At 44.6% G+C, this 144,179-nt stretch overlaps 1 protein-coding gene across 1 annotated transcript; it reads left to right on the forward strand.

Annotated features, from left to right (window-relative positions):
- Positions 1-6,183: 6,183 nt before the first annotated feature.
- LOC138283543 (uncharacterized) lies at positions 6,184-119,484 on the forward strand. Its single transcript, XM_069221484.1, has 6 exons — positions 6,184-6,218; positions 8,069-8,204; positions 23,138-23,200; positions 28,361-28,417; positions 111,244-111,342; positions 119,136-119,484. Exons 1-6 carry the CDS (start codon positions 6,184-6,186, stop codon positions 119,421-119,423), a joined length of 678 nt encoding a protein of 225 aa, XP_069077585.1. The 3' UTR covers positions 119,424-119,484.
- Positions 119,485-144,179: the final 24,695 nt, after the last annotated feature.

The raw sequence follows: 144,179 nt of genomic DNA on the forward strand, positions 1-144,179 counted from the left end.
AGGAGTGCAGTGGTCCGATCACCACTGTGAATTTGACAGTCTTAAGACCCCCAAACTCGTAAAGAGGCCCTTAGTTTTTGCTACATTTCTAGTTGAATCCACTCCCTTATCTTCCTCCATTCATCATCTAAATGGCCTTTTCTGAAGTTACTTGTTTTGAACTACAAACTGCCCTCTAGCATGAATGACACAGTGAGCCTCCTTACTTTCACTCTCTGCTTATTATGAGCCATTATTAGAGCGTTAAAAACTTGGGAGCTCTATTTAAGCCAGTTAAGTTGCTCAGGACCAATAATGGGTGTTTAAGTCTTCTGCTTCAACATTCCTATTTTTCTTTTTCCCATTTACATTTAGATCATTCTACCCTTAGTGGGGGGCATGTTTATCCTTTCAGCCTCAGGCTAGAACGTTTTTTAAAGGCCTGGGACTCAGGCCTATAACTCGGGTTAACAGTCCTTTAGCAATGGTATAGCCATTGACAGCGATATTATTCCTTCAATACTAACGGGCATGCTGAGCTTCTCAGAAAAATCTAAGGAGGATCATACTTGTTCATCTCATACATTTGTTGCATGTGACATTTTGTATACCATGTTAATCTATTTCTACTGATAATCACACTGACCCTATACCAGCGGTCTCCATCTTTTCTGTAATGAGTGCTACTTATGTTGAATGAAAAGTCATCACAAGCTACTGGTATTATTAGTGCTCTAATAATTACTGCATCTTGCAAGTTTACATTAGTGAACACCACATGCAAGAGTAATAGCAGTGCATCAGGCAGGACTGCCAGCAGTAATGCAAAAAAAGCTTTGATAATTTGGAATGCCCATGCAAGGGTATTATATAACAGCCACAGCAGCAATGCCCCTGGCTCCATATTAATAACATTGTTAATAAATAAGATATTTTAGAAAGCCATATATTTTTGTCCAGACATCAGCGAATGAGTTCTGAAAATACTCACTTTACTTCTCCAATAAAGGCTTTTCAGTTTTGGTATACATAAATTAGTTCACCTAAGCAAACATTTATAATTCAGTAGGCTGGCATGACACAGGAGACCTGCTCACTTGTAGCTGGGGAGCTACCAGTGGCTCACAAGCTACTCGTTGGAGAATCCTGCCCTATACATTGTGCTTTCTTATCACTCTCTCTGTGTGCACATTTTTCCTTTTCTACTCACAATATGTTTTTATGATTTTGGCACAATTTTCAAAGAGCTGTGAAGCCCACAGAAGCCTTCTACAGATAATGGAAAACTATGAAAATAAAAAAAGACATTGGCCCTCATTATGACATTGCCGGTAAATCCCACTTACTGCCACGCTGACTGCCGCCAACTTACTGCCACTGCGACGGATATCCGTCCACCATATTGTGACACACATCAATCCATCACTATTCAGCCACAGACACAATTTCGCCAGTCCAAAGGTCAGTGATAAAGTGGTGGTATCAAAACCCACACCGTTACGCCAACAGAACAACGCTCACCACATTATGACCCACAAATCACCATGGCGGACATTCAATGACAGCAAACGACTGCGCTCAAAATACACACAATCAAACAAAACAACACATCATTGGACAATTCAAACAACACACACCTGACACCCATACACACACCACACCCAGACACCCACACCACTATAAAATACACACCCATATTACCCACAACCCTTTACCATTACAAACCATTGGCTTGAGACAGACACAACGACCACAGACAAAACCAGAACCACACACTACCTACACCTATACACCACCCACGCACCCCACATCAAACACCCCAACACATCACCCTACACACCCTCAACCACACACCTCACACAACACCCATGGCACCACAAAGATACCCCCAATTCTCAGAGGAGGAGCTAGGGGTCATGCTGGAGGAAATCATCAGGGTAGAGCCACAGCTATTTGGAGCACAGGTGCAGCAGATATCTACAGCTAGGAAGATGGAGCTATGGTGGGCAAATTGTGGACAGGGTCAACACCGTGGGACAGCACCCAAGAACTAGGGATGACATCAGGAAGAGGTGGAACGACCTACGGGGGAAGGTATGTTCCATTGCAGCAAGACACCAACTTGCTGTACAGAGGGCTGGTGGTGGACCTCCTCCCCCACAACTAACAACATGGGAGGAGCAAGTCTTGGCAATCATGCATCCTGACGGCCTGGGCGGAGTAGGAGGAGGACTGGACTCTGGTAAGTCAATTCTCTACTATTATCACCCCCCCACCTGCATGCCATCACATACCCTCACTCCCATCACATCACCACGTCCCCCAACCCCCACCATCACACCTCACTCATCCCAATGCCAAGCCCTGCATGCTATACCAATGCATGGACACCACTCACAGCCTTGCATGGACACCTATCACTAAAGCTTGCACACTAGAGAGAATCAGCTATCCCACCATATACCAATGTACACAAGTGAAAGCTGCCAAGGCAAATAAAATCAAAGAGGGCAAGCCATGGATGTACAATATGTCAGACACAGAAACCATAACACATCATTTACATCCACACAGGTACCCCAGCCAATGCCAGCGGTGAGGAGGTGCCAGCAATATCCAGTTCCCCCACAGAAGAGGCCCACAGTGATGACAGCAACTCTGGACTTCAGGATCTGGATGACCAACCTGGCCCATCAGGGACCTCTGGACAGCCGGTTGCCCAGTCACACACCACCACAGAGCCTCCCCCATCAGGAAACACCACCGCAGCTCCCACCCAGCGTACCCATACCTCTACCCCCAGGACACGTCAATCAGAAGTGTGTCCACCTCTACAGGGACCCTAGGGCACACCTCACATCTAAGACAATCAGGGACCTGGGGTTGGTTGCAGTGGGCACACAGTTCAGGGGACAGAGACACAGGACAACAGGAAAACTGGAAAACTGGAAGGAGTGCTGTGCACCAGGGGAGGACAGGACCAGGGAACCGACTCTCCAGGAGGCACTTGCAGAGATCCTGGGAGCATATCAACATTCCCAGGACACAATGGGCCAGATCCTGGACAATGTGCAGGAGAACAGGTGGCTGGCAGCAGGAGAGACAGATACCAGGGGATCAGGGAGGACTTGCAGGCCATCAACAACACCCTGGTCTCCATAGCAGGGGTGCTGGCAGACATGGTCAATATCATGAGGGAGGCAGTCTCACAACAGCGGGCCCCTGCTACTAGTCAGACATCTGAACAGCCTTCCCCCTCCACTGCTGCTAGTGAACATGAGGCGCTGCCACAGGACCAACAGGCCACCAGTACCCCTCCCCCTGCAGAAGGAGAACCATCCCGAAAACTTTCCCTGTGATCCAGACAGCAGCCAGAGACACTTGCCAAGACCCTCGCCAGGAAATGAGACTCTCCTGTTTGTCACCCTTGTGTCCCACAGTCACCCTGTGCACCTTGATCTGCCATTGCTCCCCTTCCTATGTCCCCTTGAACAATGCATCTGTGCTACAAAGAGACTGGAACAATACCATGGACTTTCCTCCCTCATCACCCCACCCCATTGCAATTGCCCCTCTTTTTCATAGCACCTCAATAAACACCCTTGGAAAAAATAGACATGTGGAATATGTCAAATTTTTCAAATATGTATTCATTTAACCAGGTTCAAACAATGCAATTCAACTGTACAGTAAATGAGCAAATGAGCATATGTTAATGACCTGTCGCTGGCTGCAGTGATCACTCCAGGAACTATAGTCCTTCAGCAACTAGATATGGGATCTACAAGAACAATTTTGGCATCCTGTTATCTCCCTTTCAACTGTGTACCAAGTGTTCCATGTGTCCCAACAGACCTCACAAGCAGAATTTGAAGGTGTGGTGTCATAGGATGCCCACAGACCCCACCCTTAGTATTGTGTGGAATTCAGAAGAGTCTTCTCTGTCCATTGAGGTCACATTATTGTTTGCTCCTGGGAGGCATTTCACACCTATTTCACACTACACAAGGATGAGCAAAGGCTAAAAGCTGTTAGAGGCATGTGTGAATTAGGCCTATATCTTGAAAGGAGGAGGACTGGGAGAAATATAGGTCCAGTATATCTTCTCCCAATATTTATCAATATTAATCAAGCATACCGTTCTGTAGTGGTCCAGGATAGTATATCAAATACATGGATCCAACTAGGTCAACAGAAGCAAAAGCTCCTTGGAGCACAAACCATCACCCACACAAGGGTGGCATGCTTCAGAATTGGGCTGTGTTCCTTATTGAGCCAGTGTTGCAATGGCCAACAGGCCCCTGTAGGGGGCTTTTTGCCAGAGATCTTTTTATCACCAACCAGTTGCAACAATACAACTCAGGTGCCTACAATATTGAAAGACACTTTCAATTGATTGGGAAGGTTGGTGAGGAGTGGATAATATTAACTATAGACTCCGAATAGTCTCATTAATTCATTATCAGAGTCTATGTTAAGATTAAAAAAGATGTGAGAATGCACAGGAAATAATGTTTCTTGTGTTCTCTATAAGTGATTAATGATTGGGCAAGATATTAGTCAACATGTTTCATGCCTTTTATGTCTCCAAGATCTTCAGCAGTTCATCAACTACCTAATCTTCTCTTTTGGTCGAGTTCCCACACTAATCACCAAACAAGTGAACCTCAATCTCTGTGACACACCATAATGATTGTTGTCCCCAAGACTTACATCCCCTGTATATGATTTGTAGTCCTATTGCTAGTGACCCTAATGCATTAGGTCCAAGGTCATTTTCCCAAGACATCCCCGGAAGTACCTGAGGTTCTTGTGCTCCAAGGAACTTTGGCTTCCGTAGACCTATTTGGGTCCGGGTATTTAAATATACCATCTTGGACGTCTACTGGAACGGTCAACTTGATTAATATTGATATGTTAATTAGCCTTCTGACAGTTCATGCAGGTAAGGATAACTTTGGTAAAGTTCCTTTTCCTTAATGTCCATTAAAAACCAACGCTACCATTAAATGGATTTGTATATAGATATTAAAAATAGTTGTTTAATTATCTTTCTGGCTGTTCTCTTTCTAAAGATCCAATATTAGTATTTTAGTCTGTTTTCAATGTAGGACAGCATTCTACCACAGCTTTTTGGGTCTTGTCATTATAAGAACATGGTACATTAATTTTCTACATGTTCCACTTTGAAGGACCATCCACTCAACGATGCAGGCTGCAAGGTCTGCATACACATGACATTAATTAATATTTAAAAGGAAGATTTTCTCATGCAAAAAGGATTATTTTCACAAGTTGTACTGCAAGTTTTATAGTGTAGCAGTCAGGCTACATAAGGTTGTCCTGAAATTATGTTTGTCCTGGCTCAATAGTGGGTGGCACAATAGGTGCTGCAGTCCACTAGTGGCATTTCATGTCCAGGCTCTGCGTGCACTTTCTACTCAATAAACCAGAGTCTTGTGGCAAGATGTATCAAGGAGGCCTTTTGCAAGTCGGAAATAGTAATTTATAAGAAATCGCTATTTCTGATTAGCAAAATGCAATGTATCACATTTGCGAATCGGTAATAGCGATTTCTTAAAAATCGCAAATGCTATTACCGAATCGCAAATTGCGATACCGGCCCCATTCGCACCTATCTGCGAATTTTGTGCATTTTGAAAATTGTGATTTCTCAACCAGAAATCGCAATTTTGGAAATGCTAAATCCCAGGGTGCTGGGGGCCTAAGGCCTCCTCTGCTGCACCCCAAAATAATTTTTGGAAACATGTAAGGTGCACACATGCCAAAAAGGCATGTGTGCTTTACATGTAAATTTTAAAAATGCATTTTAAATGCATTTTAAAAATTTGCACATGGTTACCACCAAGTTCAACTTGGTGGTAAATAGCGATTCCTAAATGCCCAATTCGTATTAAGGAATTGCTTCTTACATGTGCTTAGAAATCACAAAGAAGGAATCCTTATTTGCAATTTCTTATTTAGAGAGTCGCAATTTGCGACTCGCTAAAGAGGGTGGCAATTTTAAGGAATTGCTAGTTTAGCGATTCCTTAAAATTGCGTTCAGAACGTCTTTCATACATTTGAACTGGCTTGTTGCATTCGCAAACGGGCATTCGCACCGTTTGCGTATCCAAAAATCTTTCATACATCTGGCCCTTAGAGACAAGTTATTATGCCAATTAAGAATTAGCTTATTCAACCATGTTTAAAAGGAGAGCACGAGCTCGCTACGACTGGTAAGAAGGGGTAAAGTGTACAATGTCCTAAAGACAAGAAAAAATGGTCCGGCAGAAGGTGAAAAATCTGGGATTACCAAGCAAAAAAAAAAGATTTCTTTAATCCTCCTTTTTATGTCTGATGTAGAGAGCTTTGTATTCTAGAAGATCTTTTGTCATTACTTCTCCAAAATAGCACAATAAGAAGTACAGAGAGTGCACTTTATATTGTTCGTCTTGAGCCATTAGTTTTTATGGGTTTTTCATGATTTGCCATTGCTTGGTTGGGCTGTCCAACAAGGCCAAGGCATTTTGTGCATTGTTACATTTTCCCATTTTACTTTCCATTAAGTGTTAGTGATGGGACTAACTTGTTAACACTAAGATAGTTTAACTGCTGGTGTATGTTTTTATTTGTTTAGGAAGTGCTTGCTGTTTTAATACATCTGCCTGTTTTAGCATTACATTACTACTGCATGTTGATTTGTTTTACGTTGCGTCATTATATCATACTAGAGCTACATTTTCTCCAGAAGATCTGGAAGTATGTCTGGGAGTGTTATTCAATCAAACATCCCCAATCTAGTTTGCCAAACAACACTAACATTTCTTCAGATTACCTTCACTTTAAATAATGCAACATCCTCAAAGGTAAAAACCTCAACATACACTCATACCAAATGTATTCTCCCAAACACTGGATATTGGGTGCAGGTGCAAGTGGGTGTAAGCATGACATAAACTTCACTTAGATAACTCAAAATAAATATACAAATATAGAAACTGCAAATGTGCTTCACTTAATAAACATGTATATAAAATACAACCCTCACATTAATTGGATATGAAGTTACTCTGAGATATATGGTTCTCTATTCTAGTCTGCCAATATCCGTAGTGTAAAGTTCTTGTCTAAAATGATATTTCAATATATATGCATGCATATTAGTAAAGTATTCATGATTTCCCTTCCAACTGGGACTAGAGAATATACCATGCACTCTTCAAATCACTGACTTTGTCATGAGAGGCCTCAGCAATAAGATTGCTAGTGTGTTAAGCAAATCAAAAAGTGACTTATTGTGTTTTAAATGTACAGCACCTTTTTCATTGCTTTCCTTCTCTATCTCAAAACCATCCCAATTTCATTACATAGAGCTTCATAAAAATACTCAACCATCTCAAAATATTCCAGTAATTAATTTACAATTCTGTGGCATTTGAAATGGATTCAATCATATCAATATAATTTTCCTAAAAAGGTAGTACATTTTTAAGTAAGGCACAAGACACAGATTTCAATTTAATTCTGAGTGAATCATCTTAAAGAGAGTGACGCCTCTCAGATAGTTGTATTACTCAATATTGACAATAAGAATATCGTGATACAAGAATATTGTGGCAAAATTATCAAAGACCGAATATCGAAATGTAAATTCATACAGAGGAAGTATTGATTTACTATCACTAACTCCAGATTTACATAACTTGAAGATATAGTTGTCGTTAAGGGAAATATACGTGGAGTTGGGTATGCAAAATCTGTACTTACTTACCTTTCAATATTTTGGTTTCAATATTTTGTCCTTTATATTTCCATACCACAATATTCTGTCTTCGATATTCAGGGGGCACACATCTAACGAGTGGCATCACTTCCATCCAAGCACTAACTGACATTCATTCTGTCCCACCAGAGCTCTTTTCTGTCTTTGTTAGCGTTAACCATACTACTTTGGTATGTAATTGTATTCTATTGCCAAGTAATACCCAGACGTTTTAACCTCTTTCTTTCAACTTCAGTGGCAGTAGGGGAAAAGCTTCTTCAGTCCTGGGCATTTTATTAAACAGACAAACTGGCTTTCTCTCAGGAAATATTCCGGAAGGGGATCCATTGGAGTAAAATCTTCACCTCTGCAGTCTGACTTCATCCACACAGTGGGTAAACAACAAAAACCCATCCACGCATGTTACAGCAAGAACACAAAGTATTTAAACAATCTTAAAGTAAGTATGCATCGAGAATAGGGATGTAATCAGTCGATTTACTGTCTGAAGATCCAACAGCCATATGTGTTTCGTCACTTCCTGTGACTTTTTCGAGGTTGATCACAAAGTTTCTTAGATTTCAATGTTGTTTATCCATTTGTATTGGTCTCCTTGAGATTAATATTACAAAAAGCTCTGGTAATAGGGCATTTTTTTTACCTAACCAGCTCCGTACACATTTTATTTTATTTGATATTTTCTTTTCCACCATTATTGTGCAATCCTCATGGGAGGTGCAGTTTTCATTCCCACTACTACCTGGTTGTTTAGATTTAAAATCATCCACAAAGTGCCTGGAGCTCTGTGTACATTTAGCACCCTCGCCCAGGATCAAATGACACTTCAGAATCAAAGCTTTATGCAAATGTCTAACATTTCGAATGGCTGTACACAGGCTGTCAATAATCAAACAGGCCATTCTGAACAACAGAAAAGCAGAATATTGCATTCATATAGCATACAAAATCTTTCACTTTTAAACTGCAGCAAGATATTAATGTACAGAACTAGCACAATTGAATCAATTCTGGGTAAGGTAAAATTCAGATTCTGCAAACGCCATTGTGCAAAAAGTTTCTCCCAGATAGACAAATCATACCTGAAAACTTACAAATAGCTAGGCCTGGGTGAAATGTATTTTACAGGGCATAGTCTTGCATAATTTAAAGAATTGTGTGTCAAGTTTATTGTACAAAATGCCTGAGACTATACCATTATGCCATGTAGAGTAATTGAGGTTTAACTTGAGTAAAAATCTTTTTGAGCAAGCTTGTGAAGACGTTTCACCTGACATGAGCAGCTGTTGTTCGTTTCACTCGTGATTATGCTTAATTATTTTGCACAAATTGCGCCCTCACTCCCAAAGTGGAAGCAAGGACACAGTATGTACTACAGAAAAATAGCACTAAATGCCATACCAGTTTTTCACTTAATGGAATTTTTTCGGTAATTCACCCAGGCCTACCTTTAATGCAGCATAATGTTTATCTGCCGAATTGCCGAATTGTAATTACAATAAACTTTATCAATCTTTTGAAAAACTACAGCGGGGAGTCTGACATATCGATACCACCTTCGTACAAAATCTCATTTTTTTAGGGCAACCGATTTACGGCCCAATGTATATCTTGGTGGTTGGCCTGCCTGTCCTTCCTGACAGAGGTTTCGATCCATCCATGATGCTGGCAGATGTTCCCCCATCCAATTTATTTATTCAATGGAAGAACCTCCATCAGCCATATATGTTTCATCCTGTCATCTTGGTGGTATTGCAAGGATCTTGCAACAGAGTAATTTCCTAGCAGATGTGTTTACGGTTGACGTTTTTGTCCGTCTTGATGACGGACGCTTACATCAACCACGAGAGCTTGATTTCCAAAATAATAACACCTGAAAGCCACACTATAATACACACCCTTTTCTAGCCAACAATCCTTTGCTTTTACATTTTCAAAGCAGCACAAGCTACAGAAAATTTGAAACTTAGCTTTCCAAGTACTTATTGTTTTCTTAACTTTGCTTGTATTTTTTATTTCATTTTTTCTTACCATGGTAGGGAGAAAGACCCCTAGATTTTCAGGGATAAAATTAATAGTTGTGGTTGATGATATTATTAGGGCAGATCCACAGCTTTTTGGTGCCCTTTGGTGCTAGAATGATGTGCGGCAAAGAGTGCACTCCCTAGCCTCAAAAGCAACCCTAGGGGCCCAGGAGATAGGTGGTGGTTCTCCTAGTCCCCTCAACCACTTTTCCCGGGAGAAGGTTTAAGGAAATCCTTCTTATTGGAGGTTTTACAGGAATCCCTGGTGTAGTGGAGACTGCTAAGTATTTAATCACCCAAATGTTCATAAGCCTAAATATTGTTGTGTCTATATAAGATTATATAAGACTTTAATTTCCTTATTTAACGGATATTTGGACAAAATATAGAGTTGTAAATACCAGGAGACAGAAATATCAGAAAAAGCAGATTGTGATATAAAGATATCGTGATGCAGAAATATTATTGTCTATAATATCATTTTTTTCAGGTAAGGAATGTTATTGTTAAGAATATCATTGTTAATATTGTTTTCAATAATATAGTTGTAAAGAATATAGTATTTAGATTATTTTAATGTATTTTTGTTCATATGTGTTACTATTGTTTGTACAATTGTTATTCAATTTTTTTTTACCATAGCTTGTAATTTTAAGTGATTTAGAATTTGTGATTACATTTTTAATAGTAATCAACTGGATTGTATGGTGTTGGCTTTGTAGGGAATATAGTTGGAAGGTAATTAAGTAATAATTATCAATTAATTAATGAATTAATAATTTCTAAGTAAGTATGTGATTGATAATAATTATGTATATAGTGTAATACTGATTTAATGTACTTATATTTTAGGTGTTGGTTGCTACGCTTGTAAGGGTGTAGGGTGGGAAGTTAATTAGGTAATAATTAATTAACAGTCAGTTTTTAATTTATTTTTAAATATTTAATTGATTATTAATTATGTACATTTCGTAATCATCATATATTTTAGTTAAATGTTAGGTGTGGGCTGCAGGGTTTGTCAGGGTAAAGGTTGGTAAGTAATTAATATTGCATTGACAATTATTAATCTATTATTAAATATTGAATGGATTATTAATTATGTAAATTATGAAATACTTGTTTATCTTTGTTATATTTAAGTAGTGGGTTGTTGGTTTTGTAGGGATATAGGGTGGCAAGTTAATGAAGTAAACATAAAAAAATAATCATTTATCATTTAAATTGTAATTGAGAACTAATAATTTAAATGTTTCATATTTATATATTTTAGTTATATTTGAAGGATGGGCTGCTGGGTTTGTAAGGGTGTTGGCTGGGAAATTAATTAAGTAATAATTGGCAATTAATTACTAATTGTTAATGAGTTATGTCATTGATTATGAATCATGTAAATCAGCTTATACCTATTTATTTTCGTTATATTTTAGAGGTGAGTTGCTAACTTCGTAGGGGTAAAGCGTGGCAAGTTAATTAAGTAATAATTAAATAGCCATTATTTTTAATTGAAATGTAATTATTAAAAATTTTATGAATTTTATACAATGATTAATAGTATATATATATATATATATATATATATATATATATATATAGTATGTTAAGTAATCATTTTTATGTTAAGAGTTATATATTTTTTCTAAATAAATAGTGTTACTCAAATATGTAATGTGTTTGAAGTGAAGTAGTTTATCTACTGTTGCATGTACTGGAGTGTGAATAATAAATTTAACCTTTCCAAAGTTCAATGCTTTCCCTAATGTTGCACAGACTGAAAAAGGTGCAATAAATCTTACTCTCAAAATTCCAACAGTTTCCCTACTATTGCATGGACTGGAGTGGGAATAGTAAATTTAACTCTGTCGATTTCCAGTGCTTTCCCTATTTTTGCACTATTTGGAGTGAGAAAAATAAATTTTACCCCTCCGAAGTCCTACACTTTCTCCACTGTTGAATAAACGAGAGTGAATAATATATCTATTATTCCCAGACTCCAATACATTTCATAAATTGGTTTAATATATTTATTATTTATAATTTAAATGTTATAGTGTTTGTTTATATTCATTTATATATATTTTTTTTTTATTATTTTTTTTAATATTTTTTATTTTCTATTCCTGTATTTTTCCAAATGGAATTTCGCACCTAAATTGACAGACAGGTAGATATTGGTCCTGAAAGATTTCTTTTTGTGATTTGGTGTAAATCAGTAGTTTTTGAATTATTAAAGGAAAAATAAATTTGTATATCAAGGGACATAGATCCTCCATGGATCCAGCAGATCTCATGCTGAGATCTGATTGGCTGCCAACACTTCAACCAGGAAGTGTTGGCAGCCATTTTGGGCCTTGGACTCAGTCGAGTCCCAAAAAAAGTAAAAATACCCTAACCCCCTAGGCCTGGTGATGGGGTCCGCTGGGAACCCCTTTGGGGCCAAAAGCATTTTTTAAATCTTTGGCACAAAAATCATGGAGGATCTGCGAATCTTGGCAACTGTACTCTATGACATGTCACTCAGCTTTTTAACACTCTTTTCTACCCACATCACTCTACTCTATTCTTGGACACTCTGCACAACTCCCTCTGCGCCACTCCCTGCCACTTTACTCCACTCTACTTCACAGTGTTCCACTTTTCCCCTCAACCATCACTTCACTCTTTGCCACATTATGTCACTCCACTCTACAACACTCTATGCCAATCCATTCTAACACACAATGACACTCTACTCCACTCTATACCACTCCACTCTACTACACTTTTCCACATTCTAAGATACTCTACTGTAAAACACTCCACTCTATGACACTCCACTGTTTGGCACTGTACTCTACAACATTCTCCTCCACACTACTCTACACCACTCTACTCTACACTACTCCACTCTATGCCACAACATTCTACACCACTCTACTCTAAGGAACTTTGCTCTATCCCATTCCACGCTATCACTTTCTTCTCAACTTGATGACACTCCAATCTGCTCAAAGCCACTCCAGTATGAAACCCCCATAAGGCACATGTTTAGTTTACCTTACACTTGATATGTTTACATATATATATATATATATATATATATATATATATATTTATATATATATATATATATATATATATAAAACTTAATGATGGGCGCCACTATAGTAGTTATAGTGGGGACCAAGTTTCTATAGAAAGAGCGTTATTTGTTTTGCTAATAACTTTGGTGCCGCTTGACAAATCCTCACAAACTTTTCCAAGAAAATACAATGCTCACATGAGCTGCTGTCTGGAAAGTGTAGGGGTGATCTGTCTGAGGGGCCCAAGAAAAAGTGGGGGGGGGTCCCAAAACACTTTTTCCCCTTTCATTTCTCCATAGGAAGCATTGAACAGTGGTTGCGCCGAAACCACTGGGTGAAATTACATGAAGGCCCTCATTATGATAATGGCGGTGAAATGCCGCCTACTGCCACGGCGACAGCTGGCAAAAGACCATCGCCGTGGCTACCTACTGTCCACCATATTATGACCGTAGCCAGAATTCCGCTAGAAGGCTGGTGGAATTCAACTCAAGTCATGGCGGCAGACCACACCAATAAAATGCCGTTGACTGGATCATGACACATGATACGGCCTGGCGGTGTTCCACTGGCGGACACTGCTGCTGGCAGCAGCTCCTCTTCCCGTCTCCTGCCGGAGGACCTACTGCATGTAGGTAAGTCGGGTGCTCCGACAGGAGAGAGGGGTGGGGGGTGTTGTGTGTGTGTTTTTGTCTGTGTGCATGTATGGGGATGTGGGGCATGTGTAATGCGTGTGCCCATGAATGAATGTGAGTGTGCGTGTATGTTGTGATGTGTGAATGCGTGTCTGCTTGTATGTATGTCAGTGTGTGTGGGTGTGTGTGTGCATGGATGTATGCATGAGTGGGTGAATGTGGGTATGCGTGTGTGTATGTGTGTGTGTATGTCTGTGTGTGTATGTGTGTTTATGTTGGGGGGACGGAAGGGGGAGGGGGACATTGGGGGAGGACTCTGGGGAGGGGGAGGGGGCAGGGGAGACCCCTATCAAAGCCAGGGAAGGAATTCCCTGCCACTGATAGTGCCTACCTCCATGGTTTTCGTGGCGGTACAAAAGCCACAGAAACCATGGACATGGGCGGGGTAATATTACCGTGGATGGCCTAGTGACAGCCGTCAGGCTGCAGACTGTAGTCTCCAGTCGGTTTGTTACATTGGCGGTTTGGCTTTTGCCAAACCGCCAATGTCATAATATGGTGGTCTGTACCGCCAGCCTTTTGGTGGTACTACCACCAGCCTGTTGGTGGTACTACCACCACTGTAACACCGACCACCGAGGTCCTAATGAGGGCCTAGATTTGGGGGAAAGGTAGGCCCTGGTCCAGAAAGCAAAAATTTTTTGTTTTGGTCTGTAGGAGAGCGCCGGAGGAAACCCAATCATGGCGCTCTCCGAACGCCTCGCCAGATCGGCAACCCCGTCGTCATGGAGACGCATCGGGAAGGAGGCGGAAGTCGGCCCCGGAGTTCCGGGTTGCCGAGAGTGAAGAAGGGCACGGCGGAACAAGATCGCTCTGCTCTTCCGGACGCGAAACGGACCCCGAGAGAGAGACGGCGGAAAAGAGTGAGACGAGGAGAAACGGAGAGCCAGACGCCCCGAGAGAGGAGACGGAGAGAAGCGCCAACCCAGAATACCCGAGAGGAGAGACGGAGGAAGGGACGGAAGAACCACCCCGAGAGGAGACGGAGGACGCGACAGCCTGCCACGGCCCAGGAGGGTCGTGGCTGGACAAGGTACGTGCCTTAGTAAAGGGCCACAGCAGAACGCAGGAAAGGGGAAGGGTAGGACGAGAGGGGAGGACTGAGAGGGGGAGGAAAGGGGAGGAAGGGAGACAGGGTGACTACCTCTAAGGGGAGAGCGCCTGAAGCGGGGCCAGTTCCCTGGGCACCTTAACAACCACGCATGCTGCCTGACACTGGGAAAAGAAACCATTTCACCTCCCCACTAAAAAAGGTTAGAGTAACCCTTCCGTCACTATTCCCCCCCCCTTTTCCCCTTAGTTCACCTCCTCTCCCCTACCCCCACACAGAACCAAAACCGTGCTTACCCTCCACACTTACCGGCTGCCACCCTGTTTTTGTTCTTCCGAGGAAACCTGCCGCCAAGATACCGGAACACGCCACAGGGAAGAAAAAGGAAGGGAAAAGAATAAGCAACCCACCTGAGACGGATAGAGACCCGAGAGGGAGAAAAGGAAAGGAAAACGGAACTCAGAAACACCGGTTACTCACAGACTGTTCTAGAGTTATTCTCCCCCTTATCTACCGCCAAGAACAATAAAAAGCATGTAAACCCCTATAAAGGGTAGTTAACCTCAGTGTTTGTGTCCTCTATCACCCCTACACCACATCCATCTCCTACAGTGGTGTCAGAAGTGGGATCTTGGACGGATACGGGATAATGGAGGACAAGTCCAGCATGGAAGAAATGATTAAGCAGTTGGCTGAAGGGCAGCGCCATCTCCAGCTAGTCTGGGAAGCCCAGCAACGAGAGGCCAAGGAGGATAGGGAGGCCCTACAGTCGGCATTGAAAAGCCAGGCCACCATTATGGCCAATAATCAGCTAGTTCATGAGACTGCCATACAAAAGCTGACTGACACTATAGCCGCAAGTAAGGTGCACCCCAATGTGCCCAGTTCAGTCCTACAAAAATACCAAGAAGGAGAAGACCCTGACTCGTTTTTTACGAACTTTGAGAGAGTCGCTTCCAGTGCTCAATGGCCGGCAGAGCGGTGGGGTCAGTATATAGCTCCCCTCCTGACAGGAACCCTCCAATCCGCTTATCAGGCCGCAAACCCGGGAGGTGTCACCCATATGCCGAGATAAAGAAGAGTATTTTGGAACGAGTCGGACATGATGTCGAATACTATAGAACTAGGTTCCGGAAAGTAAGATGGGGACCCCATGAAGACCCTCGGACATACTATTACCGGGTGAAGGATCTAGGGTTGAAGTGGCTAGGACCACTAGGAGTGGAACGCGAGGACATAATTAAGGCGATTATTCTGGAGCAGTATCTAGATTCCCTACCGCCCCATACCCGACACTGGATCCGACAACACCCCAATATAGACACTGAGACAGCGGTTGATCTAGCTTGTGCTTATCACAGATCAGGAGAGGGTAAACCACAACCCGTCCGCCCCATGGGGAAACCACCAATACCCCCTACTCAATTCCACACACGACGAGCAACCGAAGAGACCGGCCTACCTAGAAACCCGGAGAGAAGTCCGATGCAACAACCCCAATGTTTTAACTGTGGGGAGTGGGGCCATATCGCTCGTGGATGTCCCAGAAAGCAGGAGGGTATAGAACCAATGGAGATAGGCATGACTAGAGGTAGAGTCTTATGCCTAGGAAAGAGTAGTGTGTCCTTTAAGTACCCCCTGATGGTCAATGGAAAACTTGTTATGGCCTTAATTGACTCCGGGTGTAGTCAGTCAGTAATCCGACGTAGTTTGATTCACCAGATACCACCCCCTGAGGACCAATGGGTTACGATATGCTGTGTTCATGGGGATCGAGCCCAGTATCCGCTTCTCAACATAACCATAGGCTGGGACGGACATATAGACAGTCTGCCTGTGGGGCTTATGGACAACCTGATAGAGGAATGTGTAATAGGAACGGACTATCAAAGGTTCGACGACCTCTTAGACAGGACCAGACAGAAAAACCCAGTGGACAACTGGTGGGGTGACGCACCATTCCGAGATGATGCTATACCTAGCCATCCCACTAGACGGAAGCTAACACGAAAGGAGAGGAGAACGGAGAAACAGAGATACGCCTGGCAACAGGACCAACAAAACAAAGAAGGGGTCATGGCCCTCCTAGACGCAGCCCCCACATCGTTTAGAATGAGTCAACACGAGGATCCCACCTTAAAACATGCTTGGAAAAATGCTAAAACCGCCTCAACTGGAGAGGTAGGTCCTTACTTCTTGACCTCAAAAGATCTGTTATATAGGGTCACCACCAAAATAAATGGGGAGAAAAGACAGCTCGTCGTTCCCGAATCCTACCGAACCCAGATACTCTTCCTAGCCCACAACCAACCAGGGGGAGGACATTGTGGCAGGGAAAAAACAGAAGAATACTTACTCAGGCGGTTTTACTGGCCGGGAGTATATGCCCATATCAGAAGGTACTGCGCTCAATGTCCTAAGTGCCAACTTGTGGAGACAGGAACGCTCCGTAAAGCACCGTTGCAACCCCTACCTCTGATTGATATACCATTCAAGCGGGTCGGCATGGACATAGTTGGTCCTCTGTTACCGTCTAGAAAAGGGCATACCCACATTCTCGTGCTCGTAGACTACGCAAGTAGGTACCCCGAGGCCATTCCCCTTTCCAGCACCACTACGAAAAACGTAGCACAAGCTATGATATCTTTCTTTTCCCGGGTAGGATTTCCCGAAGAAATCCTTACGGACCAGGGAACCCCATTCATCTCAGGAATGATGAAACAAATCTGTACATCCCTAGGGGTTCAACAGATAAAAACATCCGTCTACCATCCCCAAACGGATGGATTGGTCGAACGGTATAATCGCACCATAAAAACCCTTTTAAGGAAAGTGGTGAATGAGACAGGTAAGGACTGGGATCAGAAGCTTCCCCTAGTATTGTACGCGATAAGGACACATGAACAATCCTCCACTGGGCATAGCCCGTTTGAACTGGTATTTGGGAGACAACCAAGAAACCTTCTAGATATGGCAGTGGAACTTTGGGAGGAGGAGGAGAACGAAGAACGTCCTATCCTAGACTATGTCCATAATTTAAAAACCCAACTCCAATCAGTATGGGAGGACGTAAGGCAGCATCTAACAGAAGCCCAAAATAACCAAAAGACTTACTATGACCAGGGTACCAAACTCAGGATCTTACAACCCAACGACAAAGTGTTAATCCTCAGGCCCACCTCAGAGCACAAATTAATTGCCAAATGGCAGGGACCATACAAAATAATAAAAAGAGTTACCCCCGTTACCTATTTATTAGAATTAAGAGATAATCCAAGGCGAACCCAGATTTACCACATTAACCTATTAAAGAAATGGGAAGAACCCGCTAGCAATAACTTAGCATTAGCAAGGGGGTGTCTGATCACGCCAACTCAACCTTTAGGGTTAGAATTGTGCCCCACCTCACTGTATGACCCCCAACAGCTCCCCAAAATCAGTGAGTCCCTTTCCGAGATAGAGACCCGACAAATGACAGAATTAGTCCACCGTCATGCCTATTTTTTTTCTGAACTACCGGGGAAAACAGCACTGGTCCAGCATCACATTAGAACCCCGGAAGGAAAAGTAGTACGACAACGACCTTATCGAATTCCCGAGGCAAGGAAAACCCTCATAGAAGAGGAAGTCGATAAAATGTTGCGTTTAGGAGTTATTGAAACCTCTACCAGCCCATGGTGTTCTCCGATTGTCATAGTGCCGAAGCCGGATGGCTCTATCCGCTTCTGCATTGACTTCCGGAAGCTCAATGAGATATCCCTTTTTGATACATACCCGATTCCTCGGGTAGATGAAGTCCTGGAGAAGATAGGGCAAGCCCGATATATGACCACTATTGATCTGACAAAGGGGTATTGGCAGATCCCCTTAGCACCCTCGGACAAGGAAAAAACGGCGTTCGTATCCCCTTCAGGCCTATATCAATTCACGGTGCTCCCTTTCGGGCTTCATGGTGCCCCAGCAACGTTCCAACGACTAATGGATCAACTACTAAGACCCTACCATGATTTTACAGCCGCATATCTGGATGATATTGTTATTTTTAGTTCTACCTGGTCTACCCACCTACTTCACCTGGATAAAGTGTTCTCCGCACTATCCGCGGCCGGGCTTACCGCCAATCCCAAAAAATGTGTACTAGGGCAGACCCAGATAGCCTACCTAGGTTACGTTATTGGGAATGGGCTCTTGAGTCCCCAAAAGGATAAAGTAGCCACCATTCGACATATTCCTCTCCCTACCACCAAGAAGGAACTTCGCTCCTTTCTGGGGCTAGTTGGATACTATCAAAGGTTCATCCCTCAATACTCTACTATCACAGCCCCCCTTACAGACCTCCTAAAAAAACAATATCCGACGGTCCTACCTCCTTTTTCCCCCTCCCAACTTCAGGGATTCCAATGGCTCAAGGAAGCCCTTACAACCGAACCAGTATTGCGTTGTCCCGATTTTGCCAGGCCCTTCCATCTTTTTACGGACGCATCCAATGTCGGGTTAGGAGCCGTGTTGGCACAACCTGACCGCCAGGGACATGAGCATCCAATAGTCTACATCAGTAGGAAGCTATTACCCAGGGAAACGAACTACCCCACTATAGAAAAGGAATGTTTGGCCATTAAATGGGCAATCGAATGTTTGCAGTATTACCTCCTGGGACGCCCATTCATCCTCTTCACCGACCATGCGCCTTTGACATGGTTGGCTTCCCATAAAGACACCAATTCCAGAGTACTCCGCTGGTTCCTTGAACTGCAACCCTTTACTTTTCAGATCCGCCATATCCCTGGGGCTCGCCAATGTCCCGCAGACTTCCTCTCCCGCTGCCCTGACTCCTCGGGCCTATACCAGTCCCGATCGTGGGAAGGGGTGTGTAGGAGAGCGCCGGAGGAAACCCAATCATGGCGCTCTCCGAACGCCTCGCCAGATCGGCAACCCCGTCGTCATGGAGACGCATCGGGAAGGAGGCGGAAGTCGGCCCCGGAGTTCCGGGTTGCCGAGAGTGAAGAAGGGCACGGCGGAACAAGATCGCTCTGCTCTTCCGGACGCGAAACGGACCCCGAGAGAGAGACGGCGGAAAAGAGTGAGACGAGGAGAAACGGAGAGCCAGACGCCCCGAGAGAGGAGACGGAGAGAAGCGCCAACCCGGAATACCCGAGAGGAGAGACGGAGGAAGGGACGGAAGAACCACCCCGAGAGGAGACGGAGGACGCGACAGCCTGCCACGGCCCAGGAGGGTCGTGGCTGGACAAGGTACGTGCCTTAGTAAAGGGCCACAGCAGAACGCAGGAAAGGGGAAGGGTAGGACGAGAGGGGAGGACTGAGAGGGGGAGGAAAGGGGAGGAAGGGAGACAGGGTGACTACCTCTAAGGGGAGAGCGCCTGAAGCGGGGCCAGTTCCCTGGGCACCTTAACAACCACGCATGCTGCCTGACACTGGGAAAAGAAACCATTTCACCTCCCCACTAAAAAAGGTTAGAGTAACCCTTCCGTCACTATTCCCCCCCCCTTTTCCCCTTAGTTCACCTCCTCTCCCCTACTCCCACACAGAACCAAAACCGTGCTTACCCTCCACACTTACCGGCTGCCACCCTGTTTTTGTTCTTCCGAGGAAACCTGCCGCCAAGATACCGGAACACGCCACAGGGAAGAAAAAGGAAGGGAAAAGAATAAGCAACCCACCTGAGACGGATAGAGACCCGAGAGGGAGAAAAGGAAAGGAAAACGGAACTCAGAAACACCGGTTACTCACAGACTGTTCTAGAGTTATTCTCCCCCTTATCTACCGCCAAGAACAATAAAAAGCACGTAAACCCCTATAAAGGGTAGTTAACCTCAGTGTTTGTGTCCTCTATCACCCCTACACCACATCCATCTCCTACATGGTCTAAATCCGTTCAGTAGATTTTGAGAAATTAGGGGAAAATAAATTGTATATCTAGGGACACGAGGGATTTGCGAACCCTCCCCATCACGTGCTGAGATCTGATTGGCTGTCAACACTTCAGCCAGAAGGGGTTGGCAGCCATCTTGGGTCTTGACAGCCGAGTCACTGAAAAAAACAAAAAAAGAAAAGGGGCCTGAGTAGGGACACCCTGACTCCTTAGCTCTGGTGGTGGGGACCCAGAGAGACCCCCCAGGGCTATTTTCTTTTTAAAAGTTGCCACGATTCAAGGTAGGTTTGTGGATTCAGCAAAAAAAAAAAATGAAGTGTGGGCTCCTTTGCGTTGTATTTTTTAAACCCCGGGTGGGCCCAAGTCCTGTGGACATTCGTTTTGAGGGTAGGGGGCCTGCCTGGCCCCCCTGCAGCCGGGGGGGCCACCACCTCCCTGTGGCAATTTTCATGAAATATGCAGGGGGCCTGCATTCCCCCACCCCCCTGGACCTCCACCTCCCTGGGACAAATTTCTTTAAGTGTGTAGGGGAAGCCTGTCGGCCTCCCCCCCCCAGCCCTGGGGACCTCCACCATCTCCCCAGGGCATGCTAGAAATTTAATGTGGGGAGCTGCACAGCCCCCCTAGCCCCAGGGACACCCCCTCCCTGACGCACTTGCTAAATTTGGTGCAGGCAGCATGTCCCACCGCAGACCCAGGATCACCACCTCCCACGGGCTATGATTAATGGAGGGGGGCTGTGCAGGTCCCCTTAAGGAGCCACTGATGGCCCTGGCGATTGCTGCCCACCAAGGCTGGCACATGCTATGTCCCAGGGTGCCCACCCCTGGGACATAGCTGTTTGCTGTGGCTTGGCTGCAGCTCTGAAACTGCAGCCAAGCCACAGCAAACACTCCGGTTTCAAACACTGGGACCTGTCAAGCAGGTCCCGCTGTCTGAAAGCAGACCTTTCATCTCTGTCCCCTGAACACGTGCAGCAAACAGATATGAAAGGTTTGCTTCAGCTACCACTGAGCTGATGTTAAAAGCAGATTTTAATTGCAGAAGCAAAGGGACTGCTATAGAGGCTTTGAAGCTTCTCTCGCTGTTGCAGATAGCCCGCAAAGGGCATTTTGTGAAAAAATAAAAAAGTTAATAAATATGTAGGGAACTAAGCATGTTTAAGAGTTATTTGAAAGGGGATTTTACTTTAAAAAAAATGGCAAATAAATTATTCTTTTTAAATTGTGCAGAAGTATCTCATTCTAACCATATCATACATCAAAGCCTAAAAAACTCTCTATTGCTCTCACTTTCTTTCTCTCTCTGTCTTTCAATCTCTTTCTCCCACTCACACAATGACTCAGACACTTAGGTACACACTCACAGACCCACTCAGGCACTCACGCACCCATTCACAGACCCATTCAGACTCTCGTCTCGGACGTATGCACTCAGACCCTCATCACTGATGTGTGCACTTTCACACCCAGACAGACACTCTCACCCCCGGAAACACCCTTTCACACCTATTCTCACACCCAGAGAGGTCGCGGCCAGATCACGCCATGCATTGCCAAAGGGCAGTGCACAGCATAGGGTTGAGTGGTTATTGGTGTTGGCCGCAGAGTCTAGCTGCAGGCTGGTCCTGGCGGTGCGCAGCAGTTGTTGGATTAACCCATAGCAACAAAAATTGCTAAAAGGTAAACAAAAATAGAAATTCACGAAAAAAACAAAGGCAACAGGATTATTATGGTTAGGAAATAGAATTTAAAAAAACATAGAAATTCCCTGAAAAAAACAGCAGTTACAGGGACGGTATAATTAGGCTCACATTTTAAACGTACAAAACCATAGAAATTCACCTGAGTTATCTCAAGTAACTCTAACTCGTGCCCTAAGGTAACTATGACTCATGCCCTCACCATGCACTGCAAATCACTCCACAAATTGCAGCACTCATAACAACTGTAATAGCATCATTGTTAATATCAATGTATTTTTGCAGTAACATTTTTGATGAAAAAACTGTGCATGGCAGGGACGTGAGTTATAATCCATGTAACCTTTTTTAATTGAATATATATACATATATATACAGCACTTTAAAAATAAAAGGTTACTGGGCATTATAGTAAGGCTCACATTTTAAACATGCAAAACCATAGAAATTCACCTCTTATAGTTAGAGTTATCTGAAGTAACTATAACTCGTGCCCTATGGTAACTATAACTTTCACCCCGCAATGCACATTTATTTTATGAATCAACTTACAGCAAATGTTTCAGTGATATTATTAATGATGTTATAAAAGAAGTCATGAGTTCTGTAATATCTAGGGTAATTAGCAGTGCATGGATAGGGTGCAAATTATTTGCAACCCCTTATAACCACCCAACTCTGCGCCATGCACGGTGGGAGATTGGCTGCAGGGTCTGGCCTGGTGTTGGCTGCTTATAGGTGTGTTACGATAAGGATATTCTTTTGTTTCTGGCAGATGATGAACGCAGACCAAACCAATGTGGGGGTGTTTATCGTTTTCTTTATTATTTCAAGTGACTTCTCATTTCTGTTTGTTAACTCTTTCTCTTTTTTTTATTTGTTTGTGTTGATCGATACGTGGGTCTTCTTTTCCTTCTTTTAACGCCTAGTTTTTGTTTCGTCTCCTTTCAGTTTCTTCTTCCCGTTTCTCGGCCTCCCATGACCTCGGAAGAGGAGAAGAAAGGCACTGGCCCCGTAAGTAGTCCCTTATTTCCTTTCTTTATAGGGGGTTTGGATTAGGGACAGATGTAGGTCACCGTAAGTACGGAAGGAGTCAGGAATTTTGTAATTCACCTCAGGTGCACTTTGAATTATTTCTGGGGTCTCTACTCCATACTCCCCAATACTGTGACACTCTGGGTGTTGCCATTCTCACTCACCCTCCTGGGCCCCACTTAGGCCCTCCCACTTCCCCACTTCCCCAAGATACAACCCCACGCCCGCTGTGGAGGCGATTCTGTATCTGTGCAAGCCACGTCCCTCCTGGGATGTAGAGGTAATCTTGGCCTTCTCCCTTCTCGGCCAGGGGACGTCCTCGGACTGCTCCTCCTGTCACAGGGATTCCTCTGTTCCCCTTCTCAGGAACTTACGGCACCTATCTTGTTTCAGTCTCTTCCTCTTCTCCACTGTTCTGTGAGAACTCGGCCCCTGTCATCTCGTTGTCCTCATTACTCATTCGGCTTGTCTTGTTGTCCTCATTGTGCGCTGCTCGCTCCTGCCACTTCCCTGCACCACTTCCTCTGCACCGGCTTCCATCTTCAATGTTCAGATGCACGGGTGTTTGTTCCAGCGTACTGCTCTCTGCCATTCCCCGGGGGTACCTATCAGTCGGGTTTGTGATGTCCTCTTTCGTTTCGTGCAGTCTGTGGTCTGCTGGAGATGGCCCTGTCACATTCGCTTCCACTTCTGAATGGCTGTTCGGGCCATGACATCATAGGATATTTAGAGAGAAAATCGGCGTTGCTCTGGTCCACGCCAGGGGAGTATTGTATCTGGAAGGAAAAAGGTTGGAGGGATAAGAACCACCATAGTACTCTTTGATTGGTGTCTTTATGGCGGGCAAACCATCTTATAGGGGCATGATCAGTTATAAGCGTCCCGGAAGATAGTATTGTAGGTTTCTACAGCCCACTTGATGGTGAGACATTCTTTCTCAATGGCTGGATAATGTTTTTCCTGTGGTATTAGCTTTCGGCTGATGAATACTATAGGATGGAGGTGTCCTGCGTTATCCGCTTCAGAAAGGAATGATACCAGTCCCTGATCGGAAGCATCCATCTGTAGGGATAAGGGTTTAGTAAAGTCAGAACATTTTAACACTGATGCTATACATAGAACGGTTTTAAGTACGTTAAAGCTGTTTTGCTGTGATGGAGTTAACAGAGCTATTTTATTGAGATAGTTTTTTGCCAGGAGATCGGTCAAGGAAGCCGCATATGTTGAATAATGGAGTATAAATCGTCTATAGTACCCTGCTAGTCCTAGGAAAGGTTGGATGTCCTGCTTAGTTCAAGGATAGGGGATTGCCTTAATAACCTTGTCCACTTGTGGTTGTATGAGACCCTTCTCAATGACGTATCCTAGATAGTTTATTGACTCCCTAGCCAGTTTTCACTTCTTTGGATTGTCCGTCAAGCCTGCTTGTCTCAGAGTATTCAGTACTGTGGATAGCTGTTCTAGATGGTGTTTCTCAAGATGGGCTATGAATGACTAAATCGTCTAGGTAGGCAGCAGCGTAGGACTGATGGGGCCTCAGCTGGGTGTCAAAGAGGTGTTGGAAGGTAGCAGGGGCTCCGTGTAACCCAAAGGGTAAGACATTAAAATGGTAGAGCCCAGAGGGTGTGGCAAATGCTGCTTTTCCTTCACTGTTGGTTTTAGTGAGATTTGACAGTACCCTTCAGTGAGATCAAGGTTGGAGAGGTACTGGGCTTATCCTAATCATTCAATTAGCTCATCCACATGCGGCATCAGATATGTGTCAAACTTAGAGATGGCATTTAATTGGCAAAAGTCAATACAGAAGCGTATGGTTCCATTTAGGTTTTCGTACAAGGGCTACTAGGAAACACCAAGTGCTAGAAGACGGTTTATTAATGCAAACCTGTAACATCTGTTTTACTTCTTTTTACACTACCTGGCTTCTGGCATCTGGTATTTGATAGGGTTTCAAATGTAGCACCTTGCCTTCTTTGTTTTTTTATCATACAGCACTAGGGAGGTACACCGGGTTGTCTTAGAAAACACATCTTGATAATCTTCATTTAGAGAGGTCATCGGCCCCTTTTGGATCTGGGACAACCCCTCCCTTAGGGGTGGGGTTTCTTTTCCTTCATCAATTACCGAGGGCATGAGGGGAATCCCCAGGGGCTTCAAATTTGTAATAAAAAAAGTGTTAAGTGGTTCATTAGCTGTTGGCTTTCTTTCATCCTAGAGTTTTAGGAGGTTAATATGGTATGTATGCCCCTTTTGGGAGGTATGGGAAATATCAAGACGATATGTAACAGTCGTTATCTTTTCCAATACTCGATAGGGACCTTGCCACTTGGCCAATAACTTATTATCAGAAGAGGGGAGAAGAAGAAGAACCTTACTGTCTATGGGGAGGCTCCTCTAGTTTGCTCTCTGGTCATACCATCTTTTTTGCTCATTTTGTGTCTCCTCCATATGAATCCTCACATCTTCCCAGACTGTTTGGATCTTGTCTTTCAGCTGCTGGGTATATTCTAAGAGATCCCATCGCTCATCTTCTTTCTATTCACATTGTTTGGCTGCCATATACAATAAAGTCTTGGGCTGTCAACCAAACACTAACTCAAAAGGACTATGACCCATGGATGTCTGCACATGAGTTCAAATGGCATATAAGACTAGGGGGTAGTTTTTTGTCCCAGTCACATCCCAATTCGGAAATAGTGTTTTTGAGTAGTGTCTAGATTGTCTTGTCTCTGTTTGCGGATGATATATCCAAGTATGGATCATTTGATTCTAAGGAGTTGGCTTATCTGAGCCATGCAACGTGACATAAAAGGTGTACCCTGGTCAGTGAGGATCTCGTGTGGAAAACTCACCCTGGAAAATAATTCAATCATTGCTCTGGCTATTATTTTGGTGGTCATACTAGTGAGAGATATAACTTCAGGGTACTGAGTCGCATAATCGAGTAAGACCAGTATTTATTGGTACCACTGGGTGAAGGCAAAATGGGACCTCGCAAGTCCATGCCTACCTTTGAAAAAGGTGCATTGATTATTGGTAGGGGTTGCAGTGGTGCTTTGGGGGAGGGGAAGGACTTTCTATTTGACATTTTGGACAACTGCTACAGAATTTCTTTATGGCCGAGAAGACTCCTGGTCAATAGAAATTATGTAAACTGTATTCCTCTGCGTTTTCTAAACCAAAATTCCCCTCTCCCACCTGGCTGTGTGCTATGTATAATACTTGGGGATGAAAAGAGGGAAGGAACTACTTATTGGGTTCGTAGGTCTTCTTTAGTTTTCACCACCCAATACAGTAACCCATGTTTTATTAAGAAATAGAGCCCCACCTGTCCTGTCTCGTTGGGGACAGTTGTGGCCCAGGCATGTTTCAAGGAGGGATCTTCTCACTGGCACGCCCAGAAACACGGGGGAGTGGATAGGACTCTCCTATCTGTGGGGAAGAAAGAAAGGTGGTCAGCATTCAGGCGTTCTTGGATCCGCTGGTTCTGGGCCCTTTTTTCCAGTTTGCTTATCTTTTGCTTTTCCTTACCCTCTTTCAACCATTCATTAATGAACAGGGCGGTAGCCAACCATTGGGATTCTAGGCCTTGCAAACCGGTGGTAGCCAGTAGGTCCTCAAAGTACCAATAGTCTCTCCCTATGATGCTGTCCTCCACCATGTGCAGGATTCCTCCTACCCAGACAGTCTCTTTCTGTCCCCTCGAGTCTATTAGGATCTCTGCCACTGGATAGATCTTGCTGTCCCCATGAAAGCAGCTTATGATCACAGTTTCTCTGACCCTCCATTGCCCGGGAGAACCTTAGCAGCGAAAATGATGGATTGCCTACACCCTAAATCTATAAGGGCACTTGCTTTTGTCTCATTTACTTTCATGTCCATAACATCATGTCCTTAACATACTGGGGGGACTCACCACTCGCACACAAACCTCTACCCCGTGTGAATCCGATTTTCATGGATTCCGGGTTGGGGTTTTTTCAGAGGCAGTTACAGGTGATGTGGCCCCATTAGCTGCAATTGTAGCATTACAGGGATTGATTGGTTTCCTTAGCAGGGTCAATTAGTTCTGGATGACTCTTTTGGGTCAGTTTTAGAGAGAGGCTAGTCTTCCATAATAGAGGGGGAGGTTTGGGTGGAGTCCCTCTAAACTACTGTGCTCTATCTAAAGCACATGCAAGTTTGATGACTTCAGGCACCAAAACCTGGGGATGCTGTTTTATCCAGCTCCTATTACTCCCAGGGAGCGCTTCTAGGTACTGTTCTAGCAGGATTTTATCCACCACTTCTTCTTTGGTGGTTTCTGAGGGTTTCAACCACCGGAGTCCTTCATCCTGTATGTTACAGAAGAGGGCCCTCAGGTTCTCCGAGGTAACCCACCAGATCTTTTGGAACTTCACCTAATAATGTTCTGTGTCAAACCCCACTCTTTCCAATATTGCTTTCTTTATCTCCACATATGGTATGATCCCTCCAGGGTTATCTGATTGATAGGCTGTCTGTAAATCCCCTGTTAGGAGGGGCGCAGCATATTGTCCCCACCTTTCTGGTGGCCAGTTGGCCGATGTGGCCACGTCCTCAAAATTAATAAAGCAAGCATCAGGATCGTCTCCCTCTTGGTATTTCTGCAGAACGGAACTCAGAACGTTTGGGTGGACCCTGGTACTGGCAATCGTGTCGGTCAACTCCTGGATAGTCGTCTCGGGTACCAGTTAATTATTTGCAATGATCATGGCTTGACTCTTTAAGACGTTCTGTAAAGTTGCAGTCCTGCTGTGCTTCCTTCCTGAACTAGTAGTAAGTATCGCTGTACTGCCAAATGCATGATCATGTCTTCTAGGGAGGGTTTGTTCTCCAAGATCCCAGCTTCCCGAGTGTTCCAGAGAAACTAGTATGCCACTTCTGACACCACTGTTACAGGTTAGGCAGGGTGCGATAAGGATATCCTCCTGTTTCCTGCAGATGATGAATGCAGACCAAACCAATATGGGGGCATTTACCACTTTCTTTATTCTTTCAAGTGACTTCTCATTTCTGTTTGTTAACTGTCTTCCTCCATATTTTTATTTTTGTGTTGATAGATATTTGGGTCTTCTTTTCCTTCTTTTAACGGTTAGTTCTTGTTTCATCTCCTTTCAGTTTCCCATTTCTCAACTTCCCATGACCTTGGAAGAGGAGAAGAATGGCGCTGGTCAGGTAAAGTGGTCCCTTTTTTCCTTTCTTTATAGGGGTTTTGGTTTAGGGAGGGATTTAGGTTACCGTGAGTAGGGAAGGAATCAGGAATTTTGTGATTCACCTCAGGTGCACTTTGAATTATTTCTGGGGTCCCTACCCCGTGCTCCCCAATATTGTGACACTCTAGGTATTGCCCTTCTCACGCACCCTCCTGGCCCCACTTAGTCCCTCCCGATTCCACAAGGTACAACCCCACACCCGGCAACGTAAGTGGTCCCGCACTTGTGCAAGCCACATCCCTCCTGGGACATCGTGGGAATCTTGGCCTTCTCTCCTCTCAACTGGCAGACATCCTCGGACTCTCCTCCTGTCGTAGGGACTTGTGGCACCTTCCTTGTTTCAGTTTCACCCTCTTCTCCATCATTCTGGTGGATCTCGCCCCTCTTGGTTCGTCGTCCTCGTTGTTCGCTCTTCACTCCTTCCACTGCACCGGCTTATCCCGTCAACGTCTCTCTGCCATACACTGGGGGTAACTATCGGTTAGGTCGTGACCACTTCTTTTGTTGCCTGCAGTCTGCTGGAGATGGCCCTGTCACAAGGGGGTTGTCTGCAACCCAAAGATTTTGCTGGGAAAATACTTCAATGGAATGTTTCATATTCAAAACAATAGTGAATAAACAGATACACCACCATGTGATAGGAGGATTTGAACCCTGAACCTACCAAGAGTTAGTCTAAGAGCTTTTACCAGTAGGCCACAAGTAACAATGCTGTACCATTCATCAAAACATTGCAATAACATTCGAACCAAACAACCTGCTAATGTGACACTTTGAAGTCATTGTATAGAGAGACTATTGCAATACCAATCTCTCTTGCTCCCTCTTCCATCCCATTGTCGGATGGAAGAGAGAGAGAGAGAGAGGGAGAGAGTGAGAGATTGAGAGAGAGAGACATTTAGAGGAAGACTTTGACAGAGAGAAACTGAGCGAGAGAGAGAGAGTTTTCGTATACTCAGATGAATGGTATAAGTACAATGAGATATTTTTGGGACAAATTGAAAAGAAAAATGATGAGAAAATGGAGAGCCCATTGCAATAACAATAGCAATGGTCTCTCCATAGAATGACTTCTAAGAAGCACACAAACACGATGTTTATTCAGGGTGTTATAGTTTTTTTGTGACACACAGCAGAGTGGACTCACCAGTGACCAACTGGTAAAGCTCTTGGCTTGTCACTCAGTGGTTGAAGGTTCAAATCCTTGTATCTCCTGACAGTGTGTTTGTTAATTTACTAGTAATTAGAATAATAAACATTCTCATGAAACACTGAAGTACTTTTCCCGGCAAAATCTTTGTGCTGAATGTCATAATAATGTTTGGAGAAAGGCTAATCAGGAATGAAAGGTCATTTTTCAGCTCCCAGTCCTCTGGGAGTGGACTTAGGTGGTCATTATGAACATGAAGGTAAACACCGCACCGCCAATGGTGGTGGAACCTACCGCCAACAGGCTGGCATTCCGGAGCACCAAGTAATGAAGCACATGAGAAACTGGCAGTGGGTCATCCACCCAGCACCATTTTGGTAGTCCCGCTAACGACGGGGGAGGCCATCTTCAGCCCGGCGGAAAAGCCCTACCCGCTCACCAGATAATGAAACACCACACCGCCAGCAGTTCCGGGGCGGGAACCACCGCCATGCAAAGCTTGGCGAAAACGAGCCATATGAAGGGAAACACTCACTGGAGGCACAGAGAACACACTGACATTTAGCGAGAGTTGGAAAGAATCCCATTGCTTCTCCTTGCCACATTTCTCCAGGACTGTGACCGATGACGACGACTTTAAGTCCTGCAACCTAGTACACATGGGAGGAAAGTGCACAGTTACACACCCACCCACCCGCAATGCACTCCCAACCCCTCCCAAGCCATACATACCATAACAAGCCAACAAGGACCTGCACCAATGCATACACCTGTGCACACGACACCCCCACAGTGAAACGCTGCACAATGGGTCAATATTGTGCCAACAGGACTGCTGGGCACTAAAATGTAATCCAACTGGATTTTCAATAAATATACAAACAAGGCAATAGGCCAGTCCATATGTACAAGTCCCTGAAGAGCAAATATAGGCTACACTTGACTCCTACGATGGCAAAGGAAACTCCACTGAGAAGGGGCATATATGGGGCAGCCAGGCACCTCAGGGATCAGGGACAGGGGTGACGGGGTGGTGAGTCAGGTTTTGAAGGGGGGGCTTGGGCTTAGGTTTAGGAGGTGGAGAGGGTTTGGGCTTGCCCTTGCAAGGAGGGGGAGTGGGCCTGGACCGTTGGGTGGCAGAGGGACCATGGGCAACACAGGGCTTCTTCCTCCCTGGGGAAGGTGCACAGGAATGGGAAGGGCTGACTGGTGAGGACTTTGAAGAGGAAGGAGTGGATTGGGCGAGGGCATGGGAACGTTTAGGGAAAAGACGGGGTGGGCCAGTGGGTTCAAACAGGTCAACACAGAAGAGAAAAAGCTTCTTAGGTGCAGTTGGAGGGGTTTTGGAGCCAGGTAAGTGAGTGAAGGTTGATGGAATGGTGGTACGAGGTGTAGGTGTGCTGGATGTGGATGCAGGTGCCTGTTTAGTCTGCTTATGTATGGTGGATGTGTGTGGTGTAGATGAGTGGGAGCATTTGAGTGTTTTGGGAGAAGACATGCTGCCAGAGTATATGGATTTTGTGTGGGTGTCTGCAGGACTGGTCAGTGTGCTGCAAGTGTCTGTGAATGTAGTGATGGTGAGTGCAGGTGTGGTGTCTGGGGTGCATGACTGGATATCAGCTGTTGTGGTGACTACAAGAATGGGGCAGCATCAGTGACTGAGGGTGCAGTGCATGTGGGTGTGCATGGTGAGGTGATAGACAGGGAGGTGGGGGAGGTTGACATAGTGGGGGAGGTGAATGTTGTTCTGTCTGATTTGGTATGTTGGGTGTGTGCCTGCATGTGGTGGGAAGTATGGTGCTTGTGTTTCTCTGTGTTTCTTGTGTGTTGATCTGTGTGCATGGCTGTCTGTATGTGTGCTTGGGATGGGTGAAGGGAGTGGGGTGCTGCAAGGGGTAGAGGTGGTGGGGGGGGACGGAAAGACCAGGGACACTGGCTGCCATCGAAGAGGAGGCCAGAGCCCTACAAAGATCTCTGTAGGCCAGACAAGCACCTTGAATGCCTTCCAAGTATGCATTACATTGCTGCATCTGGGATGCTAGCCCCTGGATGGCATTCATGATGATTGTCTGCCCTACAGAGATGGTTCTCAGTAGGTCAATAGCCTTCTCCGTGAGGACAGCAGGGCTAACTGGGGCAGGAGATGAGGTGCCTTGGCGAAGGAGGCGCCCACCCTCCTGGGTGAGCGGGCACGGCAACTCGGTGGGGAGCTACTGGGAGGGCAGTGATGGTATGGTGGGTGGCAGAAGATGACAAAGAATGGGTGTGCCCAGTAGGGTCTGCCACCACCATGGAGCTGCCATCGGAGGAGGTATGGGAGTCACTCCCTCCAGTGGTAGTTGCCTCCCCCGTGGTACTCTCCTCACCCTCCAACCCAATGGTCCTCTTGGCGTCAGTGGACTCTGCCACATGGGTCCTGTGGGCTGCAGTATCCCCACTCGCCGGTGCCTCAGCTCCCTCCTCAGATGAGGCTAAAGTGCACAAGGACACAAGAGCATGGGAGGGACAAAACAAGGAAGGAGTATGTCAATTCCAGGAAATATGTACATGTGGGAACACATACACTCCCACGCAGCTCAGACACTAACCCTCATGACCCCACAGTAAACTACTTTCCCATCCTGCCCCACTACTCTGATACACTTTGCAAAGTGAAACAATGAGAGATGATGGCAAGCCAAACGTCTGCAAGTCCATGAGGCTACATTGAATACAATGGCCAAAACAGGGGACCCCTCCAAGGCCTACAGATCCAGCCAAAACTACCTAGAACACTATCCCACGGATGTGGCAGGGGCAGGACTGCAGGGACCCATCTGTCTATGTGCCTGGCACTACTATGCATGCACTCCTTAGCACCTAACTACACTCAACATAGTGTTGGTACTCACCCCCTTGTGGCTGCTGTGCTGCCTTCAAGCACCAATCCAATTCTAGATAGGCCACCGCCAGAATGCAGGCCATTAGGGGGGTCAGGATCCAATGGGCACCCCTTCCTCGTAGGGAGGCCTTCCCCAGCTGGGCCTCTCCGGTCTTCCTGACCGAGCGCCTAAGGTCCTTCCACCGCTTCCTGCAGTGGGTGCTCTGCCGGTTGTAAACCCCCATGGTCCACACTTCCTTGGTGATGGCTTGCCACAGCTCCCTCTTCTGATGGCCACTGACCTGCTTGGGACACACAGAGTAAAGAAACAGACGTCAGTGTGGGTGCCCCATACACAAAGGCCATGCCCGTTCAACTTGACAAGGCCCATGGAGACATACATATGGACAACTTCCAAGGCAAAAACTGCCAGACACATTATGGGTGAGCATTCGCACAGCCAATGAAAATGCATACAGGCATCTGCCACATTTACCTCCTTACACATCTAAGGAGGACAAATATCAGATCACCTGCTCCTCTGGTCACCCATACAGCTTGGCATACAGGGGTAGGACCACTTCCACCAGCTTCTCCAGCTCCACTGCCATGAAGGCCGGGGCCCATTCCCCTGTAACACATGCCATATCAGGGACCAGAGTCAGGACACAGCAGCACACTCAGTGAAGTTCTTCCTTTCTCGTGGTGCAGGAGTCAAGTGTCAAGGGCACGACAAAATGGCAGTAGACACCGGAGTGGTGTGCACCGTCACCGCCGGCGGGATAATGATTGGCCCTTCTTCCCCATTGACAACCATGTTATCCAGTGATCAGGTGCATGATCATGATCCGCCTACCGCCATGACCAGTAACACCAGCGAAATTAAGTCACTTCCACCCTACACTACCTGTATGGCAGGAGGCTGCCATTTTGCATCCACCACAACTCCATGGCCTTGCCGGGGGCCTCATTCATGGCTCCATTCCCTCTCCCCTTCGCCGAGTACTGACATGAGTACTGGGCCTCCACATGGAATCATGGTGGGAAGTGTGTCTACACTGTGATGCCAATATGACTGAGACACCTCACCACACATCAGCCTGACAGGATTACTTCCATCTTTGTGTATGTGTGAGGTACATTTGTGTTGCATGTAAAACATGAATTATGTCACCATGTGATGCAAGTGTATGTCCCAACTCAATGTGTTTTCCTTTCTTCCCCATAGGTGCAGACTCATGTCTGTTTACAGACCCCTGGTAGATCTGGCCACCATGGAGTAACGTCACATCATCAGAAATTACCACCTGAATCAAGCTATAATCCTGGAACTCTGTACAGAAATGGATCCTGTTCTGATGCCAGCTAATAGGAATCCCCATGCCATACCTACAACTGTGCAGGTACTATCTGTGCTACAATTTGTGGCCACAGGCTAATTCCAAGTGAGAGTGGGCCTGGCTGCCGAGGTATCACAGCCAATGTTCAGCCACATCCTGTCTAATTTCCTGAATGCATTCATGCAACACCTTCAAAGTTATGTCCAGTTTCCCCAAAGGGCTGATCTCACCGCTATCAAATCTGGATTCTATGCTTTTGCAAATATCCCCCATGTGATAGGTGCCATTGATGGTACCCACATAGCCCTAATACCCCCAAGAGTGAATGAACAGGTGTTTTGGAATCGTAACAACTATCCCTCCATGAATGTCCAATTGGTGTGTACTTCTGATCAGTACATTTCACATGTCAATGCAAGGTTCCCAGGATCAGTCCATGATTCTTTTTTCCTGAGAAACAGCAATGTGCCACACATGATGGGACAACTACAGGGGGTAGAGCTTGACTCATAGGTGAGTGTGTATGACACTGGACCAGTTAGATAGATGACAGGCAGGCTGTATGCAAGTAGATAGTGTCTGTTTCAGTCTGGCAGTCCCACTTGCACTGGGCCCTTCATCATCCTGTGTGGTGGTGGGGACTCAGGCCTCTCTACATGTGGGCAGCCAGTCCGTGGCCTATAGAGACACTGGTGTGGGGGCGTTGGGCTAGAGTTGATGGTGGTGGCTGAGTGGTAGTGGTGTCAGTGGTGTCCTGGGTGGGGCTTCTGGAGGGTGACTGTCCAGGGGTTTGGGATGGGCCAGGGATTTCCTCTGTGTCCAGCAATCCATCTGCACTCTCCTGAGTGGGGCCTTCGTCTTCAGGTGGAGGACTAGCACTCCTTAACGTCTCCATCTGGCTGGCATGGGTAGAGGTGCCTGTATGTGAGAGAATTGAGATGTGGGTGTCCTGCACATTCTTGTCAATTGCAGCACTGGTCAGCAGTAATTGGTGGTTGTATTCCCATGTAGTGGCATGCAGGGTCCCTTTGTATTCTTTTTGATGCATTTATTGAGGGGGGGGGGGGTGCATTGTGGATGTTTTGGTGCTCCTGAGATTACATGCATGGGTTGGTGACTGTGCACAGGGGGCTGGATGGTGTTTTCTATGAGGGATTGTGGGCATGCAGGTGACATGGATATGAGTGTGTTGGTGTTGTGGACTGATTAGGGGATGGGGTCTTGGTGGTAGTGAGAGGGATGGGGTGATACATGCATTACAGGTGTGGTGACTATTAAGGGAATTGTAGTAGACTTACCCGAGTCCAGTCCTCCAGTGAGTCTGGTGAGACCCTGCGGGTGCAGGATAGCCAGGCTTGTTGTGCCTGGATGCCATGGAATGCACCTTCCCACGCAAGTTGTTCCATCTCTTCCTGATGTCATCCCTTGTGTGTGGACAGTTTCCCACTGCATTGACCTTGTTGAATATCCTCTTCCATAGCTCTCGTCTTCCTGGCCAAGGGTGTCTGTTGCACCTGTGCCCCGAATAGCTGTGGCTCAGCCCCGAGTAGTTTGTCCACAATGGTCCTTAACTCCCTGTCGGTGAAGCGAGGTGTGCCATGGTGTGTGTTGTGGGTGGAGTGTTGTTGGTATGTTGGTGACGGTACTGTTGTGTGGTTGGGTGTGTGGCTTGTGATGGTGGGTGTGCAATGTATGAGTTTTGTTGGTGTTTTTGTGTTTGTGACTTGTGTGATGGTTAGTTCAGTGTATGCATGTTGTGGTGTCAATATTTGTCGTGCTATTGACGTTGCAAAGGATTGTGGGGTGTGTGTGTGTTTTAAAGTGTTGGGGATGTGTGTCAGGTGTGTGCTTTTTGAACTTGCCAATGTGTGCATTTGTTTTTGGCAGGTCCCATTGATGGCCGTTACGGTCCATTCTGCCAATGGTCGTTTGACATTCACTGTCCGCCGAGGTGATTTGTGCATCATTATTTGGTGGGCGGAGGATTTGTCTTCCTGGCTGTGGCGGGGTGAGGTGTACTGCGTTTCCACCATCATTGGCCCTGGTGGTGGGTGGAGGTTGCAAGAATTTTGGAGGTTTGTCTTTTTGGCATCATTATGTGGCTGTGTGCAGTTCATCGCCACTTGTGGTCTTTTGTTCACCATCATCACAGTGGTCGGCAGTGATTGCTGCCAAGTTCATAGTTAGGGCCTTAGTGTTTGCTCCCCCTTGACCAGAGTTTTGAAAATGTTCACTGCCAAGCAAAAGCAAACACAGGATTCCTTGCCAGTGCCAGTGTGGCAGGGAAACCGCCATGTCTCGGGGTGGGCACCATGGGACATAACATGAGCCAGCCCTCGGGGATGGGGTCTCTGGGGCCATTTGTGGCTCAAGGTGGGGGGGGGGAGTTGTGTGGCCTTTTGTAACTGCAGTCCGGCCCCACGGATCGACTCCCCGGTGCCAAAATAGGCGATGTGCACCCCTCTCCCCCAAATATGTTTTTCACCCCAGGGCCTGGCCCACCTGGGGGATGAAAAAACAAGAGTGGGAGACCACCCTTGTTTTTTCTTTATTATTTTGCTGTGGGTCCTCCAAAATGTGCAGCAACAGTTTTAAACAAATCATTTGTGTGACCCCACTGCCAGGCCTAGGGTTTTAGGGTATTCCAACTTTGCCCCTTGTGTTATTTTCCTGTTTTTTATCACTCATGCCCTAAGGTAACTAGAACTTGTGCCTTCGCCACGCACTTCTAATTACCCCACATATTACATCAGTCATGACATCTTCTACGACATCATTGGTAATATCACTGCAACATCTGCAATAACATTATTGATGAGAAAACTGTGAATGGCAGAGGTGTGAGTTACAGTTACCTTAGGGTATATGTTTCATTCATACATATATATGTGGTATATGTAAGTTAAATGAAACGTGCCTTATAGGGACTTCATACTAGATGATGGTGGAGTGGCATAGAGCGGATTGGACTGTCGCCGAGTGGAGAAGAGTGTTATAGAGCAGATTGGCACAAGGCAGAGTACTGTAAGCTAAAGTGGTGTGAGAGTTGTGGCATAGAGTGGAGTGGTGTGGAGTAGAGTGGTGTGAAGTAGTGTGTAGGACACTGTTGTTTAGTACAGTGTCAAACAATGGCGTGTCATAGAGTGGAGTGTTTTTCAGTATTGTAGAGTGTGGTAAAGTGTAGTAGAGTGGAGTGGCATAGAGTCGTGTAGAGTGGAAAGCATACAGTGGAGTAGAGTGGAGTAGAGTGTGTTAGAGTGGAGTGGCATAGAGTGGAGTGGCATAGAGCGGCCCAGAGTGAAGTGATGGTAAAGTGTACAAGTGGAGTAGAGTGAAATAGAGTGGCGTGGAGTAAAGTCACGAGGAGTAGCATACAGGGAGTTGTGCAGTTTCATAGAATACTGTAGAGTAATGTAAAGTGAAACAGAGTGTTGTAGAGTGGAGTGACATATAGTAAAGATATATATTTTAACAGTTTGGTACAGCTAAAACTCGGGAGCGAAAGGTCAGTGGCCCTGACGGCAGGAAACAGCAGTCACGAGCACTAGAACACCCAGCAGTCTCCTGCCGGGTAAGGGCGTCTTTATGCCTGCCGTGCTCTGCATCTGCTACATTTGGCAGAAGTACAACAGCATGCGCAACAGCAGGTGGAATTCTGGCTGAAATGCATCTATCAGCTGCCATTCGGCAACTACTCCATCAAAAGAGTAGTCTGGGATTGACGGCGTTTTGTCTGTCTTACCTCAAACATATAAATCCAGCACTTGAACAGTCACAACAGCAGACAGATGCAACACCGATTTTCAATGGTCCGTGCGTATATATGCCAACTTATAAATCGGGGCCTTAGTTACGTTGCCTGAATAATATTTCCAGCGAAGGCCTGTTAAACATTGTTCACTCCATAGTATTACGAGTCACATTTTTAATAATAGGAGACATTTGGGACCTATTTATACTTTTTTAGCGCCGCATTTGCGCCGCTTTTTGACGCACAAACGGCGCAAACTTACAAAATACAATTGTATTTTGTAAGTTTGCGCCGTTTTTGCGTCAAAAAACGGCGCAAATGCGGCACTTAAGAAGTATAAATATGGGCCTTTGTCTCTACATCTTGTGGAAATGAAGGCACAGTAACCTCAAGGATACATCTCAATGTAAAGTGCTCAGTCAATCTTGTCTTTTCTGATAAAACATTGTGAATGGTTTCACATATTCTAAGTGTGACAAACCATAACCACTAACCTAGAAGTTAGCTTTCAGAACAAAAAACAACATTTATTCTTCCATTTATTTCCAAATGTAGGGTCAGAAAGAGTGCCTTAGCAGAGCCAGGCAGTGAGCGGTGCACATCTCATTGAACCACCCCAAATGGAGCTCATGCTCAAAATATTTTGTTTATTCTCTGAAATTAAGCAATCAGAAGCTAACACATAAATGATCAGAGGATGTTGCAAGTTCTTCTAAATTTACTCTGCACTATTGCCCAATAATAAGGATTTGTACTCAATGTTAACAGAAATAAAACCTTACCCAGCAATGTTCATCCTCTGATTGAAGGAACAATTCTTCAGATTAACAACTAAGCCTAAAGGCACATTTGCTTCAGAGACAGAGATTCTGCTGCTTCTAGCTAGCTAGGCTCCTGGCCGTTACTCGCTCATTGCCTAGCCCTTTGCCACAAAAAGGTTTTTAGAGACATTGACTAATCAAGTATTGTTTCAAAACCTGTTGATGTTAATTAACGCCATCAATAGACTTCTAATGGTTAGTCGCAAATTTACATTGTCCTGTTGCCAGTCATCTAGCACAATATTTGTGTTATTATTATAGACTGCCTGAAACAGTATCTGATATTAATTAACCAACATTTTTGGAATGTCCTTTGTTTGGATATTGCATTGTTGATCTCTTGAGCTGTAATTAATTGTCTAAAACTGTGTCTTCTGTTCCCCACTCTTCTTGGAAGATTTAAGCTTTGCTCACCCAAAATATAAAATAAATCAAGAGCAACTAATGATGTGGCTGACCTTTATCTGTGAATGCAGGCACAAAATAAGTGTGAGCAGAATGTGGTGAAAAGGTGGGGAACAGTGTTTATTTTGAGCTGGTGGTTCCAGCTGGGGCCATATTTACAAATTGTTGGCGACCACCAATTATTTTTGCACAGAAGGCTTTGATCCAGAGCAAGAGACAACAAAACACATAAGAAGGAAAGAAGGAAAAAGACAAAGACTGAAAAACAGTGACAAAGGAAGAAACCAGGGATGCAAAAGAACCTACAATAATGAGATAAACAGGCAGGAAGTGGCTGCTGGTTGATTAAAGAGGCATTAGGTGGAATTGAGATATTGCAGCCTTGATAATATTCAGTACCCTGACCATTGATAGCACCAGCCTCAAGCTCCTAAACAAAACTTTGGCCCTGCACACTTTTCTTTCATACACAATAAGCACTGAGTGGCAAAAACCAACAGATTCACTAGATCACAGGGATGAGTGTCTTTTGGCTTTATGAAAGTCCACTGTTGGGAAGATTCTGCACTGATTTTCTCATGCTGCTTTGATGCCAGCACTTTCACCGCACTTGCACCATGCTAATGTTTCCCCCCTACCAACCACCTTCTTGGCATCTTAGAAATGTCTGGGAAAATCCATGATGATGGTTGTTGGTGGAGATTGTCAGGAAAGCACTTCTTCCTAGACTGAAATAGCACCTTCATGTCATATGGTGCATCAAGTGTCACCATGAACCTATACCCATTCAGATTTTTGCTTTTTCCATTTCTCTTTTGTGGTCAAAGATGTTTCCTGGAAGATATGTTTGCATCCACACTGATTCATTACATAATAAATTGAAGTATAAGTTGAAGGAGGTGAGAACCTCCTTCTACCAATAAACACATCCCTTGTCAGAGTGAACCACAAAAGTCACAAAATATACCTGTGCTTAACCCTCTGGTAGCTTAGCACAAAGCAGTCAAGCTTGTCTTATAAGAAATTTGTGAAGTATTTATTTAATAAAGTAACAGTAATAAAGTGAAAAAACACAACACAAAAATGTCAAAACTGATTTACAAAAACAGAGTACATTTTAATAAATAAATTCACATCACAATGACAAAACAAGCAGAGCAGGAGATAACAATTTTTAAAGTTTGAATTAAAAAAGGATCAAAAAGTACAAAGTGCCAACTACGGTTATCTTGTCACATTAAACTGGGTCAAAGTCAATAGTTAAGGCTGACTGCAATTGAGGGCAGGTCAGATAAAGATGGCAAATTTACCTTTGGCCTTAGAAGATTTTATGGAGAAAAAGTGGTTATTAGCGGGTCAGCAGCAGGGTAAGCTGCAGTCTGGATCTGAAGCATTGCTTGATGATGGCAGGTTGTTAAGGAGCAGAATACCAGGGTGGTTTGGTAATGAAGGAGGAATAGCTCAGAGGAAAGTCTCAATGATGACAAGTTGCTGCTCGATGTTGGTCTCAAGAAAGCCCTCTATGTTCAGAATTAAAAACTTTTCTGGAAATCAGGTCTCCTTTAGTGCGGCAAACCAGCAGGCTGAGTCTGACCCGGCGATTCATTCTCAACCAATGTGGCTTGAAGGGCAACCCCAGTCTCAAACAGTTCTACAGGCAGAAAGTTGGCAAAATGTTTCTACATCCCAGATCTTGCAGTCTGAAGACAGGAGGATTTAACTCTAATACCTGCCATCACCTGGGTGCACCACTTGTGGTTAGGGCTCACTCCAATAGAAGCTAACATCGGGTTCCAGTGCAGGTCCAGTAGGTACTGGTCAGCTGGGCAGTTGCAGGAGAAGGTCTCCTGCAAGCTTATTGTGTCCCTGTAGCTCTAACTGGAGGTCAGCCAACTGACCATTAGGATCAAGACAAGCAGGTCCAGTCTTGTTTCAGGTTTAAGAGGGCAGGACAGTCTGTATTTTGATTTTCACAGGTCCAGGACTGTACTGAGGACTTCACTTATATGCCCAGTGCCAGCCTTTTGGTGGATGCCACCCCCTACACCAGTTCGGGTCAGTTCTTTCATCCACCCTGGGTTTGGTGCCAGCTTGACTAGAGTGGCAAAGAGGAGGAATGCTATGTGTGAGCTTCATCTGCCAGTGATAAGGTAGGAACCTTGTGAAGCTGAGGAAGAGGCTGGGCACAGGCCATTCCCTGGGCCCATTGTCCACTGTCTGGGAGCAATACACATCTCACCAAATGGGAGTCATCGGGGAGCAGGTGAAAGGTAGACACTGTCCGAAAAGCTTTTTGTAGTTACACAGGAAAATTATGACTTTTTAAAAGTGTCATTTCCAAAATAGTAATAAAGAGACAACTTGACCATTAAGTTGAATTTTAAAGTACTATTAAAGTGAGTCCTTGAACAATTTACCTAGCTGCTCCCAAACTGAACATAAGTATTAAAAGTGGTTATAATGTAATTCAGTGTTTTTTCAAGGAGAGCCAGCCTTGACACAGTGAAAAATGAATGTTTTTATTTACTGCCAGGATATGTAAAACATTAAATATACATGTCTACTATTTAGATACCAGGTACTTTTGCCAATGGGAGTTTAGGGCTTACCTCATGGGTGATTTATCAGTATTAAAAAGGAACATTTGGCTTGGCAAAAAGTATATATTTCCAGATTGAAATGCAGTTTAAAACTGCACATTCAATCTGCAATGGCAGGCCTGGAGACATGTGTCACAATGCTACTTTCCTATTATGAATGTGTACTGGAGTGATAAACCTCTCCCCTCACATAGCTACTCTTTATTAATCAGTGGACAAATAATCCAATATTTTGTAATACAGCTGAAGTCTGGCCTCCACACAACTCTCTCTCATCTGACCATTTTTGATCAGATTCCTCACACCCTCTAAAATGATGCCATCCTTATTTGCACTACTCTATTGATCATTAGAGACAGTGATTTTAAGTTCTTCCAAAATATCATGCACATTTGCCACATTCTCTTTTAAACAACATTCTGAAGTCACACTGATGAATACTAATAACTGTGATATACATTTAGCCTACTCGTTCCATCCAAGGATGTCTTCCACTACAGAATTATAATTTTGCAGTTTAGAATCCAGTGTGGCCAAACACGATGAAATCTTTAACATTGTTCCACAGCTGCAACATTCTCAACAATGGTTTGTGATCTGTTCTTAGAACTTATTTCAAGCCCTGCATATAAGTGTGAAAATATTCTAAGTCCAATACATCAATGAATGCCTCCCTTTCAATCACAGAGTAAATCCTTTTGGTTGTAGTCACGTTTGAGAAGGAAAAGCAACAGTCTTGTCTTTTCTCTCATGAAATTATGAGAGGACTGCACCAATACCATATGCGCTGACATCTACAGAAATAAACGTTTTTCTTTCCACACCAGATGATGTCAAAATGACTATATAACAGATCATGTTTCTCTCTTTCAAATATTTTCATGTGCCTCTTATTCCATTCAAAATCTTGTCACTTTCTCAATGATTCCTCAAAGGTTATGTCTTTTCTGTAAAATCCTGCTGAAACTTTGAATAATATTCCATCCAACCCATTAAAGAGCTGACTTGGGCCCTCATTCCGACTTTGACCGGCGGCGGTCGCCGCCGGCCTGTCGGGGGCCGCCAGAATACCGCTGCGCGGTCAAAAGACTGCCGCAGTAATTCTGACTTTCCCGCTGGGCTGGCGGGCGGCCGCCTTCAGGCCGCCCGCCAGCCCAGCGGGAAAGATGCTTCCACGGCGGAGTGGAAGCTGTGCGACGGGTGCAGTGGCACCCGTCGCGTATTTCACTGTCTGCCAAGCAGACAGTGAAATACTTGTAGGGGCCCTCTTACGGGGGCCCCTGCAATGCCCGTGCCAGGGGCCCCGCGCCCCCCCCCTACGGTCGGACCGCCGGGATCTGGATGGCGGTAGGGGGGGTCGGAATCCCCTCGGCGGCGCAGCAAGCTGCGCCGCCTTGGAGGATTCAATGGGGCGGCGGTACACTGGCGGGAGACCGCCAGTGTTGCCGGTCCGACCGCGGCTTTACCGCCGCGGTCGGAATCCCCATTGGAGCACCGCCGGCCTGTCGGCGGTGCTCCCGCGGTCCTCCGCCCTGGCGGTCTCTGACCGCCAGGGTCAGAATGACCGCCTTGGTCTTTATTTGTAGTGGTTGATGATGATTCTATTGCTTTCCAAAAATCTTTTTTTGGATTCACCCCCTCATCAAACAATTCATTACTGAACAATTGATCCATCTTTCTTTGAAACACACTCACAGCAAAAACAAACCCAAATGGAAGTCATGTGAATTGATGGATACCATCAGGTGGGATTAACGCTATTAGGGTTTTAGAGGGTGGATATAATTTAATTTGGTGGTACACACACCTCAGGTCTAATTTAAAAAAAAAAAAAAACATATCCCACCACTCAACATCATCACCATTTTACTAATATTGAGCAGCAGAAAACTGTCCAAGCGATGTTACATTTGAGACTCCTGAGATCTATACAAAATCACAAACTGCCATCTGATTTTTTGTGAGTACCACTGGAGACACCCACTCAGCTACCTGCACTGATTTAATGACACCTCCAGACACCATTTCTGCTATCATCTCCCAGACCACTCCCCTTTCTGTTACTGGCACCCTTCTTGCTTTGTATCTGAAGGGATTGGCTTCATCCCTCAGTTTAATCTAATACACATAACTCTTCAACACCACCTGATTCTCCTTACAAACTTGGCCTGCATGCTTCACAATTTCCTCTACATTGGTGTTTTCTACTACCATTACATGGTCTTTCCTCCTCGGGTTAATGATAATGTGCATATCAAGGTGATGTGTCCACCGCAACACTGGTGGGCCATACTTTACTATGTACACCTTTAGTTGTTTTCACCTCACTCTGAACACTGTATATGTTCACATGTACCCTTCCACCTCACTGGTCCTTCCTTGGAGACCCATTGGACTGATATATTTCAGCTCTAACTGAACTATGCCCTATCATTTCTTTAATAGCTTTTCTGGTTTAATTGTGTAAAACACACCTGAACTACCATTAGTTGGATAATCTTCCTACTGTTCTTAAAGTCAACTTTGAACCTACATGTTCTGCCCGCCTGTCTCTTCTCTCAACCTCCTCTTTCTCTTCATTAACTAAGTCTACATTACGGCTACTAATTATCTTCTGACACATTCTGGCAAAATTCCCTCTTTTCCAGCTGTAGGAAAGTAGCCTCTTTCTAGCTTGGTTACCACCACTTTTGGCCTGTTTGTCAGTGTGTTTGACTGTGTCGACTGGGATCCTTCTAATCAGGACCCCTGTAGTTATGCTCTCTGCCTTAAATTATTGTTATTACATTCTGTTAACTCAGTATTTCACCCAGAATTGGCATACTGGTGCCCCCTTATAAGTCTCCAGTATATGTACCTAGGTACCCAGGGCATTGGGGTTCCAAGGGATCCTTATGGGCTGCAGCATATCTTTTGCCACCCATAGGGGGCCCATGCAAAGGCTTCTATGGGACTGCCATTGCAGCCTGTGTGAAAAGATGCATGCACCTTTCACTGCCATTTACATTGCACCAGGTCACTTATAAGTCACCCTTATCGCAGGCCCTCCAGCCCTGTGGGCAAGGTACAGAGCACCTATGTGTGAGGGCACCCCTGCACTAGCAGAGGTGCCCCTACAACCTCCAGGACCATTTTCCAAGACCTCGTGAGTGCAGGGCTACCATTTTACACATATTCTGCACATAGGTCTCTACCTATGTCCATCTACTTAACGGTAACTCCGAACATAGGCATGTTTGGTATCAAACATGTTGGAATCATATCCCAATGCTTTTGCAAGCATTGGTTGTATGATTCCATGCACTATGAGGGCTCCTTAGAGGCTTCCCAGTATTGCCATTCCAGCCTTCTGAAGTTTTCCAGGCAACCCCAGCAGCTGCCACCTCAGACAGGTATCTGCTCTCCTGTTGCTTGAGCAGCTCAAGCCCAGGAAGGCAGAACTAAGGATTTCCTTTGGGAGAGGGATATTACACCCTCTCCCTTTGGAAATAGGTGTTAGAGGCTTGGGAGGGGTAGCCTCCCAAAGCCAATGGAAATGCTTTGAAGGGCACGTTTGATGCCCTCCTTGCATAATCCAGTCTACACCGGTTCAGGGACCCCAGTCCCTGCTCTGGCGTGAAACTGGACAAAGGAAAGGGGAGTGACCACTCCCCTGTCCATCACCAACCCAGGGGTGGTGCTCAGAGCTCCTCCAGAGGGTCCCTGGGTTTTGCCATCTTGGATTCCAAGTTGGCAGGAACTCTGGGAGCATCTGAGCGGCCAGTGCCAGCAGGTGACATCAGAGCCCTCCCCTGATAGGTGCTTACCTGTTTAGCTGACCAATCTCCCTTTCAGGGCTATTTAGGGTCTCTCTCTTGGGTGGTTCATCAGATTCCGATTGCAAGACTCCAGCAGTGATCCTATGCATCCTTTACTTCACCTTCTTACCAAGGAAACTGCATCTGGACCCTTCAGGAACTGTACAACTGTAACAAAGAAGCAAAGACAACTTCTGCAACATTGTATCTTCAGCTCCTGCCAGCAACTGCAACTGTTTACTGGTTGTGCATCCTCAGAGGACAGTCTGTCTTCAGCCTGCACCTGAAAAACGAAAGAATCTCCCTTGAAGTGAAGGAGTCACTCCCCTGCTTCAGCATGCACCTCCCTGCAATGACAACGGTTGTGTGGGACTCCTCTCCTGACAAGCTGCATGGATCCTGCATCACGGGTGGTGGACTGAAGTGGTCCGGATGGCCCTGACATCCAAAGGTCCAACTTTGGTACAGGTAAGAGCTTGCCTCCCCTCGCAAGACAGTACCCCGTGCACTGTGTATTTTGAAGTTGCCAAGGCTTGTTGGAATCCTTCCACGATGTTCTTTGTGCACATTGCAGCTCCGGCCCCTAGCACTCCTTCTAGTGAGGCACAGCTTCCTGCGTGGTTCTCTGGCGGCGTGGGACCCTTTGTTGTACTGCTGCATGGGCCTCGTATTGAACCTTCTTTGTCCCTGTGCTGTGGGACTCCTGTGTATGCTGCCTGGTCTTCTGAGGGCTCTCTGAGTTGCTGAGAGCCCTCTCTGGCTCCCCTCCTGGGTAGAGTCCACTAGATCCCTCCTGGTCCTGGGCAGTGCCATTTTCAGCTAACAGCGAGCTTTGCGTGTGCCTAGGCTTGTTGACAGAATCCAGCTAAGCAAACCAGACTGCAATCATCCATCCGGCGTGGGACATCATCTTCACCAACCAGGAACCCGCATCCGTCTCCTTGGGTGAAGTACTGACTGTTGTCCTTCATCAGTGTTTCTTCTTTTGCACCTTCGTCCGGGTTCGCAGGGGCTCCTGTCCTCCCTGGAATTTTCAGTGCTTCTTGGACTTGGTCACCTTCTTCTACAGGTCTTCAGGTTCAGGAATCCATCATTGGTGTCTTGCAGTCTCTTCCCTTTCTTGCATCATCTTCTTTCTCGTGTTCTTGTGTGTTTTAGGAAAGTTACTGTGATTTACTCCTGCTTTCCTTGGCTCTGGGGTAGGTTCCATTACTTACCTTTGGGGTTTCTAATACTCCCAGCACCCCTCTACACACTACACTTGCCTAGCTGGGAAACCGACTTTTGCATTCCACTTTCTTAGTATATGGTTTGTGTCCCCCCAGGCCCATTTCTAACTATTGTGATTTGCACCATTTTCTAACTGTTTTTTACAGCTATATCTGCAAACTAGTGTACATAATTTGTGTATTACTTACCTCCTGAGGGACCTTTCTTTTTGTAACACTGAGTATTTTTTTTATGTGTGTGAGTACTGTGTGACTACAGTGGTATTGCATGAGCTTTGCATGTGTCCTAGATAGATAAGCCTTGGCTACTCAGCCACAGCTATCCCTAGAGAGCCTGGCTTCTATACACTGCCTACATTTCACTTATAAAGGATAACTGCACCTCCTATAAGGTATAAGTACATTAGGTACCCACCACAAACCAGGCCAGCCTCCTACACAAGCAACCTCTCCAGTCCTCATTTAAGGCAACACAACATTTATAATTGGAAGCGTGGAATTTACTTCCACACTTTTTGAAACTTTTCTGTACCCAATTTTTATTGAAATCCATTTTTTTCTGAAAAAATCATCTCTTGCTTAAGTCCACCTTTTAAGTTTGCCAAATTTACTCCATTATTGCCCTGCCATTGGTACACCTGCTTTCATTCGAATTCTAAGCACTCCACCCTTCATATTGTAATTAGATTCTTGTACCATTTTTGCGCTCTCAATGGCCTCTTTCACCATTGAAATTCCCATTTCTTCAAAACCTATCCTGCATTTTTTTACTTGAACATTGCACAATCAATTGGTCTTTTATGGATTAGCCATTCATATCCCCAAACTGGCACTTGATGGCCAATTCACGCAGTCATGACGCAAACTCTTCAACATATTCATTGGATTGCATAGCTGTGTATAGATTTTGGGCCTCATTTACAAGAAACTAACTCATCGGCTCCGATGCGTCAAATTTCTTGCGCTTCCTAACGATTCCCTAATGATGCCAGGGATGTGTTGTATTTACAATGCAGAGCTCCATGGCACACATTTTCACAGATGTGTCAGAAATTCTGACCCATCTGTTGGCGGTAAACTTACGCATTTGCTGGACAATGTTAAAAAATTACAATACTCCAGCAATGGCTGGAAGGCTCCCATAGGAAAAAGCCCTGAGAGAATTTAATGCCTGCTCTGAGCAGGTGTTAAATTTTTGACACTGTGAAGTCGCAGAATTATGCAGTGAAAAGTTGTAAATTTCACTGCGTCAGTTCTGCGTGGCTTTTTGCCTGGGAATGCCTACCTTGCGTATCATTCCCGGGAGCTGGTGCCTGGAGTGAAAGTGACACTAGAGGCCTGTAGCGTCACTTTGCAAATTTGGAGTTGTTTTTGCACTGCCACAACGTCAAAAAAACTTATTCTGCAGTGGCACAATGGCCTTGTAAATAAGTCCCTTTGCATCTGTTCATCGCCACTTTGATAGATTCAGTGAATTTATTTTCCATCCTGACCTCTGCCTCTTGATTAAGGTCCTGTATTTCATTTCCATATCTGTCCTTAGCCACTAGCAAGAACTTGAAAATGTGCTCCCCTCCTTTCCAAGAGCATTTATGAGAAGAACTTTATTTTCTCTATTGGAGTTAAAGCCTGCACAGTCAAGGCCAACTAAGTAATTTCTTCCCATACGGGGGAGTGGGGTAGATGACCTGGTGGTGTGATCAGAGAAGGAAAATTTATTTCTACTGAGGAGATCGGCTTTTCTGTAATGTTTTACAATCTGATCTGATTCCTAGGATAGGCATGCTTATTTCTCTACAATCGTCAGGTTAGTTAATCATGGTGCTCCAATTATTTCTCATTGTTTGTGCTGGTAAGAAAGCGTACCTGATATTTAAAGGACATGCTAGCACATGGCTGTGCACGCCCTCCTGATACACTCATGCTGACTTTTATTTTGTTTAGATGAATAGATAGACGGCTGATGAGGAGCTTGCATAGCCTGCTTGTCCTTATTTCAGCTCACACATCTGAGTCTCGCTCTGTGTCTCACTGTGGGTGGCTCCTGAGTCTTGGCCTATAGGTAGCCATTGTGCTGATAATAGCAAGAAGATGTTGCTCTCAAGCAATTTTATGTGTACAGACTGGTATTATAAAATGCTTCTCTCATCTCTTCAAAATCGATCGAGTAGAGTGCATTTTACTGCAGCAGGAAATAAAGTCATTTTACTTATATTCTTATTGTAGTTCTCTGGGAATTGGGTTCAAATCTCACCCCCTTGTAGTTGTACAGAAAGATAGCTGGCCAAGTCTTTTCAAAAAGTGTTGTGACACAATATGACATCTGATATTGTTGAAGTCCTTCATTTAAGTATTGCAGCTGCAATAGGTGGTCCCCAAGGCGAGCCTACAATCATCTGACCTGGAATAGCCACAGCTTCACATGACATCAAACCATGAAGCTAAGCACTTCCCACAGCAACCCCACATGAGCTACAACACACACCCTCCACCAGAGGCAAAACCCCAATCTAACATAAACCTGGTGCTCGATAGGAACAGTTGTCAAGGAGTCACATCTGAAGTTCATGCTAAAGCCTCACATTCAAGTACTGAATAATTTCATTATGACCCCAGAGGCATATGGAAAGTAAATATCAACACCTCAAAATTATTTAGCCATTTCTGAGATGAAACTACTCCTACACCACCATAACTACTGACATCCACCATAACCACAGTAGTCCTGCTAATCCTAATTAAAATCAAGTTTTGTGTTCGTATTGCACGTATTGTCTTCCACTGTCAGCCCATGTATACCCGACACCCTTTCACAACAATTATCTAAAAGATTCAGTTTTGCTATCCTCATTTTTACCAATTTTATCATAAGATTCTGTTAGATACCAAAATGTCTTTATTGTGAGGTGCGAGTTCCATTTCGGTAGCTTTATCCTATCTTCTTTTATGAAGTTTTCCTTCCTTGTAAATAATCTGTATTTCTTTTCCATGAGGGTCACCAGCGACCGTGTGGTTTTTTAATTCCTCCAGAAATGTCTACAAAATAGAGCTGTGTTGCTCCACCGTTTATCACAAATACTAAGATGTAATCATTGAAATTAACCAGACCTTCACGGTTATTTGAACATATTGTGCATAATTCTCTGGAACAGAGCTGAAACATTGGTAAGGCCAAACATAATGCATTTAAATTGGTACACCATCAGAAGAGGTAAATGCAATGAACGATGTAGACAACTCATCCAAAAATGTATTTCATGGTATTTTAGCCACATTCGGTATGACAAACATAGAAGATTTATACAATGATGTCCCTATCTCATACAAATTTGGCAAAGGATGGTTATCAAACTAAAGTATTCACATCCTGCCTCCTCTAGTTGATGCAAGCTCTCAAATAACTTCTGACCTTGCATGCAAATAGGATATTGGCCAGCCACTGTGATGACTCTACACATCTGTTAATGTCTTCTAAGCACCATCTAACATTTCACTGCGTTTGATGTGTTATTTCAATGCCCCATTCCTGATTTTGTAAAGAATTTGGATATCATAGAACTTGAGCACCATACAAAGCCCAAAGCATTTCAGATTACCAAATCTCTTTATGACCACCACTTTACATTTTTTTTAGTTGTCACAGAATCACCTCCCGCTTCTATAGAACCAAATGTATGTGCAGTACAGTTTGATGCAGCAATTCCAAAACGTGTGTATCTCTCCTAGAAACATCAGTTTGCCCATTGTTCCCTTAGAATCCAATATGACATACGTGCAACCTGTCAATTCAACACCATGCCTAACATAGTCTTCATGTGAAATGTTGGAACTGCACAACCTCCCAAGTGAACACAATTTGTCAAACACATTCTCTCATATAATTGTATGGCTTGCTTAAGAGTTATATTTCAATTCAAACCATTCCATTAATTCTGGTCATTCCATATTTAGCCCTCCACCTTTTCCCTTTCCTTCAAACCCACTCAATACTCCCAAGGTCAGGACTCTACATTCTGAAATGCTTACTCAAATATAGCAGTTTATAACCTTCCTGTTTGCAACACTAACTCGCATCCCAGCCAACACAGTGGATGGTACACAAGTCAAGTACCAAAAACATATAATCACTCTATCCAATGAAATACTAATGCTTTTGAGCAGATTACTATATATACATAGATCCTTCCTTGTTCTTGTGCCTTTCTCATTCTTCTCTCTTGGTCCCTGCTTCCTAGCTTTACAGTCCATCCACAGCTCTCTGCTGTGACCTAGAGGGAAGAGCACAACATTATACAACAATCCAACAGAACTAAATGAGCATAATAATATCCTACTGTTATTGCGCTGTTCTGGTTAATAAGCCATAAACCTTATTATAAAGTTGCACTTATACATTTAAGCAATTGGCATTACTTCTAAGTCTCACTTCCAGTGCTTAATCTGTTATTATATTTAGTAATAAGCAAGATATGTCTTATTTGCCTTGTGAACCCTTTAGTCAGATGTGCCCCTGATTTTCCTAGTTCAGGATCTGCACTGTGGATATTGATCATCCTGCCTCTGATTTTCTGGACATAGGAAACCAATTGACCAGTGTTCTTCATGTACCAATTGGTCACTGCTATTGCAGGTAAGTGGGTCATAAACATTTTTCTCTATAAAAAACTAGTTTGTACCAATGGTTATGCAGTCTCAACAAACATAAACAATTTCAGTTCCAGTCATGCTCTTTCACCATTGCTTCAATACGAGTTTCACAGCTAGATGTGTTCGAAACGAGAGAACATTTTCCCATTACCGTCCAGTCATATTTTCTGCCTGCTACATGAGTTCCATCGACTTCCAGGCAGTTCAACACAATTACAACATAAACATTGACAAAGCCATTCAGCTGGACTGTGGCTTTGAACACAGAAGTAATGAACATGATCTATCTATATCATAGGCTCGGTGGAGTCCGGCACACTAAAATAGAAGAAATGCTGTATCATTTGTATATGCGCTTAGAATAGTAAGGCACCCAGAATCCTTCTTTTGGACTGGCCAAAATGTATGATAATTGAGCTAGTACTGGATTACAACATATTTATTGAACGTGATTGAGAAGAAGGAGTGATTAACACATTTGTAATGTTGTATTACCGCATTAAAAACAAGTGATGGATCTTCATTATGTAAACATAACGTACCTCATACGACTATCATTTTGTGGTGTTAACTTTGTGCAAATACATGTGGGATAAGTAGCATCAACAGCATTTCCACATTAGTCCCTATTTCTATGTGTAAAGTCCCAAATTTACCTCACTCTTCTGGGAAAAAGTGATGTACATTTGTGCAAATTGTGGGTTAAGCCATAACCTCCTCAGTATGCAACTTTGTACATTTGTTTCTCTCATTTTGTCTTGCGGGCCTTAGCCCTCCACTTGCGACCTCGAGTACCTGAACGGCTACATGCATTTGGATGGCCCATTTGCTCATAGTTCTCATTGGTAGCATCTATGTTGTGTATGCCTTTCGCTAGTTCTTTGCCAATCCTAAGTAAGTACTGTCCACAACAATATTGTATGTAGTACACATACTATCACAGTATTGTGAAGTTAAGTATTTATAGGTAAAAGTACACACACAAGCAGACACACATACACACACACGTTGAGATTCATATTTATCTTTACTATATGGTGGTAGCTGGTATTCTGGAGTCAGTGTTTTTGTAATCGATTTCTAACACAATCCCTGGGTGAACGCTGCAGAGTATTTATCCTGGCTGCCAGTAAACAGTGTATGTCATTGACAGCTCCTCTGTCGCACCTGGATGCACTCTGTTGACCATTAAGCTTGCATGCCTGTATCCACTGCACATCCAGACCATACACGTCTCCACGGACAGTGGACTGTTTAGAGCTTTCTTTCTGACTGCTTGTAACCAGAACACTCCTGCAGGTCATTCCTCCGGTACACTTGAGTAGTTCTTAAAGAACATTTATTGTGATGTGTTTCCCACTTTGCATGACTGCGGGTTACACCTCCTCATTCCTAGATGGACTCTCCAGATCATTTACCACACAGTGCATGTCTGCATGATACTCACCAACAGTTCCAAGAGGCTTTAAGCCACTATTTGTTGTGTGCTACTCTTCTACTACTTCTCGGTTGATTCACTATAGACCACTAAGTCAAGCACACCAAACCTGAATGTACAGTGTTTGCGTTCTATCGCTCTCGCCTCTTTCTGCCATTACACATGCTGTGAGCCAAGAGAGGAAGAAGTCCACACCAGTCACTCGATCGTGACTCCACAACCCTTCCCACACAGGGCACACTTCTATGTAACAGTCTTCTAATCAAGCACTCTCTCAAGGTGTTGTGTGCTACACATCCGGGATAGGAAGCTCTATAAAGCTATAATTACCCCGGAAATGTACTATAATGAACCCATCATGTGAAATGGTCCTTTCGTTACTTCCTGTCACGTGACACAGAGTGCTTCCTATGAGTCACCTGCTAGACTAACATTAATGTTCCTTCTTGACATGCTTAAAAGGTACATTGGAAAGCAGCTGATCTGTAGAGCATACTTTTCACTCCTTTATTCACAAACGTTCCTCTTGCATGCCCCCACACAGCGCCTCTGTATTCCCATCCTCCATTTTTAAGTCAGCACAGCTGACAGGCACCCATATTTCAGGTGACAGATCTGCTTCAAATACATTTTTTCTCCAAAAATAAACTTCCGTCTCAGAAGAGTTTCAGACACAGAATGAAACATGCACTTTCTTCACCGAAGTTCTTAAAATAGCGTGTGCATGTCACTCTGCCTACTTCTTAAAATTCTCTCCTCTCTGAAAGCAAAGAAATGAAGCAAAAACATGACCGAAAATATCTTAGATGAAAAAAAATTAGCTGGAATCCAACATGCTCTGAGAAGACTAAATTAAAGGGTTGATGTATATGTGTGTGTATGTATGTGTAGATATATGTATATATATATACAGGGAGTGCAGAATTATTAGGCAAATGAGTATTTTGACCACATCATCCTCTTTATGCATGTTGTCTTACTCCAAGCTGTATAGGCTCGAAAGCCTACTACCAATTAAGCATATTAGGTGATGTGCATCTCTGTAATGAGAAGGGGTGTGGTCTAATGACATCAACACCCTATATCAGGTGTGCATAATTATTAGGCAACTTCCTTTCCTTTGGCAAAATGGGTCAAAAGAAGGACTTGACAGGCTCAGAAAAGTCAAAAATAGTGAGATATCTTGCAGAGGGATGCAGCACTCTTAAAATTGCAAAGCTTCTGAAGCGTGATCATCGAACAATCAAGCGTTTCATTCAAAATAGTCAACAGGGTCGCAAGAAGCGCGTGGAAAAACCAAGGCGCAAAATAACTGCCCATGAACTGAGAAAAGTCAAGCGTGCAGCTGCCACGATGCCACTTGCCACCAGTTTGGCCATATTTCAGAGCTGCAACATCACTGGAGTGCCCAAAAGCACAAGGTGTGCAATACTCAGAGACATGGCCAAGGTAAGAAAGGCTGAAAGACGACCACCACTGAACAAGACACACAAGCTGAAACATCAAGACTGGGCCAAGAAATATCTCAAGACTGATTTTTCTAAGGTTTTATGGACTGATGAAATGAGAGTGAGTCTTGATGGGCCAGATGGATGGGCCCGTGGCTGGATTGGTAAAGGGCAGAGAGCTCCAGTCCGACTCAGACGCCAGCAAGGTGGAGGTGGAGTACTGGTTTGGGCTGGTATCATCAAAGATGAGCTTGTGGGGCCTTTTCGGGTTGAGGATGGAGTCAAGCTCAACTCCCAGTCCTACTGCCAGTTCCTGGAAGACACCTTCTTCAAGCAGTGGTACAGGAAGAAGTCTGCATCCTTCAAGAAAAACATGATTTTCATGCAGGACAATGCTCCATCACACGCGTCCAAGTACTCCACAGCGTGGCTGGCAAGAAAGGGTATAAAACAAGGAAATCTAATGACATGGCCTCCTTGTTCACCTGATCTGAACCCCATTGAGAACCTGTGGTCCATCATCAAATGTGAGATTTACAAGGAGGGAAAACAGTACACCTCTCTGAACAGTGTCTGGGAGGCTGTGGTTGCTGCTGCACGCAATGTTGATGGTGAACAGATCAAAACACTGACAGAATCCATGGATGGCAGGCTTTTGAGTGTCCTTGCAAAGAAAGGTGGCTATATTGGTCACTGATTTGTTTTTGTTTTGTTTTTGAATGTCAGAAATGTATATTTGTGAATGTTGAGATGTTATATTGGTTTCACTGGTAATAATAAATAATTGAAATGGGTATATATTTTTTTTTGTTAAGTTGCCTAATAATTATGCACAGTAATAGTCACCTGCACACACAGATATCCCCCTAACATAGCTAAAACTAAAAACAAACTAAAAACTACTTCCAAAAATATTCAGCTTTGATATTAATGAGTTTTTTGGGTTCATTGAGAACATGGTTGTTGTTCAATAATAAAATTAATCCTCAAAAATACAACTTGCCTAATAATTCTGCACTCCCTGTATATATATATATTTATAAGTATATATTTTTTTTACTTAAAAAAACAAAGGTTACAGGGATGATATAGGTCGGTTCTGGATTCACTTGCACAAAACCAGAGAAAATCAGCAGTTATAGAGTTATTTCAAGTAACTTTAACTCACGCCCTAAGGTAACTATATGTCACGCCTCCGCCAATCACAGTTTTTTTTTGTGTGAAAACATTTACTGCAAATATTATGTTTATATTATCAATAATGTTATCAAAGATGTCAAGAGTGCCATAATTTGTGGGGTAATTAGCAGTGCATGGCGAGGGCGCGGGTTATAGTTACCTTAGGGCATAAGCTATAGTTACTTGAGATAACTCTAACTATCACTGGTGAATTTCTATGGTACGGTTTGCATTCACTCACAGACCCACTCAGACACTGATGCACCCACTCATAGACCCACTCAGACACTCCTGCATCCACTCACAGACCCTGTGATACATTTATGCACCCACTCACAGATCCACTGAGACCCCCACAGACCCACTCAGAGCCTCACACACCCACTTACAGAGCCATTCATAAACTCATGCACCCACTCACAGACCCACTGAGACACTCACACACCCACTCACCTACCCACTCAGAGACTCATGCACCCACCCATAGACCAACTCAGACACTCACAGACCCACTCAGCCACTCACACACCCACTCTCAGGCCCGCTCAGACCCTCACACACCCTCTCACAAACCCACTCAGACACTGACTCACCCACTCACAGGCCTTCTGAGACACTTATGCACTCACTCATACACTCACTGTCGAAGGTTAGTGGTTACAGTTAAGAAATAAAATTAAAAAAACCTTAGAAATTCCCTTGTAAAACCAAAGGTTACAATGACATTATAGTTAGGAAACAACATTAAAAAACCTTAGAAATTCACTGGAAAAAAGGTTACTGGGACATGATAGTTAGGCTTATATTTCACACGTGCAAAACCAGTGTAAGTCAGCAGTTATAGTTACCTGAGCTAATTATAACTTATGCCCCAGCAATGCGACTCCAAGGCAATGGAAAAGATACATTTTTGTTTATTCCTCTTCCATTAAATTATACACCACCAGGCCCGACTTCACTTTAGAGAGAGATACTATCATAGCCTGCAGCAGTGACGATTTTCACTTCGAGTACGATTGATAGGGTTTGCACTGTGGATTCTAATTGGGAATTTTCCCACTAAAGGGGAGAGGTATGGAAAACTAAAGACGCTTTGCTAAACCTGAGAGTCAGGCACTGCCAAAAGACAAAACAAGTTGGCTAGCAAAGAAGTTAACGTCTGCTCTATGATAGTTTCCAAACAGAAACCTTAAGTGTGTAAAGACTCATTTTAGTGGGACAAAAGTAGAAAAAAAATCAACTTTTCTGTTGCATTGAGGCCACCTATAATTTTTCAAATTACATGCTTTTGCTGGGAAGAACGTGCCTCCCAAGAAGGGTTAAAGCCTGCACCAAAAAAATACACTCAGTCCCTGTCAGACCTTGTTTGGGAAGTGCTGGTGCAGCTAGTGCTTACTGGACCTCAATCGTAGGTGTTGTGGTTGTTTGTCACTGATGTCCAGAAGCCCATCCTTCTATGGCTATATAACCTGGGCAAAGTATAACCCCTTCCACACTTGACTGGCAGCGTAATGAGAACAAGCAATCACCGGCATCTCATGTGGTAGTGTGCGGGTGTTTGATCTCGGAGCCTAGCAGTCAATAAGTAGATTCAATAAAGTGAATTTCTAACCCAGTGCTTGTCTTTATAAGGAAGAAAGTACTTTACTCACACAATTGTACACAATAATGCACACTCTAATGGTCAAATACTTAATTGTGGTCTCTGGGCACTATCTCACATGGGTGCTCCACCGATCCCTTTGGTACCCTCACCGTCCCCTCCCATGGGTATCTTTAGTTACTGGCACCCCTTGCACTAAGGGCAATCAGAAGTAGCATGAATTTGTCTCAGGTGCAGTCTCATTCACTCATAATTCACAAGACTTGCTCAGTGTGTCAGTTTAACTCCTTTGTGGATCGAAGAGTCTAATGATTTCTTTTGACTGCCACCTTGCTCTTCAAAGAACTAGCAGGTCTCTGTTGAGGTCTGTCCAGCTGGGAGGGAGCCACAATCAGCAGGGCATCTACCCAGCGATCTTTTCATGGTTACTTTGCCAGGTCCCATGCTGTTGGTCAGGGGCCAGCTGGGGCAGCCTGGATGGACAAAGCCCCAGCTGAAACAGGCACAGTCTGCAACTTGGGGTCCACTAGTCTTGAAACAGTGCTGTGCGACAGACCCTAAGGTAGGAGCCATTTCAGGAGAGATCTCCACAATCAGTAGTTATAGCTCATGTCCAGCTGACTGTTCCACAGATGTAGCACCAACTGGGTCTTCAGCAGCTCAGGAGTTGCAGTCCTACCTCGATGTTCAGCAGTTTGTTAGTTTCAGTCTAGCCCGGGCCTTCAGCAACTAGGTGTTGCAGCTTAACTGGGCCTTTGGTAGTCATGCAATCGCAGTTACCACCAGGAATTGGAATGACAAGAAACAGCCACAAGAACCGTTCTGGAGCAGTCTAAGGTAGCCAGCATATTCTTGGGTGTCTCCCAGACACCAGGAATGAGCTGGACTCGTTCTTTTCTGGATAGTGTCTCCTCTTCCATGGGAAGGCAGGCTCGAGCCACTTTCACTCTCAGCAGGTAGGCCTCTACCCAGTTCAGGGCAGGCACACAGCTCCTCTAGTAGGAGATCTAGACTTCGGGTGATACCCCACACATCAGCTCTGTTTTCACAGCAGCCCTCTGAGTACTTTCAGAGCACTCCCTCTGTTGTTCATAGAAAATATGGAACCAGAGCAACAAGGCAGGTTTTAGGGAGTTTGCTCTTTTCTTCTAAGGCTGTTCTCTTGATACAGCCTTTGGGTATAGTTAGGTTACACACATCAGGTAGAACTGGGCCTGTCTCTATCTTCGAGCACCCACAAGAAAGGCTCAATATTGTAAGGTTCTGCCCCTCAATGTAATCAGCTCAACCAAAAAAGTAATCGTAAAAATGAAAAACGGAGGGCTTCACCTTGAGACTTTCTCACCTTTCACAAGATTTTGCAGTCCTGCCCTCACCCCTTTTATCCACTAAATGTTTGTCCTCATGAAGACTAATCAGCAGCTCCTTGCTAGCCAAATTCATCATAGAAAGTCTAAAGTTAGCCCTTCTTCACTCCTCTCAATTCAGTGCCCGTGTCTCCCCTGTTCTGCCGCAGAAATGTAAGCAATGTGCTGCCACTGTCTAGCAGCACAGTCCTCAAAATCCATTTTGTCTGCAGGCAGGCCAGGGGTGTCCAAAATGGATCCCACTGGCATCTATACTCTGACTCATTCCTACACCTTACATGTGTTACAGTGACAACACACACAACCACACTTAGCATGCACATGGAATGTCCGTGCAAGTGTGTGGCCATGTTCATGCAAGCAAACCTTACACAGATGAGCCAGTAGACTTCATCATGAGTGATCCAAAAGGAGAGAAAAATGCAGATATTTTCTGCCTGTTATGTACAGGCAGAAAGTATCTGAAAAAGGGCATATGGGAGGTGAAAGGGTGGAATAGGGTGGAAGGAGTTCATGGCAGGCTTTATTCTTATCTGTGGGAGTATTTTTTACTCCACCCCCTGCCCCGTGCTGGTGCAAGAGTTAGGTGGGGACTAGATTTTTAGCTTTCACAATGAAGCTAGGTCCGGTCTCTCCGAGGCCAGAATTATTTGGTTTAGAATGCTTGGAGACATTTGTTATCTCAAGTAGCATAATTGCACCCAAGGTTATCACTTGGAGTGGAAATTATGGGCCAGATTTACATGGCCCTAGCTCCACCTCGCGCCACATTAGTGTAATTTTTTTTTACGCTAATGTAGCTCAACATTCAAAAATCGGTGCGCCATATTTACACTTTGCGACCCCTTGTGCCACATTATGCCTGCACCAGATACAGTGTATTAAAGGGTGGCATTCCAGGATTAGGAGGCCCGCAAAAAGGGTGCAGTTTTTGCGTCTTTTTTAACACCTGCTCAAAGCAGGCATTAAAAGGACGTACCCATTGAAGTCAATGGGCCTCCTTGCACTTTGCTGCACTAGAGTCAACTAGAGTTTTGATGCTAGTGCAGCAAAGCGCCACTATAGCGGCAAAAATTTTGACACTATTGGCCTAACATGTGCGATGGTGCGCCGTATTGTAAATACGGCACACCCATGGTGTTGTTAGGCGGCGGTGGGGGGGAAGCAAGAAATCTGGCGCATCAGTACTGATACACCAGATTCTTGTAAATCTGGGCCTATGTCTCTCACCACGAGGACCTAGTTCTTCACATCACTTTTCAAATGGACAAATACATTTAATGATGGCTAGGGCAGACCAGGGGCAGCACCTCTGCAACGGTGGAGGGGTGTTGCCCCCCTGGCTGAGCCACCAGATGAAAACTAAAAAGATAGCTTGCTATTGTTTTATTTTTCATCATTTTTCAGAGGCGGGGCTGGGCCACAGGGCGGAGGGAGTGGGAGGAGGGAAGAGTGCATTAAGTATGCATGCGTGTTTGTTCGGCTGTCTGTTTACTTACGTTTCTCCAACCCGGCTGTATACACAGCCGGGCTGGAGAAACAGCACAGACCCCAAGCTTGAGTCTGAGCGGCAGTGACTGCCACTGAGACCAATCCTGACGCTGCTTACATGCTACGTTTAGCATGTAAACTGTGCCAGGATTGCTGGGGAGGCTGTGCTTGTGTTCCACCGAATGCTGGGACACTACAAGAGGAGCAAGGCGGCAGGGGACGCCGGTGAGAGACAGGTGGCGCGAGGTTAGTGTTATTTTTTTTTTTTTTAATGTTGTTCCCCCATTGTCCCTTGTCCTCTCCGCCACCCGTGACATATGCGGCGGCAGCCACTGGGGCAGACACATTTTTTCAGCTATCAGAATTTTTGATCCATTATTATTATTATTATTATTATTATTATTGTTGTTGTTATTGTAGTTGTTGTAAAAGTGGGGCTGCAAGTTTCAAAAATAGAACAAACGTGCACTGTATTTATGGAACAGTTAAACCAGTTACATCGAAATACCTACATTTCTAAAAAAAAAAACTTCATATTGGGGCACCCAGTACAAAATCTCCAGATTTTCGGAGCCTGAGTTATTGTGTTCCGAGAAAGGTATAATGTATGTCTGCTACTAAACCATTCTAATAAAAGTTTCTCAATAAATGTATTAAGTTATTATGAGATTTTGCTTGGGATTAATGAAACACAACCGTGGTGTGAACATGTAAATAATCCCCGATCTCTCGGATGAAATGTTATATTAAGAGAACTGTGGTAGGATGTCTGGATTAAAGGGTCTAATCCTCAATTTACACTGCAGTTTAAGGGTGATGACTTTTAGCCAGCTAATTAACTCACCGTCTTAATGAGTGTATTTACTGTCAGCTACTTTTAGAGTCTCCTTACTGCCAAGATCCAAAGGTGCCAAATGAGTTTACTACTGAAAACCGACTACAGGAATATCGTGATACAAGAATATCGTTTTTTTTTTTTTTAGAAATGTATTTATACATTTTTCAACGAGCAAGACAACAGCATTGCATAATGCAATAAAACAATACCAACAGCATGGCAGCGTAGCAGTGCACTTCCATATAGCCACATTTTATCCAGTGTGATATCCAGTGTCCTTTAAATTCTACAATAATCTAGACACTATCAGCAAGTGAGAGAACACAGAAAAAGTCGGCTGGGGCGTGGGAGTATGGACAACGTGGGGTGAAGAGAGCACCAGGGCATCCACATATCAAGCTCCGGCATCTCCCCCAGCTGTCACCTCGTCACCGCATAAGCAGGGGTTGGTCGAACAGAACCATGCACACCAGCTCCATCCCATTCAATTACCTATTTATCTCGTGCCCCACTTCCCGCCAGAGTCCACGAATAGCCACCAAACTGAACTCCAATCATCCACGATCATCACCGGTCCTCACCTCCCTTACTCCGCTCGTCGCTCCCCTTCAGGCATCCTCCCCAAGAGCTCCATTCACTCAGAACTTTGCGCTGCAGCACCTGGCCGCCATTCTGGGTCATCAGAGTCACACAAGCTCCCGGTTGCTTGCCCATCCATGTCCCCATCCCCAGGCTCACCTCCCAGATGCTCAATCATGTTGCTCCAAGCCTCCAGATCTTGCTCAGCATGCTCATCCGTCCAGGCCCTTCGGAGTCTACACTCCTCAGCTGTTGCACTCCTAAGCTGTTGCCTAGTCTACCATATATGCCATCCATTTTTCACAGGTCTGAGGAGTTGGGCTAACCCAATGAATAGCAATACGGCGCTTCACTAGTATCAGCCCCAACTGTGCAAACCGATAGGTAATTTTCCGCCCTTTTTTGAGGAGAGGCAACAATATCAGCAAACAGTGTCCCATCATGGTGTCTATTTTAACTGTGGTGACAACTCTCAGTGCTCTCACTATCTCATACCAAAACGACTGCAAGGACCCACATAGACAAGTGACATGGGCAAAAGTGGCAGGGGAAGTACCACAGCAACCGCTGTTGTCAGTTCATGCCAGAAATATTCTATGCAGTCCCTGTGGCGTCATATATGCTCTATGCAAATAATAAAACTGTGCCAGTTTAAACCCGGCATTACTGGATCCTTCCTGCACCAATACACATGCCCTGGTCCAGTCCCCGTCCACTAGTGGTAGCTCTAGATCTGTAGCCCACAGGGCACGCACCCCCAAGATATCTACTCGTCTATCCCGTTTTAGAGCAGCTTATACCCGGGATTTAAGTCCTGAGCCAAGCCCGGATCCAGCAACATCTGCATTAAAAAAATGAAGGCTCCTCTGGGAAGGAGATCCATATCTCCTGAGCCATGCTCGATATATTGGCACACTGCAAAAACTGTCCCTGTCCAACTCTGAAGTGTACCTCAGCCTCCTCCAATGTGACAAAAGCGCCATTCTGATACAAATCCCCCGCATTATTGAAGCCACCTACTCACCAACCCATGAAGTCCATTGGCTCTCTGATACGCACAAAAAGGCACAGCCACCATAGTGGTAGCAGGCGCGCATAAGGCACTCGCCAGGTCACCCGGGTGACTGCTCCATATCTGGGCCACCTGCAAGACCACAAACGGAGCACCCACAGGGAGCCCAGCACCACTCGAAAGGAGTGTCAGGAGCTCCGCTATTCGTACTGCCCCGTCCTGCAGAGTTTTTTCCAAGATAGGTCCAGTGTCACACCAGAGGGACATATATTGCAACAGACCTGCCATGTAATATAAATGAAGATCCGGCACACCCAATCTAACGTCCACCAGGTCAATCTTCAGTACCTCGAGACGGACCCTGCTCCTCTTACATGCTCAGATCAGGGACACTAACAGCCTTTCTATCTGGCAGAACAACATCAGTGGGAGTTCACAAAAAGAGTTCTGCATGGCATATAAGCAACGAGGGAGGAATACCATTTTACTAAGGGCAACCCTACCCATAACTGACAATGGGAGTGTGGTCCAGAATTGGACAGAGGCACGGAGTCCCTCCATCACACTGCCCGTGTTCAAGCTATATTGTAATCGAGGGGAGTGGGTCACCCATACCTAGATATTGAAATGCCTTTGTCTCCCATGTCAGACCCACCTGCGGGAGCTCCGTCACCTCTAGATCAACCAGTAACACCATTGGGTAGAGTACCGTCTTACACCTGTTAACACACAGGCCTCAAACTGCTCCAAAGTTGTCCATAAGGCTTAGTAGGAGATGGGCTGAGCACTCCGGATCTGTCAATTACACCAAAGCATCATCTGCATATAATGAGATAGTATGCACTCCGGTCCCCACCTTAATACCCCAAGCTCGGAGCCTCACCCAAAGCTGCATTGTCAATGGCTCCATTGCTAACGTGAACAGGAGCGGGGACAGTGGGCAACCCTGCCTTGTACCTCGCTCTATATGTAGAGGGTCAGCCACCATAGTCCCAGTGCGTACCCTCGCTCACGGTGCCACGTACAGCAGGCGTACCCATGACAGGAAGGTCGGCCCAATCCCCATTTGGCTCATCACCTCCCATAAGTACTCCCATGACAGAGTTTCAAACGACTTTTCAAAGTCCAAGGCCATGAGAGCGGCCCGCATCTCTGAGCCTCTAGTTTCCTACATCACGTGTGAGAGTCTCCCCAAATTTAAATGTGTCCCCTTCCCGAGCTCGAATCCGCATTGGTCTTTGTGTACTAGGTGTGTGACCACTCAACGCAAACTCATTGCCAGGACTCTAGCAAAGTATTTTGACATCAACATTTATTATCGACAACGGTCGATAGGAACTGAGGTCAGTTGGATCCATCCCCTGTTTTGATATCATAACTATCACTGCCTCTCTCATATGTACATGCAATGTTTCCCTCCTATGTGCCTTGCAAAGCATCTCCAATGGGCCAGGGAGAAGTGTGGTCGAGTATGGCTGAAAGAACTCCACTGGAAGACGTCGGGCCCTGCGCTTTACTGCTTGGCATAGCCCGCAGCGCCTCCTGAAATTCTTCGAATTGTATGTCTCCCTCCCGCTCACTTGCGTGCACCTCCATCAGCCCTGAAAGCTGGAGGCCGGCCAGGAACCCATCTACCAGGGCATCATCCACACGCAGTGGTGAGGCATTTAGACCCTCCAAAGTGGTTGCGAAGCAGAGAATTGACCTGTTCCTGTCCCACTATCATATCTCCAGCCAGCCCAGGAATGGATAGAATCACCGGAGGAGGCCTCTCGTGCTTTAGCAACCACGCTAACATGCGCCCGACTGGTCGTCCTCCCGATGCAACCGCTGTCTATAATCCGTGCGCACCGGATTATCCAACCTGCTCCACATGGCCTCTTTCCGTCTATGCACCTCCAGAAGCCCAGGCACATCCACAGCACCGTCCCCTTCTCGGCTTTGCAGTAGCGCCAGGGCCCCCTCCTGCTGTGCGAGCTCCTCTTCTATATTCCTCCATATACTATACACTTTCCCAATGCTCACTCCCCTCACAACAACTTTTAAGGCCTCCCATTCCATTCCGCAGGTCCAAGCCGTGTTCCAGTTCTCCCTGATGTATCCCGGCAGCGCAGCCAGCACATCCACCCTATATTTGGGGTCCCCGAGCGTCTCGGGATGCAGACACCACAGTGGGACAGCCAGTCTAGGGGGTTAGTCTCACACTCCAGCACCAATGGGTCATGATCGGACAGAAATCGCACCTGATATGCTGCCCACCGGACAGTCAGTGAGCAATCATTAGTTTGCAGAATACGGCCCAAACTATTACATGCTTTATGAGTCAGTGTATAACAAAAGTACATTTTAGACATAGGGTGAAGTTCCTTCCAAACGTCCACAAGGTGCAGTCTTGTCATAATTTTTCTTAAGTCTAGTGGTCATGCAGGGTTTAGTGCCTCACCGCAACGGACATATATCCAATGTGCCATCCAGCCCACAATTAAAATCACTGGCCCACAGAATAGGCATTCCAACATAGGTTAGTAATTCCTGTTCCAGTGCCCTAAAAAATACATATTTAATATACACCATTCACACCCATCTAGATTGGCATACAGGAGGACATACCTGCCTGCTACATCTGCCACCTGGCCCCGCAGCTGGAGCAGTACCCCGGGGGCCACTCATATCGAACCCCCCCCTTGCATAAGATGAATATTTGGAGGAGTAGAGCTGGACCTTCCACTTTCTCTGTAATTTTTGCGCCTCTGGGTCCATCCAATGCATCTCCTGTAGGAGAGTGATATGTACGCCAACTCGTCTGAGGTATGAGTGGACCCTATAACGTTTTACAAATGAGTTCAGACCTCACACATTTCACGTAAGAAAGTGCACTAAATCTCTCATTGGGATCTATTTCAGTTCGCAATCATAGCAGTCCGCCCCTGTTGTCCCCCGCCAAACCCACACTCCGCCGATCTGTCCCACAAGCCTGTGTGCACATCTCTCTCTCTTCGCACTTCACAGCATCTTTCATAATGTTAGTGCAACTAATCCACTGCTGCTGTGACAAAAAACTCCAATGCCCTGATGTCCCCCGCCAAACCCACACTCCGCCGATCTGTCCCACAAGCCTGTGTGCACATCTCTTTCTCTTCGCACTTCATAGCATCTTTCATAATGTTAGTGCAACTAATCCACTGCTGCTGTGACAAAAAACTCCAATGCAACAAAGAACGATCCCCATTGCATCCCATCCCACTCCGGGTAACACCTCTAAACAACTTGTGTCTCCCCACTCTACATGTGTATCCTGCACCTCCTTGCAGCCTACACCTCAGCAAAAGGTAGCGCGAAAGTACTCCCACCTTACCGCAAGGAAGCTCAAGGTGTCCCAGGATAGAATGCATCAAGTCCACCCCCCACCAACACTCGAGTCCCACTCACACTTTCCACTAATAACAGCCAATATGCCAAAAAAGAGAAAGGAAGAAGAAACAGAAAACAACAGAGAAAAATCAGGGAAGCTAGGCAGGAAATGTTCCTACTCACAGTGCTAGCCCCCCTCGTTGTTGCTGCCCTGTACCCCTCATTCACTCCAACTGAGAAAGGAGCCAAGAAAAAAGGAGAACGAGAAAGGGGGGAAGACGCATGAAGAAAAGGAAAAAAACAGCGCCCCCACTCTCATCCCACCCTGACTCAATAATACTGCAGTTTTTCTCCACATGAAGGAGGGGGTTCGGCCCGCACACCACATCAACAGAACAGCATTTTTTTTTCAAACATTTACACATTGTCCGGTTTGCACAAGTCTCTCAAGCGCTTCGTTATGCACTCCGTGCGTCCCAGCGGGCTCCACATATGTGCATCCCCTTCAGGTGCAGCTATCGTCCAGGTCTAAAGCAGGGCCCTCTTCTCCCTGGAGAGACCCCATGTGTGAGGACACCCCAGAGGTAACTGTCTCCACCAACATCCTGGCTTCCTCTCGCTCCTGCCGCACCTGCTCCAAACTCAAGGAGCCATCTGGACGTAGTATCACTCTGGTCTAAGTGCTGCTGCGACATTGTCTACTTTCGAGGCCATTGAATCACAAGCCCTCCTGACATCCCCTCGGCTCCCTCCGGCGGAGGGGGTCATCAAGACCCCCACACTCCCCTCGAGCTCCAGCCATTCTCATGCCTCCTGTGGCGTTTGACAAAATGTGAGCAGTCAGCATGCAGAACTTTCAACTTAGCAGGAAATAGCAACATGTACTTGTACCCCAAAGCCTTCAGTCTTTGCTTAATGCCGCTAAATAATTGTCATTGGATCTGAACGTGTCTCGTATAGTCGGGGAAGAATTGTATGGTATGATTCCCGAAAGAAGATCACCGTGTTTACACGCTTCCTGCAAGATAGTGTCCTGATCTTTGTAATTGAGTATCTTGGCAATAATTGTCCTCAGGGGGCCCCCATGGGCGGCAGAGAGGCTAAGCCCCTCTGCACCCACTTGACTACAAACACAGCTGACAGGGGGGCCGCAGGTAGCGCCTTCCGAATCCAGTCCTCCAGAAACACTTCAGAGGCGGCCCCTTTTGCGCCCTCTGGGAAGCTCACTACCTTCAGGTTACATCTTCGGGACCGTCCTTCTGCATCCTCCACTTTCATCTCCAGCGTACACGTCTTAGCCTCTAGGGTAGCCACAGTATCCTTCAAGTCATCTAACTCTGTTCGTATGTTTCTCACCTGTTTCTCCGTGGCCACGGACCTTTCAGCCACAGAACGCAGGTCCGTCCTCAACAAGTTAACATTAATTGCAATATCTGCGATCTGTGTCTATACAGCTTGCCCAGAAGCCTCAATGGCCACCAAGATCTGGGCCCCAGAAGGCTCGCTCATTTTCCCAGACAGTCCACCACTGGCACGCTGTGACCCTTCTCCTGAATGGTGCACTGTGAATTGGTTCATCTTAGTTTTCTGCGCACCCTTTGTCCCCCTATCCTTGCCCATTGTGCTGAAGGCACAGGGTGTTTGCAGTGGCGTGGCGCATCCAGGAGCTGCACTATGAATAGGTAGTCAACAAGTAAGTATCCCAGGATTCATGCATACCTTCCAGAATCATACGGTAGTAGGCCCAGTAGAGTCACTCACCAAGCCAGCACCTCCATCCCAGCCTGCCCCCAGTCACAGGAGAAGTCCCCTGAACACCCAGAGGTACAACGGGGGAGGGGACGGGGGCCCGGCAACCGGGCCCCACCCTCAGCAGCTATCAAGCAACTCCTATGTTCACTCCTGCGCTCACTGTCCAGCACCGGCTCCCTTTGAGGAGCACCAACTTCGCGGCTGCAGCCGGCCCCCCACTACAAGCTGTCCTCAGTTCTTCTCCCTTCTAGCCACCGTCTACTCCTGCTGCCAGGTGCATCCTCACCTCCACGCCGAGATTTGTGAAGACAGATAGAAAGGAGGGAGGAGGGCAGAGTCCGGTCTCTCTAAGCCCCTTGCACGCCACCCGCCGCCTCAATCCCAGTCCCCCGGGTCGGGCCCTGCAGTCCGTGGCTCTCCCGTGCCGCGGTAGGCCTCACTCACCGCTGCTTCCCCCTCCGCAGCAAGTCAGGCGCTGCGCGTAAGGCAACCTCACAAAGGGCAGCACACCACTGGAACTCGAACCCCGCGTCCAGGTCTTTGTGCACTGCCTCCCCCAGGATCAAGGGGACTCACGCGCCAAGCCCCTCAGCTCCGTGCTGATGTCTCCTCGCGCAGTCCAGGCCCAGCGTCTCCACTGATCGCGCTGGCCATCTTGCGGGCCAGGCCTCCGCTGCACTTTTTTTTATTAGTGCCGCGACTACGGCTCCGATCGTTGCTCCTCTCTCCTCGGGGTGGGCACACCTCAGCCCCCTCAACCTCTGCTCATGTTCTTGTGGTTTGGGGGGCCCAGGGACAGCAGGATCATGCAGGATTCAGAACTTGGGGGCCGGAGTAGTAGCTCAAAGCTACCGGTTGGCCATCTTGCTGGTCACACACCCCCATACAAGAATACAGTTATTAAAAATCAAACACCCAAACATCGAAAGGTAAGTGCACAACTGTACATATAGGGGGTCATTATGAACATGGCGGGAAAGACCGCCGACCGCAGTGGTGGCGGTGAACAGAATTCCTCCAGAATTCCTCCAGCGGCGGTGAATGGAAACCCGCCATATAATGAACAAAAAACCCAACCCCGCCAAACATTCCCACACCACCACTCCCCGCCAGGACCCTGTCGTCTGGAATCCCGGCCCACCCCACCCTGCCACTGCCAAGCACACCCACATCCCGCCCTCCAAATAATGATGCCCAAATCACCTCGGCGGACAGTGGAGGCTGGACGACCATTGGCGGCTGCGACCGACACGAGCGGCAAGTGCGCCCAACAGCAACCAGTGCACACATTGGCTAGGCTTAGCACCCACACACCTGACACGCATCCCAAACACCATAAAACACTCCCAGACACACCCCACAATCCCTTGCAAGGAAACCAGGACCAGAAGACGGAGAGCACCAGAGCCAGGCAGAGAACGCCAGCAGACAGGACACACATAGCGACCCACACACGAGCACCCAAACACGGTCCCTAGTCCAGACGCCATCCACCACACGCTTCACCGAAAGGGAGCTAAGGACCATGGTGGACGAGATCCTAAAAGTGGAGCCACAAATATTCGGCTCTGAGGTGCAGCACACACCCATCGCCCGGAAAATGGAGCTGTGGCAGACCACTGTCAACAGGGTGAATGCAGTGGGATACCATCTGTAGTGCTTTCCTCTTAGCTAGTTTCTAAGCACTAACATAACACACCAGAAATGCACTTCTGAGTTCAAAGAAGACTTTTATTGTTGTTAATTCTTCCCCAACCCCAATTTTTATGTATGACGAATTAGTAGCTTTCAAGTCTGCGTTAATCAAACAAAATATATATCAGTTTGCAATATACACAGCAGGTTATATTTATAAGATATTGAATGCAAAGCAAAACAAATACTTCACCGTGTGGGAAACTATTTACAGCTTCATCTTTCTAAGGTCTGCAAGCTGATGACCCCTTGTCAGCCGCGAGAAAGAGATTCATCTACCCACACGGGATTGCTGCCAGCTGGCGCCAAGCTCCAGCACGAGGTCCGGCAGATCCGAATCTGACTCTCTGCAGCCTGTTACATTTGTTACAACTGTGTGCCCCCTCCTCTCAGACCTGGGAAACTGAGCAAGCCTTTTGGAGACTGGCCAGCTCTCCAAGACTACTCCTGTTCCCAAGCTCAAGCGAAGAAAAACAACACCCATGTACCCTCTCTTATCAGGTCTAGTCTACTGTGAGAAAAACATCTTGGTTCTCTTGTGCAAAAACACAGCTTGGAAAAATACAGCTTGGATTCTCAACTGCAATGTCTAACTCCACGTTAAAGGCAATAGGCAGCTAACCTAAATATCAAATGCAATGTCATGTTAAAGGCAATAGGCAGCTAACCTAAATATCAAATGCAATGTCTAGTGTCATGTCAAACCCAATAGGCAGCTGAGCTGAATACAAAATGCAATGTATAATATCATGTCAAAGCCCATAGGCAGCTGAGCTGAATATAAAATGCAATGTATAATATCATGTCAAAGCCAATAGGCAGCTGAGCTGAATATAAAATGCAATGTATAATATCATGTCAAAGCCAATAGGCAGCGGAGCTGAATACAAAATGTAATGTATAATATCATGTCAAAGCCAATAGGCAGAATATCTAATAGCATGTCAAAGTCAATAGGCAGCTAAACTGAATACATCATGTCAAAGCCAATAGGCAGAATACAGAATGTAATGACTAATGCAATGTCAAAGCCCATAGGCGGCTAAACTGAATACAGAAAGCAATGGCTAATGCCATGTCAAAGCCCATAGGCGGCTAAACTGAACAAAACATACCATGTGCTACTGGTGAACATTGAGCAACTAATATGCGCAGTGGTGAAACACAAAGTCATTGGTCAAAACAAACTCCATCAAATGGCAGTACACCATCCACGCACCAGAGACGACATCCGCAAGAGATGGAACGACCTGCGGGGGAAGGTCCGGGCAATGGCATCCAGGCACCACATCGCAGTCCAGAAGACTGGGGGAGGACCGCCACCCACACCACCCGACTACACCGACTGGGAGGAGAAGGTACTCACCATCCTGCACCCAGAGGGACTCACTGGACTCACTGGAGGAATGGACTCGGGTAAGTAATCTACATTTACCCCATATACACCATACCTGTAATGCATGCACCACCCCACCCACACCCACACCCACCTAGACCCACACCCCCCCAGCCATTACCCACCACATCCACCACCCTGCATCACCCACAACTCAATACCAGGCCCACATCACTCACGCTGTGCACAGCCACCCACCCCTGCACCTACCCACAATGGAATAATAACCCCCACCACAATGTAACCCCACCACTGCCAGTAAATGCAATGTCCACCTCACAAAGGCACCCCTGAAGGCCACTGAAAGGCACACCAGCACTAAATTGGACAGTACAGTCCACCTACAACCCTCATGCATATGTAACAAACATTTCGATGTCCCCCAACAGGCACCACCACCCATGCAACCCTAATGGAGGGGACAAGGGGTGCCACAGCATTCCAGGGAGACAGAGGCACATCACAGGACACTGGTGAAGGATCCCTGGACACTGAGGCAGGCCCCTCACACAGCCCTGGATGCTCACCAGGCAGCAGCCCCACCCAGGAAAACACTGTCACCCCTAACACCCAGCCAACACCAGCAGGCCAGGGGAGGCGTGCCCACACCAGTGGATCCAGGGCACAAACAGGTGGAACACAGCAACAGAGGCCACAGTCTCCCACCCCCAACATGCAGGAAGACGAGGGCCCCAGTACTAGTGGCACGTCAAGACCTGTGCAGGGGACACAGGCACAGGGGGCCAGGGCAAGGTCAAGTGCCCTAGTGGATCAGGGGGTAGGGCACCGGATAGATGCAACACCCCAGGACGTCATTGCAGTGGTATTGGGGGCATACCAACATACCCAAGACAGGTTGGAACAGATTGTAACCATCCTGGAGCAAAGTCAGAGGATGCAGCTGGAACACCACCAACAGGCCATGGAGCAGTGGAAAGAACACAATGCCACAGTGGCCACCATTGCTGGAGCACTGCTTCAATTGGTCAGCAAACCCTCAGACACCCACACCGGACAAGAGGCCCCCACAACAGCCCTGGACAACCAGCAACAGTTGTCCCAAGCAGCTGAAACAGCACAGGAAATACCCTCCCAGGAATCACAAGGCCCAACCATGTCACCCCAAGTAGTTCCACAGCAGGTGCCCAAACATAGTTTCAGGCCAAGATATGGCACGGGAAACCCAGCTAAAAACAAGCCCCCTTCCAACAATTGACACTGCTACTACTGCCAAGCAACCATCCCACCCATTCACCAACTGCACTTAGCTGAGGGCTAAAGAAAGTACTAAACTACAAATAGGACCCACCTATGATATCAAACAGGCCTGCCACAAAGTCAGTTTTGAGGACACCCAACCATTATGACTTCCATCACTGTACATAGCACATTTCACTGTTTTCCACAAATAAACAACATATATCACCTGTAACACTGTCCCCTGTCTTCAATGTTGAACAAAGTGGAGTACTGATGCAACAGGCAGGGATAAACTTTATTGTCAAATTGTGCATGGTGGTGGTACAGTGTGTTTCTAAATAGTCAAGAAGGGAATACATATATTGTCTGTCTGTACCATGCTGAAGAGGTCCATGACTCGCATATCATGACCAATTCCCCCTAGATGACATGGCACACTTACAGTATCAGTCACTAACCACATATACAGGCTGAAGTCCCGGACAGTTATTGGAAGTAGATTCGTATCAGTTGGTTTCTGGAATTGACATCTTCCCCTTCCTCATCCTCACCATCACTCTCCTCACCTCTCTGAGGTAACAGATCAGGACCTATAGCACCCTCCACCTCCAAAAGGGGGATTGAATGTCTCACTGCCACGTTGTGCAGCATGCAGCACGCCACAACTATCCTACACACCTTATCAGGCCCATAGGCCAGGGAACCTCCAGAGATATGTAAGCACCGGAATCTAGCCTTCAGGAGACCTATAGTACACTCTATCACCCTCCTAGTACGTCCATGGGCCTCATTGTATTTCCTCTCTGCATCCGTCCTGGGATTCCTCACTGGTGTCAGGAGCCAACGCAAGTTTGGATAGCCAGAATCACATAGAGAAAGGGTCAATACAGAGTCGTCATTGGAATGTCCTTAGTCTGACAGACTGTTTTTCTGTAATGTGTCAGTTAGTGACAGGCACACTTACCTATGATCCACCCTCTGTCCTCTTGGAGTTGTTCCATTTATTGTGGCACACTGCTGTTCCTCAACACAAATGAATCATGGACTGAACCCGGAAACATGGCATTCACATGGGATATGTACTGGTCTGCAGTACACAACAATTGGATGTTCATGGAGTGAAAGTTCTTCCTGTTTCTGTACACCTGTTCACTCACTCTTGGGGGGATGATCAGTATGAGGGTCCCATCAATGGCACCAATAACATGGGGGATATTTGCAAAGGCATAGAAGTCAGACTTGATGGCAGGGAGCTCAGTACTTTGGGGGAATCGCACATAGGATTGCAGATGTTGTACAAAAGCATTCAGAAATCTTGTCAGTACCTGGCTGAACATTGGCTGGGAGAGACCAGCACCCATACCCACTGTCACTTGAAAAGAGCCTGTGGCCAGGAAATGTAGTGCGGAGAGCACCTGCACCTCAGTTGGAATGGCATTCTGATTACGATTTCCGGGTGTCAGTGCAGGATCCAGTAATGCACATAGGTCCTGAATAGTTGCACGTGTGAGTCTGTAAGTCATAATGATCTGACGCTCCACCATGGTCCCCATATCCACAAGTGGTCTGTACACAGATGGTGCCCTTCCTCGCCACAAGGGTCGGTACCTGTGAGGGGTAAGAACAAGGAGTCATGTGCACACATACATTGGCATATTTGCTAAACACATTCACTGCATTCTTCATAGTAGTGTCTGTACAATAACTGCACCCTGACAGATGTACATTGACAGGACTAAGAGGGAACGGAGTAAATCATGTGTGATTATATACTCTATGGATAGAGACATAGGTGCTTCATATGGCTAGTAGGCCCAGCATTGTGTGTTAAACTGAATTTCAAAATGCGTAGGTGATGGCAAAATGTCTGCCCAATGTAGTTCAGCCCCTTCGTTGTGGAAGTGACCTAAGACCGCTAGCGTTTGACGTCACAACGTACGGCGGCGTTGACCGCTGTTCACACCCTCATTAGATAACATGGATCCCAATGGGGAATCCTGGTGTATCATGATCGCCGCCGGCGGTGACGGTGCATTCCGCCATGGAACGTACGCGCGTTCGTCATTGTGTGATCATGTGACTCCCTGATCCTGTGCGGACAAGTACTCCACTCTGTGTACTGCTGTGGCCTGCCTCTGGCTATGGATGTTCCACGTGGTGCAGGGGAAAGGTCCCCGGCCTTCACCCAGGAAGAACTGGAGAAACTGGTGGAAGGGGTCCTGCCCCTGTACGGCAGACTCTACGGCCAGCCAGAGGTACAGGTGAGTCCCGGTTTGGGGGGCACTGTGTGTGTAATGGATGGAGTGGATTGCTCAGATATCCGGTCCTGTGAGCCTGGATGGGGCTTGGTGCATGGAATGGTGCATGCCACTGTCCTGCATTTCTGGGAGTACTGTCTGTCCGATGTCTAACAATCAGCCAGCTATTGCCATCGTGCAGGTGCCTGACCCCGGTGTTTCTTCTCTGTGTCTCCCTACTAGGTCAGCGCTCACCAGAAGAGGGCACATTGGCATGCCATCGCCAAGGAGGTACGGACCCTGGGGGTCTACAACCGGCGGAGCACCCACTGTCGTAAGAGGTGGGAGGACCTGCGGCGCTGGGCGGAGAAGATCAGTGAGGCCCAGCTGGGGAAGTACTCCCAACGTGATAGGGGGGCCCATCGGGCCCTGACCCCCCTCATGCGAAGGATCCTGGCGGTGTCGTACCCAGACCTGGATGGACGCTTGAAGGCTGCACAGCAGTCACAAGGGGGTGAGTACTCACAGCCCATACTTCAGCTTGGAAGGATGAGTGTGTGTGCGATAGGGCTCATGGTGCTTAGAGCAGGGTTTTTGACTGGTGTCCAGCTACTGTCTGCTCCCCGAAGGGTGTAGGGGTGTCCCTGTCAGGTTTCACCCACCTCAGCTTCAATGCAATGACATGATATGGGTGTAGGTCAGTATACTGCCCTGTAGTCAGGGCCATGGTCATGGGTCTAGTGCACGGTGCTGCCTGTTGGGTGTGTCTGCTGGGTAGGTGTATGTCTGGCCATTGTGTATCAGCATGCAGCTACTTACAAGTGTCTCTCCTATTTTGTCTCCCCATCCCTGTTCTCTTTTGTGTGTCTGGTACAGTATCAACATCAGGCGAGGGAGCTGAGGCACCGGCTAGTGGGGAGACAGCAGCCCACGGATCCTCCGAGGCAGAGACGACAGATGCCCAAGGGACCAGTGGGTGGAAGGGCGAGGGGACTTCCACGGGGGAGGCTACTACCACAGGGGGTAGTGACTCAGAAACCTCCTTCGATGGGGATTCTCCGGCGGTGGCGGACACCAGTGGACAAATAACGACCGTGAGATCTTCCGCTACCACCCATACCATCAGCACCCTCCCTTCTGCACCCCACTGAGTTGCCCGTGCCCGCCCACCCAGAAAGGTGGGCGCCTCCTTCGCCCCAGGCACCTCCTCCCCTGCCCCAGTCAGTCCTGCTGCTCTCACGGAGGAGGCTATTGACCTCCTGAGAACCATCTCTGTAGGGCAGACAACCATCGTCAATGCCATCCAGGGGCTAACATCAGAGGTGCAGCAGACTAATGCCTATCTGGATGACATTCACAATGCCGTGTCAGCCCTACAGAGATCTTTTCAGGCTCTGGCCTCCTTTTAGACGGCAGCCAGTTTCCCTGGCCATTCCATCCCCCCTCCAACCTCCTCTACCCCTTCCAGCACCCCACTCACTTCACCTGTCCAAGGCACACATTCATCCACGCAGTCAAGCACATCAACACACAAGAAACACACTTCCAAACACAAGCACCACACATCCCACCACAAGCATTCACATAGACAACAGACACCTGCACACACAACGTCCACTTCCCCAGTGTGCCCGCCTCCTCCGCATCCCTGTCTGTCCCCTCTACATGCACACCCTCATGCACTGCACCTTCACTCACTGTTACTGCTCCTCTTCCTGCACTCACCACAATAGCAGACAGCCATACATGCACCCCATACACCACACCTCCACTGTAGTTGACACATGCAGCACACTCACCCGACTTGCAGACACCCACCCAACATGCATCCACACTCGCTGTCTGTCTTCTCCCACTGTGTCCACCCCCACCTCCCAAAACACTCAAACACACCAAGACACCCACCCATCAGACATCCACCACAGCATACTGAGCAGTCACCTGCACCCACTACACGCACACCTACACCCCATACATCAACTCCCTCTGCCTCCACTCCCACGCCCTCATGTAACTTTGTCCTTTCCTCCCTTGTTTTGTAGGTTGCGGTACTTACCGTCATCGTCTTCGTCGGAGGTCTCGGTCATGTAGATATATGGCAAGCAGCAAGGCTGGCATGATCTCCAGCTCTCTGTCCATGGCTGCCATTGGATGTTTTGTTGACCTCCGGTGGGTGTTTCCTTCTATTTGTTTCTTTTCTGCCTGGCTTTGTTTGGCAGTGGTTCCCGCCCCGGAACTGGCGGCGGAATGGTGGTTCATAATTTGATGGGCGGGTTGGACCTTTCCGACGGCCTGTGGGCGGTCTCTGCCGTCATCAGCGGGACTCCTTTCCTGGCGGTGGGTGGTGCGCTGGATGCGTGAGTTTCATTTGGTTCCATGTTCATAATGAGGGTCATAGATGTACTATTTCTAGCTCGCCATCTGCATACCTTGAAGATATATATATATATATATATATATATATATATATATATATATATATATCGTCAAGGTACATATAGGTGAAGGAAGGTTTAGAAAACCTATGCTTACCTACTTTAAATATTTTGGTTGTGATCTTTTGCCCTTGATATTTCCATGCCACAATTTCCTGTCTTTGATATTTGGGGCACACCCGCCAAACAGCATCCATGATTGCTAAAATAGTTTTTTGCCTATAGGTACCAAAGCCAAAATGAAGTACCACATCTTTTGAAGTTCTACGTCATTATGGCCCTCATTATAACTTTGGTGGTAAGTACTGCCTACCGCTGCGGCGATGGCCTCCAAAAGACCGTTGCTGCGGCTAACATCGGTCCACCATATTATGACTACAGACAGATTTCTGCCACAAGAACGGCAGAAATCCATCTGTGACCATGCTGGCGGATGGTGTTAAGGTGGCGCTGCTACCACCAGCAGCGCCACGCCAGTAGACCGTCGCCAGCCGTATTATGACAAATAATACGACCTGGCGGTGTTCTGCTGGGTGGTGCTGCTGGCAGTAGCAGCGCCCCGACCCGTCCCCTGCTGGAATACCTCCTTAATTTTGGTAACTCGGCTTTCCGACAGGGAAGGTGGGTGGGGGGTGTTTTGTGTGTGTGTGTGGGGGTGTGTGTGCATGAATGTGCGAGTGACTGTGTGCATGCGAATGAGTGTGTAGTGTTGCTTGCATGTGTGTGTGCATTTGTGAGAATGCGTGTATGAATGCAAATATGAATGCGTGTCTGCGTGTAAGTTTGGATGTGTGTACAGATGTGTGCGTGTTTAATCACGTTATCTGTGATTATTCTGTACCATTTAAATTTAACATCTTGGTAATCAGGTATGTCTGCATATAGCAAACAGGGACATCCCAACCATGCATGTATGATATCACCTGCGCCCGGACCTAAGTTTCTTTGGTTATTTTTACACAATAGTGGCCAAACCCTTTCAATCACTGTGATATCAGAGGAATTTCTGTTAATTGATTTAATTTATTTATTGATTACTATGTAATGATTCTCATGGCTGTCCCTCAGTACTAGAGTGTGTCAACCCTAAGAACCAACTACATACAGAAGAGTAGTGTTTTGAATGGGCCAAAGTAAATGCCCTATCCATTTTTTTTAATGTTGATCTGTTAACTTAGAATGTCTACGCTCAGTGGTGCAACCCTTCACATTTCCAAATCCCCTTATGCCTTTGCATGGCTACATAAATGCCAGTGGCTTGGTCTTGGTCTGGTGAACCTGAAGCATGACTAGAAGCTGGGATTTCCGAATAGCACATAAAGATATACTGTATTTTTCACAATCACTAGAGGGGGCACATTCTCTGCATATCCTTTACCTAGTGTAAATCTTAAGGCTTTGTAAATGAAGATCATTCACTGATTTTGGTATGTAAGAATTGCATTTCCAATAGATACCAAAGTATGATCAAATATTCTTGGGGAGGGAGTGTAGGGATATAGCACATTCAAATTCAGCTTTTCCTGTGCATGGCCATCCTTGCTTCGTCAGTGCACTGACATATCCACTGGACAATCTGGGTCTAACCAGTGGTAACAAGTTAGAATCCAGAAGTGTCCACATGCTTTTTATTCTTAGAAGATTAATAACCTGGGTAGCATTCTGTTGGGTAACAGGAAACATCTGTGACGAGTCACAAAAAATGAGCTTTTTACCAAAGATAGGTTACTGCAAAAATATGATGTTGTACAACAGATTTAACAGATATGAAATTGAACATTACCAATTTGTATGTTAGTGGGTGAGATATATGCAGCAGAGGATAGAGGGAGGGCTATTTCAGGAACAGAACACATACTCTGCATTGAACGAATTAATGAATGAGGATTGCTTGTATAGTGATTGGCTACTCCAGGAGTGTCCCTGCACTTGCCATCGGAGGCAGGAATAGGAAAGCCAAGACCAACATGTTTCCTGACACCCTAAAGACTAAAAAAGTACATATTTAAAGCTTTATGGAAACTTGCTTCCTCCATAATTAATCTCAGATGGCCAGGCATCTGTTTCCATATGCCTGCGGCTAATACCATGCAGGAGGAACCCACTCTCTGTTGCTTTTTAAAGCAGGAGACTGTTAGCAACACAGCATTAGTGGAACACAGTAATCTCCCTGGTCTGTATTCATTGATCCTTTCATTCAGGTAGGAGGAATTCTTGTTGTGGAGGGTATGATGTGCCAGTATTAAGGATTTAAACATTATGGCCTTCATTATGAATTCGGCGGTCTATAACGTAGACCGCTGAAGTCCCGCCAACCACAAGACCGCCAGAGCATATTATGACTGCTGGTGGCTCTCCGCCAGAATATGGGTGGAGAGCCGCAAGCAGCCATACTGGCGGTCAGCGGTGCAGTGGAGGCTGTTCCGCTTGCACCACCTCGTCATCACACACTGCCATGCTTATTATGAGTTGGTAATAGGCGTGGCGGTGTTGAGGTGACGGGGTGCTGGCGGCGGAGCAGGCCCCAAGGATCCCGTCCCCTCCTGGACGAACACAGTGAAAAGGTAAGTGCACGTCCAATACGGTAGGGGGGTGATGAGTGGTGTGTGCGTGCATGGGGGTGTGCGTTTGTGTGATTGGAGGGGGTTGTGTTTGTGAGCGTGTATGTGTGTGATTGTGAGTGTCTGTGTGAGTCAGTGAATGGATGCAGCGGTGGTGGGTGTGTGTGCGAGTGTAGGTGTGTGTCTGTATGAGTGCGTGAATGCGTGTTGCATGTGTGTGTCCTGGCGGAAAGGAGGCTCCAATTACTGTCGGTGGCCTATGGTGGACTGCCGGGGTGAAGGTGGTCCACCTTCGCCCCGGCAGTCCGACCGCCCTGGCGGTACAGGTGGTGAACTGGCTGCTTTGGAGCCTGTTTACCGCTGTGGTCATAATCTGGCGGTCCAGCACCGCCACGCCGTCGGCAGTGTTACCGCCACCGCCAGCATGGCGGAGCTGGACAGCCAGTGTTATAATGAGGGCTATGTGCTTGCGCACTTGAAGCCAGTGAAGCTTCTTGCAGAAATGAGATACTGACAAGTGCTTAGGTAGTTTATATAGTATGCAGACCGCCATATTTTCTACCACCTGCAGTTGCTGGATGAGGAATTGTGGTATGCTGAGGTACAAAACATTGACTTATCCTATCTAGATAAGATCAGAGCTCAGACCAGTGTGTCTTGATCTTCGTTAGGAATCAGGTGCAGAAATTTCCTGAGCAGACGAAGAATTCAGGGGCACGATTTTACAATAGATGGGACCTGGGAGCTGAAAGAAAGATGTGAATCAAACAACATGGCCTTCTTTCTTGCCACGGTTGTCAGGGGCGGCGGTGGCGGTACTTTATTAGGCGAGGCTCCTGTCCATCCCGTTAGGGAATTCAACCCAAACAAAAGGATCTCTGTCTTGTCTGGGTTGCACTGTAGATTGTTCCTCTTGAGCCAGTCAAGTAGTGCCTTTGGCGCTAACTGAGACCACTTCATAGGTGAGCAAGAGCTGCATATTGTCCACATAGGATATGATTTGGATGCTGAAAAATTCGACCAGGAATGCCAGAGGGGATATATAGGTATTGAAAAGGGATGGGCTCAATGTGGAGATCTGATGAATCCCCAATTTCAACTGCTTGGCTTTGGAGGAGCATGGGTTCATCCAGACTATCTGCCCTCATTTCTCCAAAAAGGAGCCTAACCATCCTATGGCAGAGCCCACCACACCCAGATGTTCCAGTCTTTGTCAATATTTGTAGCAAGATGCTGTGGTCTACTGAATCAAATTTAAATTTCAAGTCCATCAGCACAGCAGCAACATTGATCCAGTCTGATCTTAATAGATTCAGAGATTTCTAGTAGTGCTGTCTCTGTGCAATGTCAGGCTTGAAAGCCGGAATGGTACAGGTGTAGCAGCTTGTTTTCAGTCAAAAAAGTAGTGAGCTGACGGTTTACCACTTTTTCTAAAATGTTCTCATCTGCAGGCACATGAGAGCAGACAGAAATTAGCTAGTACTTCTGGGTCTGCATTGGCCTTTTTAACTAGATGGACTACGTTTGCCCTCTTCCAAGAATCCGGGGCAACGTTGTCAGTTACAGACACCAATGTATACGGTCATAGCGGATCCTCAGAAGATCCTGATCTGCAGGTAGCAAACTGCTCCTTCAAATTCTCTGTTGTAGGTAGTAAAACTATGTCAGCTTTGTTTCTGCTGATGACCCTGTAATGTCTCCAAGTCCTGGGGCAGAATCTAGTGTATTAAAAACTCCCCAGGTTATCCTGGATTTTGGATATTTTATCTTCGAAGAAATCACTTAGTCCCAAGCATAAGACTTGGTTGGGCTCAGGAAACGGAATTTAGGGTTAAGGTCTATGAAGCTGGAAATTATGTTAAAAATCTCCTTGCCATTATTGTCAGCCTCTCTGATACATTGGGTGCAAAAGGAGCAGGGTGATCTTTTCTTATGATACATGTTAAGGGACAGTTTGTTGCATACTTTGTCTTCTTCTAGATAGTGTTGACGCCAAGCTCTCACTAGCTTTTTAGAAGCATCTCTCTCCAGGACTAATTCCTGAAAAACCAGCAGCTCGAGTGAGCCTTGATTCCCCTTTGAGAAGTCCTGATTGATGCCACAGAATCAGCCACTTTCAGGAGCCAGTTGTTAATAGCTCTGTCACTCTCATCGACATTGACTGAGATTTCCTCAGGGCATGTATAAGGCCAGGAAAGTGGGAGTAGGAAATGTTCAGACCAACACACCAGTACCAAGCTTTCCCAATGAATCTATATATTTGATAGGATACAATCAATGGCATGATCTGGTTTATTGTGTGGGCCCGTGTCTACACCTATTTGATTAAGTGAGGCTGAGGAATCCAGAAAGAGAGAGGACCAAGGGTAATTTACCTTGCCCAGGTATAAGTTAGAGTCACCTAGAATTGTAAAGTTCACATAGTTAATGCATCTAGGAGCTATGGCCTGGTCAAGGGATGCTAGGAAATCTACATAACCTGGGGGGCAATAAACAAACAGTCCTGAGAACGAGTGTTTGGTAAAGGGAGTAATGCTATAGCCAAGTTGTTCTGCTCCCTTCAGGTCCTCCAGCCTAAAGGTCTGGCACTTGAACGCCTTTCTAAAAAATAATTGCAACCCCTCCCCACTCCCCTCTTGCTCCTCCAGCCCACTCTGCATGCACAAACACTTTGGCTAACAGGGATGGCTAACTGCAGATCAGGGCATGTATCCTCACTTGTCCATCTCTCGGTCAAGAAGAGGGCATCCAATTTACTCTCTTCCAGTAAATCGAATATTTCTAGTACATGTTTATGTAAGGAGCAAGTGTTAATCAGGGCAGCCTTAAATCTGGGTGGGTTCAGAGTCTGTATAGTTATGCTTTTGATCTTCCTTTTGAAAGGGTATAAGCTGCATATACAATGACACAAGAAGTAGCGCTCACACAATCTAGGAGGAAGGAGAAAGAAGTTTTAGGAAACTCCTCACTCATACCCTTCAGTGTGGACACCGTATAAACAAATCTGTAGTGTTCAGTGATGGCTGAATCAGCATGGTGGCTGTTGTTGACCGCAGTCGGGTTGTGGATGGGTGCAGATGGGCTTGCCTTATGGGATCCTTTGATTCAATTTTTTGTATTCACTTCAGGAGTAAAACCAAGCAAATTCTATTATTAGGGAATGCACTAACCAGGCCTACCTCTGCCGACCTGGTAATGCCTATCTTTGTTATCAGCGCTGCAGGTATGCAAATGTAGAGGGGAAGACTCCTCCTCCTCGTTCAATTGTACACTAAAACGCGATCTCTGCAAAATGTCACCGCTCTGTGCTGAGAATCTCCCTTCTGTTTTCCATTTCACTGCCTGAGTACAATTCCGGCCTCTTATTAAAAAACAGACTACAACGCAAATTAAAAGGTAGGAACATTTTTTTTTAAATGCTGCTTGCAAAATAACTGTGCGCATGGACGACTACAGAAATTAATTCAAGTGCAAACAGATTCAAGGTACAATTGTTAAATTTAGATTCAAATTCAATGCAAAACAGATTCAAGTACAGTTTTTAGTATTAACTTCAGGATTAAAATGAAGAAAATTCTAACATTAGAGAAAGCACTAACCGGGTCTACATCTGCAGACCTGGTAATGCCTATATGTCAACATGTGTAAGGCGCACAAAGGTGTATCAATCTGGTAGAGAGAAGAGGACAAATGTTGAGACTTGGTGACATGGCCCAAGCCACTTAACAGCATCAAAAATTATTTTAAGAACTTTGACAATCTCTTTCCAGGAAAAGATCTGAACTTTTTCACTTGCCCGACATTCAGTCTTAGATTCTTCAGTGCACTCTATTTATAGTTAGACCTATTGCTGTTCAGTTTAGAATGGGTCCCTGTAGAACTTCTTCACTCTGATCTTCAATTCAGTGTATCGCCCGGATCCTGCTATCTCAGACTATAACACTTAACACCTCAAATTTCCCCATCCCTTGACAGCACATTTGTGCCTGCAAGCAACATCCTTGTAGATCATGTATTTTTCAGTACTGTTTACTCACATAGCAACTCTGTACTCAAGAGCAGCTTCTAGTTTAAAGCTTAACAAGTGAGCTGGCAAGGTATCATGATGGCGACTTTTATTCAATCTTGTGCAGAAACGTTGTGGGTGTCTGCGGTGAGCATGCACTCCTGCCCTGAGTTTCTAATGTAGTGAATCTCTGGATATTTTTTGTTTTTAGCCTCAGCGCATACCACATTCAGGTGTGTCAAGTGGGGGCCTGCATTGAAATGTATTGAGTCCCATAGATGGGGCTCTGTAGTTCTGTAGTCTATTGTGGCACAATATCTGCACTATTCCTTTTCTAGGCATGGCTTCCATCTGCTTTCTGAGATTTGGAAGACTGAATGGTGGTAGTGACTAATTACACTTGCAGGCCAGGACATTATGGGCCTCATTACAACTCTGGCGGTGCAATCTTGCCTAGTACGACAGCGGCGGAAGCGCCGCGGTCGTACACCGCCGGGACCGGCGGTTTACCGCCATGGTTGCCCCGGCGGTTTTAATCCTCCACCATGGAAAGGCTGGTGGGAAGGGGAGTCGTGGAGCCCCTGGGGGCCCCTGCACTGCCCATGCACTTGGCATGGGCATTGCAGGGGCCCCCAGGCACAGCCACACACAGCTTTTCACTGTCTGCACAGCAAACAGTGAAAAGCGTGGCGGGTGCAGCTGCACCAGTTGCACAGCTGCAACATCGCCGGCTCCATTAGGAGCCGGCTCCCATGTTGCGGCCGACATCCCCGCTGGGCCGGCGGGGATGTCCAAATGGGGCCAGCAGGAGTGCGGCTGCATGGCGGTTAAACCTTGGCGGGCGGCGGTGGCCGCCCCACAAGGTTGTAATGAGGCCCTATATTTGTTGCCTGTGCAAGGAGATCAACCTTTCTTGTTTAAAATTGTCTGACACTCACCTACAGCAGGGTTCTTTTCTACAGCTATGTGGGACACAGATGTAACATGTACATTTTCACTATGAATATGCAGAAGGATGAGGGTGTATTGTTTGTGTTGTGCTTGACTGTCGCCCTGGAATTTATTTTGGCTCTCCTTTGATTGGATGGTACAGAAAATGGAGGGACGAGGGAGCCTACCAGACAGCAATGTGAATTGCAGGACTCCTCCAAAGCATCCCCAAGCACTACCAGACTCTAAAGTGCGATGGATGGGAGTTAGTGGGACATTTTCAAGCTTTAAGAGAGTCTCTCCCCCTTTCTGGTTCATTCAAAGGAGGTGCCTACAGCAGGTTGTGAGGTAGCTGAGTGGGAAGCTGCTCCCTGTTTAACGCCTTTATATGGGGGTTTTTCTTACATGGAGCTCACAGCTCCACCCTTCTTCTGGCAGTAAACACCAAAGACTATGGCTTGTCTAGTCTGGGAGCAATATGCAAAAAGCTAGGACCTGTTCATGCAGTCTTTGCAGCTGGTTCTGTGGAATCTACAATCTCTATCTGCAAACTGAGCATACGTATAGGGCAGAATCCCTCAGTCTCTGTCCCAGGATTTATTATAGACTAGTGCCTGGAGTCTAACACAACTTAAGACCAAGAAAGATAACTCAGCACCAGGACTGGGGTTGCTGACTGCCAATTCCCTTTGACAGTTTTCAAAACATGAACCCAGAAGTACTGCATCTGTCAGGAAGAAATATAGTGGATCCACTGTGAGGGAAGGAGCCCACTGTCTGATCAGGAGGCGTGCTTGTGGTACCCTTGCACAAAGAAAAGGCTGCATAGAAAAGGATGGCCTTTTGGAACAATTCCGAAAGAAGTGAGCATTGGCCTGCTGTAGCTCAAGACAACATCTGCAGAACCGTGCTATGTGGTGAGAGCTTGTGTCCCCTGTCGTCCTGCAGTGTACCTGTAAGTAGGCAACTCACTCTCAAAATCTCTCCTCGTGTGAAGACCCAGCTCCGGATTGGAAAGTAGCCAGAGAAGCTGTAAGTGACTACAGACGACAGACTATAAGAAATGACCATGATGGTTTATCACTTACAAATGTTGTAACCACATTTGACAAGTTTACTAACAGAAGAAGAAGCACCTAAAATATTTGTCTCATCATAGACCCTCAAAAAGAATTACCACTGCATCTTTGGTTGGGTTTGTCATTTCTCTTGTGGTGAGCTTGAGTTTTTGGCCTGTTGGAGATCCTAGAACAAACATTACTCTGCAAATGAAAAGAGCCAGTGCAGACTGTGCAAGTCTGTGCCCTGAGAGCCCTTCACCTTCAGACTCAGGAGTGCTTGCCTGCAGGCAACTGCACCTTTGACAGCTGTCATTGCAGTCACAAAGCTGCGGCAAAGTCGACACTGCTGCCCCCCCATGCCATGTGTGCGAGTAGACACCTGTGTGTGCAGCACCTTAAACAGCCTCATACTGGTGAGGAACGATGTGTTTCAGCATTCAAAGGGGCAGTGCACAGCCAAGGTTGCTGGGGCAACAATAACTTTGACAGGCACTGGGCTAGCTGCATGGGTTGCTTGCAAATAGCTGTACCTTACCTGCCTTAGTACTGGCATATTGTTAAAAGGAGACTTTGCTTGGTAATGTGTGAAACAGTTTTATTTATTAGAGTGCCAGTACATCATAACAAGGAGCCCTCAACCATTGCTCCTCTTGCACCGGTCGCTGAGGTGTAACTTAGTCAGCCAACACCGAAGGCGGCATGGTCCCAGAACTCCACACATTCAAGTAACACTCCACATAAGAATATTTATCACAAGTGAATGCTTGCACTCCATAAGAAGTGAAACAATGAAAGAAGTACAAATATAAATAAAGCCTGCATCAACATTATTAATAGAGTCTTCATAACAAGAAGGATACACGTGTCTAGCTTACCGGAGTGTATCAGGTACACAACTTTCCCCTTTATGAAAAATGAAGTTAAGCATATAAGGGGAATGAGAAAGAGAAAACACAAAAACAGTGCTAAAAACACAACTAATAGCAATTCAAATTCTCCAATAACATATTAATGCTTTCCTTGAACTCAGCAGACATGGCAGCATTACTTAGTGCTCTGCCAGACTGAGAGAGTGTTCCACGACCCACATTGTGCTACCTGCCATCAATGACTGGTCTTCATTGAGCAATGTATCATCAGAACAGTTGACAGGGTCACTTACAGTGCACCGAAAAATTCTCAATATCTCTATGAACTAAACATTGTTTCAATATTCACCCACAAACAGCCACTCTTAGAAATGTGATCAAGACACCTGACAGTTTGAATTTTGTGAGCTTGATCAGCTGTGATTTTAACCACATCTCTTCTGCTCCACCAACCCTTATTATGCAAAAGAAGATATCCTTTAGAAACCTTTTCCACACACACAGGTCTGGAAGATTTTTAATCCCCTTTCCTTACCCTTTTGGGGATTGTAGCCCAAACCCAATCTACCATGTTCAACTTTGTATCTTTGGCATTTATTTATTTTCAGAGGTTTCTTTTATTTGGGTTTCAATAGTTTTCACCCTATCAGGCATACTAAAAACATCAGTAGGCCATCTGTTGCCATCTCCCTTGTCCATTCAGGACAGACCAAACATCTAGGAAATCTTTTGCATAGTAATAAAAATGAACAAACACTGTGGTACATATTTATACTCCGTTTGCGCCGAATTTGCGTCGTTTTTTTCGACGCAAATTCGACGCAAAACTAACTCCATATTTATACTTTGGTGTTAGACGCGTCTAGCGGCAAAGTTCATGGAGTTAGCGTCATTTTTTTGCGTGAACACCTTCCTTGCGTTAATGATATGCAAGGTAGGCGTTCCCGTCTTAAAAAATGACTGCGATGCATACGCGTCGTATTTATACTCCCGGGCAAAAATGACACCCGGGATTGGGCGGGTCTAAAAAACCCGCATTTGCGCCGGATTTTAGCGCCTGGGTCAGGGCAGGCGTTAAGGGACCTGTGGGCTCAGAATGAGCCCAGAGGTGCCCTCCCCTGCCCCCAGGGACACCCCCTGCCACCCTTGCCCACCCCAGGAGGACACCCAAGGATGGAGGGACCCACCCCAGGGACATTAAGGTAAGTCCAGGTAAGTATTTTTTGTAAAAAAAATTTGTGGCATAGGGGGGCCTGATTTGTGCCCCCCTACATGCCACTATGCCCAATGACCATGCCCAGGGGACAGGAGTCCCCTGGGCATGGCCATTGGGCAAGGGGGCATGACTCCTGTCTTTGCTAAGACAGGAGTCATTTCAATGGGGGATGGGCGTCATAAAAAAATGGCGCAAATCGGGTTGTGGCGATTTTTTTGCCTCAGCCTGACTTGCACCATTTGTGGACGCCCATACGCCATTTTCCCCCTACGCCGGCGCTGCCTGGTGTACGTCGTTTTTTTTAACGTCATTGAATAAAGACTGCGCCCGCATGGCGCTTCAGAATGGCGTTAGCCGGCGCTAATTTTTTGGGCGCAAAACTGCGTTAGCGCAGTTTTGCGTCAAAAAGTATAAATATGGGCCTGTGTTGCTATTTGGTGTCACCAAATAGGACCAGACTCTTTCCCCTTAGAGAATAGTTCACCTCATACCCCAGAGCAAAAGCTGTTTGCACCCCCTCCTTCAGAAACGAATTTATGCACTCCACAAGGCCATTTGAGGAGTGCGAGTAGAGAGCCACTTTGAGTTGTGTAATATGAAAGTCAGTAATGAAATCTTTCATATAACCTGGAGTCAAATGAGGACTATCTATCATCAGTCACAATCTCCTTTGGTGCCCCTTCAATACCAAAAATTCTCCTTACAAATTTGATGATGGAATCAGTGTTAGGAACTGAAGTGAAAGTGAACTCGAAATATACCCATTTAGAAAAATAGTCTATCAACACTATCATGTATCTTGAGATATTAAGTAATAGATCAAAAGGCCCAGCAAAACCAAGAGCTACTTTGTTCCAGGCTTCCTCCTCTAATGATACCATATGAAGCAGAGATTCATGCATCTTCCATTGCTTGTTCGACACCAAGCAAGTGGTACATTAATTGATGAATCTGGCAAGTTGATATCCCATAGCTGGCCACCAGTAAAATTGTTTGAGGGCTTTACTGGTGCTGCTGACACCCTGATGAAGTTCATGGACTTCCTTAATTAGAACATTTCTGAGGGACACTGCAGGCACTCAAACATCAGCCCTTAATAACACACCACGTACAAGAGAAAGATCCTCAGAAACCTGTATATGTGATGTTAATGAAGCTTCAACATTCCAATCTGTAGGCCAACCGTCTTTCATGTATGTGAAAATTGTTTGCAAGATAGGATCCTGAATGGAGACTTCTAACCAGTCCTTGATTGTAATTGTTCCTGAATTGCCTTGAATGTCATTGACCAACGCAATCACACATTCATTCTTATGGACTGCATATGCCTATGTTCATAACTATTTTTTTCTGATTATGTGTATATTCTAGTTATATATAGTTCTTTAGAAAATATGTATCACTACTATGTCATAACAATAAACTACACACAGACTCTTTAAACCTGTTTAACTAAGTATCTTTACTCATGGTTTAAATATGTATATGTATGTACATATATGTGTGCATATGTGTGTGTATTCACGTATGTATGTATGTGTGTGTGTGTGTATATATATATATATAAATATATATATATATATATATATATATATATATATATATATATATATATATATATATATATATATATTTATATATATATATATGTTATTCTATGCTTAACATGTTCATAGGTCATTGCATAGCTCCAAAATAAGTTGTTATATACTAGATACTTATGAATCCCTGCTCTCATCTTATATCACACTTATCTACCCATCACCATATGTCATGTCTCTTATCAATCTATCCTCCATTCCCACTCTGACTCATCCCAAATCTATTTGACTACTTTCATCTCATAAATAACTCTGCCTAAGCTCTTCCCACCGCTTCCACATCTAACTCACCAAACCTCACTTTACTACCATGATCTCCCAAACAACCCTACTATATTTTCCCTCATTTATCTCACCCTGCTACTATGATCTCCTTAACCCCTTCCACAGACTCGTCCCTCTCCCATCCTTCCTTTACTCATCCCAAGCCTAAATCCTATTACCATAAACTCCCAATTAACACTTCTGGATTCTTTCCACCTCCACTCCTCCATTACACCAGTCAATCTAACTAACAAACTCTCATATCCACGGCTCAAATTACTCATAATAATACTAAAACTGTACTCATATTTCCCTATACTAATCCACCACCAATTCTTGTTGGGTTCTGGAGTAGCGTGATACTCGCCGAAAAGCGCTTTGGCGCCTCGTCAGGGGTAGTAAACCCTAAATAAATACTATTACGATTACAATTACAATCATTGTCCACTTGCCACCAGTAATCATGACAGGCAGTCAGCCCATGCATTCTTTTCACCAAAAATCCCCTTTACAGTGAAGTTATACTCTTGCAATTTGGAAACCAACCTGACAAGACCTGCTGAAACCTTCCCAGAACCATTCCCATTGAGTGAATGTAACAATTATTTATGATCAGGGTGCAAGTCAAAATGTGAACCTCAAATGAACAACTTATATTTCTTAAGGGGCCAAGATCAAGATAACGCCTCATGCTCAGTCGTACTGTAATGTGTTTCAACAGCACTGACTGAGTAGGAGGCAAAAGTGATGATATCGTCTTTGTATTGTGTAAATTGATCTAACACAGCCCCAGACCAATTTGACTGGTATCAACTGTAATGACACATCTTCTACCAACCACAAATGGAGACAACTCTGGAGCAGAAATAATGAGTTTCTCTACCATTTGGAATGCCTTCTGCACTGTAGCCGACCATATGTACTTCACACCTTTCTTAAGTAGCTCTCTCGAAGGTTGCGAGTAGTACTCACTTAACCCAAGGGAAGAGCGAAGCGTATTCTTGTCCATAGTTGGTTGGGCTTCTCTAATTGCTTTAATGAGCAAATTTTCAGGTCTGATGTGATGCCCTAAATAACTTATAATTTGAGCTAGGAATTTACATTTCTCAGTGCAAAGTGTCATGCCGTGCACTTAAAACTTCCTAAAACCTGTTGCGAGGTTATGGTTATGTTTAGCTAGGGATTAGGCACATATAATAACTCATCTTGGAAGACCTCAACCCCAACCACACACTCCAAAATGGTGGTCATAAGACCTTGAAAAGGTAACCTGCAAAATGTACGTGCACCATAGGGGTGACATGAGTGGTTAGTACTTGGGAGCTTGCATCTAAAGGAATCAGATGATAAGCTGATTTAAGATCAAATAAAGAAAATAATTTTGAATCACCATTGTTAGCCAGTAAATCTTCTACGTTGTCCCTTCACAGCAACGTGCTGTAATAACCAAAATCAAAGATAAGAGGGTCTCTGTAGACTACATTCTTCGACTGCAGACCAAGGGAAAAGCATACACATGAGTAATTTCTGCAGACACAAAGAATGTAGCTTTGAACACAGTTTCTATTGATTCACTTTGCAGCCTATTATGAAATTACCACCAAATACAACAAACAATGTCAATATGTCAAATGTTTATTACACTGATTATTAACTAACAACTGTTGTTATGCAGCTACTAACTCATGTATTAATTACAAATTGTACTATTTGTTAACATTCAAAAGAATAAACAGAAGAATTCATAAAGAGCTCATCCCTCCATGTTGGACTTGGCCCTTTTTGCAGGGTCATCCCCAATTTTTTTGCCTCCTTCCTCCTATTTTTCCTGACCTGTTTTTGTTAGCTTTTGAACTCTGAGCACTTTACTACTGCTAACCAGTGCTAAGGTGCATATGCTCTCGGTGTAAATTGTACTGTTAATCGGTTTATCAATGACTGGCATATTTGATTTGCTAGTAAGACTCCAGTAAAGTGCACTAGAGGTGCCCAGGGCCTGTAAATCAAATGCAAATGCTACTAGTGGGCCTGCAGCACTGAATGTGCCACTCACATAAGTAGCACTGTAATCATGCCTCATACCTGCAACTGCAGTGTCTGTGTGTGCAATTTTAAACTGTAAATTCGTTTTGGCAAGTGTACCCACTTGCCAGACCTAACCCTTCCCTTTTCCTACATATAAGACACCCCTAAGGTAGGCCCTAGGTAGCCCCATGGGCAGGGTGCAGTGTATGATTAAGGTAGGACATATACTATTGTGTTTTATATGTCCTGACAGTGAAATACGGTTTTTACTGTTGCAAGGCCTATCTCTCTCATAGGTTAACCTGGGAACTGCCTTTAAACATGATTAAAACATAGCTTCCCTTTGGGAGCTGATAGACATGTGGAGTTTGGGACCTCTGACCTCACAATTTAAAAATACATATTTTAGTAAAGTTGGTTTTGAGATTGTGTGTTTGAAAATGCCACTTTTAGAAAGTGGGCATTTTCTTGCGTAAACCATTTTTGTGACTCTGCCTGTTTGTGGATTCCCTGTCTGGGTTAGTTTGACAGTTGGGCTGTTTGCACCTCTCTCCAGACAGTGACACAAAGGGGGCTGGGGTGTAGCCTGCATATTCTGATGAGCCATTTGTGCTAGGAGGGAGGGGAGGAGTGTTCACTCACACCTGAAGGGGCTGTGCTTGCCCTCACACAATGCAGTCTCCAACCGCCCTGCTGTGTGTCTGAGGCATTGACTGGGCAAGGCAGGATTTCCCAAACAAGTGTGACTTTTCTTTGAAGTAAGCCTACTTCAAAGGCCAAAATGGGTATAAGAAGAGGACCCCAAACCACAGACTTTAGACACTTCTTGGGGTAGACACTCTACCTCACAGACACTTCTGGACAAGAAATCTGCTGGTGAAGAATCCCTGAACTAGACCTGCCAAGAGGAACTGCCTGGCTGCCCAAAGGACTCACTGGGACTGCTTTTCTGACAAGGACTGCTGCTTTGCTGTTGCCCTGCTGCCTTGCTGCCCTCTGGCTGTGCTGAGAAGTGCTCTCCCAGTGCTTGGATAGAGCTTGCCTCCTGTTCCCTGAAGTCTCAGGACCAAAAAGACTTCACTCCTGCAACTGGCTTCCTTGTGCGGCGAAAATTAGATGTACAGCCTGCTAAAAACGACTAATAGCCTGCCCCACGGTGAAAACTTCACCGCACGCCGAACAGGAACGACGCAGCCCGACTTCGCAAGGAGAAGATCGATGCAGCGCCTACATTGCGACCATAACTTTGACACGCGGCCCACTGGATAAACGCACAGCCGACCCAGGATTACGCAGCCCGACTTCCAGAGAGGAATCGACGCAGCGCCTGCCATGCAGGAGAAATTTCCACGCAATACCCACTGGATCGACGCAGAGCTTGTGACTTCGTTCCGAAAGCCCAGGATTCCACGCACAGTCCCCGGGGTGGCAAAACAACCCGCAACCCGAAGAGGAACCAAGTCTGCATGCCGGAAATAGACGCACAGCCGTCCCCTGTGTGAAAAATAACGACGCAAGTCGGTGTGCGAAGGGGTGAAACCGACGCACACCTCCCTGTTTTCCACACATCGCCTCCTCTGCGGTCCCTTACGGAGATTTTGAACGCAAACCAGGTACTATGTGCTTGCAAGAGACCATTATTGTTTTTAAGAGACATTTATTTGTTTTGCAAAGACTTAAAACACTTTATATCACCTTTACAGTGATATCTCAACACCTACTTAATGCATTTTAATATTTTTGACCTGCATCTTATCAGATAAATATTATATAGTTTTCTAAACACTGTGTGGTGTATTTTTGTGGTGCTATATGGTGGTATTGTATGATTTATTGCACAAATACTTTACACATTGTGTTCTAACTGAAGCCTGACTGCTCAGTGCCAAGCTACCAGAGGGTGGGCACAGGATAATTTGGATTGTGTGTGACTTACCCTGACTAGAGTGAGGGTCCTTGCTTGGACCGGGGTAACCTGACTTCCAACCAAAGATCCCATTTCTAACACTCCCCTTAGGTTAAAACCACACTCTCACCAAACCATGCACTATCCATACAACATACATACTGCACACAATCTCTAAAACCACCCACTTAGAGTATAAGAAGGTCCCATAAATCACCTAAGCATAGAAAACACTCTTATTGAATGTTACATGGTTAGAGTCCAATCAGCAGGTACATTCAATAAATCATCAACAAAAGGTTATGGTCAATACATTTTGCAATCGCAAGTAATCATCAATGACTATGTACACATAATGACAATAATACAGGCACAAATATTGTATTTATTTTTATTTTATTTAAATGTTTTATATAGTGTGAACATGACCCATCCGAGTATCAGAGCCCTTCACACATGTTCAGCATACAGGTGGCATGGACAAAAGCATAATCAAGAGCGAAAATAGGGTGAAAACTGGATCTACAAAGAAAACTACCTTCAAGTCCAGGCCAATAGGAATCATCAAATTTAGAACACAAATGTGTTCACCGGAATCATTTTAACTTCTTTCTCGCCCTTCTTTCTAGTCCTCAAGAAGCCTCTCCTGTATCTTGTTGGAGAAACTACTGTACCCAAATGGATCCCTTAGGTAAGAGTCAAGAGATGAGTCAAAATTGCAGGTTGCTGCCAAAACTCTTAGGGCAGAAATTAATGATTCTGTCGACTCATCCACCAATTGCTTCTTTTCAAAGAAATTAACCCTTTCTAACAGCACACTAGGTTCTTTTCAGCTTAGGCTTGGTAATAGCTTTTGAGAACTCATCCCAATCCCCACATTTTCTGGATGGTGCAACAGCTTTTGGCAAATTGTCAAAACTTTGTTGGACCTCATGGCCTAAGTGATTAAATAACATTGCAGCTTTGTGCTTCAGTTCAAATTCATTAGCATCATCAAATCATTTTTAAAAGATCTTAACCACGTAGACCATTTAACTGCTGGTTTTCGTGGATTTTGAAGAAACAGAGAGATTTGCGCAACAATTGTTGAAGCCATTGTAGCCATGTTGCAATGTGAGTTATAATTTCAAAGTGACTAAAAATAAGAAAAATATAAGTCAAATATGAGCTGTTCAAATACCTGCTAAAAATATGTGCCAAGTTCATAGTGAAACTTTGTTGCAGTCGATATTGAAATAACTGAAAAAGTACCAAATAAAAATGACTTCCGAATAGTAACTCTGAAAGACGTCTAACATCAATTGGCACACAGTTCATGTAAACAAATGTGCAAGTGGGACCCATAGTGAAGAAGGCCGTCGCGCTCCGCTTGTACGTAAGCGGAAGCAGGACAGGCAGATGCAGCAATTTAGGCTAATAAAATGACAGAGTGGCACAATAATGATCAAAGATTCATAACCAACTCCAAGGAATGCTGCAGTAACTGACAACACTGTGTCAGAATTGCCTGAAAGTCAGCAATCGTTATCAGTGTTCACTGCGGACTCCCAAAAACTTCACTCCTCAACAGATCCACACCTCTGTGCCAAATGTTGAAAGGAGACTTTGCACTGTAATGTATGAAACTGCATTATTTATTACAGTTCCAGTACATCATTACAGGGAGCCAACAACCAGCGCTTCTCCTGCAATGTCTGCTCAGCTGTAACTGACCGGCCAACACCAAAGGCAGCATGGGCCCAGAGCTCCACACATTCCTGTAAAAACACTCCACATAATATTTAGCACAAGCAAATGCTTGCTCTACCTAAGAAGTAATAACGATGAAAGAACATAAAGCAAGCATTATCATTTTTAATAGAGCTTACATAAGAGTAAAGATACACATATGTGTCGAGATTACCTGAGTGTTTCAGGTACAACACATATCAACAGCCTTGGGAAAATGAATTGACATCTTGCTCTCCAGCCTTGGGACTGCTTAAATGTGTTACATACTGTTCTTGCCAAACCACTTCTACGATTCTGTGGGAAGCCCACACTTAGGATTGGCTAACTCACCACACCCAAACACTACTTGTTAATTATTCATAATAGTTCTTTCCCTCAGCATTTGATGTGTAGTAGTTAGTTGCAAGTGACAAACTATTTCACTTTTTCAAGCAAAAACACTGGCAGACAACAATTTATTATCTTAGGTCTCCTGAAAACTTTAACACTCCTCCTTTTTCTACCAACAATGGTAAGCTTGTAGTGACTTGCAATCCATATGTATGATAAGAAAAGAGAACGTGCAATTTGTAAAAATAAATGAACTGTTCCTGTTGGTACCTGCTGGTGACCCAGATGTTCTTCTAGGTGCACAGCCCTTAAAATAGGGGTTTTGTTTATGTTTATTGCATCTAATAATCCAAAAAAGAGGCCACATGTGAAGCTGTGCTATTTTAATTACATCTCCAATATGTTTTCAGAAAAGGATTCCGACAAGTGAAAGTTTTTTCTTTCCTAATACATTATCCTTGCATGAACTTCAGAGATCCCCCTAGGGTGAACATTTTTATTACAACTATAATCACAAGTGGCTTTTAATCAGTGTACAATTTTGCCCTTATAATTTTATGATTATCTACGAGTAGCAATGACTCTGCCTTTCAGATAATCAGAAAAATGCATCACATCATGCAGTAATAAGAGAATGTGCGCTGTGTGATCCTAATCTGGGGATGTGGTTGATAATTTTGATAATTACCTGGGCCAATACCACTTCTTTTATCACTTTTGTAAATTAAGGCTTACTTCCATATTCTTTTGCTTTCGCTGCACTCTAATTAACATTTGTTATAAATACATAACTTAAGGTTATTTTTATCAGACACGGATGGAAGAATAACAAGTTTTGAGGGCTTTGATGATTTTGAAGGAATAGGAACTGACAGCTGTGTTGGAAGACTGTATCGAGACACCTGGCTCCCAGATTTGTGACATAAAGTTCTCCCATATTTGAGGTCTCATTCCCAGAGGACCCTTGTTGTATTTTGGGTATTTTAATGTGAAGGTTTTCTTTAAGGAACTTTTGTGGGTGGAATGTAGAATGCTGGGGGGCATGAGAACGGGGGGGTTTGCTGGCATTCGTATGATGGATTTGCTGGAGTAGGACGTGCTATTCAGTTGGAAATAAATCTTTACATTTAAACTGGATCCAGAGTGAAGATTTCTAAAATTTTTGGCAACGAGCTGTTGGGAGTATGCTTTCCATGTTTTGTCTGGATCAGCATGCATGGGAATCTCTGACGAACTGTTGTCGGCATTTATTTTAAGAGTTCATCCCTCGATAGATCATTAGTTACGATCTTTGAGGGCTCGCCGATGGCATCTCCTGAGTACGTGCTTGAATTTGGAGAAGTACAGTCGGGCAAGTATTGACAGTTTGCCCTGTTTACTTTCGACAAGCTTCTGGTATTTAACAGACGCTCTTGCTCTTCTGCCAGGAGGCCGCGTTACGCTCTACTGATCGCGAGCGTGTTTTGAAAGCCGCTCGCTGTGTTAAGTGATTCTATCACGCTCTATATATCGCGAGCGTGCTTTAAGGACACTGTTTCACACTGTGCAATCTACGTGCATACCGGATTACAATAATCTATTGGAAAACATTCTTACCGGTGTACGCGTGAAGCAGCCTACTGCCTGTTGAGTGTATTTTTTTTTTGCTGCTTACTTCCTGTTTCACAGGAAGGAAAGGACTGTTAGTCTTTCTTTCATTACACTTGTAGTTGCTTCATTACTTGGCTCCTATTGTGTTTGGTCATCGACACGTTATATACATATTTAAAGGAAAAGAAGAGTTTTATTATTTTTCTTAATAATACAAATAAAAAACATATATATGGAGGGGAAATAAAAATAGAAAGGAAATGCAGTTTGAGCCTCCTGCATAATTTTTACAACTCAAAGGAAACCCACCCATACCAGGGTCTAGATGGAAGGAACAATTTTTGACTTATTTAAAGGCCATTGATGAAGATGGAATGTCGCAGGAAAGGAAAAATAAAATGTTGTTATATTGTTTGGGCTCTGAAGGGCAACTCATTTTCAGGACTCTAACGCAAGGAACTATTCAGGATGAGGAAATACATGTCTTTAAAGATGCCCTAAGTAAACTAGAAAATAGATTCAACCCCACTACGAGCATAGCTTTGAACAGGTTCAAGTTTTATACTAGAATCCAACAAGTAGATAAAACGTTTGATGAGTTTTTGACTGCGTTACGAGGTTTGTCCATGCATTGCAATTTTGGACCTATTACCGACGAGATATTCAGAGATCAAATTATTTTCCATGTTTGGAGCAGAAGGATTCAGGAACAATTGTGGGTGATAGGTGATCCGTAATTACAAGATGTAATCAATACGGAAAAGGCTTTGGAACAATAAGAATAAATGGATGAAGTCTGTGCAAGAGACTGAGAAGAAAAAAAAATCGGATTTTGAAGTTGTTGGAGCAATTGGGGGTAGTGGATTTAGCAACAATGTTGCTTCCAGAAATACTACGTGGAACAAGAAAGAGGACAAAAGTGGGAAGATTGAAAGAATGTCATGTTATCGTTGTGGGAGTTTAGGTCATCTTGCTAATTCTCCACAGTTTCCTGCAATTGGGAAAGAATGCAAAAAATGTGGGAAAGTGGGACATTTTGCTAGAGTTTGTAAGGATGTTAAGAGGGGTGATGCAGTGGTAAAGGGAAAGTCTCATATGTGTACGAGGAGAGAGAGAAGGGTGATGTTTTGTCTATCAAGAATGACTCTGACAACAGGAGTGGGGGTGTAGTGAAGCAACCCAAATGCACAGTATTGATTGAGGGTCAGGAACTTGAATTAATGGCTGACTCAGAGTCTCCTTGTACGATTTTCACCTGTGATTATTTTGTTCAGAAGTTTAACGAGGTTTAGAAAGTGTCCAACTTAGCATCCTCTGATATTGTTGCAGAAGGTTTTGATGGTACTGTGATCAATATCAAGGGTTATGTAAAAACTGTGATCTGTTTTAAGGAGCGTTCTGCAGAAATCAAATTGTATGTGGCTGAGAAAGGAGTTAATGTGTTAGGTTGGAGAGACCAAGCGGAGCTGGGGATAATTTTGAATCCTAGGTCTTGTGAACCGGTAATGCTGGTTGAAGAAGGTGATAAGGGTAATTGGATTGTCTCTAAATTTCCACATGTATTTACTGAAGCTTTGGGTAAGTTGCGAAATTACAGTCACAAGATTAAGCTAAATGGGAATGGTAAACCGGTGGTGCAAATGTTGAGGAACGTTCCTATAGGTGTACGTGAGGAATTAAAAAATATTTTGCTGGAGATGGTTAAAGATGGAGTTATTGACAAAGTTGAATCCTCTGAGTGGGTTTCACCCATAGTTTTAGCTCGGAAACCTGACAATTCTTTAAGTCTGTGTGTAGATTTCAGGGCATTGAATGCGAACATTATAATCAACTGTCACCCTTCGCCCAACATAAATGGGGTTGTTAGCATGTTGGATGGTGCAAACATTTTTTCTACGCTAGATTTGAGGTCTGCATACCATCAAATTGAACTCACTGAATATTACAGACATCTCACTGCTTTTGTCACTCCACAGGGGCTATTTCAATTTAAACGTATGCCTTTTGGGTTGGCGTCCGAGGGCAATGTTTATTTTGTTTAAAGACATGGACAAGTTTGTAAAGTGCTTCCAGGATGATGTTTTAGTTTATTCTAAAGATGAAAAGTAAAACAAAGATCACCTGTTTAAGGTGTGTGAAGATTTAAAAAAGAATGGGTTGGCTTTGAAATTCAGAAAATGTAATTTCTTTGCCAAATCTGTTGATTATTTGGGGCATACTATGTCTGGGGATGGAGTTGTGCCTAAGCGTTCACTTGTCAAAGCCATTGTTAATGCACCTCCTCCAGATAATCGTGAAAAACTGTTGTCTTTTGCAGGATTGTGTGAATACTATAGCAAGTTCATTGAAAATTTTGCAACCAAGATGGAACCATTAAGAGAATTGACTAGGAAAAATGTGGAGTATGTGTGTCTGAAAGGCAGGAGAGTGCGTTTGAGGCCATTAAAAGAGAAATTGCACGTGCATCTACTCTCAAACCGTTTAGCATTAAGGCGCAGTGTGTTGTGATGGCTGATGCAAGTATGCATGGTGTTGAGGGTGTGCTAACTCAAAGGTGTGGCAAGGATATATGGAATGTTACATTTGCATAACATACTTAACTGACACAGAAAGGAGGTATGCTGTTAGTGAGAAAGAGTTATTGGCTTGTGTCTGGGCTATTGAGCATTTTCGAAATTACATTTGGGGTTCACAGTTTGCACTTCAGACAGATCATAAGCCTTTAGTGAGCATTCTGTGTCCGGGAGGAGGTTGGAATGCGACAGCCTGCATTGCAAGATTAGGTTCAAGTTTGCAGGAATATTCTTTTCAAGTTGAGTATGTGCCAGGGAAAAACAATTCTGTGTCTGATTGTCTATCACAGCTTCCTCAAAAAGAATCAAATACTTTGGATGCATGTGTTTCTGGTGATTTGGAGACTGTGTCTGTGATGTCTGAGTTTGTGTCTGAAGAATTCAGGGCTATTGAGGAAGGGGAATGGCTTGATAAGGATCATGAAGATTTGATTTTACAAGAAGTCAAACGTTATGTGAGGTCTGGTTGGCCAAGTAAAGAAAGTATTTTAGAATACATTGCACCTTTCTTTAAGGTAAAAGATGATCTAGAGATTGAAAATGATCTAATGTTCAAAGGGGGAAAATGTGTTCCACCTAAAGGCATGCAAACTGTCATTTTGAAGTTGGCATATGAAGGGCATCCTGGAATGTCATCTATGAAAAGGTTGATATGGACTTCTTTTTGGTGGCCAGGCATGGATATGTTGGTGGAGAGGACTGTCAGGGAGTGTGGTGTGTGTGTTAATGCTGAGAAGATGTTGAGGACAGTGCCAGCCCCATTACCTCCAGTTCAATGGCCTGATTCACCATGGCAAAAGTTGGGTTTTGATATTTCCGGTCCATTCCCATTTTTGCCTCACAAGGCTCGGTTGCTTTGGTATTAGTGGACTATCATTCTAAGTGGCCAGAAGTAAAACTGGTATCTCAGGTCACGACATTGAGTTTTTCAAAGAGGTGTTTGTCAAAGAGGGGTATCCAGAGATTGTTGTGTCGGACAATGGTGTTCAATTGGTGTCGAAGGAGATGCAATTGGTGTCGAAGGAAATGCAAAGATTCCTCAAATATTGCAACATTAAACATGTAACTACCTTGTTATATGAAAAGCAAGAGAATGGACAAGCTGAGAGGTTTAACCTTGTTCTTAAAGAATGTATTTGTTGGTCACCGGGTTTTGGAGGGTCTTGGAAGGAGAAAGTGAGGGAGAAATTATGGTATTACCATATCACTCCCCACAGTACCACAGGAGTCAGTCCATCCAGGTTAGTAAGAGGTAGAGATCCTGTTTCCAAAGTTTGTCCATTTTGGTTTAAGAAAAAACAATGTAGAGAGTCAAAAGGGGTTAATATGGAAAAGATAAGAGATTATGTGAGAGCGAAGCAGGAGAAGAGTAAGGAGGCATATGATAGAAAGTGGAGAGTGAAGGAACCATTGTTTGTTTTAGGTGATTGGGTCAGGGTGAGGAAGCCAGGTTTGATAAGGAAGTGTATGCCTAGGTTTAGTAAAGCTATGAAGGTGGTGAAAGTGTTTAAAAAGAAGGTAGTTACAAAAGATGGCAGAGTTTAGAATGTGAATAGACTGGCTAAGTGTATTCCTGAACATGGTGGTGCACAAAGTGAACATTTTGCTACTTCTGGGCCTATGATGTGTGAGAGATGAGTGGAACCTGCTTTTAAGAACGTAAGGGTGGATGGTGTAAGAAATGGGGTTTATGGAAGGGAGATGCCTGATAATGTTGATCACATGGAAAGTGATGGGGAGAATGGTATGGATGAGAGCTTGAAGGAAGATTCCATAGCTTTGAGAGTAAAGTTTAAGGGTTGGTCAAGACAAGAGTCTTCTCGATTGGTAGACTATGTGTGAATATGTAGATTAATGTATACATTTGGTTTGTCATGAAAATTGTCTTGTGTTTTCTTTTTTCTTTTTTTATTTAAGGGAAATGTGTTGTATTTTGGGTATTTTAATGTGAAGGTTTTCTTTAAGGAACTATCGTGGGTGGAATGTAGAATGCTGGGGGGTGTGAGAACAGGGGGTTTTGCCTGCATTCGTATGATGGAAATAAACCTATCATTACATTTAAACTGGATCCAGAGTGAAGATTTCTACAACCCTGTCTACCACCTTCATAATATATGCAGATAAAACTAGTTTTTCCTGTATTGTTCTCATCCTACAGGATGTGAGGGAAACTGACTGCTGACCGTCCCCCTATAGAAAGAGGAAACTCCATTTGCACGTAAAACCTGAATACGATATGTGGGTGAATTCCCATCACTATTTAATGGGTATCTGCATAAGGGATCAGGAGTCTAAGTAATGCAGTAATTATCACTGCCCCCAGTTTCCGACTGGTAAATGTCACAAGGTCAAAAGTGACCAAAATGTTGCAAGGGGAAATGCGTAGTAAACTTTAATACATGTGGGATTCAGTGTGGAAAACAACAATCTCACAGGTAATTCTTTATATTACAGAACAAAAAACACTCTGAACAGAAGGTATCTTACCCTAGTGACTCCTTTGGTGTCCTATATCTTTTTAACAACTCAATCACATACAGTCTGTTGACTTTCTCACAGTTATCCTTCTCACCCAAAATACTCTCTTGGATTTTCCCATTCTTATACATTTTAACCTTAGCTGTTTTTTCCACCCCCTCTTATTTATTCTGAAATATTAGATTCACTTGCAATGTATTTCATTGTTATTTGTATTATTTGAAGTCTTTGAACATCTTTTAATCCAGATGTAAGCATGTCACTCAGCTGTGTGTATGTCAGTATGTCAGCAGGCAAATCTGTCTCCCACTGACTTTCCTGAGCACACCAATGGATCGGACAGGGAGTGGTTTAGTTCCCATACGGACTTTGGTGCTCCCCGATTAGACCCATCTCAAGTACCCGTATCCTCTAGTATAGGCATAAGATCAGTTTTGTCTCACTGCATGGTAAAGAGGCAGGGCGGCGCGCGGGGTGGGGTTGGGGTACCAAACACATTTAATTAAAAAAAAAAACGAAAGAAAGAAAAATTTATCTGCTCTGCTGCTGTGCTGCTCCTCTTTCATGGTCACTGCAGGGAGGCACAGGCTACCAGCCTGCCCTGGGCCAATCCTGATGCTGCTCAGAGCAGCGTCAGGATTGGCTGGAGCACCCAGCCAGGGTGCTCCCAGGCAGACTGGGAGCCTGTGACTGCTCTCTCCAGCCCGGCAACACAGTATCAGGCTGGAGAGAGCACAGTGCGCATGTGTGTTTGGCCAGCCCGAGACAGCCAGCCAAACACACATGCGCACTGAGGAGAATGCGCAGTGCACTCCCCCTCATCATCCCAATGGCCCAGCGCCTTTAGCAACAAAACGATAATAATCAAAGTTTATTATTGTTTAGTTGTTAAAGGGTTGCAGCTGCTGCTGCTCGCTGGGGATAACGCTCCTCTGCATAAGATAATGGCATTCTCAACAAGAATGTCAGACACAAGTCAACTGTTGAAAGCTATACATAACAGATTATTTAAGCACATACATGAATTATATCATCAATACTGTCAGCAACCAAAAATAAAGATCATAAGTACAAAAAACTCAGTAAAGTTCAATAAATCCTGCCTTCTAAGAGTGGAAAAATGAGGGTTGCATCAATAAAGGAAACGCAAGTCTTTTTATAGGACTTTACACAAAGGATTTCACACATTACTACACAAGTATATGGTTCTAAGTGGGGAAAGCTGGCTCTCTATATAGTATACCAAAATGAGATATACTCTCCACAGAGTCCAGGTATCCCTTATTAGTAAACAGGGGCTGGCTTTATCAATCCCATGGTGCTGTTCTTGGGGTAGTGTGGGTAAGCAGCCTTAGACTTATCAGAGGGGTGTGTTAGTCACTTGCCTTGCACACAGAGTCAATAAGTGAGACACACATTCAATAAGGACATTGAAGACCAATTTAGAAAAATAACACAGCATTTCATATATTTTTTAAACACCAGATCCTGGGGATCATGCAAGTATTTCAGACATTTTTAGATTTGTACAAGTAAACAGTAGAAAATAACAGATATCAGATTTGAGGCATGAACCTCGAATGCTGTAATGTTGTCCTAGGGGAGAAACATTCACTGCATAGGTATACTTGCAAATGGGTGTACCAGATATCCTTTGGGAGTTAGGGTGCTTGGGTTGAAGGGTTCAAAAAACCACCAGCAGCTTGGGTTACATGGCAGAGGGAAGTCTAGGTGCAGAGGTGCTGGTCACGGTGGTAGCCTCAATTTTTGACTCTGTCATGTCTGAACTCTCACCTTTGAGGTCTGATTACTCTGAAAGTTCCTTTTCCTTTAACTCACTAACCTCTCTTATGGTTTCTGGTCATTTTGTCCCTGTTAACAGTCTCTTTCAGTTAGTCTTTTTCTACCCTTCCTCTGCCGATGGGCGGTCCTTGGATGTGCTTGTGATCTCTGGCTTTAATCTCTGGTTTGGATGAAACTGATTCACCTTCATAGGTGAATCTTTCTGTGGCAATGGCACTCTCTAATTCCTGCAAACCTGGTTCAGGCAGAGCTGGTTCAATTCTCCACAAGTTCACTTTGCCACTGTGAATCTGTATTCTTAGCCCAGTGTTTGGTGCTACAGTGATCACTAGAGTGAAACTTCATTGAGTTGGATCTGTGTGTGACTGCAAGCTCTCAGACTGGCCTTCCTCTTCCTCTTTGAAAGTCTTTGAGACATCAAACCTAGGTGGGCTAGAGGAGTTACTGGATGTTGGTTCCGCTTCTTTACCTTCTCATCTCAACCTTTTGGTGTGTGAAGTGTGCATCCAGGGCCGCAGACCATCACACCTGACATCAGTTTTGTTGACCAGGATCACCCAGTTCTGGCCTCTCCAATGCTCTTCCAGGCCTGATTTGTGAATGTGCTCCTTCACTTGAATCCAATTGATGGACTTCAAGTCGCGACCTCTGGAATCACGCCCAGTTGGAGTAGCAGTGCCAACCTGATGAGAGATATAACTTGAAATCAGCCTATCCCTTGCAGTACTCCTGAACCAGATCATCTGTGATATTCACAAGAGCAGCAGCTGGGATGGAAGGGATTTTCATGGTTCTTCCCATCAACACCTCGTGAGAGACAATCATGTCTATCTACAGGGCGTGCTTTGAATGCTACCAGAGAAAGTGCATCGGGCCACTTGAGAGATGTGGATGCACAGACTTTGGCCTACTTTGTCTGATAGCCCCATGCAGTCTTTCTATAAGGCCTGGAGCTTCTGGTTTGTAATTGAAACCTATGACTTATCCCCACATATGTGCACAGCAACTGCATTACCTCATTTTTGCCGTGACTTCCTTGGTCTGATTTAAGATGAGTTGGGATCCTGAAACACTGTATTAATTCCTGCCATAGTAGTTTGGCAACTGTCAGACTGTCACATCTCCTGATGTGATATGCTTCCACCCAACGTAAAATAAGCTTACATTCACAAGGACGTACCTTAGCTGATTACATTGGGGCATCTCCATAAAATCAATCTGGAGACGGTTGAAGGAACCATCAGACTTTCCTATATAGCTCATGGTGACTAGAACATTTTTACCCACATTTTCTTTCTGACAGATTACACAACGCTAACACACATTCTTGAAAGTGCCAGTTAAGTTAGAATTTTCCAAAAGTTGGCACCATCCCGATAGACTTGTGAAGGACCGGATTTTCCTCACTGGACACTCAAATGTCACTAGAATCCCTTACACATCCCATCTGTTCCCATCTGGCCTTTCAATTTCGGGGACAATGTGTTGCAACTAATTTTGCTCGTTTGAAGTTTGTGCAGTGTTTAACCACCTATTGGACACAGTTTCTCCCTCAGCATTGCATGACACATTCATATGAAAGGTGGTAAAGTTAAGGGTGCAATATCATATGATCTCTTCCACACATCAGTTGCCTTGGGTGATAAAATCCTTGCTGCTCTTGTGTGCTGCATAGTTCACCACAGCAATGTGTTTTGGCATTTCAAGGACTTCCAACAGATTGGAGACATACAGTCCATTTCTAATGGGCGAGCCGGCAGTCATAAATTCTCTCTGCGACCATTACTGTCAAAAGTCAAATACTATGGCAAATCCATACTGGTTGTCAGTGTAAATGGTAACTCACAAGCCTTGGGATGTACAACAGGCTCTGGTGAGGCCAATTAATTCTGCTACCTGTGTGGACATTACATGTCACAGAAAAGAGGCTTCTACTTCCCACTCAGGATGCACACAGCATATGCAGCTCTCAAAATGCAGCGTCGATCTCTCAGGCAGGACCCATCTACAAACAGGGTGTGGTCAGATTCGGTAAAAGGGACATCCAATATGTCAGGCCTTGCCTTTGTGTATAGCTAGGTAACACTCATGCAGTGGTGGTCAAAATCTCCCTCTTTATCTCCCTCTGGGGTTGGTAACAGAGAAGCAGGGTTTAAGGTATGACATCTTCTAATTGTGATCTTCTAAGCATCCAAAATTAATCTCTCATAGCAGATTGAGGGGCTGTTGGTCAAATGTTGCATGTGGGGGTAGGTCTTGAGAATTTCGATGGAGTGTGAGACCATCACAATGAGCGGATAACCCATCATGATTCCTTCAGTTTGTTGAATAGTAAGGCTACTGCGGCAACTGCCTTGAGACAACCAGGTAATACTGTGGCTATGGGATTAAGGGTAGCTGAACAGTAACCTGTAGTGCGCTTAGTCTCCTCATGCACCTGTGTTAACACAGACAGAGCACATCCACCTTCCTCATGGCAAAAGAGTAAAAACTCTTTGGTGTAGTCTGGTATTCCAAAAGTTGGTGCACTATAAAGTAGATTTTTGAGCTCCTGGAAGGCTTACATGCTTTCATTGTCCTTTGGTACCAGGTCATTGGCATCAGTGTGAGTCCGTTTCAGTAGAGGCTTTGCTACAAAGGAAAAGTTTGTGATCCACTGTCAGAAATAGCAAATCATGCACAAGAACATTTGTACTTCTCTCTGCATGGTCGAAAATTCATTTTGAGGACTGTTTCAATGTGTTATTTGGACTCCCACCTGATTTCCTTTTCCATCTGATGACCCATGTACATGACCTTCTTCTAACAGTACTGCAGTTTTTTGGGGGAAAGTTTGTGCCTGTTCTGAGTCAAGTGGTTGAACAGAGTAATAGTGTCTTGCTTACAAGCTTCTCTTGTCATCAATGAAATGAGTAAATCTTTTTATACTAAATCAGGATTGAGCTACCCGTTAACTGCATAGTTTTTATGCCTTTTTTAAGTATCTGATTAAAATAGAATAGGCTCTATGTACACCCTTGAGGAGCCCAACACCAGATGAGGGTCTTCTCTTGGAACCAAACGCAAAGAGAAGCTGGCTCTCTTTCTGAAGGGGAACTGAGAAGAATGCCTGACAAAGGTCAATGATTGTGATCCATTCAGTTTCTGGGGCTATTTGGAATACGGTTGCAGCAGAGTTTGGTACCATCGAATTGCAAGGAATGACAGATTTTTTAATCTGTTGGAGATCCTGCACTATTATCCACTTTCATTTGCTTTTTGTGAAGCCATAATTGAAGAGATGCATGGACTCCAGATGACTTCCTTCAGAATGCACTGTTCTATCATATTCTCGGTGACTGGTGTTATTCCCGCAGTGGCTTCTGAGGCCAGCTTGTAGGGGGCGTGTTTGAGGGAATACTGCATTTGGCTGAAGTGTTATCTTTAGCAACTTGATACCCTTAATCAACCCAGTCGCTCTACGTGTGAAGTCCCCCACATCTTCACTGACTCTCTCTCTCTCAAATAAACAGGTATATCTACTTTAGTAAATAACTGGGTACATCTTGACTACAGGTTTAGAAGCCTACAATTTAAATTCTGCATCTACTGCTTGGACCTCTAAACATATTCATGATTGTGTGCACTAGATTACGCAGTGGAGTTTACAGAGGAGATTGCTCCGTAGCAAGTTAACAGGGCTTGAATCACACATGATAAACTGAGGCTTTTCTCTAATGTTTCAAATTTTGACTGGATTGGGGCAGTGACCTGATTTGTACGCTGCTTCTATGACTTCTTTTCCTGAGAGGGGTAGGGTTGAGACCTCAACTGTTCTAACAATCGAGCAAGTGGCTCTAGTGTATATCAAAAGGGGCACAGAATGTTCATTGACCTCTCCACCTACATGCAAGCCACTCTGATCCACTTCCAGGACTGCACTAAGTTTGGACTCCTCTTCTCTCCCCCAGGCACCGTCACTGGGACTGTTAAAAATCTGTTGAGCTCTCAAACATCATCAGAATTGGAGTAGTCTGGGACGGGAATGGGTTACGAGGAACATTGAGACTCGGTTGAAATTGGGGGTTTCCTCTCTGCATCAGCGCAGGTCCAGGGAAATTCAACAGTATACCTAACTTCAGGATTTTTGTTGTCTACAAAGAGGATCTGGGTACAGGAGGAAGCTCTGTCTGCACTGTGAGGTTTGGCGCATGGACATTGATCATCACTCGATGAGGATTGTGGCAACATTTCTGCTTTCAGTGTCCAATCTTGGTACAAATTGCTTAAAGAACTTATACTGTTGCCAAACACACTTCCTCAACCTCTTCCCATTCCTGGGGCATTTCCTCTGTATGCCATTGAGACTCCCTGTAAGTTTATTCCTGCACTGGGGTCAAAGTCAGGTACTTGAATGGGCAATTTAAATCCTTTCTCCGCTCACTGGGTCTGCGTCCACTGGGTCTGGGAGATCATACATTTTTCTTTTAATTCCTTACTTTTAGCCAACAGCATATTACTGCAGTATTTGGGATGCTGCAGGGCCACGTCCATAGGTTTACTCTGCCAGCAAAGAATGTCTTGTATGATTTGATTGCTAATTTTAGGTCAGAGCCCTTGCTCAAAGGAGGCAAGAAACCCTTCGATATCATTCCCTAGTGGGTCATTTGGAGCACTATGCTCCCTGTACACCTGCATTAGCCTTTTAAAGTATGTGTACACAGAGTCTTTGGGGTCTTGGGATGTTCGGAAGATTTTGGACCAATTTATCTCCTTTTAAGGGACCTTAGTCTTTAGGTGTTTTATTACTGCATCGTATTTGGTCTTTACCAAGGGCGAAGGGGTATTTGAACCTGCTACCCTGGGAGATTTTTGCATCCACCATTCCACTGCTCTCTTACATTCTGCCCACAGGTCCTTTGGGACCATCACTTTAAACAACAGGTTCAAATCCTACCACAAAACCTTCAAAATGGTAACCATCTGATCTATCTGCAGGTACCTATAATCAGGATTGTTCCTCAACCTGGGGAGAGAATTTGTAAAATGGAAGAGATCAGTCCAAAACCATGGGACATGCACATATGTACCTGGCTGTACTTCTCTCAAAAGGTATTCCTTTGCTAGTATCCCTGTAACTTTACCCTCATCCTCTTTGGTGACTTCCTTTTTCCATTTCACTTTAACCTTTTCCTTCTTGGCCAACAACTCCCTGAACTTTTTTGCCTCACTCCAGTGCCTAATGTTCTCAAACAACTCCCTCGCATACGTTCTTAACCCCATCAGCTTCAACTGTTTAAATTCCTTCTCACCAGTCATTAACCTGGCATTCTTTCACAACTTCTTTCTTTGTGTAAAATCAAATTCACATTCGTCTACTACTTTCTTCATCATCACATTTGCTTCTCATGCCACCCTTGTAGCTTCCTTGCTCATGTAAAGTAACTCACTCTCATGATAGTGTCCTAGGAAGCCCATCCCTGCATTGTCCTTAACAATTTCATCAAATTTGGCTTTTAGTTGGTTGACAGTTAGTTTTTGCGGGGTCTGTTCCTTACTTTGTCGGTTGAGTGGTAAAGTCACAGTCGTCATGTGACCTCCTGTCACAGGGGATGTCAAAGCCTGTCAATAGGTTGGGCCTGATGCTATCACACTGGACACCTTAGTGAGGTCCTAAGGAATTCTCAGAAAGGTCTGATTCTGGGACATGTTAACATTGGTCGCAGTGGGGGAAACATTTGGGGTTGATAATGAATGTGAAATAACCATTGATACAGGGGTCAAGATCTGAGCAGGGAGTAAAACAGTGGCCTCTGAGTAACTTGGGGGTGTACCAACTTCCAGAGTAGGTACAGGGTTTACTTTGGCTTCATCTGCTTGTGCAATAGCACTTGGTTGCTGCATCATATAGGGGTGGTCTTATTCTAAGAAGCTCATCTATGAAAACATCTTCCTCTTCGCTCTCTACTTCTGCCTTATCATTAGATTTCTTTTTCTGTCTAGGCTCTTCCTCCTCCACCTCCTCAGCCTCTATTAGCGAGTAAGCGCCAATCGCCTCAATCACTTCCTCTTTCCACTTCCTTTCCCTTTCATCATCTTGGGCATTTATCCACAAATAAGACTTATTGTGGAATTTATCACAAACTTTCACATTCACAACTTGTCCCCAAAGATTTATGGCCTTGAACTGAGTGTCTGTGCTGAGGTCTCATGTTATACATTCTCCATCCTAACTTTTTGATTCTGGGAATGTGGAAAGTCCTGCTCAGTGGGAACCATTTTTCCTCATCTCTGGACATAGCTATTGACTAAACCACATGCATGTGTGTAACCTTTTCTTTGTCAACAATTCACTAACTGGAGTACATTCTGAAAGGAATTTTCCTTCCTTTTTTGTGTACATCTTTCTCTCTTTTTGAAAAAGGTTTTCCCATTCTGATAGTGTTTTCAGTCACTCCTTGCCTCAGTGTCACAAACTCGCTGCACCATTATGTTCACAGACTGCCTAACAATACCAGCACGCCCCGGTCAAAGGTCACTCTATAGCAGTGTGGCTTCAGCGTTCGCCAGCCAATCCCTGCTTGGCACCAGATAACATAAACACCTGAAGACTGACAAGTGCTCCTAAGACCTCTTTTCACCAAAATTAACATTCTGTTTGCTTCACCTAATCAGAAAACTCTACAGTACTAGGAAGACAACTTAATTTCACATATCAGCAGACCCTCGACCTGTGGGAGTCGCTGTACTCAGCGTGCTCACTCCTGTGCATCAAGGAGTGAACTGCCACTGAACCTGATTAATATATTTGCTCAATGGAACTGTTATGTCCCTATTGTTGATGTAGCTGGCTCACTTCTCATACACCCATCATATGCACATAAGTCCTTTTTAATACTCATGTTGTTCTTCTCTGGGTTACCACTACCTCGCCCTTAGGTAGTAGGAGTGGGTAGAGGCAAGGTTCATTTAATGCTGACCGGATCCATATGGAACCATCAGCTCTGCTACTAGATCTCTCAGCATGCAAATCTGTATCACTTTAACTTACCTGAGTGCACCAATGGCTCAGACAGCGAGAGAGCTATATGGACTTTGGTGCTCTTCAATTAGACCCATCTCTAATATCAGTAGGCTCCTTTATAGGCACAAGATAATGACGATCCCAATAAAAATGACAGACATTTGGCAAAAGATTTAAGGCTTTATTTAATGGATTATTTAAGCAGATACATGAATGATATCATCAATGAGGTTTGCGGAAAAGAATATAGATCATAAGTACAAAGAACACAGTAAAGTTGAATGATGTATCCAGCATAGCTTCACCTTCTGAAAGTGGGAAAATTAGGTTTCTGCCAACAGAAAAAATGCAATTCGTTTTGTAGGATTTTAGTCAAAGGATTTCACACCTTACTACACAAGTATATGGATCTCAAGATATGCACCAATGAGGAACAAGCAACAAGAAACATTTTATTATAGAATTAATTTGAAGATTCTTGTTTAATACTACTTCATTGGATTCAGAAGTTAACAGAGTCTATTCAGGTGATGAGCATTGTAACATTGTATGCAGAATGGTCTAGAACAGCTAGCTTGTCCTTGGCTCTAAAAAGGGAAAACTCCAGTCTTTCCATGTAGAGCTCAAAATTCTTTATTAGTGGGAAAGCAAAAACAACAACAATGGTCCTGTGGCGTATTTCAATGTGATTTCAAAAGGGAAGACAGTACAATTTCGGTTATTGTAGCACAAGCTCAGTTTTTAACAGCTTATAAACTTAAGAAAGACAAAACAATGATAACAACACAGAAATACCATCTTATTGAGTGCTCATGATAAGAATGCTTAAATAAATAAATGTACCACATATGGTAAATCCCGGACTCAATAGTAAGGGTATTTACCAAGTAGAGTAAATAGCTGACCCTTTACCTCTCGCCACCTTGCAATATTGCTTGGTTTGTCTCCTATCCACAAAGGCCCACTCCATGAATATATATCTGAATGAGATGCATGCTGGAATTTGCGTACGATGATGGTTTAAATAAGTTGAAACCACATGCAGTGATGGAAGTTTTGAGAGATACCGTTTTTGTTATTATTTCACTCGAGAGGCAAGACATAGTCTGAGACTCTTGAAATCCTTTGCTATGTGGTGTATGGTGATATAGTTCATTATGTTCTTTTTTTTTTAACAAAGACCTGATATTTAATATTAGGATTATGTTTCTCTTTTTCAGATGCAGAATAAAGTAGAGGCCCTAATAAGCAAGTGTAAAGCTGAAACCTGGAAAAAAGGAAAGAAGAAAACAGCAGACACAATCACATGTTACCCTGAGGTAAGAAGAACACAGATCCACTTATGCGTTTACATGTGCCCTTCTCCGTCGCACAAGACATGCTAGTCCCAATATCATTTGTCCCAATGTACAAGAGGAACATATCAAGATGTGCAGCATGCCTTCCTTTCTGGGATATAGGAACTAAAAGCACTACAACGCTGTTAGAAATTGGGGCTATAGTTGCTAGAGGTATGCACCTTGTCCAAATAGGGACCACAATCCTAGTCAAGGTAAGTCACAACACAACCTAAATTATCGCCTGCTCAATCTCTGGTAGCTTGGCACAGAGCAGGCAGGCTTAACTTAGAAGGCAATGTGTAAAGTATTTGTGCAATAACTCATAGAGTAACACAGTGAAAACACCACAAACAGTACTCCACACCAGTTTAGGGAAATAGATAATATTTATTTTAATAAAATAAGACCACAATGACAAAAATCAAATATGCACAAGTTAAGATATCCTTTTTTAATTTTTAGGTGCATATCAATCCTTAAGAATCAGTGGTTGTATCTTTTTAACACACAGTACCTGGGATGCATCAAAAATAACAATGAAGAGGACAGCAGAGGAAGAGATGTATCAAAAAGTGAAGTATTGCATTGATCTTCCTGGTACAGCAAAGGCGATGTATTGTTTCTTTCCACACTGCAAGGCGATGCACTGGTTTCAGGGAGTGCAATCTTGGTCCCTCACTGCAAAGCAGGGATATTTTGACACCCAGGAACAATGCATGGAAAATACAGAAAGCATTGAGAAGAGGCAACAGGCACTGCAGCGATCCAGAAGGAAATGCAGAGGTTTTTCAGCCGTAAGGCAGGTGCTTCGTCAATCTGTCAGGCGCTGTGTCTAATTTTGCAGGTGCAGCATTGATTTTCCAATGCACTGGATTTCCTTCTCTTTGGTGAAGACTTTGATAGCCCTGAGACCTCAGAACAGAAGGTAAGTTCAATACAAGCCCTTGGAGAACACTCATGGAGGAAGGCAGAGTCATTCCAGCAGAGTCAGGGGTCAGCAGGCAGCAGGGCAGCAAGCAGGCCAGTAGTCCTTCCGGCAAAACAGTCCAGATGAGTCATTTGGGCAGCCAGGCAGTCCCTCTAAGAAAGTCCAGTTGTAGGTCCTGAAGTGTCTGATTTGGTGGGTTCACAGACCCAGAATATACACCCAAAGTGCCTTTGAAGTGGAGGAAACATCGAAGAGTGGTTTTGAAGTGCACAAGATCCACTTTTAATCCAGCCCTGTCTGCCAGGAGCCCGGTGGGGGGTTGTCAGTCCTTTGTGTGAGGGCAGGACCAATCAATATGCAGATGAATGCAGATGTAGCTCATTGTCCTGTGTTTTTGGCTGTCTGGGTGGAATGCACAAGGGGAGCTGTCACAGACCTGACATGGATTTGGAAATAGACTTTAAGGCACAGACAGCAGTAAGTGCAGATAAATACCTACTTTCTAGAAGTGGCATTTCTGAAATAGTAATGGAGAATCCTACTTCACCAGTAAGTAGGATTTCTCACTATCATTCCAACCATAACAAACATGACAAGTCTATTTCTCTCAGATCAGAAATTACCAATGAAAAGCATATAAGGGAATTTCAAATGCTGGCCTATGAGAGGAGCAGGCATCACAATAGTGAATAATGACTTTGGGGAGTTTTCACTACCAGGGCATGTAAAACGTATAAGTACATGTCCTGCCTTTTACTTAAATAGCACCCTGCCGTATGGGTTACCTCGGGCCTACCTTAGGAGTGACATATATACGAAAAGGAGGATTTAAGACTTGGTAAGTAGTTTTAAATGCCAAGTCGAAGTGGCAGTGAACCTGCAAACATGCCTCGCAATGGCAGACACGAGACGTGTTTTAAGGGGCTACTTATGTGGGTGGCACAATCAGTGCTGCAGGCCCGATAGTAGCATTTAATTTACTGGCCCTGGGGACGTCTAGTGCACTTTACTAGGGACTTACAGATAAATTAAATATGCCAACTGGGTATGAGCCAATGTCACCATGTTTAGGGGAGAGAGCGTAAGCAGTTTAGCGCTGGTTAGCAGTGGTAAAGAGTCCAGAGTCCTAAAGCCAACTAAAATGTGGTGAGAAAAAGAGAAGGAGGAAGGCATAAAGTTTGCGCTGACCATTCAGAGAGGGCCATTTTCCGACAAAAACCAAATATACTGACTGGTAACATCACAAAACCACCAACTGGATGCAGCACAATTTCTATAAAGAAGAGTATAAGCCATAAATGGAGGATAATAATTAACCGTTCATAAGCTCATCATTTTGGGGTTTGAATGTTGGACTCTTGTTTCCTGTCAGTTTAGCTGAATCAATTCAGGAACGTTCCTTTAATGCTAATTCAAGAACGTGGTCTCTACCGCAGCTGGCGGAAGAAGGGCTGAAAGGGAATCCTTCATAATAACATAGATCATTAGTAGGAGACTGTGGTATCCTCTATGTGGGTTCCTCTGGCACGAGCATAAGAATGTGAAAGTCAGAACGAGCGTAAGAATAGGGAGAATGTGGAATGTTGGTAAATGGAATGTGGGAGGCGTGAGTGAAGAGGCCGTTGAGACGGAGAGAGAGAGATGGCATGAAGAGATAAGGACGTGGTTGGTGTAGGACTTGTTATACGACCTATTTCAGAATAAACCTGCTTTCATTCAACCTCCTCGAGTGTCTTACCCTGCTGGTCATTCTTACATTTTGGCGACGAGGATCCACCGAGAAAATGAAGAGAGGCAAATTCCTAACGGTGAAGAACAGGTCTCGGCAGTCCTGACAACACGATCCGTGAGACTTCAGTCACCAAAGGTACTTTACGCTTGTACCTGTATATAATTTTCGCTCTCCGCCCGTAAGTTGTTACGGCGCGAGAGTTTTCATGCGTGGCCCAGGCGACGCTAAGCAACGCGTCTTTCAGGAAGCACACGTCTCGCGCATAGCAACGGTAACCATCACGCGTTGAGCCTTCGTGTTGTAAGCACGAACCTCGCACTTAGCAACAGTAACTAGGACACGCTGGGCCGTCGCGTCTTAGCAGAAGCACGAAATTTAATGGATTCAGTTCCAGCAACTGTTTTTTCCAGGAAAATGTTGTAACATTGTTTGATTCAACACGTTTTTCACTAAGATTTTGAAAATAAAATATTTGGGAATGCTGTGTCTTTGAGCACCTTTCGGAGCTAGGAGGTTGAAGCTTTCAGTGAAGACAACCGGCGTCTCTTCGCAATCTGTTCCTGGCGTTTCTCCTTGGCTTCCTTCATCCTCTTAGCCAGAAGTTTGGCATACTCAGATGCCTTCTCCTTGTTCTTCTTAGTGCGCTGCTTCTTCAGAGCAATACGTCTGCGCTTGTGCTGCAGCACTCGAGGAGTCACCAGACGTTGAATTTTGACACACTACTTGATTTCTAATCCAAAGTCATGCAGAACGTACCCGCTGCACCGTTTTTTTTAACCTCTCCAGGGGATCAACCAATTCCATGGCAGAAGTGGAAAAAGGTTTTTAATAATTATGCTAGGGTGTGTGGTACTTCTCTGAGTGCGGAAAGGAAGACATCACTGTTAATGCATTGTTTAGGGACTGAGGGCCAAGAAGTCTTTGAACATCTTCCGGAGCTCACTGATGGAGATTCAAATGGTCTCAATGAGTTTGAGATTTCGTTGAAAAAACTGGACTTACATTTTTTACCAAAAGTGAGTACTGTTCTAGAAAGGTACCAGTTTGGGAAGAGGATGCAACGTCAAGGGGAGACAATGGAACAGTATATAACAGAACTCAGAAGACTTGCTTCTACTTGTGCGTTTGGAGGTACTTATGAAGAACGTTTAAGGGATCAATTCATGCTAGGGTGCTCCTTGGAAAAAGCAAAAGAGAGCATGTGGCAGAAAGATAATCCATCCCTAGATGAAGTCCTAGTATTGGCCAGAACCTGTGAACACTCCAAGAAATGTGTTGAGGTCCTTCGTAAAGACTCCATTGTGTCGGACACAACAAGAGAAGAAGGAGCTTCTGTGAAAGTGATACGATGCAATAATACTGACAATAAAGGTGCTCGAGATTCAGCAATGACATTGACGAAGAAAACTTTTACTGGGAAGTGTTTTAGGTGTGGGAATATTGGCCATATGGCCAATAACAAAGATTGTCCTGCCCTAAAAATGCTCTGCAGAAGTTGCGGTAGGGTTGGACATTTGGCAAAGTGTTGCAGGATGAAGAATAATGAAGAAAAAATAAGAGAAGTGTGGTGTGATAGTGACACAGATGTTAAGGAAGCGGTGAATGTGGTCCAGGTTTTGCAGATGGGTGTTGGGTCTTCTGGTGGTCCCGTAGAGTCAATCTTGGTTAACGGTAAATCTCTGAAAATTCTCTTTGACTCTGGGGCAAAAATCACATTAGTACCAAAAACATTTTATGATCAGAATTTAAAAGGGTCGGTTGAGCTATTCAAACCAGACGTGATACCCAAGGGATATGGTGGTGAGCCAATAAAACTGTTGGGTTACTTTTGGGGAAGTATAGAATTCAAAGAACGCCTAATTCCTGCAAAGATATACATTTCTGAAAAAGGAGACTCTTTAATTAGTTGGTTTCATCAACGTGATCTTCGAATTTTGCTTGATCCAAATGAAGATCCCCCAGTAAGACTTAAGGAAAATCATATGGTTCAATCTGTGTCGGAAGACCTATGTGGTTGGGTGGAAGAGTTTCCAGATGTATTTAGCAAGAATTTAGGTTGTCTTAAGAACTATATACATAGAATCAGACTTAAACCAGGAGCACAGCCGAGGCCAGCGAAAGTAAGGAATGTTCCATTATTGGTAAGAGAGAAAATGAAAGCTGAGATAGACAAACTCATTGCGAGTGGAATTATTCAGGTGGTGGAAGCTTCAGAATGGGTGGCACCAGTGGTGATGGCAAGGAAAGCCAATGGTGACGCTAGGCTCTGTGTTGATCTTAGAGATCTAAACAAGAATGTCATAATAGATCACTTTCCACTCCCAAATATTACTGAGTTGTTGTGTTCACTTTGTGGAGCAAAGCACTTCTCTACCCTAGATTTGACCTCTGCTTACCATCAGATTAATTTGCATAGGTCTTCTCAGGAACTGACCACTTTTATCACACCATTTGGTACCTTTAAATTCCTAAGAATGCCTTTTGGGTTAATTTCAGCGGCATCAGTCTTTCAGAGGGTCATGGAAAGAATTTTGGGAGGCATGGAAGGGGTGAAAGTATATCAGGATGACCTACTTGTCACAGGGACCAATCTAGTGGAACACAATACGAGAATGAGAATGGTCTTAGAGAAGCTACGCAACAATGGTCTGACACTCAAGGCTGAGAAGTGCAAGATAAACATTCCCAACATTGAATACTTGGGTCATGAAATTTCGGCAAGGGGAATTCGTCCCAAGACAAGTTTAGTCAATACTATCAAAAATTTACCAAGTCCACAAAATAAGGAAGAACTTATGAAGTTTTTAGGGATGGCGGAGTTTTATAATAAATTTGTCCCATGCTTTGCAGAAAGAACTTATAACATGAGACAGTTATTAAAGAAAAGAGCGGAATTTAAGTGGGATCAGGCATGTGAAAGAGAGTATCAAGACATCAAAGCCAGCCTAGATAAAGCAGCAGATTTAGGAAGTTTTGATGCACGTGATGATATCATTCTGATGACTGACGCTAGCTCAAAAGGGCTTGGTGCGGTTTTATTGCAAAGAAAACAAGGTCAACTGAGAACGATTCTTTTTGTGTCCAGATGTTTGAAGGAAGCAGAATTCAACTATTCTGTGGTTGAAAAAGAGGCGCTTAGTGTCTTTTGGGCAGTGAGGAAACTGAGGAAATTTTTGTGGGGACATAAATTTCAGATAGTGACGGACCATAAGCCTCTCATAGAGGTATTTACTAAAAAAGGAATAGAGTTGATTTCTCATAGGATCAGAAAGTGGGTAGTGGCACTGCAAGAATTTATTTTTGTGATCTCCTACATGCCTGGCACATTAAATATTCAGGCGGATTGTCTTTCAAGACTTTGTATAAACACAGGAAAAGAAGATGAGATTTTCGAAGGAGGGTGTTTTGCAGACATAGTGGCTGATGAGGAGATAAAAGTTTGTTTAGTTACAGAGGGAGTGATTTCAGAATCAACATGGATGGATGAATTGTCTAAAGATACCACGTTGCAGCTAGTGCTGGATAAGGTCATTAATGGTTGGGGTGTCAAAGAAAAAGTAGATGAAGAATTGTCAGGTTACTGGCAGGTTAAAAATGAATTATCTGTGGTGAAAGGGCTTATAATGAGAGGCAGTAAGTTGGTTCCCCCAACTAACTTGAGAATGGAACTTGTAAATTGTGCTCACTCTAGTCACATGGGCATATCCAAAACAAAGGAGAGATTAAGGAATGCCTACTGGTGGCCTGCCATGGACATGATGGTAGAAAGGGCAGTGAGGAATTGTCAAGAGTGTGGGTGTTCGGATAAAGTATTGAAGTGTAGGATTCAACCCATGGTCATGCGTGAAGAGTCCTCCGGTCCCTGGGTTGATATAGCTTTGGACATTTTAGGTCCAATAAGACTGAATTCTACTGACCGATATATATTAGTCTGCATTGATATGTTTTCACGTTGGCCAGAAGTCAGATTCGTGAATTCTGTTGAATCAAAGGACATCATTAATTTTTTAGATGATCTATTTGAAAGAGAGGGTTTCCCCTGTACTTTGTTAACTGACAATGGAGTGCAGTTTGTTTCTGAAGCAACGGAGTCCGGTGTTGAGTGGGAGGGTGATGTGAAGAAAAAAGTTCGAGAATATCGTTTAACGCCACACTCCACCACAGGGGTCACTCCTTTTCAATTGTTTAAGGGTAGGGCACCTTACAGTGAGATGGAACCTAGTTGGGTAACGGAGAAAAGAAAGGAAGTCAGTGATCAGGTGGGTAACATTGAAGGTTGGAGAGAGAGAGAGAGAGAGGTGAAAGCAAAAAGAAAGTCGTGGTATGACCAGCGTAAAGCTGTAAAGAGGACAGTGTTGTGTGAAGGTGATTATGTTAAAATAAAGTCCCCTAGAAAGGAAGGGAAATCATCTAAATTTAAAGGTCCTTTTAAAGTCATAAAATTGTTCAAGAATGCTGTGAAAACGGAAGATCACAGGATTTGGAACTTGAATAGAGTGGACAAATGTTTGAGGCCTGTTGTAGGTCACACAGATGTTACTGCTCGAGAGGCTCGAAATGCTTTAAGTGTTCCTAGCATACGAGATCCAACTGAGACTCGACCGAAGAGAAATGCATCAACACCGTTATGGTTCAAAGACTATGTAACGTGAACATTGAGCTTTGCACTTTCTTCATGGATTTTGTGATGCTAACTTCAGGCGGGTTGTGTCGGATTGCATGTAACATAATGTACGTATTGCTCAAGTGTTATTAATATTTAGGTGTTGTTAATGTGTAGTTCCGTTAATACGCTGTTTATGTATTTATTTATTTATTTATTTATTTTCGAGTTGATATGAGGAAGATGGTGTGGTATCCTCTATGTGGGTTCCTCTGGCACGAGCATAAGAATGTGAAAGTCAGAACGAGCGTAAGAATAGGGAGAATGTGGAATGTTGGTAAATGGAATGTGGGAGGCGTGAGTGAAGAGGCCGTTGAGACGGAGAGAGAGAGATGGCATGAAGAGATAAGGACGTGGTTGGTGTAGGACTTGTTATACGACCTATTTCAGAATAAACCTGCTTTCATTCAACCTCCTCGAGTGTCTTACCCTGCTGGTCATTCTTACAGAGACCCACAAGACTAGAGGGAATGGACATGAACAGAACAGGAACGTTTGAGCTTGAGTTTACGACCCGTCGCGAAGACTGCACAAACACAGGAAAGGGAGAGCCACACGTCTCAATGGCAGCAGGGCTCCTTCAAAGACCCTTATTTCATATTATGTTGGAAAAAATCAAACCGACAGACAGAATAAAGATGTTAATAAGATTTTCGTGCATACTTCCTAGATGGAGATCTAAATCTTCCCTCCTCCTCTGGCGTGACGACATGACACAGAGTGCCTCCCTTCCATGAAACATGAGGTGATGTGTTACTGTCACCGAGCTGGACATTTCTTCCAGAAGTCATGCACTATGTTTGTTCTCTACGGAATGACTCCTGTACAAACTAAAAAAAACAATTGCTGTCCAATTGTCTTCGGGTTATGGTTACTCTGACTTAAACTGTGCACATATGTATTTCTTTTTCATGTATTTAACATGTTTACACAGTGCAAACCTAAACACAATGGCAACAGAGTGGCCCACAGGTTGTGAGAGAATACATTAATGTAGAAAATGGAGTAAGCAATAACGATAAATAACAAAAGAGAGGGGTACGAGCATTGGTTAGGGGCCCTTGGGAGGGTTCAGTTTTTCAGTTAGGCTCTGAATAGGAATCTCTTCAGGTTTCTTCTGAGGGCTAGAAGGTTGTCGCTAAGTCTGATGTCCTCGTGGAGATTATTCCAGAGTCTTGTGGCTGGACTTGAGAACACCTGGGTCAGTGTTCTTTTTTTCCTTAATTTAGGGTTTTCGATTATAAATAGTAAGTTGTTTCTGATATTTCTGATCATTCCTGTTTGAAGTGAATTCTGGCCTGGAGGGGGAGGCAGTGCAGTTTTTTTCAGCATTGCGGAAATGTGACCTGACCTGCTTTGCATTTAGAATGGTTCTGACAGGACCTAGTATGTTTTTTGGGGTAGGTCAGCAAATAATGCATAGCCATATTGACGAGTGAGAGGTGCAAAGCTTGTACAGGGGCCCTAAGGATTCTGAGTAGTGTGGAAGGTTTGAGTGTTTGGAGAAGGAACAGCAGGAATAAGGCTATTTAACCAATGTAGCAATGTGTAGTTTCATGGAGATATTTTGGTCAATAGTGCACCCAAGGGATTTTGCTGCTGGGAGCAAGGTGGAAGTGCTGCCTCAATGTGAGACTCTTGCTACCCAGTTGTGGACTGGGTGGGTGAACCAGGAGAGCAAAGGAAGGCAAAGAATTACGTTTTTGAGGGGTTTACATTGAGAGGGAATATAATCGTCACTTTTGAGAGGCTTTACCCAACTACTTTCGGTATAGTGATGCCACATGGTTTGATAGTCTAAGTTAAAGCTGGATTTAATCGATGTACACGTGCAGCATAAGTCGAGGAGAGTCTATGTAAACATTGAATAACAGGATTGTAGCTGTATGCGTGGTGACAGAGGCATATATGGGTGAGTGATCTAAGTCCATCTATTCTCACAATTGGGAAATGGATGTCATGAAGGATTAAATGACGTTGAGAGGGTTCAATGACTGTGATGTCGAACACTGCTGGTAAATCTGACAGCCAGCAGCACAAGGCAGACATCTGCTACATCCAGAAAATTAATGCATCGATCAAGAATTTGTAGAGTGACTGTTTCCGTGTGCATTTAGGGCGAAGCCCAGCTTGATAGAAAATTAGCGGATTGTTGTTTGAAATTGTGATGTATGTTGTATAAATAGAGGTTTTTCTAGTAGTTTTCTCAGAAAGGGTAGTTTAGAAACTTGCTGAAGATTTTGGAAGTTGTTGGAGTTTAAAATTAACTTTTTAAGTAGAAGCGTGCTCTGGACAGATTTGCAAGGCAATCAAAATATGCCTTCAAACACTGAGAAGATGATAATGTTGAGGATTAGGGGATTAAATATCATGAATACAGTTTTAGCAGGTTTGCTAGGATGGGCTCATCAGTGTATGTGGAAGGTTATTAAGGATATAATTTGTGGAAGAGTCCAATTCAATGTTTTTTCGATGCATTTTTCTTTTCGAATGTTTCCTGCAGGGATGCGGGGTGTATCTAGTGCCAGGGGTATTTTGTTTTACCTTATTGAGAATTTCTTTCATTTTTCCAGAGGAGAGGATATCATAGTCATTAACAATTGTGATTAAGCTCATTGGTTTCCTTGAGGTTTGGGAGCAGATTCCTGGGTGGTTGAAGGCCAGAGAATTATGTGCAATAACATTCTTGGGTGTTGCTGAGCATATAACCTTGCGCTATCCCCTGCTTCTCCTGTCAATCATCTCAGTTCCTAATTCACTCCGTGCATAAAGGACGAGCTTAATATCATTTTTGTCTCACCTGTCTATATTTCTCTTACAGAGAAGTATGGTTGGAAATCCTTTAATAAACAAGAACCGCTGGTTATTCCCCTGGATGCACCCATTTTGATTGTTTCTGTCACAGCATAGAAACAAACATGTCTGTACCTCGTTTATCTCCATCCCCAAAGAAACATCAACCATAACTAGTCCATGTGGCTAACATCGGGGCAATTGGCAAAGGGCAACGAGCATTGTATTGTTTTTATTGTATTGATATTTATATCGTACATTCTGGATTGAGTAAGTAGCCATTCTCTAAGTGTAATTTATATAGAACTTTGTAGACTTTAACAAGGTCACAATGTGCTCTAATTCTTATCGGCTTACCGGGCACTGAATGGTTGAAAGAAAGGTGATTATTGGTTGGCTTATGTAGGAGTAGAGATTGGGTGTATTGGATAAGGCTTAGTAGCAGGGTAGAGGTGTTTCATGGGCCTTCAATAGTGCACTAGTGTTGGTGTTGGAGCGAGAGAAATAGGCCGACCAGAACATACAACTAGCTACCAAGCATATCCTGCTAATTATATATATATATATATATATATATATATATATATATATATATATATATATATATATATATATATAAGTTGTTGTTGATGTAGCCTGTACAGTCTGTGTTTATTACAGCAGATTAAATTGAGCACAGTTTTTGGAAAGTAACAAGCCCACCAATAGATGTCTGTTCCATCCAACTGCGCTGTGTAATGAAGCTACCTAGGGCACTGACGAATCTTCCCTGAGACATTTTGATCCATTTAGTGAAGAGGTAGTGTTAGAAATGGGGTCTTTGGTTGGCAGTCAGGTTACTCCCTGTCCAAGCAAGGACCCTTACTCTAGTCAGGGTAAGTCACACACAATCCAAATTATCCTGTGGCCAACCTCTGGGAGCTTGGCACTGAGCAGTCAGGCTTAACTTAGAAGGCAATGTGTAAAGTATTTGTCCAATAAATCATACAATACCACAATATAACACCACAAAAATACACCACACAGTGTTTAGAAAAATATATAATATTTATCTGGATAAATGCAGGTCAAAACAATTAAAGATGAAATAAGCAAATTTAGGTATATCACTGAAAGTGATATCAAGAGTCTTTGGAGTTAAAGTATTACCGTAAAAGCAATAAAAAGTGTCTTAAGTTCTCCTAGAAACAACAAGTGTCTCTTTCAGGGCAAAGTACCTGGTTTGCATTAAAAAATCCTTGTAAGGGACTGCAGAGGAGGAGATGTGTGGAAAACGGTGAGTGTGCGTCAGTTTTGCCCCTTCGCACATGGACTTGCATCGTTATTTTCCACGCGGGGAAGACGATGCATCAATTTCCAGCGCGCGGACTTGGATCCTATTCGGGTTGCGGGATTTTCAGATGCCCCGGGGAGGATGCGTGGAATCCTTGGCTTATGAGGCGAAGTCACAGCGGCTGCATCGATTCAGGTAGGCAATGCGTGGAATTTTCTTCCGCATGGCAGGCGCTGCGTCGATTCCTCTCAGGACGTCGGGCGTCGTCATTCTGAGTCAGCTTGTGTCGATCCAGTAGGGCTTTGCATTGAAGTTCCGGTCGTGTCGCTGGCGCTGCGTCGATCTTCTGTCATGAAGTCGTTCCGGACTCAGCGTGCAGTGAATTTTCCACTGCGAGCAGGCTGTGCATCGTTCTTGGCAGGTGGTGTGTCGAATTTTCGCCGCATGGGGATTTCAGCTGCAGGAGAGAAGTCTTTTTGGTCCTGAGACTTCAGGGAACAGGAGGCAAGCTCTATCCAAGCCCTTGCAGAGCACTTCTGCAGCAAGGCAAGAGAGCAGCAAGACAGCAGGGCAACAGCAAGGCAGCAGTCCTCTTCAGGAAGCAGTCAGGTGAGTCCTTTGGGCAGCCAGGCAGTTCTTCTTGTCAGGGTGCGGGTTCTGGTTCAGGTTTCTTCTCCAGGAAGTGTCTGAGGTGGTAGGGCAGAGGCCCTGTTTTTATACCAAAATGTGCCTTTGAAGTGGGGGAGACCTCAACGAGTGGCTTAGAAGTGCACCAGGTTCCCCATCAGTTCAATCCTGTCTGCCTGGGTCCCAGTATGGGGTGTGGCAGTTCTTTGTGTGAGAGCAGACCCTCCACCCTCCCAGCCCAGGAAGACTCATTCAAATTGCAGATGTATGCAAGTGAGGCTGAGTATCCTGTGTTTGGGGTGTGTCTGAGTGAATGCACAAGGAGCTGTCAACTAAACCCAGCCAGACGTGGATTGTAAGGCACAGAAAGATTCAAGTGCAGAGAAATGCTCACTTTCTAAAAGTGGCATTTCAATAATAGTAATATTAAATCCAACTTCACCAGTCAGCATGATTTTGTATTACCATTCTGGCCATACTAAATATGACCTTCCTACTCATTTCAGATCAGAAGCTATCACTCAAACAATGTATGAGGTCAGTCCCAATGTTAGCCTACGAAGGGAGCATGCCTTACACTACCAGGCGATCTAAACTATGCAGATACAGGTCCTGCCTTTTACCTACATGGCACCCTGCCCTAGGGATTACCTAGGGCACACTTTAGGGGTGACTTATATGTAGAAAAAGGGGAGTTTTAGGGCTTGGCAAGTACTTTTAAATGCCAAGTCGAATTGGCAGTCAAACTGCACACACAGGCCTTGCAATGGCAGGACTGCGACAAGGTTAAGGGGGTACTGTAGTGGGTGGCACAATCAGTGCTGCAGGCCCACTAGTAGCCTTTAATCTACAGGCCCTGGGCACATATAGTGCACTCTACTAGGGACTTATAAGTAAATTAAATAGCACAATTGGGTGTGATCCAATATTACCATGTTTAAAGGGAGAGAGCATATGCACTTTAGCACTGGTTAGCAGTGGTAAAGTGCTCAGGGTCTAAAAACCAGCAAAAACAGTATTTCAAAAGTGGAGGGAGGCAGGCAACAAGTTAGGGGTGACCACCCTATTGCTGTCAGGTCTAACAGTTAGTATATATGGTCGTCTAGCACTGAGTAATGTATTGGGAAAAAAACCAACGGTTTTTAGCCTTTCTGAATTCTAAGTCGTTTCTGAAAATCCCTATTTTCTCATAAGCTAAGGAAGGAACAACCCTGTGATCGCATTAAAAACCATTAACCAATGTGAAAACTAACAATTGTTCTGTCCAACCAATACAACCAATGTCTCATTGAACAGACCAATAATTACAGTGCAAATGGAAAAATTGCCAAAGTGTACAAATGAAAGGTTTCGATATAACAGTGTACAAGAAAATGTTTGAAAAGTAGGACTGTCTCAAAGGGAAATCAAGCAGTGTCCGACGGGCTGGTCTTACAGGTCAGTGTGTGGGCCGGATTTTTGTTGTTTATGGGTCTGTTTTATGGTCTGCTTGGTCGGTGTTTACTGTCAATTGCCTGAACTAAGTTGAAATTTCTAAAATCTATCATACCTTGGAAAACGCTTATACAGCGAGTCTTCACAAGTTAAAAACTGCCTCAATTTTGAAATATGTGCTGTTTTTTACCCGTCTAGTTAATTGATGGGGGGCATTTTTATTTTGGTGCCCGAGACTATTTCCCGCCCCAAACTGACCCTGATTGGAGTATATGCTCAAACATTAAATTGTTTAATTCATAAAAACACACGTAAATGAAGTTCATACATGCATGTATACAAATATAGAGCTATACAGTGTAACCCCCATCTAATAACTAATAAATAAACCGTAAAAATAAACTTGGCAACAACATATGCAAAGGATAACCTGTTGCTACGACTGATAGGAAAGTTACAAGGTGTTGGATTCAATAATCGCCCTTTCACCTCCTCCATACATTCGTCTACATATATTTCGGGGCAACACGGGGTCTACTATCCTGGCACTCATCAGGCACCAAGTGGCCTTTGAAAGTAAACAAACTAATGTGAGTTGACTTAAAAAAGCCATGTATGTTTGTGGATAAAATAGTTTATACTTGAATGATTACACGACGCCATCCGTTTAGTCCAAGAATTGTATAGCCTACATTCTTCAAAATAGACATGGCAATTGATCCCATACTTTAAATAATTTAAGAGCAGAGTGTCACACAGTGTATCTTCAAAAACATCCATGCTACCCGAAATTCGTGAAATAATGATTCATAATGTTATTCCTACTGTGGTCCTGCTATGTAAATGAGAAATATCTACAAGATGTGGGTTCAGGCTGCCTAGTGAGGTTATCAGTCACATGAGTGCCCGGAATTTGCTGTCCTTCACCCAACAAAGCTAAGTACTTGATGCTTGGTACATAACAATCTTTCAACAAATCTACGGACTTGTCCCACTTCAGCAGTCTTTCTACCTCCTTTGTGTACGTTCTTTTGAATAAGGCTATGTACCCGAATTTTGTGAGTGGGATTTGTGGTGTGCTTGTACTTCATTTCGAAACCTCAAGGCTTGGGTCTTGCCAACTTCAGCCACGATAGACATGTCATTTTGAGAAAATATCTTGCCAGCTGCGTGACTTCTCTGAAATGTAGATCCATCAGATCTGATGGGCAATAAGAAAGCAGGCCAGGAATACAGCTTAATTAAAAAAGCTAACCAGGAAGGCAGCATACTTCTGTCTCTTAAGGGGTGCACACCTTGTCCTCGCAGGCAGTTTTTTTAGATGTCTAGTTAGAAGATGTCATCGGCAGCATCAGCACAGAGCCTTAAACCAGCAAAGTGAAACTAACATTGTACTATTGCTCATGCGGAGTAGACAGCAGCGACACCAACTGAAACAGTACTTTTCTTGTCAATAGCCTTGTTTTAGGATCTCCAAACTCTCAAGAATAATCAGCATCTGCAAGACATAAAAATATTGTAATCATCCCTGAGCGGTTGAAAATGTGTCTTCATACAGCTAGTATTTTTCTGGTTCTGGTGGATCCAGTCCTTAATTTTTCTGGTCCTATTCCAGGTACTATAAGTCATGCTCATCTGGATAGTGCTTTCAGCTCCCTGGTATATGATTGAGGGAGAAAATGTTCCACCAGGGGGAGGATTTCTGGGCAAAACAATCCTTAGGCAAGATCTTCTAATTCATTGTCTCCCTATCACACCTAAGCCCTGGTCTGGGGATCTCTGTAGGATCTTCACTGCCATGACAAGTGGCTGTTATAGTAGGACTTCTAGGATGTATTACACATAAGCTCAGTGCCTCTGTCTCTTCTTCAGCTCACATAACTGGGTGCACTATGAGCAGACGGAGATAGTGTACCACAATACAACAAACGCACCGTTCCTAGTACAGGCAGGAAAATTCACCAGCACTGGCACAGTGCATTATTTAAAGACCAACCGGCTATTCGATGCTGATGGTCAGTCTTGCACTGCAAACAGTGAACCAGGACTTTCTTTCAAGGCAATATATGACTACACCTGCCTAAGGAGAGATAACTGGAGTATCCTTGCGACTCCTCTTACTCTTTCTGTAGGAGCAGGCACTCTTGGGGGTGCGCTAACTATTCGTACCACATGTGACGCATAGCCAGTGCACTTCTCAACAGGTTTCTAGCCTTTGCTTCTACAAATGTTTTATGGTGCAGACCCAAAGGAAAAAAAGGCTCACTCATTTGCATTGGGCACCCCCCAAACAAATGATAGAATGCCTTTTAGTTATTGAGCTGGTGCACCTTATGCTCCAATGCAATTCATATTGCAGAGGAGGTCACACAAGCATCCGTAGTCCTTTTGTAGTACCAAAGTCCTCTAAGACCTAAAGAGGGATGCACACTCCTGGTGTAACCTGAAGCATTTTTAATAATACAGCCCCCGGTATTTGAAGATGTTTTAAATACTCTAAAGTCCAGATATATATACTGTAGTCTAATAGTAATATGCCCTTGCACACTGCAACTGCTGTCAGCCCTGCCCCTCAATCCACCATTGTACATAAATCCCCGTGTTCTGAGTAGAGGGTTAAATTCTTATTCTTGTGAAAATTACTTGGTTACTTACTAGTAATCTTCATTACTCTGAGTCATAGTCTTCCTCGCCACAGTCCTTATGAAATTAGCTACTCTGTGGCTAACTGAATGATGATACTATCCCAATTTTTCAACAAAAAATTACAAAAATGGCCCCACAGGAAGTGTCCATTGATGATGTCATATAGGTAGAGCTGTGACAAGTACTTCCTGTAATCACCAAGCAAGCACACTGAACATATTAATTTACCTCTTGCCTCCAACCAAGTTTGAGCTTTTTCTTTAGAAAACTAAACAAACATTTATTACACACACACTACTCAGTACTACACAGTAATTTACAAATATACATAAGGCTGGTGGAAATACATTTGGCAACATTACATATGAATCCTAAGGAGGCATGGCCCCAAAAGAACAAGTCACTTATCTTTGGTAACACTTTTTCTGGTGGATAAGGTATCTACCTGTAGATTCCTCACCTTCTGAATACTCCCAATGTACCAGCATTCAACGGAAATCTTTTCTTTCTAGCTCTCCACGTCAATGTGGATGTCACAATGGAACAGCTCCACATGTGACTATGTCTGACATCATCGGAGCCATAAGAAGTCCTCGCAGGTGTGCTGACATCAGTTTCACCCATTTTTTTATTTTACCATGCCTTCACGGCGAACAGATGAACACCAACATCACAAGTACAACATGTGCAAACTCAACCCAAGAATTTATAAATACATTCTGTACATACAACTTGCCAAAAATACATATATACAATGTATACAGAATCCACAGATAGATATTGTGTCCACCAGAAAAACTGCTACCAAAGGTAAGTAACTTGTTCTTCTGATGAATACATCTACCTGTGAATTCCTCACCTTTTGAATAGAATCCCAAAGCCGTCCCGCACTCAGAGGTGGGTGCCCGTCTGGCTATACTAAGAAATCCTACAGCACTGAATGGGCAAAATGACCATCCCTCCTCACTTCTGAGTCCAAGCAGTAATGCCTTGTGAAAGTATGGAGGGAAGCCCAAGTTGCTGCTTTGCAAATATCCACAACAGGTACACCTCTAGTCAAAGCAGAAATAGTAGACTTAGCTCTGGTAGAATGAGTTCTAATGCCCTCGCAAGAATCCTTCTTTGCCAGTGAATAACATATTTTAATGTAAAGAATGACCCACCTTGATAGCATTCTTTTGTGGACGGCTTTGTCCTTCATCTTGCCCACGTAACCAACACAAAGCTGATCATCCATCCTGAACTCTCTTGTACTGTGAGCGCTCTCCTTTGATCCAGACGGTGCATCCTTTCCTCCGCCTTAGAGGGATGGGGAGGACGGTAAAAGGACAGAAGGGTGATGCACTGCCCCAAATAACAAGGCGTCACCACCTTCGTCAGGAAAGTCGCCCTGGTTCTCAAAACCACCTTGTTAGCATGGAACATGTTGAACGGGGGTTTTAAACTTAAAGCTTGCAGCTCAGTAACACTCCTAGTCAACGTGATCGTTGTGAGAAAAACAGTTTTAAACGTAAGGAACTTCAATGAGCAACTATGCAATGGTTCAAATGGTGTACCCATCAGGCACGTTAAAACTAAATTTAAATCCCACTGAGGCATTATAAACGGAGGTGGAGGAAACCTATTAGTCACACCCTTAAGAAACCTTAGAAGTAAAGGGGACTTATATAAAGAGGGTTGGTCAGGAAAGTAAATAATGCCGACAATGCAGACAGATAGCCCTTCGCTGTCTCAACTGCGCAACCTTGTTGTGCCAAGGAGAGAGCAAATTGTAAAACATTGGACGATTGGGCCTTTAAAGGATCGTGTCTCTCCTCACACCATTTACCAAACTTGGCACATCTAGCAGCATAGACAGTTTTGGTGGAGTGTCACCTGGCCGATAATATAACATCCACCACTTCTGGGAGGAGAGAAAAAAAAATTCAGATTGCCCTGTTCAATCTCCAGGCATGTAGGTGCAGGCTCTGGAGGTGAGGATGAAGAACCTGCCCCTGCAAGTGCCAGAGGAGGTCTGTCCTCTGAGGGAGATGGAGTGGAGGGCACAGGGAGAGGTGAAGGAGGTCTGTGTACCACACCCTTACATTGAGAACTCCGGCCAAATAGTTTGCTACTATGCAAATCCAATAGTCCTGAGCCAAGGACCAGAGTCGTAGACCCTCTCTGCAGAGAGGATACAACCCTACCCCTCCCTGTATGTTGATGTACCACATCGCGGTAGTGTTGTCTGTCAAGACTTTAACCGACTGACCACTAATGGAAGGTAGGAAGGCCTTGAGAGCCAGGCGTATCGCCTGTAACTCCAACAGATTGATGTGAAACATCTGTTCCACTGTGGACCAGAGACCCAAAGATCTGCAGATCCCCCAGATGCCCTCCCCACCCTAGAGTGGAAGCATCTGTTATGACTGTGGTCCCCAGAGATAGAAGAAAAAATGGCCTCCCTTGTGATAGGTTGGCGTCCACACTCCACCATTGAAGATCCGTTGATATAGACTGCTTGAGATCTCCGTTGTCTTGTAACCACTGCTTGCAGAGGCACCACTTTAAAGAGCCCTCATGTACCACCGTGTTTGAGTGACCAACAGAATTCTGGAATTGAACAGACTGAGCAGGCGTCGGACCTTTAGGACCAGAACAACCGCTCCATTCTGAAACAGTGGAAACATAGCCTGAATGTCCTGAATCCTCTGAGGAGGAGGGAAGCATGATTCCAAGTTGTGTCCAGTACTGCCCCTCTGAACAAGAGGTGCTGAAAGGGCTTCAGGTGAGATTTGGGCATATTTAACGAAAACCCCAGGTTGAACAACAACTGAGTTGCCACCAGTAAATGGTGCAGCACTAATTCTGGAGACTTGGCTTTGAGGAGCCGATCGTTCAGGTAAGGGAATACTGATATTTCCTTCCTTCTGAGATGTGCTGCAACCACTGGCATCACCTTTGTGAAGACTCGGAATGCAGAAGTAAGACCAAAAGGAAGGATCGCAAACTGGTAGTGCTTCGACCCTACCATGAACTGGAGATACTTGCTGTGCGACTGCAGAATGGGGATGTGAAAATATGCATGCTGCAAGTCGATAGAAACCATCCAGTATTCCTTGTCCAGTGCCAGAAGCACCTGAGCTAGAGAAGGTATATTCTGAACTTCTGGTTGAGGTACCAATTCAAAATCCTCAGGTCTAGGAAGGGCCTCAAGCGCCAACTTTCTTGGGGATCAGGAAATACCTTGAATAACATCCCTGGCCCCTTCCCTGCTCGGGAACGAACTCCACTGCTCCCTTTAACAGCAGATTTTGTACCTCCTGCTGAAGCAACAGCAGGTGATCCTCTGAACAAAAAGAATATTGGGGAGGGAAGGGAGGGGAAAACTCCAGAAAGGGAAGGGCATATCCATTTCCTACAATGCTCAACACCCATGAGTCTGTTATTGGCATCCACTCTTGAAGAAAACCTTCCCCCTAAAGTAACACATGCTGCTGAAAGGGGAGACAACAAGGGCTGCTTTCCTGACAGGTTCCTGGTGGAAGATGAAGTGAAGGAGGGGGAAGGCTGCTGGGTGGCACCACGTTGCCTAAATCTTCCCCGACCCCTGTAGGACCTGTAAAGGGGGTTGGCAGATTGCTGTCCCTGGAGCTGCTGCCTCCCACTAAAGGAGGAGCCACGGCCAAACCCTCTAAATGTTCTGAAAGATCTATAGGCCAAGGAGATAGATTGTAGACCCAGAGACTTAGCTGTGGCCTTAATCTCCTTGAATCTCTCAAGTGCTGAGATAGCCTTCTCTCCAAATAGTCTCGACCCATCAAAAGGGAGATCCATTAAGGTGGACTGAACCTCAGGGGAAAACCCCGATCCCCTTAACCACACATGCCTTCTGCTGGCTACCAATGTACCCATGGCCCTGGCAACAGAGTCTGCAGTGTCCAGGTCAGATTGGATGACCTACTTAGCCGCTGCCTGACTATCTTGCAACAACTCTTTAAAATGCTCCTGCACATCTTGTGGTAGCTTAGCAACCACTTCCTTAGTAGAGTCCATCAGCGCATGGATGTATTGGCCCAAGACACATGTAGCATGAGGAAACCACCTTGTTTGCAGACTGTTGCTTACGTTTTAGACTCCCTATCTGCAGGGCTTGTAGAGAGGCAGCCAGGAGCCGATAGCAGAACAAGAAGCCTGGACCACCAGACTTTCAGGTGTCCGATGTTGGCTGAGGAATTGCGGGTCACCAGGTGCAGCCCTATATCTCCTGGCAATGACCTTGGACACAGCTGGAGTAGACACAGGCTTCTGCCACAGGTCCAGGATTGGCTCAGTCAATGGCTCATTAAATGGCAGCAGAGACTCAGATGTAGCAGATGAGGAGTGAAGAACCTCAGTCAGGATGTTTGACTTCAATTCCGATGTGGGTAATGGTAAATCCAAAGGTTCAGCTGCTTTCCTTATCAGTCCATGGTAACTAGTTACCTCCAGAGGTGGAATACCCCTGGGTGACAACAACTCCCACTCCGGGGAAGTATCCAGTCCACTAGCCACTGCAATACCTTCAAAGCCCTAAGAATGTAATGGAATCTCTCATTCCTCAAGGTCTAGGAATTCCTCCAAGTATTGTTGCTCCCCCAAGAGCCTCAAGGCTTCCCTTCTAGACCTTAATCTAGATTCCAGATGTGGCGTTGATAGCGAATGTGCCGACGTCAAGAATATCTTTTGTGGCACTGGTGAAGCCGGCGCTGGGATATCACTCTGAAGAGTAGAGTGACTGATGCCAGACGAGATCTATCCGATGTCGGTATCGGCGCCTGCGGCGCTGTCATCTCCAGAGGTGATGGAGCTGTTGGCAGAAAAGGCATGAAAGGAGCCTGTTTATACGGCGCCAGGAAGCCCAGATTAAAGGCCAAAGGACCTGTGGGGCCCATAGGTGCACCAGGAGGGGCATTGCCCTGTTGAAAATGCTAACCATAGCAGAAAAAATAAATGGATACTCCTGTTGAGGCAGGGCCCGACTTGATTCCTGCTCTTCAATCTCCTGGCCTGGTGGAGTAACAATAGAATTGCACTCCAGGGCTTGCAGGCGATGCTGAGATCTCCATCAAAGATGGCAGAGGTGTCATCTCAGGCGACTTCAGTTGTGGAGACGATAAGGTGGGACTCACCTTCCAGGTCGACTGGCATCAAGACTTAGAAGTCGGAGACAAAGACCTCAGGCCAGCATCTCTGGAAGAGCAATGCCGAGAGCTGTTATGATGCAGCTTCTTATGCGACCTCGAGGACCTGTAGAGGGATGACTCCTCTCAAGGCCTGGACCTTCAAAGGCCTTACTTCTCTTTTTTAGCCTTTTCTAGGAATAGCTATGCCTCCTTTTCGTTCAGTGCCTTTGGGTTCATACTCGGCCAGGAAGAGCATCCCCGACATTCTGTGGTCGAAACTGAAGAACCAGAGGCAATTTTCGTGTGGTCAGTGAACATCATATGACCTTTACACTCTTTACAAGGTTTAAAGCCTGACTTTTTTGGACGGAGACATTGTAACCTGAAGAAAACTCTGTAAAGAAGCTACCTCAATACAGTGTAACACTTGGAGAGGTAAAAAAAAACATTGGCATCAAAGGCGCAGAAAAAAGGAAACTGACGTCAGCACGCCGGCGAGGACTTCTTATGGCTCCGATGATGTCAGACGGAGTCACCTGCAGAGCCATTCCATTGTGACGTCCTCATCAATGTGGAGAGCTAGAAAGAAAAAAAATCCCTTGAATGCTGGCACATTGGGAATATTCGAAAGATGAGGAATCCACAGGTAGATGTATCTGTCAGAATCTACAGTACACTCCAATTCATGTACAATATAACACATAAACCTATATGGGGTTGTCAGTTGCATAGTTGCATTATGCCAATATTGTCACATTTCTAGTCTAGAATCACAGGTCACAGTAATGCTTCATTCCATCACTGATCTTGGTAATCATAGTCCCTCTGCACTTATTATCACTAGTCAAGCATTGCAATCATGTGCCCACATTATCAGCAGTAACAAATGACATCCAGCATTATCATCAACATAGCATAAGATCCCCTTTGGTACTTATTATGATTAATCAGGCATTGCAATAAGGTGTTCACATCATCATTAATAAAACAATGCAGCCTCTCGGGAATATTATTGTCTTTTAATATTAATGTCTTTGTATAAAGCATTGCTTAAATTCATGATGAATAATACTTTTAAAGAAAGCATTGCCAAACTGTCATGAAGAACACTTTTTAATAAAGCATGGTTCAATTCCTTCTGAAAACCATCTTTAGATAAAGCATTTTTTCACCTCCACCATGCATCTTTGTCTTCCTTCACAACCTTTCAGACACAGAGCCTACAGCCATAGAAAACAGCTCCTAAAGTACATTGCACTCCCAGGAACAGGTCGCCTGCTCTAGCCTTGGGAGTGCTTGAAAACTTAAGCCAAGCTTCTCCTTGACCCTCTCAACTTAGGGTCCCCTTTAAGGAGCATTTCCTTGAGGCTTCCTTGGAGGGGGAGCTGTGATGCTCCAACAACTCCCCTGCACACTCTTTCCCTTATTGATGATCTCCACTGTCCTGGGGCCACCATAAGTATCAGAAATGGCTTTGTTAATTACAAGCCACACAACATTATTGAGCCTTACCTCGGGAGTGTGCGTATTAATAGGCTGGAGCAGGTGGTCTGCAGCTGAGAGAGCAGTGCCCTCAAGGTAATGTATTTATGGTTGAAAGCTCTGTGACCTAAAGGTTGTGAGAGAAAACACAAAGACATGGTGGATGTTGAAAATGTGGCTCGTTCCGGTAGTAGCCACCCGGGATAGATTGTGAGGCAGGCTCACCACCTCTGCTCTGCTGGGGGGCCCTGAATTGGGGATCACAGACCAGCGTCTCTCACATGGGGGAGCCCCGTCCCTTTAGTACATGGAGGGCCCAGATTTGAGGATCCCAAAGCGTGCAATCCATTACATGTCCTGGAGGATAGGGTCTCCAGGTCTACTGAAGTCTGGGAAGGTGGCCACATGCCTGCCCCTCCCAGGGCTCCAAAATGCAGAGTGTTATTTGTGCTGAACCCTGGGCCCTGCCCAACTCCTCGCATTGCCTCACTGGGGGAATCAAGGGTTAACTCCTTTGTCTCCTCGTATCTCGAGCCCTGTGGGGCATTTTGACTTCATCTTGGGCTAGTTTTGCTCCTTTTGGTGAGCCCGAGCCACCAGGAGCACTTTCCGTAGTCCTTCTGGCCTCTAAGGCTGTGACCTTTGCAGGGAGCTGGTTGCACATGCCCCCTGCACAAGCCATTCTCCCTTTTCTCCTCTTCTGCTTCTCTACTCCATGATCCAGAAGTATTTTTTTCCCCTTGTGCAAGACCTTTTATGTTGGAGCAGAAAATTCTAAAATCCAGGCACCTCTAGACTATTCTGGAGTGCCACATCATCTCTATGACCCTGTCCCAACCCTCTTGCACAGCATGCTGGCACAATTCAAAATGGCGTTACTCTGGAGTCACCGGACACATCTCTTCTATCAGGGCCTCACTCCTTCCCTCCCTGACATCACTGCCATGGCCTTCTCGACCAAATCCTCATAGAGAAGCCCCTTCCTGTGCTGACTCCAGAGGTCTGTGCTCCCTGTTTTTTTGTTCAGTGGGCTTAAGCTGACTATCCCTGGTACAGTAAGACAGCTAATTAATGCATGCAGGTCTTTCATCCCCACCCCTTTCCTCCTCAGGAGCTGAATGAAGCACTGTTAATTGCCCCCTTTGTGTGAGGAGGCCTTTGTTCCTGCAGTGAAATATAATTAACTTGGCACAGCAGGATGACAAAAGGAATAGGCTCTGATGCTGAGATGAGCCAGAGAAATATGACATTCCTGGATGACACATAAACTGTTCAGATATCTTCTTAGAACTCTAAGATTTGGGTTTGGCATACAGGTTCCTCCCCATTTTGATACGGTAGTGGTCTCTGTAGATTAAACAGAAGCAAAACTATACTCTAAGGAAGTATTCCCCATAGGTGTACAATGGAGTGTCACTGCAGACAAGATAGTAAACCACACTGAATTTCCTTATGAGTATACAGTAACATTATGAGTCCTACCACAGGTCAATATCCAGTCCTGCAGAGTCCCCTCTGTGACACGTTACCTGTGCACAGTTACCGGGCTGTGCACAACTGAAGTTTCACACGTGCAGCCCTTGCACGTGTGCTTGTGTGTGTGCACACGTAATCATGTATAACGAGCCAAGTGCCCCTTGCCCTTGCTGCCTCACAGTGGCCTTTTCTTAAAAGATGGACACTGGCAATAACCACAATCAGTCCATTTACTGTGTATTTACAATGCATGAGTCACTAGTTGTGAGGTTCACCCAATGAAAAGGTAAAAAACAAGGTGATCAAAAAACAAAATAATCCGGACTATTAGGTGGGCAGAACCCATCATCTTACAGTTGCAAAACCCAGTGAATTCAGTGACAATTATTTGTGACACAAAAACAGAAAAAATAGATATAACTGCATTGCTGACCGGACAGCCAAACTGAAAGAGGAAGAAAATATATCACACATTCTCATTCTTTAAGAGGAAATTAAAGTATTAGGATTAGAGCATATAGTTGCCTCAAAACTGTAACTGAGTGCAGCCCCCTTGAAAATGGCCCAGGAAGATGATTCTCCCCTCATTGAACAACTGTGGATACCTTCAGGAGGGAAGTACCAGCTGCTTGATAGGCTAAGGTATTCATTGTTTTCACCGAGCGGCTCAGTGCGGAAATTGAGGGCCGTTGGCCCCTGTTTTCCATTCTAAAGGAAACACAAAAAATCTTATTTCCAAAAATAAACTGTGTCTCCAGATAAATTTTTCAACAAAGGGAGGGACTGGGGGATTAGTTGGTCCAGTGTACAGTCTCCCAATTAACTGAACATACAAAAAAGGTGTACACTGTTCCAAATGGAAAAATATAATCACTAGGGGAACATTAAAGTTCAGGAGCAAGAGCCCTCACACATCCGAGAGGATGTCATGCTTCATCATCGGGTAGCTCCTCGTCAGACCGGCGCTGCAATGTCTGACGGGCTCCCCGTAAGGGGGCTCTTTGCCGGAGATCTTTTAGGTAGCAGCCGTAGTAGCGGACACTACAAGACCTGGTGTTGCGGTCAGGCGCTAATCCTGGCAGGAGAGTGAAAGCTAAAATTGGTTCCCAGTCTTAATAGGAGCGAGTCAATTTAATTAATCCATGGAATAAGACCGGGACCAAGATTAAAAACAGAAGGAAAGTGTAAAATGAGGAATAATGCTCAACCACTTTCTGCATGGTGCTGGAGCTTAAGGAGATTATCGTCGGGCTCCTAGGACATGGTCAACATGTTTCGCGTACAGTGGTCTAATAAGATCCTATGACGCTTCTTCAGGACCAATACATAATAAGACTTCTCCTGTCTATATTACCGAAAGTTTGCAAAAATGTCAAACAAATCATATAGTCACTTACATTGAAGTTCACTAATTGTCAGAAACCTCTAATGGTCGCCCATCCCTTGGTACATGGGGGGCCCCTTGGGAAGTAGCATGCCGAAAGCGGTCACTATTTGTGGATGACAGCAGTCTGCAGGGGAACCTACCCTGACGTGCTCTCCCGAAAAGACAAGGGCCAGTTGGCTTTGAACACCACTGCTATTTCTTTCCAGTTCAAAGACATCCTTGATTCTGGATTTGTCCAAAGACCCTGGGCTGACATGTCCCAATGTTGTGCACCAAAAGAGCCTGCTGGCATCCATTGTAATTGTCAATGGGCACAGGACAAAAGAGGAACACCCTTGTTGTGGTTTGAAGGTTTCAGCCACTACTACAATGTCTAGGCTTTCTCTGGTTTTGCCTGCACCAGGGCATTGTAGCTGTGAGACCTGAGATTCCACAGAGACAGGAAATGGTTTACAAGATGAAATAAGTGGATTAGATCCCAAGGTATTAGAAATGGTGAGATTTATATGTCTCCTTGTACCCTCGGCCTTTCTCTCGCCGGTGCCTGACAATGACTCAGGAGGTGCTCAACCCAGGACATAAGTTTCTGCTGATGATCGGAAGGGAAAAAGCCTTTCCCTACACTTGTTTTGAACAAGGTGCCAAAAAACTGGATCTCCTATGTTAACCCCAGCCATGATGTCTTGGTGCTGATAAGGAATCCGTGCTGAAACAGACATTCGTGGACTCGATGAACTTGTCTTGGAAAACAAATACCCCCTTGTAATTTTTAAACAAAGAATGCATAAGGCACTGAAACACGGCAGTGGCAGATGCTAATCACAATGGCATACATCACAATCTGTAGCAGCCAAATGGGGAACTAAAGGGTGTGAGATTCCTGCTCAAAATTGAATTTGATGGTAAGCTGTTGTCAGGTCCATGGTGGAGAACCATTTTACTCCCTTGGTTTCTACCAGAAGTTCATTGACCTAAGGAAGTAGGAACTTGTCCACCACAATGTTCTTTTTTAAGTCTCTAAGATCAACACATAGGGGGTCATTATGACCCCGGCGGTCAAGGACCGCCGGGGCCGGGGATGTGGGAGCACCGCCAACAGGCTGGCAGTGCTCCTCAGGACATTCTGACCGCGGCGATTCAGCCGCGGTCAGAACAGAAAAAACCGGCGGTCTCCCGCCGGTTTTCCGCTGTCCTGCAGAATCCTCCATGGCGGCGCAGCTTGCTGTGCTGCCATGGGGATTCTGACACCCCATACCGCCATCCTGTTCCTGGCGGGTCGCCCGCCAGGAACAGGATGGCGGTATGGGGTGCTGTGGGGCCCCTGGGGGCCCCTGCAGTGCCCATGCCAATGGCATGGGCACTGCAGGGGCCCCCGTAAGAGGGCCCCACTTTGTATTTCAGTGTCTGCTTTGCAGACACTGAAATACGCGACGGGTGCCACTGCACCCGTCGCACATACCCACTCCGCCGGCTCCATTCGGAGCCGGCTTCCTTGTGGGGAGGGGTTTCCCGCTGGGCTGGCGGGCGGCCTTCTGGCAGTCGCCCGCCAGCCCAGCGGGAAAGCCAGAATGGCCTCCGCGGTCTTTCGACCGCGGAGCGGCCATATGGCGGCTCCCTCCAGAATGACCCCCATAATCTTATTTTACCATTAGACTTCCTGGCAACCACCAAAGGAGCCAACCATTCCACACTTTCTATTGCCTAAACGATTCCATTTTTCTCCAGCTGTTCTAATTTTGTGCCACATCATCCCTCACACATGTAGGTATGCTTCTCACTTTGTGGCATACAGGCTTTGCATCTCTCTTTAGTACAATTCTATGTGAAAATCTATTCAAACCAGAAAGCAACTTGGGAAAACGTTCCAACAATTCCTTTTCCATATGCACTACTGGGTCCTCAAGTAACAAAATGTGGTCTTTGCTGTTGGGAGTGAGTGTGATTCTCAATGTCCTCTGGTCCATCCAGCCCAAAATTGAGGGTCCCCTTTCAGCCACATATAATTTTTCCTCGGTTTTCCTACCCAAAGGAGATTATCCTAAATCCCACCATAGGAATCTTTCAGTAAAGTATCTACATTTATTACTGGGTTATCAATACATAAAATACTACCCAAACATGAAGGTTCATCATCTACTTGTTCGGATTTAGAATTATCCATACCACATTTCACTTTCAAATTGTTACTGTTTTTTTTCCCTATGTACTTTAGTAAAATTACATAGAATACAGGGCAGGACATGTTTTGTCCCTAGCTAAGTGCCCCTTATTTCCACATCTGAAACAACTCAGTCTATTTTCATTTCATTTCCAGCATCATCTTTTAGTTGGTTTCCAGATCTTGTTCTCCTTTTTGCTGGCAGAAGTGGAAAAATTACATATGTGGACAAATTAGGTAGACTCATTGTTCTTTAGGGCAGTTTGACATTTCTGCTTTCTTAACTATAGCTGCTATTTCCTTCAAGGATGCATCTCCACACACCCATCAGAAGTATTTGTGTGCATTATAATTTGATCACAGATCAAATCCTCTTGTAATGATCCAAATTTGCAAGATATTGCTAAGTTCTTAAGGGCAGAAACGTAATCCTCTACTGGCTTTGATCTGCCCTGTTTTCTTTGAAAACATTGTATCTATCAATTACTGCGCATACAGATGATTGATGATAACAATCCAGGTCTTCTAACACATGAAGAAAGACATTTTCTCTGCCCTCACCAGTCCTTACTTTTTTCTCTATTTGCCCATAAACATGTAATACTTTAGGACCAAGACTATAGAGCAAGATTTTATTTTTCCTATTACATGAAAAGTCATCAGGTTTCTCTTCTTCCAGTGCAGAAATGTAATTAAAAAAATACTTGTCCCCCTCCAGCCATTTAAATTGTGGTTCCTCTGGTGCAGGAAGGAAGGGTAATGGCGGAGGAAGGGAAAACATTTAAGCACACATATCTCCTGAACAATAAGGCAATCGATTTTTGGACTAATGCAACCAAAAATTATAGAAAGTGCTAATTTAACAGTAGTACTTAACATCAGAATACAGACAATGCCTATGAATTAAATAAATGCCAATGTATGAAAATAACTGTATGCAAAATTCTTCCTATGAGGTGGGAGTGTCACCGTAGTGTGCTTGAATTGTCTCAACAAGGTGTGCGCATCACCGTGGTGTGAACATCACCATGACATTCTGAGATAAGTTTTGCTTTGCACAGTTGAAGGTTGCTTTGCACTTTTCCAAAGAAGATACAATCAAAAAAATGAACCCACAGGTGGGCAAATCACTGGAATAGGGTGGCAAATGTACGAGCCAGTGTCTTTACTTAATTTCACATTGGTGTGTGCATCACCGCGACGCCCTCTTGTGGGCAACAACAATTCCAAGGATTCGTACTGCCCACACAGGTCTTCATGTATAGATCGTGAGCCCTCACACAACCACGGATTCTAGAGACTCACACCAGGCTGCACAAGTCGGTGCCAAGCATGCATTCCACACCTTAGCCACGTGCCCAATAACTTTTCACTTCAGCAGTCATGAAAACGCAATCCGGTGCAGCTTCATCCAATTCCAACACCCCAGGCCCACTTAGAGGTGCACACGATCGTTCTCCCTGACCCACAGCTGTGGCACAAATTGCTCCAACTGCTGCACCCCCTTCAAGGAAATCCTTTCAAAATCTCCATCTGATAGGTAAGATTCTGCCTCGTCGCCAAACTGTAGTGAGGCGGACGTAGTTATGGTTGAATTAAGCAATTTATTTCAGAGCGAGCAGCAGTACATACAGTTCCTCTGCCTTCACCAACTGCCAGTCCCCTTCATAATCCCTCACAACATTCCACAACCCAACCGTACCTTGGAAACCAGCTAGTCCAAATGCCACAAGCCATGCCTATATAGCATCATCAATGGACAGTTCATGTGGGTCCATTAATTATTACACCACCACTGTTTGTATCTGAACGATTTTGTCAGGTCAAAAATGATGAAATCTAAGGTCTGTTAAAAAAGGGAAAGCATGCCATTTTCAGTGGAATGAACAGGGTTTGTAAGCTGTGTGTTATTCTGGGGTGTACAGCCAGGAAAGAAAAGCCCTAAGTCAATTTGGTAAATACCTTTCTCTGGGTTGTCGGTATTTACCAAGTGAGATACATCTCCTCCCTATTTTGCAGAAATCAGTATCCAGGCCTATGACTGTTATCTAAGGCTAATGAGCTCCCTCAGCAAAGAGGAAGAGTTTTGGAATCACTTCTTTGATGACGTGAAAGAAGAAGGACATTTCAAAGACATCTGTGAGAAGTCTGAAACCCCCGTGCCTGGCCTACCTCATTTCTTACTTCCCCTTATCACAGAAACTAAGGTGAATGAAAAATCCAAAGCCAATGCAGTGTCCAGTAACTTGGCACAAATTTTCTAAGCACTTTCTACTCAAACCATTTTGGACACTGTCACTCTGCAGGAACAACTCAAAACATGCAGACTCAGCATGAAAATATTTTGTCATACTCATCTGTCAAACCTCAGCAGTGTTCAAAATGTTAACACAAAAGTTGATCCATTTACCAAACTTGAAAAGGTACAAGGGTGGCTCACAGACGTTCTTCCTTAACAACACCAGTCTTAGTAGGGCCATGTAGTTCTTTTATTTATTTATTTTTTATGCTGATGAGGTTTTGCAAAGTTTCCAAATCTCCCTATTTTTGCCATTCACAAAGCTTGTAAAAGATTCCTGATTTACCGCTCCCCAGGAGAAAATGTCCGCACATTCCTAAAATATATATGGCATTGCATTATTATTTAATTTTTCTCTGAAGGAACCTAGCCAAGACCCGAAATTTATGCAGACCTTTTCTCTGCAAGTTTACCTTACTTGCTGAGCTTTCTTTTCCGAAATAGCAAATGTTTGCAAAGTTCTTTGTGCTTTTTTGCAGAGTTTTTCTATGTATGATGGCTTATTATGCAGAAATTAGAACATTAAGGCCTCCACTGTAAGCCATGTAGTAGTTATGTTGCGCTAACACTCTACCAGGTATTACCAATACCGTGGGAAATTGTATTTTCAGGATGATGTATTAAAGAGGGGAATCTGAGTAATTTCATATACACCCATTATAAAATGAAGAATAACATGCATAACTTGGTGTTAACACACTAATTAGGTCACTGCCTACCAGAGAGCAGAACTGTCTCATTTGCTGAAGACAACTTGGGGATATTCTGAAAGCTGAACTGGGAATGCATTCTGCACATTGCTTGCCATTGGTTTTGTGGTTTGTAACTCACATTTTCCTGCTTTCCAATTGCTGACTTTGTTTATTTTAGGCTGTCCAGTTTGAGTTCATACCTACCCTTGCCTAAACCTTATTTATAGTATTCTTCCAAGTGCTCCCTTTCTGTAAACAGACCTGTTAATCTTGTTCTTGTCCCGTCACATTTTCTGTGCATTCAAAGACACAGGTCAAATATCAGGAGCAGTCATCCAGGGCTCTTGTTTACTTTTCTTTCACTGACTTCAAAGTGAGAGGATTTATGTGATAATCTGGCTAGAAACTGGGGGTAAGAACGAGTTTTTTCTAGCACACAACAACATTTAAATTAACTGTGTAAGTATTTCAGAATGTATCAGAATTAGGAACACAGATGAAGCACATCTTTTGTTATTTCTGAAGTGTGATAGAAACAAATACTTTAATATAGTCATAACAAATGTTTACACTAGGTGATGCAATTTCCACACATTTTCATCAATGCACTGTGTAGTTTTATTAGTAAAACTGTATTTCTGTGGAACTTTAATTGGCATTTCAATTGAAAATGTGTTGTATGCAATGGCAGTGTGCTACCACACCATCAGTGCTCCACCCTACACCAATCCACTCTTCTCCGCACCACTCCACACCGCTGCACTCTACTCTGCACCACTCCACTTCACACCATTCTACAACACTGCACTCTATGCCACTTCATGCCAAGCCTCTCTGCTCTATCCTGTACCACTCTACTCTATGCCAATGCACTCTTTGCCACTCTACCCTACACCACTGCACTCTTTGCCACTGCACTCTACATCACTCCAGTCTAGGCCACACCAATCTACTCTGCACAACTTCACACCACTATACTCTAAGCCACTCTGCAACACTGCACTTTACGCCAGTGCACTTTACTCTGTAACACTCAAGCCTATACACCTCTAATCTACTCTGCTTCACTGTATTCTATGCCACTGTACTTTACACCACTCTACACCACACTACTCTATGCCATTACACTCTATGCCACTCTATGCAACTGCACTCTATCCTGCACCACTCCACTCTACGCCACTTCACTCTACTATGAAACAATCTACTCTATGCCACTGCACTCTATGCCACTTGACTGCACTCTGCACCACTCTGTACCACATTGCTCTATGCCACTGCACTCTTTGCCACTCTACTCTTAACCACTGCACTCTACACCATTGCACTCTACACAACTGCACTCTATGTCACTGCACTCTACTCTTCATCAGAGTACCTAATATCACTGCTCTCCATGCTACTATACTGCACTCTACACCACTGCACTCTGACATTCTACTCTGCAACACTGCACTCTCTGCCACTAAACTCTACGCCACTCTACTCTGCACTACTTCACTCTACGCTACCTCACTCTATGCCACCGCACTCTATTGAACTATCCTCTACTCTGCATCACTCTATGCTACTCTGCTCTGCACCCTATGACACTGCACTCAATGCCACTTGACTCTACTATGTGCCACTACTCTTTGCATCACTCAACTCTACACCACTCCACTCTGCACAACTCTGCTCTACTCCACTCTACACCATTCTACTCTACAGCACTGCCCTCTACACCACTCTGCGCCACTCCACTCTACTATGCACCACTGTAATCTACGCACTGTATTCTACGACATTGCATTGTATGGTGCTGAATTCAATGCCACTGCACTCAATGCCACTGCACTCTACACCACTATACTGTGCAACACTCTACACCAATGCGCTCTACAACAGTCCACTCTGTTCCATGGCACTCCAGTGTATGCTACTCTACACGACTACACACTATGCTACTCCAGTACGCAACACTCTCTGTCACCCCACTCTACAAATATCTACTCCACTCTTCATCATTCCACTCTGTGATGCTCCATGCCACTCTCCTCTATGCCACTAATGTTTAGCCTTGCTGAACAGCAGCCACGCTGG

The sequence above is a fragment of the Pleurodeles waltl genome, chromosome 3_1, assembly GCF_031143425.1.
Source record: "Pleurodeles waltl isolate 20211129_DDA chromosome 3_1, aPleWal1.hap1.20221129, whole genome shotgun sequence".
Classification (NCBI taxonomy): Eukaryota; Metazoa; Chordata; class Amphibia; order Caudata; family Salamandridae; genus Pleurodeles; species Pleurodeles waltl.

Excerpts from the sequence above, each read along its gene's own strand:
- LOC138283543 (XM_069221484.1), top strand. The coding sequence starts at position 6,184 with ATGTTTAAAAGGAGAGCACGAGCTCGCTACGACTG. Across the intron at positions 23,201-28,360 it reads AGAAGAAAGGCACTGGCCCC|TTTCCCATTTCTCAACTTCC; the intron begins GTAAGTAGTCCC and ends ATCTCCTTTCAG. Across the intron at positions 28,418-111,243 it reads AGAAGAATGGCGCTGGTCAG|ATGCAGAATAAAGTAGAGGC; the intron begins GTAAAGTGGTCC and ends TCTCTTTTTCAG.